Below are 144,179 nucleotides of genomic sequence, written 5' to 3' on the forward strand. Positions count from 1 at the left end.
TTGGGACCACCAGTCAGTATGTTTACAAGTTTTAAAAAGTTTTGCAAAAATGAAAAATTGATTACCGAACAGTAACCTGATTGTCTACCGTGATTGGAAACCGGCCGTTGCCGGCACTGTTGTCCCCGTGGGGACCGCTTGAAAAGTTGTCTTGCATAGAAACTTCTATGGACAAGCCCGTGAATTTGCAGGGCAACCACAAACGTTAAGTGGCTTGTAAATAAAATGATGTTTGTTGCAGCACCGTTACCGCCTCCGGAGAGGCAGGTTGGAGGGAGGGCCCGCAGTGGAGCAGGCTGGGGCCCACCACCACAGGAACCAGTGGCTACCCTCTGGAGGGGAAGGACAGATCCCGCTCGGGTAACTGGTTCAGGACTGGGGTCAAGGGGTGCTGCCTGGGTTTTAGGGGCAGCATCAGGGCCAGGTTACTTGGGTGGGAGAGAGCAGCAGCCGCAACCGTTTTAATGTTACCGTTTGCAACGTTTAAGTACTGAACCTCCCGATGTGGGATGATGTCATAATTTGTATGTGTGTTATTCTCTTTATATCTTTTCAGAAAATAAAACCGGTGTTGGACGGGCAGCCCGCGGACGGTCTGCATTTTGCTAAGGGGGAATGTGACGCCCTGGGCAAGCCAGGGGTCACAGGTTACAACACCACCACACCCTACACCCCAGTTAGGAACACCAAGGCTAACCTAAAATCCTTGTTGCCTTCCTCCAGGGGCTGATGTCCACACCAGGGAGTGGGCCAGGCGGTTGGCCCCGCCCACCGAGGAGTTCACAGCCCTGGAGGCGGGAGAACCAGGCAGATAGAGTCTGGGGAGTGAAGTAGAAGGAAGTGAAGTGAAGTGGTAGAGGAGGACAGTGAGAGTAGTGACAGAAAAGGAACAGTTTGTAAAGCCTGAAGCTGGTCCGGGTGTGTGCCCCGGACTGAGACAGCAAGGTCAGCAGACGGCGGTGACTGTCCGCAGGAGCGGCTGACCGGAGGTTGCCGAAAGGACCGCGGACGGGTGGTGGCCCGGCGGTACCGGAGCGGTATACAAAGTGAAGCCAGCACCAGTGGCAGGGGCCTTTCGGATCCCAGCAAGGCTAGGAGTCGCCGTGAATTTGCCAAATCCGTTAGTGAAGGGGACCTCTGGGTCTCCCAACAACCAGGTCCCGATTGAAGGCAACAGTCCAACCGTTGGAGAGAGACACCGCCACCGCCACCACCCCACCAAGCCCTGCACCGGCCCCGCCATCCCTCATCACCCACCTCATCACTGGGCCCCGGGACAACTATCCCCTACCCACGGAGGGGAGAACCAACAACTTTGCTGCTCCCTGTCATCAGTCCCCGGGATCCCCATACAGAGCAGCGGTGGTGTCAACAAATCACCACAACCGTGGGTGGCGTCACGGACAATAAACTATCCCAACAACCAATCCCCTTTCACTGACGTGCGAGGAGCGCCGCTCGAGTCCCCGGGATCCGGCCCATCGCTCAAGCCACCGAGCAGCAGCAGCAGGCCGCAGCAGCCGCAGCGGCAGCCGGACCCGAGCAGTGGGAGAGCGCGGCGTCCCCTCCTCCGCCCGCGACACTTATTGAGATGGATGTGTTTGTACCAGTACAATATACCTGTAAAGAAGAAGATTACCATTTAGATCTTTAAGCAGAGAAAATTATTGTATATATGACAATGACACAGGCTTCTCACTGCTAGAGATTCTGCCTTCTAAGTTAAGTATTCTTGGTGAAACCTACTCCAACTTTTATGGATTTAGGAGATCTCCCTTTTCTCTAGGAACCTTTGAGACTTTTAAAATATAAGTCTAAATTCTGCTGGGAGACAGTTTGACTTTGAGGCAGAGTTACAGTGGACTGGCAGGGATACTGGCTGGGTAATACTGGGCCAAGTTTTGAAAAAGGTTCTAGAAATGGAGACTTTTTCCCGATATTCCAATCCTTTGTGATCAGAGATGTTCCTGTATGGTTACTCTATTTCTACCCACATGGAGCTTTTGGTTCTTGAGGAAGACTAGAGATTGCCATGGTCAGTACACTTTTTTTTCCTTTTACCTTCCTCTGGTTCTCGAGGAAGAGTAAAGATTGCCATGGTCTGTTCTCTTTTTTTCCTTTTACCTTCCTCTGGTTCTTGAGGAAGACTAAGGATTGCCATGGTCGGTACACTTTTTCCTGTGAGCTTCCTCTGGTTCCAGTAAATTAGGTTTAGAAAAATCAACTCAGCCGTCGTAAGGCTCACAAAATGACTTTTCTTCAAATTGGTGCCAACTCTGTGTGTAGAGAAGGTCGGGACTATTGTATCAGATGTGTACACAGTACAAGACTATTCCTGATTTATGGCTCATCCGAAGGTTTCACCAACAAATTTATGTATCACCTGGACCAGGTTGCCAGGACTGATATTCCAGCAATGGGTGCAGAATTGGGCAGGAGGACAAGCATTGTTCCTGATAGTTGTAGCAACCAAATGAATGCCAACATGAAGTCTGGGAATTAATGGGAGCACTGGAGTCCCGAAACACTGAGAAATAAGTCACCACCGCATTCTGGTCATAGAGAAACGCCAACCAGAACCTATCTTTATTGAATTGACTTAATAAGTATTTTCTGTCTTGAAGAACAGTAAAAAAAAAAAGATCTTCGAAATACTGATAAATCCATGCTGGCAGTTTTAATTCTGAGACATATCCAAGCTAAGAGTGTATTATTTATTTACTTATTTTGAGAGATATATATATCAGTGGACTGAAGGTTTTGTATCAAAATTGACTGATATTAAGAACTATTCAGAGATCCCTTTACCTTGATTAAAGTTCCAGCTGCTGAAAAACATCTCTAAAATATAATGCTGCCTCCACCATGCTTCACTGTGGGTATGGTTTTCTTTTGGTTTTGGCTTTCTGCCAAATGTACCTTTTGGAATTATGACCAAAAAGTTAAAACTCAGTATGCTTGAACCATATCACATTTCCCAACATACTTTTGGCAGACTTTATCAGAGGTGGACATATTATTGGTGCAACATGTTCAGCTGCACGGGGTCCAAGAGGAAAGGGGGTCACGTTTTATCTCCTAAGCAGGTGAAATTGTGCATTTTGATGAGCTCTTCGGCTGTAAAGGGACCATATACTGTTCTTACACAGGGGCTCTTTTGTGTCTGGCATTGGACTTGATGTAGGCATTGGCAAAAAATAGCCAGGATTGGACTTTCTTCTTTGCCACCTGACCACAAAGACCAGAATATGAATACATTAGATTGTTGTAACATGAAGTACACAACCAGTACTTGCCAGAAATTCCTGCAGCTCCTTTAATGTTGCTGTTGAACTCTCAGGTCAACTTTCCTCTTGTCTTTTCATCAATGACTGTTAACTGTCAGCAATGAGCTCCCTTTGCTGTGTTGTAAGCTGTTTACAGACCATGCTTTTTGTTGTAAAAAGGAACTAAGGAGATAACATGGGAAATCTACTAGAACAGTGAAACTTTACATGGGGTTAATCAGAATCACTGTAAATGATGGTGGCTGTGTACTGACTACTATTTAACATGAGTGTAAATGTATTTGGCTGATTCACACTTATGCCATACCATTATTTTAGTTTTGTTATTTTTATTTACCCTCAAATTTATTTCAGTTTGTTTCACAATCGATTTGTACAGAATTATTGGTGTCATTAAAGTTGGAAAAAGGTCTGAAATGATTCTTCTCGGTGTGATTTATTTACATTAATAAAACCTGGCATTGTAACAGGGATGTGTAGACATAGCCACTGTATATACAAGAATACAACTACTCTAAGCCCCTATAAACAAGAAGATAGACCGAAATAGGTTCTGGAAGTTTCCGTTATATGATAATATTGTAGTTGTTTATCTGGACTCTGATTATCTGCTGCAGTCCTATGTAAGCCGCCCCCTTCATGCTCCCACATCTTTGTATGACATCAATGTCCCATCTGGCCTCCTTAGCTGTTACATTAATATCTTATTTTGGCAGAATCTAAATCCTTAAGATTGGTCCAAACAGAATCTTAATTGGAATTTATTTGATAATGACAGCTTGAATGAAATTATTGAAAAAGGGCTTTATTTTTTTTTTCAGAAATAGCGCCACTTTTCACTCATAGTCATGTCTGGTACTGCAAAAAAAACAAAACACCAAACGCCAAACTTCCGTTTTTTTATCGCTGCATATTTTGAGCAAAATGCAATAACAGGCGATCAAAACGTAGCATCTGCGCAAAAATGGTACCGTTAAATATATCAGCCCGAGTCACAAAAAATGAGCTATGACTGAGCCTCAGATCCTCAAAAATGAGAACACTACGGGGTCGCGGAAAATGGCGCAAAACGTATGCCACTTTTTTCGGACAAATTTCTGTTTTTTTTTAACCCCTTAAATAAAAGTAAACCAATTCATGTTTGGTGTCTACAAACTCGCACCGACTAGAGACATCACACCAAGACATCAGTTTTACCATATAGTGACCACAGTGAATAAAATATCTCAAAAAACAATAGTGCAATCGCACTTCTTTTGCAATTTTTCACATTTGGATTTTTTTTTGCCGTTTTTCAGTACACTATATGGTAAAATTCATGGTTTCATTTAAAACTACAGCTTGTTCTGCAAAAAAAGAGCCCTCACATGACCATATTGACTGAAAAATAAAAAACATGCGTCTCTCGGAAGAAGAATGGTGAAAAAAATGGAAAGCGCAAAATCGGCCAGTCGTGAAGGGAGGGGTTAAAATTAACCTACCCTTAAAATTATAGACTCTTTATGTCTTTGTCAGTGGGTAAACTTACAAAATTAGCAATGGATCAAATAATTTTTTCCCACTGTACAGACTTGTCAGTAGGCGCCAACATTTCTGAGATTAAAATCATTTTTTCAGTTAAGCGGGCTTTACACGCTGCGACATCGCTAGCGATACCGCGAGCGATAGCACCCGCCCACGTCGGTGGCGTTTCACTGGGTGATCGCTGCCGTAGCGAACAATATCGCTATGGCAGCGTCACACGCAATTACCTGTTCACCTGACGTCACTGTTGCCGCCGAACAATCTCTCCTTTAAGGGGGAGGTTCGTTCGGCGTCACAGTGGTGTCACTAAGTGGCCACCCAATAGAAGCGGAGGGGTGGAGATGAGCGGGCGGAACATCCCGCCCACTTCCTTCCTCACTGAGGGTGGCCACAGGTACGATGTTGTTCCTCGTTCCTGGGGTGTCACACGTAGCGATGTGTGCTGCCGCAGGAACGACTAACAACCTGTGTCCAAAAGCAGCAACGATATTTGAGATTAGAACGACGTGTCAAAGATCAATGATTAGGTGAGTATTTTTGATCGTTAGCGGTCGTTCGTACGTGTCACACGCAACGACATCGCTAACGAGGCCGGATGTGCGTCATGAATTCTGTGACCCAACGACATCTCGTTAGCGATGTTGTTGCGTGTAAAGTGGCCTTTAGTCTTATATACGTAATATTCTAATTTTCTGAGATAATGACTTTTGGGTTTTCATTGGCTGTAAGCCATAATCCTCAACATTAACAGAAATAAATACTTGAAATAGATCACTCTGCGTGTAATGACTCTATATAATATATAGGAATAGATTCCTCTGTGTGTAATGACTCTATATAATATATAGGAATAGATTCCTCTGTGTGTAATGACTCTATATAATATATAGGAATAGATCCCTCTGTGTGCAATGATTCTATATAATATATAGGAATAGATCCCTCTGTGTGTAATGACTCTATATAATATATTGGAATAGATCCCTCTGTGTCCAATGGGGTCAGGTCAGGTGAGCGTGGAGGCCACTCCACGCAGCCACCATACCCAATGACTTGTAGGAAGGTCTCCATGAGGTATCGCTTCAAGTCCACAGCCTTGTGAGTTTTACACGTTCTAATCATAGCATTTCTGTATGCAAGGTGTGCATTCGTATTGAATTGATGATGCCCTACAACTTTGTAATTCACTTTTTTTTCTCTATCTCGTTCCGTTTTCGAAATAAAGATGCTAATTCCGTTGTTTTCCACCAGGAGGCGCTATTGGAGTTTTCATTGTGTAGCGCATGGCTACTTTACTATACCCAGACACCACTTCTATGCCTATAGCTGCTGCCGTTCTCAAGTTAATGGCGGTGGACAGGCTATGGGTGGACACACTGTATAGGCATAGATCCCTCTGTGTGTAATGACTCTATATAATAGGAATAAATCCCTCTGTGTGTAATGACTCTATAGAATATAGGAATAGATGCCTCTGTGTGTAATGACTCTATATAGTATATAGGAATAGATCCCTCTGTGTGTAATGACTCTATATAATATATAGGAATAAATCCCTCTGTGTGTAATGACTTTATATAGTATATAGGAATAGATCCCTCTGTGTGTATTGACTCTATATAATATATAGGAATAGATCCCTCTGTGTGTAATGACTCTATATAGTATATAGGAATAGATCCCTCTGTGTGTAATGACTCTATATAATATATAGGAATAAATCCCTCTGTGTGTAATGACTCTATATAACATATAGATCCCTCTGTGTGTAATGACTCTACATAATATATAGGAATAGATCCCTCTGTGTGTAATGACTATATAGTATATAGGAATAGATCCCTCTGTGTGTAATGACTCTACTGTATATAATATATAGGAATAGAACCCTCTGTGTGCATTTCCCTTTTTGTAAAGAATTATGGAAATAAAGTAACTTTTTGATGATATTCTAACGTATTGAGATGCATTTGTATCTGTGCTAACCTGAGATACTTTGAAGGACAATCCCTAGTGACATGTCACTTCCTTCCATATATTGTGTGGAATGTGCTGTACATACAGTATCCCATATCTCAGCTCCCAGGGATCTTGGCTCGTTGTGTTATCTAACCCCTATATAATCATAGGTATTGAGAATCCTAAAATTAAACTTTGCAAAATCTTATGACATGTTTAGGCACATGTCAAAGGTTTTAAAAAACTTTTATCTGTATTTTAACACAAACTAACTCGTTATAGGGTCGCATGGAGAAGAAATTAAGGATTTCCAGCTCATGTCCCGTTAGGTCACCTCCAGAAGAAAAGACGCGGGGACAAGTCTGCAGCTGACTCATCCTGATGGGGACAATATGGAGCAGATTGTGGAGTAGCTGAAATGCAAGGCTTCAAGGAAACCTATGCATGTTCTCCAGATGCTAGTTAGAGAGGACTTGTCACTGCCCAGAAATATGTCATTTTTTACCTAGTGTAAATGCTTTTGTTCTACTGAATCCAGCGCTGTTTTCTTTAGTTTCTATAACTTTCCATTACTGAGATATGACCTTCTCTTCCCTATACAGTGGAGCCTTGGATTACGAGCATAATTGGTTCTGGGAGTTGCTCTTAAACCAGGTTACTCTTATATCAAAGCGAATTTTCCCATAGGAAATGATTGAAACACAGACAATTCGTTCCACAACTCAAAAATATTTACTGTATTTATACAAACTTATTACAGTAATACAAAATAATGTCCTGTATTCATATAAAATTATTACAGTACACTAATACAAGATACTGTACAGTAAAAGCATATAAAACAAATTAAACTGCACATTAGCTTCCAATAGAATTGTTGGTGTGCGGGAGATACAGTATAAGCAATGTGTTGTACTGGTTATCAATAAGAAAGTGCAATACCATATCCACAAATGCAAATTTATAGACATGCTGTATAGTATATACTGTACTGTGCAATGGTATACAGTATACAGTACATATGTACAGATATTTACCTTCAGAGCAGGTCAGAGTGCGGTGAAAGGACAGATCTGAAGTGTGCACAGTCAGTATTTGCTCTTATTGCAAAGCATTGCTCTCAAACCAAGTTACTCTTAAACCAAGGTTCCATTGTATATAAATCTGGTCTTATTGGTCAAGTGGGTGTGGCCAAAATGACACCATCATACTTATGGCCACACACACTTGGCTATATTAAAGTGGTTGTCCACTACTTTAAGATTGATGGTCTATCCTTAGGGGCACTTTGCACACTACGACATCACAAGCCGATGCTGCAATGCCATGCGCAATAGTCCGCACCATATCGCAGCTGCGATATCATGGTGATAGCTGCCGTAGCGAACATTATCGCTACGGCAGCTTGACATGCATTCACCTGCCCTGCGAGGTCGCTCTGGCCGGCGACCTGCCTCCTTCCTAAGGGGGCGGGTCGTGCGACGTCACAGCGACGTCATACGGCAGGCAGCCAATAGAAGCGGAGGGGAGGAGATTAGCGGGACGTAAACATCCCGCCCACCTCCTTCCTTCCGCAGAGCCGGCCGGGACGAAGATTGGAGATGTTCCTCACTCCTGCGCCTTCACACACAGCGATGTGTGCTGCCGCAGGGGAATGAGGAACAACATCGTAACATCGGTCTTTCCCAATTCATGGAAATGACCGACGCTACACCGATGATACAATAACGACAAATTTTGTGCTCGTTAATCGTATCAAAAATGCTTTACACACTACGATGTCGAGAGCGACGCCGGATGTGCGTCTCTTTCGATTTGACCCCACCGACATCGCAGCTGCAATGTCGTAGTGTGCAAAGTGCCCCTTAGGATAGGTCATCAATGTCTGATCTTCTGGGGTGCAAGACCCCACACCCCCGCCGTTCAGCTGTTTTCAGTACCTCCGCCGGCAGCCTGAAATGCTCATTTATGGAGCTGCCCCATCTTCTCGTAGCGACCAGGTACTGCACATCCGCCTCCTAATGATTTAAATGGGAGGCAGATGTGCAGTACCTGGCCACAGCCGCTATCAGAAGATGGGGCAGCATCAGAACTGAGCATTTCTATGCACATGATGCTGCCGCCAGCACCGAGAACAGCTGATTGGTGGTATGGAGTATTGGACCCAGCTGATTAGATATTGATGACCTATAATAAGGATAGGCTATCAATGTAAAAGTAGTGGACAATCCCTTTAAAAATACTAGTCACACATAGGGAAAAGAAGACCATATGTCAGGAATGGAGAGGAGCAGAAACTAAAGAAAGACCGCAACAAATTAGAACATCGAAAATTACACCAGGTACAGTAAATAAATCCCATATTTATGGCCAGTGATAGGTTCTTTTTACATTTCTAAGATCTACTGTTATGTGGAATCATCATCATACCTTTCTTGACTATTCATTATTCCATTCTTATATCTAGTCACTCAAAGCTTCCTTCAGGCAGGGATGGCATTGAGGGGTTTCGAGTGGTGTAGAAACATTTTTGAGGAGTTGGTCTATGAGAATTCCTGCCACAGGTAAATAGAAGCTACTAAAATTCTCCTGAGCTGCAGTCTGTGCAGCAGCCACAAGGAGGAGCAGGTGAGCACTGCAGTGACAGCTGGGGTTGGTTTGTTGTGTTGGGTTTCCAAATCTCCAGGGAATCCATGAGATGAAGGAGTGAGAGGAACCTGGTGAACTCCTCACAGCCTGCCCCCCCGCTCTGCACCCACATGCCTGCCCCCCCCGCTCTGCACCCACATGCCTGCCCCCCCCGCTCTGCACCCACATGCCTGCCCCCCTCAGCCTCCATGTCCTTATGATCAGACATCATGCTTTATTCCATAGGAGCTGCCGCTTGTAGGATCTGCTGCTGACATGTACGGATAAAGCCGCTGCACCTTCCATCAGCCATGAAGGACGGAGGCGAGTCCAAGGACCAGCAGCTGACGGTAACCACACGACCCCCTGTGCCCTTGTCATCTATTGGGGTTCCTTGTATATAGTGCCCAGAGACCCACTTCCTATGGGATGGGGTGCAGGACTGGAGCTGACGGAGGGGCACACAAAATATCTACCTATCTATCTATATCTATCTATCTATCTATCTATCTATCGTTGTCGGTACTATGTATATGTATGTATATGTGTATATATATATATATATATATATATATATAATATGTGTGTGTATATATATAAATTTATTTTTTTCTACTTTTTATTTTTTATTTTTTTTATTTTATATATATATATATATATATATATATATATATATATATATATATATATATATATATATATATTTTATTTATTTATTTATTTTTACACCAATATACATAGTTTAGAGACCCTGTGTGGGCACTCATACACACGGGGTGGCATTTTTTTAGCCACCCTTCCCATCCCTAAAATTTTTGTTTGATCTCTTCATTTTTTTATCTATTACTTTCATTTTGTTTTATTATACAATTGCTCGTAAAGCAATCCCATAATAATCCCTAATTCCACCAAATTCACCTCCTGCACAGGCTGACATAACACTGGGTCACAGATGGAGATGTGATAGACCCCCCCCCAAGCACATAATGGGGCGGATATATTTATTATAGGGAATTGCCCCATATGCGATTGTCCCATATACTGGCTGTGGTTATTCAGGGGCTGGTGGTGTACCCGGTGCTGAATGAGTTAATCTCGCTGACAGTCGTGGCATTACCCAGTGACGGTGGATGTCGAGTTCGCTCGCTGGGCTCTGCTCAGTCGTCGTGTGCACGTTAATCCCTCGCTGGGGGTCTCCCTGCAGGATTAGGAGCGTAATGACTTGTAATTAAGTCTGACATCAAACTGCTCCAGAGGTAATTAACAAGCCATTTACCTGGCAGGGATTACAGATTTAAAGGGAGATTTACAGTCATTTTTTGGGAGTTGCTAGAAGAGCGATTGTCTAATCCATTGGGTTTATAGCAAATATATATTATTCTTAGTTTTGCAAAGAAAAAAGAGGAAACACTTTATAACTATTCACTGTTCTTCCCATCCCCACAATAAACATTTTGGTAATTTCCAGTGGTCAGGGCATGCTGGGAGTTGTAGTCCTCTACATACAGCCTATAATATACTGCATTATGGTTATGTTGGGAGTTGTAGTCCTCTATACGCAGACTATAATATGGTTATGATGACGCTGGCGATTTCCTCCTCTTTTACCACAACAGGTCGCCCTCCGTGTCCGGCCGATCAATGAGACGGAGCTGGTAGAAGGAGCCACCATCATTGCCCACAAGGTGGACGAACAGGTGAGGCCATCTTGTTACCGCAGACCAAAACCAAATAACACCAATAATCCTTGGTCGTGTCTGTCCAATATTCATGGCTGTCAGTCCATGACTTGGAATATACGGCTTTCAACTTCCTGGGGCAGATTTGTGTGCACATAACCTTACAGGCGGGCGCTATTACTGGTAGTCACTATTATACATGGGGACTATCATAGGTGGGCAGCATTACAGGCGGGCATTATTACTGGTAGTCAATATTACACCTGGGGACTATTATAGGTGGGCACTATTACTGGAAGTCACTATTACACATGGGGACTATTACATATGAGGACTATTATACAGTAGGTGGGCACTATTGCAGTTGGGCACTGTTACTGGTTGTCACTATTACACATGTGCATTATTATAGGCGGTACTATTACAGTTGAGCTACAAGTAAACATTATTACAGGTAGGCACTATTTCAAGTGGACACTATTATAGGTGGGTACTATTGATGGTCACAATTTCAGGTGGACCCTATTATTTGTGTGCAATATTACTGGTGGGCTCAATTACTGGTTGTCCCAATTACTGATGGGTACTATTACAAGTGGGCACTATTACAGGGGGACACAACTACAGGTGGGCATTACTATTGGGGTGGCTTTTACAGGTGGGCACTATTACTGGTGGGTACCATGATAGTGAGATGGAAAATTCCACCAATCTTGAAAGCAATCTGAAGCATTTCCCTCAGTGCGTCCCCCCAGAATTCGCAAACTAGTAAGATCAGTCAGGTGGGAATATGAACGATTCGGAGCATTGTACAATGTGTAGAATTAGGAGCCAGACAGGTCAGGTGATGGGGAGAGGCTCAGACAGGTCATGTGATGGGGAGAGGAGCAGACAGGTCATGTGATGGGGAGAGGAGCAGACTAGTCAGGTGATGGGGGAGAGGAGCAGACAGGTCAGGTGTTGGGGGGAGAGGTGCAGACTGGTCAGGTGATGGGGAGAGGAGCAGACAGGTCATGTGATGGGGAGAGGAGCAGACAGGTCATGTGATGGGGAGAGGAGCAGACAGGTCATGTGATGGGGAGAGGAGCAGACAGGTCATGTGATTGGGGAGAGGAGCAGACTAGTCAGGTGATTGGGGAGAGGAGCAGACAGGTCAGGTGTTGGGGGGAGAGGTGCAGACTGGTCAGGTGATGGGGAGAGGAGCAGACAGGTCATGTGATGGGGAGAGGAGCAGACAGGTCAGGTGATGGCGGGGAAGTGCAGACAGCTCAGGTGATGGGGGAAAGGAGCAGACAGGTCAGGTCATGGCAGAGAGTTGCAGACAGGTCAGGTGATGGGGGACAGGAGCAGACAGGTCAGGTGATGGGGGAGAGGTGCAGACAGCTCAGATGATGGGGGAGAGGTGCAGACAGGTCAGGTGATGGCGGAGAGGCGTAGACAGCTCAGGTGATGGGGGAGAGGCGCAGACACGTCAATTGATGGGGTGAGGAACAGACAGGTCAGGTGATGGGGGAGAGGCACAGACAGGTCAGGTGATGGGGGAGAGGCGCAGACAGGTCAGGTGATGGGGAAAGGCACAGAAAGCTCATGTCATGGAGAGGCACAGATGGGTCAGGTGATGGGGAGAGGAGCAGACAAGTCAGGTGATGGGGAAAACGCAGACAGATCACGTGATGGGGAAGAAGAGCAAACAGGTCAGGGGATGGGGAACAGACGCAGACTAGTCAGGTGATGGGGGAGAGGAACAGACAGGTCAGGTGTTGGGGGGAGAGGTGCAGACTGGTCAGGTGATGGGGAGAGGAGCAGACAGGTCATGTGATGGGGAGAGGAGCAGACAGGTCAGGTGTTGGGGCAGAGGTTCAGACAACTTAGGTGACAGGGGAGAGGAGCAGACAGGTCAGGTGATGTGGGAGAGGTGCAGACAACTCAGGTGACGAGGGAGAGGAGCAGACAGGTCAGGTGATGGGGGAGAGGTGCAGACAGCTCAGATGATGGGGGACAGGTGCAGACAGGTCAGGTGATGGCGGAGAGGCGTGGACAGCTCAGGTGATGGGGGAGAGGCGCAGACACGTCAATTGATGGGGTGAGGAACAGACAGGTCAGGTGATGGGGAGAGGCACAGACAGGTCAGGTGATGGGGGAGAGGCACAGAAAGCTCATGTCATGGAGAGGCACAGATGGGTCAGGTGATGGGGAGAGGAGCAGACAAGTCAGGTGATGGGGAAAACGCAGACAGATCACGTGATGGGGAAGAAGAGCAAACAGGTCAGGGGATGGGGAACAGACGCAGACTAGTCAGGTGATGGGGGAGAGGAACAGACAGGTCAGGTGTTGGGGGGAGAGGTGCAGACTGGTCAGGTGATGGGGAGAGGAGCAGACAGGTCATGTGATGGGGAGAGGAGCAGACAGGTCAGGTGTTGGGGCAGAGGTGCAGACAACTCAGGTGACGGGGGAGAGGAGCAGACAGGTCAGGTGATGTGGGAGAGGTGCAGACAGGTCAGGTCATGTGGGAGAGGTGCAGACAGGTCAGGTGATGGGGAGAGGAACAGACAAGTCAGGTGATGGGGAAAACGCAGACAGATCACGTGATGGGGAAGAAGAGCAAACAGGTCAGGGGATGGGGAACAGACGCAGACTAGTCAGGTGATGGGGGAGAGGAACAGACAGGTCAGGTGATGTGGGAGAGGTGCAGACAGGTCAGGTCATGTGGGAGAGGTGCAGACAGCTCAGGTGATGGGGAAAACGCAGACAGATCACGTGATGGGGAAGAAGAGCAAACAGGTCAGGTGATGGGGAACGTCTGACGCAGACTAGTCAGGTGATGGGGGAGAGGAACAGACAGGTCAGGTGTTGGGGGGAGAGGTGCAGACTGGTCAGGTGATGGGGAGAGGAGCAGACAGGTCATGTGATGGGGAGAGGAGCAGACAGGTCAGGTGTTGGGGCAGAGGTGCAGACAACTCAGGTGATGTGGGAGAGGAGCAGACAGGTCAGGTGATGTGGGAGAGGTGCAGACAGGTCAGGTCATGTGGGAGAGGTGCAGACAGGTCAGGTGATGGGGGAGAGGAGCAGACAGGTCAGGTGATGGCAGAGAGGCGCAGACAGCTCAGATGATGGGGGAGAGGTGCAGACAGCTCAGATGATGGGGGAGAGGTGCAGACAGCTCAGATGATGGGGGAGAGGTGCAGACAGCTCAGGTGATGGGGGAGAGGCGCAGACACGTCAATTGATGGGGGCGAGGAACAGACAGATCAGGTGATGGGGGAGAGGCGCAGACAGTTCAGGTGATGAGGAAAGGCACAGACAGCTCAGGTGATGGGGAAAACGCAGACAGATCACGTGATGGGGAAGAAGAGCAAACAGGTCAGGTGATGGGGAACAGGTGCAGACAGGTCAGGTGATGGGGGAGAGCAGCAGACAGGTCAGGTGATGAGGAACAGGCGCAGACAGGTCAGGTGATAGCTCCTCACTGTTCTGCAGGACTGCGTCGCTATGGTAACATCCTGGACTGATGAATGTCAGCGGCTGAATTGGCTAAAGATGTAAAGATGGTCAGATATGGTCGTGTATTCAACAGAGAGGCTGCGCGTGATACCGACTAGTAATGGCACAGAGGACTGAAACCTAGGTAGTACACCAGGTCTTCTTATCACCTCCTAAAATTAATAAAGACTCTGAAACAGGGCTCTCAAATTATACACCCCAGGCCAGACCCTCTTAATTTATACAGACCCCAAATTTGACACCTAAAACAACCTGGGCAGCTTCACAGGGGTCCAGGAGTTAGAGGGGCCCATTTCCACCTCTACGTCAGGTGCAATTGTGGATTATGATGAACTATTGGACAACAAGGGCCCATATACTGTTTTTTTTTCACAGGCGCCTTTTCTGTCTGTGTCCACCAGAGACAACTTAAATAAATAGACCCTAAACCACATCCCCAAACTAATACAGACTAAAGACCTTAACAGGTGCACACCTCAGACCAAACCCCTCAACTAATCCAGACCCCAGAACCGATATCTGACCAGACCACTAAATAAGTACAGATCCCACAATAAATCCACTGAACACTAAACCTACCCCTGAAACAAAATCAGTACAGACTCCTCTAAACTCATATACATTGAATTTTTACACCTTTTTTCACATTTCAGGCTTCAAACATGAAGATAAAAACGTTAATGTTATGGTGAAGAATCAACAAGAAGTGGGACACAATTGTGAAGTTGAATGAAATGTATTGCTGATTTTAAACTTTTCTAAAAAATAAATAACTGAAAATTGGGGCGTGCAATATTATTCGGCCCCTTTAAGTTAATACTTTGTAGCATCACCTTTTGCTGCGATTACAGCTGCAAGTCGCTTGGGGTATGTCTCAATCAGTTTTGCACATCGAGAGACTGAAATTCTTGCCCATTCTTCCTTTGCAAATAGCTGGAGCTGAGTGAGGTTGGATGGAGAGAGTTTGTGAACAGTAGTTTTTAACTCTTTCCACAGATTCTCGATTGGATTCAGGTCTGGACTTTGACTTGGCCATTCTAACACCTGGATACATTTATTTGTGAACCATTCCATTGCAGATTTTGCTTTATGTTTGGGATCATTGTTTTGTTGAAAGACAAATCTCCGTCCCAGTCTCAGGTCTTTTGCAGACTCCAACAGGTTTTCTTCAAGAATGGTCCTGTATTTGGCTCCATTCATCTTCCCATCAATTTTAACCATCTTCCCTGTCCCTGCTGAAGAAAAGCAGGCCCAAACCATGATGCTGCCACCACCATGTTTGACAGTGGGGATGGTGTGTTCAGGGTGATGAGCTGTGTTGCTTTTACGTCAAACGTATCGTTTGGCATTGTGCCCAAATAGTTTAATTTTTGTTTCATCTGACCAGTGCACCTTCTCCACATGTTTAATGTGTCTCCCAGGTGGCTTGTGGCAAGCTTTCAATGACACTTTTTTTGGATATATTTGAGAAATGTCTTTTTCCTTGCCACTCCTCCATAAAGGCCAGATTTGTGCAGTGTACGACTGATTATTGTCCTATGGACAGACTCTCCCACCTCAGCTGTAGCTCTCTGAAGTTCATCCAGAGTGATCATGGGCCTCTTGGCTGCATCTCTGATCAGTCTTCTCCTTGTTTGAGATGAAAGTTTGGATGGAAAGCCGGGTCTTGGTAGATTTGCAGTGGTATGATACTCCTTCCATTTCAATATGATCGCTTGCACAGTGCTCCTTGGGAAGTTTAAAAGTTTTGGAAATCTTTTTGTAACCAAATCCGGCATTACACTTCTCCACAACAGTATCACGGACCTGCCTGTTGTGTTCCTTGGTCTTCATGATGCTCTTTGTGATTTAAACAGAACACTGAGACTATCACAGAGCAGGTGCATTTATACGGAGACTGGATTATACACAGGTGGCTTATATTTATCATCATCAGTCATTTAGGACAACATTGGATCATTCAGAGATCCTCAATGAACTTCTGGAGTGAGTTTGCTGCACTGAAAGTAAAGGGGCCGAATAATATTGCACGCTCCACTTTTCAGTTAATTATTTTTTATAAAAGTTTAAAATAAGCAATATATTTCGTTCAACTTCACAATTGTGTCCCACTTGTTGATTCTTCACCATAACATTAACATTTTTATCTTTATGTTTGAAGCCTGAAATGTGGGAAAAGGTTAAAAAAATTCAAGGGGGCCGAATACTTTCGCAAGACTGTAGACTTCATAAATTAATACAGTTCTCAAATCCCAGATTGCAGCCCCTAAAATAATACAAGTCCCAGGCAAGATCTGATACTCATACTTCAGATTATACCCTCAGGGCTAATACAGACCCCAAATCAGACCCTCTAAACTAATGCAGACACCAGATCAGACCCTCTAAACTAATACAGATTCCAGACCAGACCCTCTAAATTTAATACAAATCCCAAACCAAACCTACAAAACTAATACAGACCCCAGACCAGACCCCCAGAGCTAATACAGACCTCAAACCAGACTCCAGAGCTAATACAGACCCCTGATCAGACCCTCTAAACTAATAGACACCAGACCAGACCCTCTAAATTAATACAGATCCCAGACCAGACCTACAAAACTAATAGAGGTACCTGACCAGACCCCATAAACTAATATAAACCCAAGGCCAGACCTCATTAACTAATACTAATTTGAGACTAAAGTTCCTAATCTAATGTAAACCCCAGATCCTCTAAACTAATAGTCCCCAGGCCAGATCCATTAAACTAAAATTGATCCCAGATCAGATCTCCTAAATTACCACAAACCCCCTAAACTAATAAAGATCCCAAGCTAGACACCCTAAATAATACAGATACCACACCAGGCCTCCTAAATGAATACAGACACCAGACCTCCAAACAGACCATAGATGAGACTGCCTAAACTATTACAGACCCTAGACCACCTAAATTGATACAGATCCCAAAATAAGCCTAAAAAACTAAGAGAAGTACCTGACAAGATCCCATAAACGAATATAGACCCCAGACCAGACCTCGTAAACTAATACAATTGACGCGCCCGTGGGGTCTTGGGGAATTACTCGTCACCGGGCCAGTGTTTGGGGGAGTTTGGGTTTTCGCAGTGGCCTGGCCCGGCTCCGTGATCCCGCGGTGTCAACCAAAATGATGGAGGGGATGATGGGAGTAGTTGTCTTTCGTGACGCCACCTGTGGTATGCAGCTATAGTGGGATCCGCCGCTGCGAATAGTCTCTCTCTGCTGTGGCGGATGGTAATGCAGCTCGGATGTTGCAGCTCTCCACAGGTAGAGCTAGGCCCCAGGGAGAATGTTGGGAGTCGTAGTCCACCCCAGTGTGGAAATCGCGGGTCGCGGGAAGAATCAGACGACACAACGGTTGTAGTTTAAGGTGATTACTCACTGAGTAGCTCCTGCCGTTGGACTGCCAGACTCTGCTGTGATTGGCTCCAGACGATCCCGGATAGTTCGGGGGCCGGTACCGGAGGGATACTTCATGAGTCCTTCCTCCCTGCGCTCTATGGTGTGAGTGCTTGCGACGTGAAGCTACACAGGGATCTCAGTCCTTTGGGGTGATTATGTTCCCCATCCCGTCTAGCAAGCAGTGCGAGTCCGTTGATGTACCGCCCTATGGTCACGGCTCCTGGCTCTATATGATGCTTTGCCCCGGGCGCTGTTGTGGGCCAGAAGACTTGAAATCCTCCGCCTGGTGGATTCTGCTGGCAGGCCGTGAAGTGCCCACCAGCCTAGGGCTCCGCACCCTGAGATGTGCGCTAGTCCTGAGGGAGCTATCAGATCTCCCCTCAGCAACCATATTCTCCTGTTTCTCACTTGGTTCCCGGTGGTGACTGGACTGACTCAGTGTGTGTGGCTCCTGCTCCCCAGATCAGTCGCCCCTCCCACTTAGGCCCCAGAGTTAGTGGCTGGGAGGCCCCAGACGATATGATGACCATCCTAAATGACCCTACCCTAACCCCGTCCCGGTGAGTGGGCAACTGCCTTATATGTGGTGATGGATGTTGTGAACCGGTACCGACCTCCTCATTACCCGGGATGAGTACCGTACGTCTGGTGAAATGCAATACCCTGTGGCGACTGAAGCCTCAGGGGCTCCACAAATGTGCCAGACTCTGTAAATTAATACAGACCACAGACCAGACCTTCTAAACTAATATAGACCTGAGGCCAGATCCTCTAAACGAATAACAAATACAGACCAACCCCCAAAAACTAATACAGAACCCTTATCGGATCACCTAACCTAACACAGACCCCAGACTAGAACCCCTAAATTAATACAGACCCCAGACCAGACCTTCTAAACTAATATAGACCTCAGGCCAGACCCTCTAAACGAATACCGAATCCAGACCAACCTCCAAAAACTAATACAGAACCCTTATCGGACCACCTAACCTAACACAAATCCCAGACTAGAACCCCTAAATTAATACAGACCCCACAACAGACCTACAAAACTAAGAGTTACCTGACTAGACCTCATGCTGATCCAAGACCAGAACCCTTAGATGAATGGAAACCCTAGAGCCTCTAAACTAATAGTCCCCAGGCCAGGCCCCCTAAACCAGTACAGACTCCTGATCAAACAACCTAAATAATTTAGAGCTCAGACCACACCCCAAACTGCTATAGATTCCAGACCAGACTCTCTAAATAATCTCCGATTTCCTAAACGAAGACAGCCCCGTATATCAATACATTTTTTAGACCAGAGCACCTGACCCAGATACAGACCTCAAATGAGACAAATCACTGACCCCCTAGATGTATATCAGCTAAACTAATGTAGGCCAGACACAGTAGAGATATCAAACACCCCCAGATCAGACCCTCTAATTATCTGAGGCATTAGCGGGGAGGGAGATGATAGGAAGTTAGGAGTTCATCCAGCTGTCTGAAGGTCTCGCTTTATTCCAAGGGTCTTTTCGACATTCTGGTAGAGAAATGCCCTACAGACATATCCCACTACTTACAAATAGTTATTACAGTGATATAATGCTTAAGATCAATAATGTCCTCTCTAATACATCACATGCCTCATGGCTTTCACCAGGTATCCTTACCCGTATTATATACATACATATATACACGGCTAGGGAGCTGTCCAATTTAGGCAACTGCTGTCAAAATAAATTTTTCATTGTCTTAATGAATTTAAGCCTAGATCTGATTTCCCAGTACAATGATGAGGGTGTGAGTAGATGTTTGCAGATCAGCCCTTCCTTCTGTCACCACGGCCATGCTCTGGTGCCCTCAGCACCCTTCTATAACATATGGCAGGTGTAAGACCCTTAAGATGTAAGACACCAGACTGGGATTACACAATCGCCCATGTAACAACCAGATGGCTCCTTGAGACATCTTATAACCACGAGTACTTGTGATCCGCAAAGGATAATTAAGGAGATAGTATCTTGAGTGACCCCTCTTGTATAAAATGCCAGGTGTGGTATGGAATAAAGCAAGTGTTCAACATATCAATAGCGTGATGATGTCAGGAAGAGTTGATCATGCATAAATTAACAGGGTGTTATTGTTGACTCTTTGTACCTTTTATAGATTGATGTTGTATGTGAACCCATTGTACCTCTATAGGGTATGATGGGTTTGGATCTTTTGTGTGTCTATATGATTAGAGTTGGGTGTGGACGCTATATCTCTTTAGAGGTTGAGTTGAATATGGACCCTTCGTATCTCTATAGGGTTGACCTTGACTGTGAAGTCTTGGTTTTTTATAGGGTATGCTTGGTTTGGAACCTCTGAGTCTCTGTATTGTTAGATTTGGTTGTGGACGCTTTGTATAAGTTGAGTTCAGATGTGGACGCTTTGTATCTCTGTATGGGTGGAGTTCAAGGTGGACCGTTTGTATCAGTTAATCTTGGATGTGGATCTGTGTATCTTTATAGAGCTGAACTTCTCCTTGGTTCCTCTATAGGCTATGCTGGGTTTGGACCGTTTTTGTCTTTATTTGGTTACAGTTGGATATGGATCCTTTGTATAGGTTGACTTTGGATGTGGACCTTTATAACTTTACTAGAAGGTGGCCCGATTCTACGCATCGGGTATTCTAGAATTTACGTATTGTGTAGTTCATGTATGATTTTTGTTATATATATCTATATAGATGTTGTTGTGTGTAGTTACCAAGTGTTTGTGTAGGGGCTGTACATGTTCTGGGTGTTGTCTGGGTGTGACGGGGGGTGAGAGCGGTGTTGTATGTGTGTTGCGTGTGTTGCGTTGTTTGTGGAGCGCTGTGTGTCTGTAGCGTTGTGTGTGTGTTGCGCGGTTTGTGTGTGTGTGGTGTGTTTTGGGGGAGGTATGTTTTGTGCAATGTGTGTGTTGTGCGGTATGTGCGTATATTTGTGTGTGCCGCGGTGTTTGTGTGTTGGGTGTTGTGTGTGTGCAGCGTTGTCTGTGTGTGTGGGTGTCTGTGTAGGGCAGTTGTTTGTGGTTCCCAGTGTGTGTGTGTGTGTGTGGTGTGTTGTGCAGTGCGCGCGCGCGCGTGTGTGTGTGTGTGTGTTGGGGGGAGGTGCGCACTCCCAAACGTGCTCCATCCCCCATGCAGCGCACTCCCCATCGTGCTCCATCCCCCTTGCAGCGCACTCCCCATCGTGCTCCATCCCCTATGCTGCGCACCCCCCATCGTGCTCCATCTCCCATGCTGCGCACTCCCAAACGTGCTCCATCCGCCATGCTGCGCACTCCCAAACGTGCTCCATCCGCCATACTCCGCACTCCCCATCGTGCTCCATCCCCGATGCTGTGAAACCCCCCATCATGCTCCATCCTCGATGCTGCGCACCCCCCCATCGTGCTCCATCCCCCATGCTGCACCAGCATCAGCCTCTCTGCCCCCAGCATCAGCTTCTCTGCCCCCAGCATCAGCCTCTCTCCTCCCAGCATCAGCCTCTCTCCTCCCAGCATCAGCCTCTCTCCTCCCAGCATCAGCCTCTCTCATCCTAGCATCAGCCTCTCTCCTCCCAGCATCAGCCTCTCCTCTCTGTCCCCAGCATCAGCCTCTCTCCTCCCAGCCTTCCCCAGCATCAGCCTCTCTCCTCCCAGCCTCCCTCCTCCCACCCTCCCCCAGCATCGGCCTCCCTCTCCCAGCCTCCCCCAGCATCAGCCTCTCTTCTCTCAGCCTACCTCTCCCAGCCTCCCTCCTCCCAGCCTCCCTCAGCATCAGCCTCCCTCTCCCAGCCTCCCCAAGCATCAGCCTCCACCAGCATCAGCCTCTCTCCTTCCAGCCTCCCCCAGCATCAGCCTCCGCCAGCATCAGCCTCTCTCCTTCCAGCCTCCTCCAGCATCAGCCTCCCTCTCCCAGCCTTCCCCAGGATCAGCCTCTCTCCTCCCAGCCTCCGTCCTCCCAGCCTTCCCCAGCATCAGCTTTCCCCTCCCAGCCTCCCTCAGCATCAGCCTTCCCTAGCATCAGCCTCTCTCCTCCCAGCCTCAGCCTCTCTCCTTCCAGCCTCCCCCAGCATCAGCCTCTCTCCTTCCAGCCTCCCTCAGCATCAGCCTCCCCTTCCCAGCCTTCCCCAGGATCAGCCTCTCTCCTCCCAGCCTCCTTCCTCCCAGCCTCCCCCTCCCAGCCTCCCTCAGCATCAGCCTTCCGCTCCCAGTCTCCCCCAGCATCAGCCTCCCCAAGCATCAGCCTCCACCAGCATCAGCCTCTCTCCTTCCAGCCTCCCCCAGCATCAGCCTCTCTCCTTCCAGCCTCCCTCAGCATCAGCCTCCCGTTCCCAGCCTTCCCCAGGATCAGCCTCTCTCCTCCCAGCCTCCTTCCTCCCAGCCTCCCCCTCCCAGCCTCCCTCAGCATCAGCCTTCCCCTCCCAGTCTCCCCCAGCATCAGCCTCCCCAAGCATCAGCCTCCACCAGCATCAGCCTCTCTCCTTCCAGCCTCCCCCAGCATCAGCCTCCCCAAGCATCAGCCTCCACCAGCATCAGCCTCCCTCGTCCCAGCCTCCCCCAGCATCAGCCTCCCCCTCCCAGCCTCCCCCAGCATCAGCCTCTCTCCTCCCAGCATCAGCCTCTCTCATCCCAGCATTAGCCTCTCTCCTCCCAGCATCAGCCTCTCCTCTCTGTCCCCAGCATCAGCCTCTCTCCTCCCAGCCTTCCCCAGCATCAGCCTCTCTCCTCCCAGCCTCCCCCAGCATCAGCCTCCCCCAGCATCAGCCTCTCTTCTTCCAGCCTCCCCCAGCATCAGCCTCTCTCCTTCCAGCCTCCCCCAGCATCAGCCTCCCTCTCCCAACCTTCCCCAGGATCAGCCTCTCTCCTCCCAGCCTCTGTCCTCCCAGCCTTCCCCAGCATCAGCCTTCCCCAGCATCAGCCTCTCTCCTCCCAGCCTCAGCCTCTCTCCTTTCAGCCTCCCCCAGCATCAGCCTCTCTCCTTCCAGCCTCCCCCAGCATCAGCCTCTCTCCTTCCAGCCTCCCTCAGCATCAGCCTCCCCTTCCCAGCCTTCCCCAGGATCAGCCTCTCTCCTCCCAGCCTCCTTCCTCCCAGCCTCCCCCTCCCAGCCTCCTTCAGCATCAGCCTCCCCCTCCCAGCCTTCCCCATGATCAGCCTCTCTGCTCCCAGCCTCCTCCAGCATGCCGTGCTCCTCTGCCGACACTCACACACCCAATCGCATCCACTCACACACACCCGATCGCATCCACTCACACACACCCGATCGCATCCACTCACACACACCCGATCGCATCCACTCACACACACCCGATCGCATCCACTCACACACACCCGATCGCATCCACTCACACACACAGACACTGACGATATCGCACATACGCGCTCACACTCACAACATCCGGAGATACCACATGCCTCTGGCCATGTGATCCTCCGTCAGGTCCTGGAAGGTCACAACAGCACAGTATCGAGGCCGAGAAGCAAGCGATATCGCCGGATGCTGTGAGTGTGTGGATGCGATGTGAGGTGTGTGTGAGGTGTGTGTGAGGTGTGTGTGAGGTGTGTGTGAGGTGTGTGTGAGAGTGAGTGTGATCTGATGTGTGTGTATGTTTGTGTGTGTGCTGTTATGTGTGTGCGTGTGGATCTACCACCGCAGCAGGACCTTGATGCGCTTGTAACCATGCGAGCATGGTTACCAACGTATCCACACCACTCCCGTGCGTGTCTGTCTGTCTGTCTGTCTGTCTGTCTATCTGTCTGTCTATCTGTCTGTCTGTCATGCTCCAAAATTGTGTCCTTACGGTGACACAAAGCTGATTGGCCGCTGGGCTCGCCATGGCCCCGCCCCCCACACGGATTGGCCGCTCACCCAGGCTGCGCCCCCACACGGATTGGCTAGCCGCTCGCCCAGGCTCCGCCCCCCCCACAGATTGGCCTCTCGCCCCGGCACCCTGCAGGCATTGGCAATTCGGCCACGCCACACCCCGCCCCCCTCACGCAATGCACGCTAGCTCTGGCCCCGCCCCCTCCCTCCCCCCCGCGCATTCCCCGAACTGACACGGCTGTCACGGAGGTGAGTACTGTACTCCCCCCCCCCCCCCCCCCCCTCCCCCCATTCCCTTCACCCGCGCATTCCCCGAACTGACACGGCTGTCACGGAGGTGAGTACTGTACTCCCCCCCCCACCCCCACCCCCCCCCCCCGGCCCCCGCTCGCACGGGGGTGGTGTGGATACGTTGGTTACAAGCGCATCAAGGTCCTGCTGCGGCGGAAGATCCACACGCACACACATAACAGCACACACACAAACATACACACACATCAGATCACACTCACTCTCACACACACCTCACACACACCTCACACACACCTCACATCGCATCCACACACTCACAGCATCCGGCGATATCGCTTGCTTCTCGGCCTCGATACTGTGCTGTTGTGACCTTCCAGGACCTGACGGAGGATCACATGGCCAGAGGCATGTGGTATCTTCGGATGTTGTGAGTGTGAGCGCGTATGTGCGATATCGTCAGTGTCTGTGTGTGTGAGTGTATGCGATCGGGTGTGTGTGAGTGTATGCGATCGGGTGTGTGTGAGTGGATGCGATCGGGTGTGTGTGAGTGGATGCGATCGGGTGTGTGTGAGTGGATGCGATCGGGTGTGTGAGTGTCGGCAGAGGAGCACGGCGTGCTGGAGGAGGCTGGGAGCAGAGAGGCTGATCATGGGGAAGGCTGGGAGGGGGAGGCTGATGCTGGGGGAGACTGGGAGGGGAAGGCTGATGCTGAAGGAGGCTGGGAGGGGGAGGCTGGGAGGAAGGAGGCTGGGAGGAGAGAGGCTGATCCTGGGGAAGGCTGGGAAGGGGAGGCTGATGCTGAGGGAGGCTGGAAGGAGAGAGGCTGATGCTGGGGGAGGCTGAAAGGAGAGAGGCTGAGGCTGGGAGGAGAGAGGCTGATGCTGGGGAAGGCTAATGCTGAGGGAGGCTGGGAGGGGAAAGCTGATGCTGGGGAAGGCTGGGAGGACGGAGGCTGGGAGGAGAGAGGCTGATCCTGGGGAAGGCTGGGAGAGGGAGGCTGATGCTGGGGGAGGCTGGAAGGAGAGAGGCTGATGCTGGGGGAGGCTGGAAGAAGAGAGGCTGATGCTGGGGGAGGCTGAGAGGAGAGAGGCTGATGCTGGGGAAGGCTGGGAGGAGAGAGGCTGATGCTGGGGACAGAGAGGAGAGGCTGATGCTGGGAGGAGAGAGGCTGATGCTGGGAGGAGAGAGGCTGATGCTGGGAGGAGAGAGGCTGATGCTGGGGGAGGCTGGGAGGGGGAGGCTGATGCTGGGGGAAGCTGGGACGAGGGAGGCTGATGCTGGTGGAGGCTGATGCTTGGGGAGGCTGATGCAGGGGGAGGCTGGAAGGAGAGAGGCTGATGCTGGTGGAGGCTGATGCTTGGGGAGACTGGGAGGGGAAGGCTGGGAGGAAGGAGGCTGGGAGGAGAGAGGCTGATCCTGGGGAAGGCTGGGAACGGGAGGCTGATGCTGAGGGAGGCTGGAAGGAGAGAGGCTGATGCTGGGGGAGGCTGGAAGGAGAGAGGCTGATGCTGGTGGAGGCTGATGCTTGGGGAGGCTGATGCTGGGGGAGACTGGGAGCGGAAGGCTGATGCTGAGGGAGGCTGGGAGGGGGAGGCTGGGAGGAAGGAGGCTGGGAGGAGAGAGGCTGATCCTGGGGAAGGCTGGGAAGGGGAGGCTGATGCTGAGGGAGGCTGGAAGGAGAGAGGCTGATGCTGGGAGAGGCTGGAAGGAGAGAGGCTGAGGCTGGGAGGAGAGAGGCTGATGCTGGGGAAGGCTGATGCTGAGGGAGGCTGGGAGGGGAAAGCTGATGCTGGGGAAGGCTGGGAGGACGGAGGCTGGGAGGAGAGAGGCTGATCCTGGGGAAGGCTGGGAGAGGGAGGCTGATGCTGGAGGAGGCTGGAAGGAGAGAGTCTGATGCTGGCGGAGGCTGATGCTGGGGGAGGCTGGAAGGAGAGAGGCTGATGCTGGTGGAGGCTGGGAGAGGGAGGCTGATGCTGAGGGAGGCTGGGAGGAGGGAGGCTGGGAGAGGTAGGCTGAGAGAAGAGAGGCTGATGCTGGGGGAGGCTGATGCTGGGGGAGGCTGGGAGAGGGAGGCTGATGCTGGGGGAGGGTGGGAGGAGGGAGGCTGGGAGGAGAGAGGCTGATGCTGGGGAAGGCTGGGAGGAGAGAGGCTGATGCTGGGGACAGAGAGGAGAGGCTGATGCTGGGAGGAGAGAGGCTGATGCTAGGATGAGAGAGGCTGATGCTGGGAGGAGAGGCTGATGCTGGGAGGAGAGAGGCTGATGCTGGGGGCAGAGAAGCTGATGCTGGGGGCAGAGAGGCTGATGCTGGTGCAGCATGGGGGATGGAGCACGATGGGGGGGTGCGCAGCATCGGGGATGGAGCATGATGGGGGGGTGCGCAGCATCGGGGATGGAGCACGATGGGGAGTGCGGAGTATGGCGGATGGAGCACGTTTGGGAGTGCGCAGCATGGCGGATGGAGCACGTTTGGGAGTGCGCAGCATGGCGGATGGAGCACGTTTGGGAGTGCGCAGCATGGGAGATGGAGCACGATGGGGGGTGCGCAGCATAGGGGATGGAGCACGATGGGGAGTGCGCTGCATGGGGGATGGAGCACGTTTGGGAGTGTGCACCTCCCCCCAACACACACACACACACACACACACGCGCGCGCACTGCACAACACACCACACACCACACACACACACACTGGGAACCACAAACAACTGCCCTACACAGACACCTACACACACAGACAACGCTGCACACACACAACACCCAACACACAAACACCGCGGCACACACAAATATACGCACATACCGCACAACACACACATTGCACAAAACATACCTCCCCCCAAAACACACCACACACACACAAACCGCGCAACACACACACAACGCTACAGACACACAGCGCTCCACAAACAACGCAACACACATACAACACCGCTCTCACCCCCCGCCACACCCAGACAACACCCAGAACATGTACAGCCCCTACACAAACACTTGGTAACTACACACAACAACATCTATATATATATATATATATATATATATATATATATATATATATATATATATATATAACAAAAATCATACATGAACTACACAATACGTAAATTCTAGAATACCCGATGCGTAGAATCGGGCCACCTTCTAGTCTTATGATAAGTCTTATGATTTCTAAGTGCAGACATGTGTGCGGTACACAGTGCAAGTGCCATTTTGAGTACTGTTATTTTGGGTATCTTCATATCTTCTTTTCCATAACAGTATAGGGTTGTTGAGTGATGTGGACACTTTGTATCTCTATTTGGTTGATGTTGGGTTTGGTCCTTTCTTGTGCCTGTAGAGTCAGAATTGTATGTGGACTCATTGTTCCTGTAAGGCAGATGAATGGATTTGGAACCTTTGTATAGGTTGACTCTGGGTGTGGACTCTTTGTATTTTATAAGCTGATTTGGAATGCAGACCCTTTGTACATCTATAGATTGACTTTGGAAGTGGACTATTTGTACCACTATATGTTGACAATGGATTTGGAGCCTAAATCTCTGTAGGGTTGGCACTTGAATTGGACCCTTTCTATCTCTATAGGGTTAGGGTTGGCTGTGGGCCCTTTTGTACTTCTAAAGGTTGGCTTTGGAGTTGAATTCTTTAAGACTCTAAGGCGGGCTTTGCACAAAGCGACATCGCAAGCCGATGCTGCGATGTCGCACGTGATAGTCCCCGCCCCTGTCGCAGGTACGATATCTTGTGATTGCTGGCGTAGCGATAATTATCGCTACGCCAGCTTCACATGCACTCACCTGCCCTGCGACCGTCGCTCTGGCCGGCGACCCGCCTCCTTCCTAAGGGGGTGGGTCGTGGGCGTCACAGCAACGTCACACGGCAGGCGGCCAATGGCGGCGGAGGGGCGGAGATGAGCAAGATGTAAACATCCCGCCCACCTCCTTCCTTCCGTATAGCTGCTGGCGGCAGGTAAGGAGATGTTCCTCGCTCCTGTGGCTTCACACACAGCGATGTGTGCTGCCGCAGGAACGAGGAACTACATTGTATCTGTCGCGGCACCGGCATTATGGAAATGTCGGAGCCTGCACCGATGATACGATAACGACGCTTTTGCGCTCGTTCATCATATCATCTAGGATTTACACACTACGACATCGCAAGTGACGCCGGATGTGCGTCACTTTCGATTTGACCCCACCGACATCGCACCTGCGATGTCGTAGTGTGCAAAGCCGCCCTAAGGCTATGTGCGCACTGGAAAATGGAATTTTCTCAAGAAAATTCCGCAGGCATTGAAAGATTACCGCACCCGCGGTAAAAAACCGCGGCAAACCGCACCCGAAAACCGCATGCGGTTTGCTGCGGTTTTACCGCGGTTTTGCCGCGTGCAGGTTGGTACATGTGCTTTATTGCATTCAATGCAATAAAATACATTGAAGAAAAAAAAAAAATCATTTCCTTCTGAGATAGATAGTAGATAGATAGATAGATAAATAGACAGATAGAAGAATAGATAGAGGGATAGATAGATAGATAGATAGATAGAGGGATAGATAGAGGACAGATCGCTGCATTTCTCACGGTCGGTAGTGAGTTCACATTACCGGCCGTGGGAAATGCCCTGTGGTTACCTCTGCTGTCTCGCTGCGAGGCTGCATTCAGCGCTGTGTGTCAGTCGCGGCTGGATGCAAGCATCGCAGGACGTGGATTACATCGGAGCTTTGTTTCGGGAGGGGTTAATAAAAGGGTGAACGAGGCTTATTTGTGTTTTATTGAAAATAAAGGATTTTTCGGTGTGTGTTTTTTCACTTTACTTACAGGTTGATCATGTCAGCTGTCACATAGACGCTGCCATGATCAAGCCTGGACTTAGTGGCGGCGATCCGCCGCCATTAACTCCTTGTATTACCCTGACTGCCACTGCATCACGGCAGCAGGAAGAGCTGGGGACACTCCGGTACTGCCGCATAATGGATGCGACAGTCCCGGGGCAGCTGCGGCTGATATTCTCGGCTGCAGGAGGTGGGAGGGAGGCGGGGGACATTAACCCTGCCCCTCGCCCTCCCCAGCCTGAGAATACCGGGCCCCCGCTGTGTTTACCTCGGCTGGACGGTAAAAATACGGCGGATCCCACGTGTTTTGTGTTTTATATTTCCGTTTGATTTCTATGTGTATTCTATATGTCTGTGTCTGTGTTCTATGTCTGTGATGTCTGTGTGTGAGTGCAATGTGTGTGTTCTATGTCTCTGTGTGAGTGTGATCTGTCTGTGTCTGTAATGTGTGTGTGTTTACTCTGCTCCGCTTCCTCTTCCTGTCATAATGACATCACTTCCCTGAAAAAACGCAGGCAAGCGATGTACATTACCGCAGGTAAACTGCGAAATCCCGCAGGGAATAACGCAGGAAAACGCAGTGAACCGCACAGAATTTGCTGCCTGCGTTATTCCCTGCGGGATTTCACAATTACATGGCAGTCAATGGAGTGAAATCCCGCAGCGACGTGCGGAAAAGAATTGACATGCAATTGTTTTTGCTGCAGGAATCCCGCAGCAAAACATGCAGCTGTCAAATTCCGCATAGTGCGCACAGGATTTTTTTTTTCCCATAGGATTTGCTGGTGAATCACTGCAGAGATGTTATGAACATTTTCTGCAGCAAATCCGCAAAAACCGGTAAGTGCGCACACGGCCTTAAAGGTTGATCCTTAATGTAAACCATTTGGATCTCTATTGGGTTGACGTTGAATGTGTATCTCTGTAGAGTTGGCACTGGGTTTGTCTCTAATTGGTTAGAGTATGGATTGGTGTTGGATGTGGGTAATCTATCTTTATAGAGCCTGGTATTCGATTTGGTTCATAGGATTAAAATTAGATGTGGACTTTGTCTCTATATGGTTGGTATTAGATGTGGACTTTTTATGTCTCTGTAGGGTTGGAGTTGTATTTGGACTTTGGTGTCTCTATTGGGTTGGAGTTAAATGTGGACCTCTTGTTTCAGTGAGATTGATATTGTGATGTTAGGGGGCATAGACTTGTTAGAATCCCCAATTGCGCTTTAGTTCAGTCGTCCTCTTTAAGCAAAAATGACCAGTGAACTGATGAACAATTTTCATAAGTCAGATTTTAGTCTCTTTTAACCCATTGTTTACCTAACTGTAGTATACTTATTTCAAGGTTGTATATCTTACATTTTCGACATAACATAGCTAGAAAATCAGTCAATGTCAGGAAAATCTTCCAAAAATTCCTCTTTGTACCTCCTTCAATAACAGCTGGGGTCAGGTTAAATAGTTGTCTTTGTTCCAGGTAGCGCTGAGGTAACACCATCTGGTGGCAGAGTGAAGGTGGCCATTGTCTGGTTAACTATGCTCAAATGTACCAGGTTGGAGTCTGGCATAGTACAGTGTCTGTTCAGGTTGGCGTCTTTTCTGGAATAATCTCTTATCTGACTTAGAATAAAATAGAGATGATGCCGCCTAATGCCATCTGCTCACAAAGTCCCCACTCATCCACTGACTTGAAACTTTCCTCTGAATAACACCACAGACGTTCTGTCTTGAGGAACAACACGTTTTATAGACGATTTTTAGTACAATGAGTGAAGACTCTCACGGGTACAAAAAGAGAGAGACTATCTGGTATTTGAGGACACTTAAGGGTGCTTTACACGTTGCGACATCGCTAGCGGTAGCACCCGCTCCCGTCGTTCGTGCGACATTTGGTGATTGCTCCGTAGCGAACATTATCGCTACGGCAGCGTCACACGCACATCCAGTACAGACCAAAAGTTTGGACCCACCTTCTCATCTCTAGAACAACTGTTAAGAGGAGACTTTGTGCAGCAGGCCTTCATGGTAAAATAGCTGCTAGGAAACCACTGCTAAGGACAGGCAACAAGCAGAAGAGACTTGTTTGGGCTAAAGAACACAAGGAATGGACATTAGACCAGTGGAAATCTGTGCTTTGGTCTGATGAGTCCAAATTTGAGATCTTTGGATGCAACCACCGTGTCTTTGTAGAAAAGGTGAACGAATGGACTCTACATGGCTGGTTCCCACCGTGAAGCATGGAGGAGGATGTGTGATGGTGTGGGGGTGCTTTGCTGGTGACACTGTTGGGGATTTATTAAAAATTGAAGGCATACAGAACCAGCATGCCTACCACAGCATCTTGCAGTGGCATGCTATTCCACCCGGTTTGCGTTTAGTTGGACCATCATTTATTTTTCAACAGGACAATGACCCCAAACACACCTCCAGGCTGTGTAAGGGCTATTTGACTAAGCAGGAGAGTGATGGGGTGCTACGACAGATGACCTGGTCTCCACAGTCACCAGACCTGAACCCAATCGAGATGGTTTGGGATGAGCTGGACCGCCGAATGAAAGCAAAAGGGCCAACAAGTGCTAAGCATCTCTGGGAACTCCTTCATGACTGTTGGAAAACCATTACCGGTGACTACCTCTTGAAGCTCATCAAGAAGAATGCCAAGTGTGTGCAAAGCAGTAATGAAAGCAAAAGGTGGCTACTTTGAAGAACCTAGAATATAAGACATATTTTCAATTGTTTCACACTTTTTTAAGTATTTCATTCCACATGTTTTAATTCATAGTTTTTATGCCTTCAATGTGAATCTACAATTTTCAGAGTCCTGAAAATAAATAAAATTCTTTGTATGAGAAGGTGTGTCCAAACTTTTGTTCTGTACTGTACCTTTACAGCGACGTCGCTGTGACCGCCGAACAATCCTTCCTTCAAGGGGGAGGTGCGTTCTGCGTCATAGCGACGTCACTGCGGCATCACTAAGCGCCGCCCAATAGCAGAGGAGGGTCAGAGATGAGCGGCCGGAACATGCCGCCCACCTCCTTCCTTCCTCATTGCCGGTGGACGCAGGTAAGGAGATGTTCGTCGTTCCTACGGTGTCACACATAGCGATGTGAGACACCGCAGGAACGACGAACAATCAGCGGCATGCACCACCAACAATATTATGAAAAGGAGCGACGTGTCAACGATCAACGATTTTTGACGTTTTTGCTATCATTGATCGTCGCTCCTTGGTGTCACACGCTGCGATGTCGCTAACGGCGCCATATGTGCGTCACTAACGACGTGACCCGAACGATATATCGTTAGCGATGTCGCAGTGTGTAAAGTACCCTTTAAACTGTTAAAGGATTCTCCAAGATGTAAAACAGGAGGAATGAGGAGCAACAGATTGTGATGATAAAACTGACCTCTTGTTGTGGATGACCATAGTAAATTTGGGTTGCTATGGAAGAAAACTAATGGCCCCATACACATTAGATGTCGGACGATGCCACCAATATTGGAGAGTTTGGCCAACAGTTGAAAAGGCATGGAGGCCTACCAAATCTATCCGATAGATGATGTCAGGGTAAGGATCTGGCATGTCTAAATTTGGATGACCAATCCTTTTGTTTATCCTTGAGAAAAGCCACCAGAGGAGGAATATGACTGCAGCTTTCTCATAGAGAATACAGCAACACTCAGTAGAGTGAGCGAATCTTTGTATGGAGGAGTCAGGAGAGATAGCTGCCGGCTAAACGATCAACCGAACCATCATTATGTATTATGTATGAGGCCCTTGAGTAATTCTGAGAAAAGGGTCAACATGGAGATATGCAAAAGTGTTAGGCACTGGATTTGCATCTTAGGGTGCCTGTGTGCATTAGATGAACCAAATGATTTTGGTGGGACTGGTGAACTACGTAAGGTGTATTGGCTTGGCACAACTCTGCCCTAATGGTAGAGGTTTGGAGAAGAAAGTATCAGTCTTCTAGGCTTTCACTAACCTAGACACCTGTCCCCATGGGTTTTAACCTTCTTGGCAGAGTGTGCATGTTTTAAAGAGAGTTTGTAGGAATGGTCCAACATATATGTAAAGGGTTTGTGTAGCTTCAGCCCCTCTTCACTTTCATGACCTCAGTAGGCCATTCATTTAGCCCATCATTGCCCATCGATGTTCCTTTGGAGATTTTGGAAAAGCACACTTTCAATGTGTTCTAGAGTTCAAAAATGTACTTGGTTGCATTGTTGGCCATAAGACAACCCATCACATCACAGAGCCATAGTGGCTGCATGCCTAACATATCAATGGGTATAATACATGCCAAACTACACAATTTTTATATTATACAAAATTGTATAAAACTGAAGAATAAGACAACAGGGTCAATCAAACAATTTACAGTAACTAAACAAGTTTTGTCTTCTTTACGGAGAAGTGGACCATGGGATTGATAAAATTCTTCTGAAGGTTTTTCATGATTCAAGTATGGAAAGTTATAAATCTGTGTAATAACTCCTTGCAGATGGTGGTTCTTATGGATCCAATGGAAGACCCTGATGACATTTTGAGAGCTAACCGTTCCCGTGAGAAGTCCTACATGTTTGATGTGGCATTTGACTACTCTGCAACTCAGGTACTATGCTTTGATCTCTATAGTGAAGGTCTGGAAGACATGTCCATGTAACAGTATATCAAAGAACTGAACTATAAAGCAGCATCTAGCTTTCATTAATATCATGACAAACCAATGATTAGGGGCCAATAACCAATCTGTAAGTATCTTCCTTGGGTCTTCATTGGATCCTTGGGGATATTTTCAGTTTATTCTTTTTATTTGGCTCCAGACTCCAGATCTGAATACCGAGGACTCTGCCCGTCCATAAAGAAAAATGGATCAAAATGTACCAACATCTATGTTTGGGCACCTAAAATGGAAGAGCTGGTAATATTTCATTCAGCCTTTTCTATAAACCTTTTCCCAATTTAATGCCACCATGCTAACAATTAAGTTCCTCAGGAAAGGGCAGTCTTGGACAAGATCTCACAATCCAATAGCAGAGGTAGGACCTTCTGTGGCTTGGGCACCTTTTGTTCAAGGGCCTGTTAGGAGCCATTGTGGTTCATATGTCCTTGGTCTAAATGTGTTGGAGATAATGATGGTGGATCTGGAAGAAAGTCTTCTTCACTTATTTCCATAGGAGTAGGTGACCTTCAATGTCCTCTCTATAAGAATGACTATGAAAGCACCAACCCTTTCTCTGCTACATACTGAATTGTATCTAGAGAGCATGGTGCTCAGGTGGCATCTGTAGAGAGAGTGCACATTATACTGTCATTAAGGAATGATTCCTCAGATGTTTCGTCCCTGATGTCTCTACGGCTGATAATTATTTTTTAACTGCTTCATGGTTTATGCTGAACTAGTATGTCTACCAGACCCATAATAACGTAATATAGCTTTATATCTACAGAATAGAGGGCAGTATTATAGTAGTTTTATTCTTGTACATATGAGCAGTGTTATAGTAGTTATATTCTTGTACATAGGGAGTAGTATTATAATAGTTATATTATTGTACATAGGAGTAGTATTATAATAGTTATATTCTTCTACATAGGGAGTAGTATTATAGTAGTTATATTATTGTACATAGGAGTAGTATTATAGTAGTTATATTCTTATACATAGGGCAGTATTATGGTAGTTATATTCTTCTATATAGGGGCAGTATTATAGTAGTTATATTCTTATACATAGGGCAGTATTATAGTAGTTATATTCTTATACATAAGGAGTAGTATTATAGTTGTTATATTATTGTACATAGGAGTAGTATTATAGTAGTTATATTCTTATACATAGGGCAGTATTATGGTAGTTATATTCTTCTATATAGGGGCAGTATTATAGTAGTTATATTCTTATACATAGGGGAGTATTATAGTAGTTATATTATTGTACATAGGAGTAGTATTATAGTAATATTTTTGTACATAGAAGCAGTATTATAATAGTTATATTCTTCTACATAGGAGCAGTATTATAGTAGTTATATTCTTGTAGCTAGAGAGCAGAATTATAATAGTTATATTTTTATACACAGGGCACTATTATAGCAGTTATATTCTTGTACATAGGGGGCATTGCTATAGCAGTTATATCCTTGAACATAGGAATAGTATTACAGTAGTTTTATTCTTGTACATAGGGGCAGTATGATAGTAGTTTTATTCTTGTACATAGGTGCACTATTCTAATAGTTATATTCTTTTTCATAGGGAGCAGTATTATAGTAGCTATATTCTTGAACATATGGGGCAGTATTATAGGCAGTTATATTCTTGTACATAGGGGCAGTATTATACAGTGGGGGGAAAAAGTGTTTAGTTAGCCACCAATTGTGCAAGTTCTCCCACTTAAAAAGATGAGGTCGGCCTGTAATTGACATCATAGGTAAACCACAACTATAAGAGACAAAATAAGAAAACCCAGATGTGAGGCAAATCCCGGGATATGAAGATGAATTATGACTCCAGTCATAATCCCTCATCACTCCCTGGCAGTGCCCCCTCCCTTCTTGTTCTCAGTGTTCCACTTACACCTCCATGGCCATGTCCTGTGATATGGAAATTAGGTGGCTTGGGGACAATGGACACAGGATGACTCCCTGCCGTGACCCTGTAGTGGGGGCTGCTAGCTAGTTAGCAAGGCTATGGAAATAGCCAGACAGAACGACTCCAGTAAAAAATGGTTCATATCTCGCAAGCCATATTTCCGATAAATATGGCAACCATAAAAATGGTGTCTCCGCATGCGGACGATGCTGGCACACCCTTTTTATGGGAGCAGGACATTGGGAAATGCCCCAGGCGTGATATCAGCCAATGGGGAACTGGCAGACAGGTCATGAGTCCCCTCGTTCTGTAGCTAAATTCATAACTGTCACAATGAGAGCATTGGCGTCCGCCTACGACGCTCCCAGGCAAAGTTATGGCCCATATTCCATGTTGTGGATTGTCCATAACTCAAGCCAGGGGTGGAGCAGTGCTCCCTCTGAGGTCACTAAGGTAGGAGGGGACCTGGATTGGCCCAGGTTGATAACCCTACTTCGGCCATTTTCCAGTGTTCTTTTCGCTGGGGGCACGTGTAGGAAACATCTGTGGGAAGGATCCTAGAAACCTGGGTACAGCGCCCCCCTGTGGCCAGACGCAACAAGGTAACTGCTGGAACTGTGTATGCCTGTTTGTAACCCATGCTTTGATTGTAACTGTACTCTGACATATGTATATTCTGTAGATTCCCTATTGTATATATTGTAGTTCTAGTGTGCTTTAGGCTGATTAAATTATATAATTAATCTTGGGCTGTTCTGTTATCTCGATCTTGAATCCCACGTCTGTGTGTTCGGCTAATAGTTACCGTGAAGCGGTTGGTGGCAGCGAGTTGTGCCAAGGATTATTGTGGGGAGGCCAGTGAGATTCGGGGAGATTTTATATATTCCGCCCGCGGAGGTCGGGGGAATATATACCCTACTCTCACCGGGGACCCTTCAATAATCGGCATAAGTAGTATAGCGGCCTCCTTGCTTATTGTCGGGCAATTCCATAATTGGCCTGACTATAAGAGGGGCGCTAGAGAGCGCGTCACGTGCTCTGTCTGTCGGTCGGGAGGTATAAAGGAGGGGTGACCCCCACTTGTTACCCCCCGATTGTGACGTACTGGTAGCCAGCGCGGGGGATTTCTGAGTGACCCCCCCGGTGGTTTGTGACATATTGGTGGCATAGCGGTGGGATCGAGATAATAGTGTGTGTGAGTGTGAGACCCATACTCCCAGACACTAAAGACTGCCTGCAGCAGCTGTGGCTGCTGGGGTCTTCAGACTAGCTCAACACTAGAGTGTCAGAGTGCAGATACTGTAAGGTGTGTGGAGGCATCAGGTGTCAGTTCTGTGTCAGTGACCAAAAGTCTGCAAGAATGGCTGATGGCACCAGGAGCAGAGCTATGCAACTGGCCAATGCTAAGGCAGGAGCCGAAGAGAGGGAGGACGGTGCTGTGGACAGCAATGAGGAGGTTGCCCACGAGTCCTCCAGGAGCTCGACGCCAGAAAACCGTTCTGCCGAGGACATTGCGCAACCTGGCACTGCTGGACAAGATGAGGAGGAGCTCACCCAAGGTTCCTCAACGAGCCAGATGCCAGCCCTCCGCTCTGAAAGGGACAGTGAATCGCCTAGCTCTGCAGCGTGCCGCAGATCACCACGTGCCATTCCACCGAGCCTGGGAGGCTCGGATAGCCTTCTTCAAATGGCTATGGCCCTTCTCCAGGCTGGAGACCAGAAGGGCTACAAGGAACTCCTGGCAGAGCGCAGGGCAGAGCGGCAGGCAGCGCGTGACGCTGAGGCTGCGGAGCGGCACGCAGAGCGTGAGGCTGCGGAGCGAGAGCGGCAGGCAGCGCGTGAAGAGCGAGAGCGACAGGCAGACCGTGACTACCAGCTGCAGCTAGCTCAGCTCCGGCCCTCATCAGCCACATGTGACCTTCGAGACACCAAACTTCCAAAGGTCCGTGTTGAGGACTTCCCAGTGCTGGAGAAGGATGGAGACTTGGACTCTTTCTTGACTGCTTTTGAACGGACTTGCTTGCAGCACCATCTGGACAAGGACCAGTGGGCCAAATACCTGACCCCCCGTTTAAGGGGTAAGGCCCTGGATATCCTTGGGGACTTGCCTGCTGAGGCAGATCAGGGCTACGACACCATCAAGCGGGCCCTGATCCAACAGTACAACCTCACTCCAGAGTCCTACCGCAAGAAGTTCCGGAGCCTACAGAAGGGACCAAAGGACTCCTGGGCTGACCACCGGCGGGCACTTGCCCGAGCTGCCGACCACTGGACCCAAGGCCTGCAGCTTTCCACCGGACCGGAGATCCTGGACTTGTTCATCACGGAGCAACTCTTGTGGAACTGCCCTGAGGATCTCCGCCAGTTCATCCGAGACCAGAAGCCAAAGGGGTCCACGGCTACAGCTGCCCTTGCCGATGACTACACCAACAACCGGGCCCCTGAGGCCAGGAGAGCGGCCACCAGCAGCACCTGGAGAGGGGGTAAGATGAATTCTGCGACTGCCCCACCTGCCCCTAGACTGCAGGGGGTGTCCCCCTCAACTCCCCTCTCCAGGCCCGTGGCGGAACCAAGACGGTGCCACCAGTGCAACCTACCTGGACACTTCAAGGCCATGTGCCCTCAGCGTCCCAAGGCCCCGGCTCCGTCCCCGTCCCAAGGGCCGCCCAAGGTGTATTGTGTGGGTGGGGGTGGTGGTAGGTCCCTGGACAGCTTCCAACCTGTCACCGTCGGCCGGTCTGTGACCATAGGACTGCGAGACAGCGCCTCGGAGGTGACTCTGGTGCGGCCTGAGATGGTGTCCCCCCAAGACTTGATCCCTGGAAAAACCCTCGCTGTCTCCGGGATTGGAGGCATTGACCCGGCGCTGCCTGTTGCTGACATTTATGTGGACTGGGGCGCAGGGCGAGGGGTGAGGGAGGTGGGGGTAACTGATCGGATCCCCGCAAACGTGCTACTTGGGACAGATTTGGGGCAGATAACCTCCCAGTTTGGGCCCCAACCAAGGGCTGAACCTTCAGCCAGTACTGACATGCCTCCGGACAATGTTAATGTGTTATCTATGAATGATGTGAGAGAGGGGGGAGTGAACTCTGATATTTCTGCTTGCATAGACACCATAGACACACACACAGCTGCAGCTGTGACAGTGGAGGGGGTCAGAGAAAGGTGTGACAATGCCTCTACAAGTAACCAGCCTGTGAGCTGGGATCTGTTGCCCTCTGCAGGGATAAGCAGAGAGCAGGGTGCTGCAGGGGGAGGACCAGTGTGTGGGGTGGGGGCTACCACAGCAAATGTGGGGTCCCCAGAGATTTCACAGCGGGGTTCTGTTGCTGCAGGAGGGGAACAGGCAGGTGAGATTGGGGCCGGTCCAGGAGCGGAAGTGCTCCCAGGTAAGATCTCGGTGCATGGTTCCCCCACAACCGGGGTGTCAGGAAGCCAGGTAGGTCTGCCTGAACCGGCGACTTGGTCAGGAACGGAGGAGGAGCAGGCACGACCCACGGTCGCAGCGGCTGTGGCCGCTGTCACCCGCAGTGGGAGTGCTGGAAGCCAAGGGGCCTCCCGGAGGTCCGATAGCTCTTCCCCTTCTGACCAAGTGGCAGCCGAGTCAGGTGGAGGCCAGGACACAGGTCCCGGGGTACTGACTGAAGATGTGACAGTCTCGTCGATTCTGGCCACATCTAGTCAGGGGTTTCAGGCAGCGTTAGAAGCTGACGACAGCCTGAAAGCTCTTAAGGAGCAGGCGGCACAGCCTCCCTCGGACTCGGACCCGGAGCGAGTGGTCTGGGACCAAGGACGGCTGTACCGGGCCACGGTCCAGCAGGGTTCACCGGAGGCGTGGCCCAGGGACCGACAGTTGGTGGTACCCTATCCGTTCCGGACGGAGTTGTTGCGGATCGCACATGAGATTCCGATGGCCGGACACCTAGGGATCGCTAAGACCAAGGCCAGGTTAAACCAGCATTTCTACTGGCCAAAAATGGGGGCCGATGTGGCTGCCTACTGCCGTTCGTGTGAAACCTGTCAGAGAGTGGGGAAGGCGGGGCCACGCCCCAAAGCCCCACTGGTATCTCTGCCAATCATCGATGAGCCTTTCAGGAGGGTGGCTGTGGATCTGGTCGGCCCGCTGGCCATCCCCAGCAGCTCCGGGAAATGCTTCATACTGACGGTAGTGGACTATGCCACCCGGTACCCAGAAGCAGTGGCCTTGTCGTCCATTCGGGCTGACAAGGTGGCCACCGCATTGCTGGAGATTTTCTCCCGAGTGGGTTTTCCCCAGGAAATGCTCACTGACCGGGGGACCCAATTCATGTCCCAGCTGATGGAGGCCCTCTGTAAGCAAGTCCAGGTGCGACATCTGGTGGCCAGCCCGTACCATCCACAGACTAATGGCCTGTGCGAGCGGTTCAATGGCACCTTAAAGCAGATGCTTAAGATGTTGGTCGACTCCCATGGGCGTGACTGGGAGCGGTATCTCCCACACCTGTTATTTGCTTACCGGGAGGTTCCACAGGCCTCAACAGGATTCTCACCGTTTGAGCTCCTGTACGGGCGACGTGTGCGGGGCCCCCTGGCTCTGGTGAAAGAGGCTTGGGAAGGGGATTTGGCCACCCCTGGAGTGTCGGTTATCGAGTATGTCATGCGCTTCCGGGACAAAATGCAGGCCTTGACGCAACTGGTACACGACAATATGGCTCAAGCCCAGGCCGATCAGAAGCGTTGGTACGACCAGAACGCTTGTGAGAGGACCTACCAAGTGGGTCAAAAGGTGTGGGTACTGGTCCCCGTACCACAGGACAAGCTTCAGGCAGCCTGGGAAGGCCCATACCTCGTGTACCAGCAGCTCAACCCTGTAACGTACCTGGTCACCCTGGACCCTGCCCGTGGAAGGCGGAAGCCCTTCCATGTGAACATGATGAAGGCACATCATGAGCGGGAGGCATGTGCGCTCCCCGTGTGCAACCTGCCCGAGGAGGGAGAAGCGGAAACCCTCTTGGATATGCTAGCCCAGGTTAGGGCAGGCGGATCCATTGAGGATGTGGAGGTTGGCCACCAGCTCTTGGAAGGCCAACGGTCCCAGCTGTGGGCCACCCTCCTCCCCTTCCGGGGGTTGTTTACCAACCAGCCCGGAAGGACTGACTTGGCTGTCCATCACGTGGACACTGGGGATCATCCCCCGATCCGGCGTTCAGCATATCGGGTCTCCCTTGAGGTGCAGCAACACATGCGCCAGGAGATTGACGAGATGCTGAAGCTGGGGGTGATCCAGGCATCCAACAGCGCTTGGGCCTCGCCTGTAGTCCTCGTCCCTAAGAAGGACCGAACCACTCGGTTCTGCGTGGACTACAGGGGGCTCAATGCGGTCACGGTCGCCGATGCGTACCCAATGCCACGCATCGATGACCTGCTCGATCAGTTGGCCGGGGCTCAGTACCTGACCATCATGGATCTGAGCCGGGGATATTGGCAGATCCCCCTGACTCGCAAGGCCAGGGAACGCTCTGCCTTTATTACCCCATTTGGACTGTACGAGTCCACGGTGATGCCATTCGGGATGAGGAATGCCCCTGCCACTTTCCAGCGGATGGTCAACACCCTGCTCAAGGGACTTGAAGGGTACGCGGCCGCGTACCTGGATGACATTGCCGTCTTCAGTCCCACCTGGGAGGACCACCTAGAGCATCTAGCACAGGTGCTCAGGCGGATCCACCGGGCAGGTTTGACCATCAAGCCGGGAAAGTGTCAGCTGGCCATGAGCGAGGTCCAGTACCTCGGTCACCGGGTAGGTGGGAGAACACTGAAGCCCGAGCCTGAGAAAGTGGAAGCCATCGCATCCTGGCCCACCCCCGGGACCAAGAAGCAGGTGATGTCCTTCTTGGGGACCGCTGGGTACTATAGGAGGTTTGTTCCATGCTATAGTAGCCTGGCAAAGCCCTTGACGGACCTCACCAAGAAGAAGCTGCCCTCTGCAGTCGATTGGACAATGGACTGCGAGACAGCCTTCCGGGCCCTAAAGGACGCCCTGTCCAGCCCGCCCGTGCTACAGGCAGCCGACTTCACGCGGCCGTTTGTAGTACAGACCGACGCCAGTGACTTCGGCCTCGGTGCGGTGCTCAGCCAGGTGGACTCTGCGAGCCAAGAGCACCCAGTCTTGTACCTGAGCAGGAAGCTGTTACCAAGGGAAGTTGCCTATTCCACGATGGAGAAGGAGTGCCTGGCCATAGTGTGGGCCCTGCAGCGTCTGCAACCCTATCTATACGGGCGCCACTTCATCGTGGAGACGGACCACAATCCCCTCAGCTGGTTGCACACCGTCTCTGGGACGAATGGGCGATTGTTGCGATGGAGCCTTGCGCTCCAGCAATACAACTTCACCATTCGCCACAAAAGGGGCCGTGACCACGGTAACGCAGACGGGCTGTCCCGACAAGGAGAGGTCGCGGACGGGCGCACGGGGGAACACCGGAGTGTGCTGCCCCCTAGCGCCCTCAAAAGGGGGGAGGTGTGAGGCAAATCCCGGGATATGAAGATGAATTATGACTCCAGTCATAATCCCTCATCACTCCCTGGCAGTGCCCCCTCCCTTCTTGTTCTCAGTTACACCTCCATGGCCATGTCCTGTGATATGGAAATTAGGTGGCTTGGGGACAATGGACACAGGATGACTCCCTGCCGTGACCCTGTAGTGGGGGCTGCTAGCTAGTTAGCAAGGCTATGGAAATAGCCAGACAGAACGACTCCAGTAAAAAATGGTTCATATCTCGCAAGCCATATTTCCGATAAATATGGCAACCATAAAAATGGTGTCTCCGCATGCGGACGATGCTGGCACACCCTTTTTATGGGAGCAGGACATTGGGAAATGCCCCAGGCGTGATATCAGCCAATGGGGAACTGGCAGACAGGTCATGAGTCCCCTCGTTCTGTAGCTAAATTCATAACTGTCACAATGAGAGCATTGGCGTCCGCCTACGACGCTCCCAGGCAAAGTTATGGCCCATATTCCATGTTGTGGATTGTCCATAACTCAAGCCAGGGGTGGAGCAGTGCTCCCTCTGAGGTCACTAAGGTAGGAGGGGACCTGGATTGGCCCAGGTTGATAACCCTACTTCGGCCATTTTCCAGTGTTCTTTTCGCTGGGGGCACGTGTAGGAAACATCTGTGGGAAGGATCCTAGAAACCTGGGTACAGCGCCCCCCTGTGGCCAGACGCAACAAGGTAACTGCTGGAACTGTGTATGCCTGTTTGTAACCCATGCTTTGATTGTAACTGTACTCTGACATATGTATATTCTGTAGATTCCCTATTGTATATATTGTAGTTCTAGTGTGCTTTAGGCTGATTAAATTATATAATTAATCTTGGGCTGTTCTGTTATCTCGATCTTGAATCCCACGTCTGTGTGTTCGGCTAATAGTTACCGTGAAGCGGTTGGTGGCAGCGAGTTGTGCCAAGGATTATTGTGGGGAGGCCAGTGAGATTCGGGGAGATTTTATATATTCCGCCCGCGGAGGTCGGGGGAATATATACCCTACTCTCACCGGGGACCCTTCAATAATCGGCATAAGTAGTATAGCGGCCTCCTTGCTTATTGTCGGGCAATTCCATAATTGGCCTGACTATAAGAGGGGCGCTAGAGAGCGCGTCACGTGCTCTGTCTGTCGGTCGGGAGGTATAAAGGAGGGGTGACCCCCACTTGTTACCCCCCGATTGTGACGTACTGGTAGCCAGCGCGGGGGATTTCTGAGTGACCCCCCCCGGTGGTTTGTGACACCAGAAAATCACCTTATCTGATTTTGCAAGATTTTATTTGCAAATTATGGTGGAAAATAAGTATTTGGTCATCCTTTGGTGGCAATGACAGAGATCAAATGTTTTCTGTAAGTCTTGATAAGGTTGGCACAGACTGTTGGTGTTATGTTGGCCCATTCCTCCATGCAGATCTCCTCTAGAGCAATGAAATTTTGGGCCTGTCGCTGGGCAACACGGACTTTCAAATCCTTCCAAAGCTTTTCTATGGGGTTGAGATCTGGAGACCGGCTAGGCCACTCCAGAACCTTCATATGCTTCTTATGAAGCCACTAATTCATTGCCCTGGCAGTGTGCTTGGGATCATTATCATGCTGAAAGACCCAGTCTTCTTTCATCTTCAATGCCCTTGCTGATGGAAGGAGGTTTGCACTCAAAACCTCACGATACATAGCCCCATTCATTCTTTCATGTACACGGATCGGTCATCCTGGTCCCTTTGCAGAGAAACAGCCTCAAAGCTTGATGTTGCCACCCCCATGCTTCACAGTAGGTATGGTGTTCTTTGGATGTACTCATAATTCTGTCTCCTCCAAACACGATGAAATGTTTCTACCAAACAGTTCTACTTTGGTTTCATCAGACCATATGACATTCTCCCAATACTCTTCTGGATAATCCAAATGCTCTCTAGCAAACGTCATCGGGTCCAGACATGTACTGGCTTAAGCAGTGGAACATGTCTGGCACTGCAGGATCTGAGTCCCTGGCGGCATAGTGTATTATTGATGGTAGCCTTTGTTATGGTGGTCCCAGCTTTATGCAGGTCATTCACTAGGTCCCCCCATGTGGTTCTGGGATTTTTGCTCACTATTCTGGTGATCATTTTGAGGTGAGATCTTGCATGCAGCCCCAGATCAAGGATGATAATCAGTGGTCTTGTATGTCTTCCATAGTGATATTATTGGTCTCACAGTTGATTTCATCACACCAATCTGCTTGCCTATTGCAGATTCAGTCTTCCCAGCCTGGTACAGGGCTACAATTTTGTTTCTAGTGTCCTTCAACAGCTCTTTGGTCTTCACCATAGGTTGAGGTTTGAGGTAGTGGACAGGTGTCTTTTATACTGATAACAAGTTCAAAGAGGTGTCATTACTACAGGTAATGAGTGGAAGACAGAGGAGCCTCTTCATGAAAAAGTTACAGGTCTGTGAGAGCCAGAAATCTTGTATGTTTTTAGGTGACTACTTATTTTCCACCATAATTTGAAAATAAAATCTTGCCAAATTAGACAAGGTAATTTTCTGGATTTGTTTTCTCATTTTGTCTCTCATAGTTGTGGTCTACCTATGATGTCAATTACAGGCCTCTCTCATCTTTTTAAGTGGGAGAACTTCCACAATTGGTGGCTGACTAAATATTTCTCCACTGTAGTAATGTTCTTATACATTGGAGCAGTATTATAGTAGTTATATTCGTGCAAATAACTGGACAGTATTGTAGTAATTATATACAGTCCCTGACAAAAGTTCTATCGCTTATCCATGTTATGTAAATAAAAGCTTATAACCTGACTTTAAATTCATCCATTGGTTTTATAAATTACTCTTTTGAAAGCTGAAACCCTCCCAAATTTGGTTTAGGTTATGAAAATAAAGTTGCTGCAAAGCTGAAATATTAATCATTTAGTGAACACAGAAAGGTGAGATTTTGGCAAGGCAAAAATGTTGTCGCCCACAGAAGGTAATGTGAAATTCAAACAAATAATTAAGTTCTAATACAAAGATATGTTGCATAACATTGGTGAATGAAGTTGTGGTGCTATTAGAGCCATATTTAATATTTTGTGTGACTTCCATGAGCTTGAAGGACGGCATCCATGCAGTTCAACAATGATTCATATAATTTATTGGTGAAGTCATCAGGAATAGCAAAGAATGCAGTCTTACATGCCTCCCAGAGTTCATCTAGATTCTTTGGTTTTGTCTTCCAAGCTTCCTCTTTCATCCTACCCTAAACATGCTCATTGATGTTCATGTCTGGTGACTGGGCTAGCCAGTCCTTGAGCACCTTGATCTTCTTTGCCAGGAGAAACTTTGCTGTAGAGATGGATGTATGAGATGGAGTATCATCCTGCTGCAGAATTTGACCCCTTTTATGATTGGGAATGTAAGAGGTAGCTAATACTTCTTGATATTTTAGGCTATTGATATTGCCTTCCACCTTGCAAATGTTTTGCACACCCCCATACTGAATGTAACCCCAGACCATGATCTTTCCACCACCAAACTTAACTGTTTTCTGGATCCATACGGGCTCCAGTAAGTCTCCTGCAGTATTTGCGGCGATTGTGGTCTAATTCAACTGAAGATTCATCAGAGAAATCCACCTTCTGCCACTTTTCCAGCGTCCATCTATTTAGCAGGCTGTGGGGCGTGGCAAATGCCACATGGTTTTCTAATTGCCTTTTGTTTAGTGCTGGCTTCTGGGCACTGATTTGACCATGGAGACCATTTCGAGACAGAACCCTACAAACTGTTCTAGTTGACACAGGGACTAGAGTGATCAGGCCTTTTGGAGCTGTGCTGCAGTGGAAGAGGGGCTGGCTTTGGCTTTTCTAACCAACAAACGTTCCTCCTGAGCAGTTGTCTTGTGGGGTCTGCCAGACCTGGGCTTGTCAAAAGCATCTCCAGTCTCTTCAAATCTTTTTTTTTAATTCTTTGTACTTGACGCTGAGACACATTAAAGGTGCCAGCCACCTCTGCAGTGGATCTGGTCTTAAGCCTCTTGATAATCAAGGCTTTGGTCACAGGGTGGATTTTTGGCATGTTGTCAAGTTGCAGTTCAATTGAAAAAATACCCTGGAGACAGGGGAAGATAGAAAGAGATAAACGTGGTGCCAATCTGAGTGTAGTGAGTTTTTTTTTATATATAAAGGTGTTGAAATAGTGGAACTCTCACCTGGTTCAGAGGTTAGAAAGCCTGGAATAATCCAAGAGGAGTTGATCCACTTTCCAATGGGATTATGGTGCAGTATGCAGCAATCGCACTGGATACTATAGAGGAGCCCTCCACCAGGTCCACTTAGTGAAAGAAGTTCCAAAGGCAATTACCAGTCTTGCGGCGCTCCTGCTACCAATGGTGGAAAATATTGGATGATTTTTGGTCATATGACTATGGCATATAGGGCAATATGGCATATGACATATACCATGTATACATCTTTTTTCTCACAATTATACCTGAAGAAGGCTGAAGGATAAAACATCCGATCCGAAACGCGTTGTATAATTAACCATATTTTAATGTACAAATAAAATATCTCTTTACTTATTTGTATATTGGTCCAGTCATATGACCAAAAATCATCCAATATGTTTCACCATTGATAGCAGGAGCGCCGCAAGACTGGTAATTGCCTTTGAAGTTGCAGTTCAAGTGAAGGTCTGGGGTGCTGGGTTTCTTTTAATACACACCCACTAATTAAGCGATCATTTAGTGAGTACATGTGAGGATGTAAACTAGGATTGGGTGCATTATATGACAAGGCGACAAAACTTTTGTCTTGCCAAAATCTGTGTTCATTAAATTATCTATTTCAGCTTTGCAGAAACTTTATTTTCATAACCTAAACCAAATTTGGTAGGGTTTCAGCTTTCAAAAGAGTAATTTATAAAACCAATGGATAAATTTAAAGTCAGGTTATAAGCTTTTATTTAAATAACATGGATAAGCGACAGAACTTTTGTCAGGGACTGTACTTGTACATAGGGGCAGTATTATAGTAGTTCTATTTTTGCAAATAATTGGATGGTATAGTAGTGATTATATGCTTGTAGATAGGAGCTTTATAATCATTGAGAAAGCTCTATCTGGTCACTTGAGCACTAATAATTTGACTCATTATTATGAAGCCTGGCTATCAATGTTTCTGGCTTCTGCATCATGCGAAGAACATTTGAAAATGTTGGTAGAAGTGTAAATTATGATTCACTTCTTTGCCCTAACTTTCTTGCATGTTGTATAATTGACCAAACATTTGCAATGACCAACCATGAAGCCTATAAAGAAACGCAAGTTGAGTCAAGAGAAAACCAATAGCTTTGGCGCTTTACTGACACTGGTTGAACTGTCACCAATCTGCCAATGATATCCATGAGATGATTCATCATCTGTCTTGTTGACCATGTACAATGATACGTCTCCAAAAGATTTCACCTTTAAGAATACTCACCTCCCAAACCGACACTGCAGCCTTCATATTCTTTACAAGAAGACTTCTTCCGCTCTAACGGAATGTGATGGCTACACCCAATCAAATATGTTTTAACCTGTAGATAACAGATCTTTTGGGTCATTCCTATTATGTAAAATTGGAAAATTGAGGCCAATATTGTAATGTCGATAGACCCTGAGTGGGCAATCTCAAATAGCCTTTTTTTTGTAACCCTTTGCAAACTTATATTGAGTCCTGCCCAAGTCACCTGCCCAGTCTGCTGCCGTTGGGAGATTCTAATAAATAACTGAACGTGTAAGGAATCTCTAAAGCGGTCTGCTCGTAATCTCAAAGTTGCATTTGTTTTTCTGTGGGTTCATTCATGTGTGGAGGTAATGTATTGATTTATAGTTTTACCTCCTGTTGTCTTATGTAAAGTCACACATTCCCCTAGCACCCCCTGGTTGGGCATTGTCCTCTTCTTCTTTTTATTGTCCTTCTAGTACTCGCTCGCCCTGTTTTCCTTCATTCCTGTCTGCTCTCATTATTAGACTTTGCTTCCTATTCCGTTACACTTTTACTTTCCTTGCTGTCTTTTCGAGACATTTTTGTCCTTGACAGAAGCTTCTGAGCGAAGAATGAGGACAGTGGAAATACAAGACCGCTCGGAGATAATGTTACCTCCTTGATGGGATCATGTTGCCTCTTTGTGCTTTGGGTTGTGTTACCTCTTCGCCTTGATGTATGTGCGACTCCTGAATTTCTTATTGGGTATTACTGAGAATGCAAACAAATCTGTTAGTCCTAAGATTACTGCTGTGACGCCATTACTTTTACTGCTCTCTCCAAGGACACAACGCTCTGGTTTCCAGAGGCAAATATTCTTAGACCAATCAATGTAGCGTTAACAGCTTCCAATGCTTAATTCAAAAACTTGGTTACCTTGCCGTGTTTGGATTATACTATAGACAAAATGGGCAGTTGGCCCTAGGCCTTCACCAGTGCTCTAACCACATGTTGAAATGCCATGCAAAGCTCCTGGCCATAGAATTATTTTAGCATTTAATGGTGTTATATTGGAATTATATGGCAATGTTATGTGCTCATTGGATGAAACCAGTTATGTAGTAGACACTAAAATGCTAAATGGTCCTTAAAATATATGGCCAAGGGTCTTCATGGATCTTGATATGAATCCTTTGTTCTATCACATTGAGCATTTTCCCAAAAGGAGTTTCTGTTTTTGAAGAAAAACATTTTTAAAGAGGTTGTACACTACTCGGATAGCGCTTTCTCAATTGCTATATTCCCCAATGTAAAATGAAAACGGCCTATACTGGCATCCACTGCTGCCACCGGGGTTCAAATGATGTTGTTGTGTTACAGGTGTCCTGCAGCCAATCAGTGGGTACTTCACCCTCAACTCTTTGCAATGATACATTTTGTAAAGAACTTGCAGCAGTAACTTGTTCTGAACACAGTTGTATTATACACTATGTCTCCTCACAGTGGGAAATTCATCACTGCTCACATTACATTTATAGAACTTAACAGTGGAAGGTCTGCAGTATACATCACACAGGAGACACCGAGACTACTGTAAATACATAACATAGGAGCCACTGGGACTGCTGTATATACATGAAATAGGAGACACAGACTGCTGTATATATCACATAGAAGACATCGAGACTGCTGTATATACATCATATAGGAGACACCAACACTGCTGTATTTTCATAAAATAAGAGACATCGAAACTGCTGTATATACATTACATAGGAAGACCTGAGACTGTCGTATACATCACATAGGAGACACCAAGACTGTTTTATTTACACTGACGAGCAAAAGGGTAAAAACATTTTGAACTTTTGACTTTCAAGCTCCATATCTCACCATCCACTATAGCTGTTAGCCTGAGACTACCTTCCTTTTATAGACAATCATTTTGGCTATCTCATACATTAATTTGACTTGTAATTATTTAGCATATGATTAGCTATGCAGATTGTTGTCATGTCACTACATTGTTAAAGTTTTGCTCCTGGTGTTTGAAAATAGGTACAAATTACAACCTGTTCTCACATTCCCTAATAGCTCTGTGTGCTATTAGGTTGATTCCCAAGCAAAAGATCACTGGATAAAATCTAGGAGCAGCCATGAAGAAGATTTTCCAAGAAAAGAGAAACGGCGTCATCCAGGTCATCAATAAGGGGCTTTCGGCCAAGAAAATTGCCATACTGCTTAATGTGAATATGATGCAGAAGAATACAAAATCAATTCCATCCATCCATTTAAAAGCCAAGTGGTGGTCGTCCTGGCAAAATGTCAGAGTCAACAAGTCAGCTCATCACAAGGTCTGTCAGTTCTGGTGCAATAAACACGGCAGTGGAGGCGGCTCGTATGCTTCGTAATAGTGATTTCACAGACGTCTATTCAAGCACTGTGCGACGTACGTTACTCAAGTCTGGAATAGTGCACGAAAAGTAGTGAAGAAGCCTTGACTTCAATATCATCATAAGAAGTGTTTGCTAGACTTTGCAAAAAAAAAAAAGTATGACAAGTGGACAGTAAAATATTGGAAATGGATGATTTGGAGCAATGAGACAAAATTCAATAGACTAGGCTCTGATGGGTGCAAATGGGTCTGGAAGAAACAAGTGAAAAGGGGGCTAACGAATTGAGAAAATGAAGGAACTGTCAAGTTCAGTGGTGGAAGCCTGATGATATGGAGTTGTTTCACAGCCAAAGGCATTGGATACTTGACCAGGATCAATGGTGGTCTCAAAGCTAAGATATATGCAAGTATCCTACAAGACAAGCTACTTCGTACACTCGAATACTTTGGGTATGAAAGGACAACATAGAGTTCCAGCAGAACAATGACCCAAAGCATTCATCAAGATTGGTGAAGTAGAGGTGCTGCATTAATCCCCACATTCCCCAGACCTCAACTCTATCAACACTTGTGGGTAGAGTTGAAAAAAAAGCTGTATACATACCCAAATGAGTTGACCAGTATACACCAACATTGGGAAGATGTAGAAGAGACTTGGGATCATATTTCGGGCGAGACATGCTTGAATCTGATCGAGAGCATGCCCAGAAGGATTCAGGCAGTGTTGAAGCCAAAGGTGGATTTACAAAATACTAACAAAATAATAAAAATGTAAATTTAATTTTTTAAGAAGAAAACAGTAACAATGCAGAGACATAACAAGAATATGTCTAACTATTCATATGCTAAATATGCTAAACAGTCAAATTTATGTATGATAAAGCCAAGATGATTGTCTATAACATGAAGGGAGTCTCACACTCAGAGCTGTAATGGATGATGAGATATGGAAGCTGAAAGTCAAACGTTCAAAACATTGTTACCCTTATGCTGTTTGCTCGTCAGTGTACATCACATAGGAGACATCAAGACTGTTCTGCATACATGACATATGAGACACCGAGACTGCCATATAATTCACATTGGAGACTCTGGGGCTGGAGCATATAAATCACATCGGATAAACTGGGGATTGAGTATATACATCACATAGGATACACTGGGGCTGGAGTATATACATCACATAGGATGAACTGGGGCTGGAGTATATACATCACATAGGATGAACTGGGGCTGGAGTATATACATCACATAGGATACACTGGGGCTGGAGTATATACATCACATAGGATGAACTGGGGCTGGGCTATATACAACATATAGGATACACTGGGGCTGGAGTATATACAGTGTGTATATATATATATATATATATATATATATATATATATATAAAATCACATAGGAGCTGGGGCTAGAGTATAAACATCACATAGGAGACATAAGGACTGCAATATATACATAACAGGTGGTAGGGGGGGCCTCAGTATATACATCAAAGGAGAAGTGAGAGGAGCAATATATATATATATATATATATATATATATATATATATATATATATATATATATATATATATATATATATATATATATATATATATATATATATATATATATATATACAGTTAGGTCCAGAAATATTTGGACAGTGACACGAGTTTTGTTATTTTAGCTGTTTACAAAAACATGCTCAGAAATACAATTATATATATAATATGGGCTGAAAGTGCACACTCCCAGCTGCAATATGAGAGTTTTCACATCCAAATCGGAGAAAGGGTTTAGGAATCATAGCTCTGTAATGCATAGCCTCCTCTTTTTCAAGGGACCAAAAGTAATTGGACAAGGGACTCTAAGGGCTGCAATTAACTCTGAAGGCGTCTCCCTCGTTAACCTGTAATCAATGAAGTAGTTAAAAGGTCTGGGGTTGATTACAGGTGTGTGGTTTTGCATTTGGAAGCTGTTGCTGTGACCAGACAACATGCGGTCTAAGGAACTCTCAATTGAGGTGAAGCAGAACATCCTGAGGCTGAAAAAAAAGAAAAAATCCATCAGAGAGATAGCAGACATGCTTGGAGTAGCAAAATCAACAGTCGGGTACATTCTGAGAAAAAAGGAATTGACTGGTGAGCTTGGGAACTCAAAAAGGCCTGGGCATCCACGGATGACAACAGTGGTGGATGATCGCCGCATACTTTCTTTGGTGAAGAAGAACCCGTTCACAACATCAACTGAAGTCCAGAACACTCTCAGTGAAGTAGGTGTATCTGTCTCTAAGTCAACAGTAAAGAGAAGACTCCATGAAAGTAAATACAAAGGGTTCACATCTAGATGCAAACCATTCATCAATTCCAAAAATAGACAGGCCAGAGTTAAATTTGCTGAAAAACACCTCATGAAGCCAGCTCAGTTCTGGAAAAGTATTCTATGGACAGATGAGACAAAGATCAACCTGTACCAGAATGATGGGAAGAAAAAAGTTTGGAGAAGAAAGGGAACGGCACATGATCCAAGGCACACCACATCCTCTGTAAAACATGGTGGAGGCAACGTGATGGCATGGGCATGCATGGCTTTCAATGGCACTGGGTCACTTGTGTTTATTGATGACATAACAGCAGACAAGAGTAGCCGGATGAATTCTGAAGTGTACCGGGATATAATTTCAGCCCAGATTCAGCCAAATGCCGCAAAGTTGATCGGACGGCGCTTCATACTACAGATGGACAATGACCCCAAGCATACAGCCAAAGCTACCCAGGAGTTCATGAGTGCAAAAAAGTGGAACATTCTGCAATGGCCAAGTCAATCACCAGATCTTAACCCAATTGAGCATGCATTTCACTTGCTCAAATCCAGACTTAAGACGGAAAGACCCACAAACAAGCAAGACCTGAAGGCTGCGGCTGTAAAGGCCTGGCAAAGCATTAAGAAGGAGGAAACCCAGCGTTTGCTGATGTCCATGGGTTCCAGACTTAAGGCAGTGATTGCCTCCAAAGGATTCGCAACAAAATATTGAAAATAAAAATATTTTGTTTGGGTTTGGTTTATTTGTCCAATTACTTTTGACCTCCTAAACTGTGGAGTGTTTGTAAAGAAATGTGTACAATTCCTACAATTTCTATCAGATATTTTTGTTCAAACCTTCAAATTAAACGTTACAATCTGCACTTGAATTCTGTTGTAGAGGTTTCATTTCAAATCCAATGTGGTGGCATGCAGAGCCCAACTCGCGAAAATTGTGTCACTGTCCAAATATTCCTGGACCTAACTGTATATATATATATATATATATATATATATATATATATATATATATATATATATATATATATATATATATACAGTGCCTACAAGTAGTATTCAACCCCCTGCAGATTTAGCAGGTTTGATAAGATGCAAATAAGTTAGAGCCTTCAAACTTCAAACAAGAGCAGGATTTATTAACAGATGCATAAATCTTACAAACCAACAAGTTATGTTGCTCAGTTAAATTTTAATACATTTTCAACATAAAAGTGTGGGTCAATTATTATTCAACCCCTAGGTTTAATATTTTGGGGAATAACCCTTGTTTGCAATTACAGCTAATAATCGTCTTTTATAAGACCTGATCAGGCCGGCACAGGTCTCTGGAGTTATCTTGGCCCACTCCTCCATGCAGATCTTCTCCAAGTTATCTAGGTTCTTTGGGTGTCTCATGTGGACTTTAATCTTGAGCTCCTTCCACAAGTTTTCAATTGGGTTAAGTTCAGGAAACTGACTAGGCCACTGCAACACCTTGATTTTTTCCCTCTTGAACCAGGCCTTGGTTTTCTTGGCTGTGTGCTTTGGGTCGTTGTCTTGTTGGAAGATGAAATGATGACCCATCTTAAGATCCTTGATGGAGGAGCGGAGGTTCTTGGCCAAAATCTCCAGGTAGGCCGTGCTATCCATCTTCCCATGGATGCGGACCAGATGGCCAGGCCCCTTGGCTGAGAAGCAGCCCCACAGCATGATGCTGCCACCACCATGCTTGACTGTAGGGATGGTATTCTTGGGGTCGTATGCAGTGCCATCCAGTCTCCAAACGTCACGTGTGTGGTTGGCACCAAAGATCTCGATTTTGGTCTCATCAGACCAGAGAACCTTGAACCAGTCTGTCTCAGAGTCCTCCAAGTGATCATGAGCAAACTGTAGACGAGCCTTGACATGACGCTTTGAAAGTAAAGGTACCTTACGGGCTCATCTGGAACGGAGACCATTGCGGTGGAGTACGTTACTTATGGTATTGACTGAAACCAATGTCCCCACTGCCATGAGATCTTCCCGGAGCTCCTTACTTGTTGTCCTTGGGTTAGCCTTGACTCTTCGGACAAGCCTGACCTCGGCACGGGAGGAAACTTTCAAAGGCTGTCCAGGCCGTGGAAGGCTAACAGTAGTTCCATAAGCCTTCCACTTCCGGATGATGCTCCCAACATTGGAGACAGGTAGGCCCAACTCCTTGGAAAGGGTTTTGTACCCCTTGCCAGCCTTGTGACCCTCCACGATCTTGTCTCTGATGGCCTTGGAATGCTCCTTTATCTTTCCCATGTTGACCATGTATGAGTGCTGTTCACAAGTTTGGGGAGGGTCTTAATTAGTCAGAAAAGGCTGGAAAAAGAGATAATTAATCCAAACATGTGAAGCTTATTGTTCTTTGTGCCTGCTGGAAGGGGGAAACAAAGGCGCAAATAGGGTTTTACCCGGTATTAACCGTGTATATATGTAAAGAGATACACTCACCTGGAGCGGTTGTGCCAGTCACAACCCCTTGTAAAGCATATGAGTGTCCGCGTGGTTCAAGCAGCGGCCCCGTAGAGACGTAGTGGAAAAATATATATATATATGCACATATATATGAGAATTGGGTTTTAGCTGCGCTAAGAAACCACTGTTGTCAGGATGTAGTTTAAATTAAAAAAACTCTTTTTTATTACAGCAGCCAACGCGTTTCAGAGACATAAGCCGTCTCCTTCTTCAGGGAAAAAGAAAAAACCCGATTCTCATATATATGTGCATATATATATATTTTTCCACTGTTCTTTGTGCCTGAAATACTTCTTAATACTTTAGGGGAACCAAACAGAATTCTGGTGGTTTGAGGGGTTGAATAATAAATGACCCTCTGAATAAACTTTTCTCAATTTAAAAAAAAAAATAAAAACGAAATAACATTCTTCTTTGCTGCAGTGCATTTCACACTTCCAGGCTGATCTACAGTCCAAATGTCACAATGCCAAGTTAATTCAGAATGTGTAAACCTGCTAAATCTGCAGGGGGTTGAATACTACTTGTAGGCACTGTATGTATATACAGTTAGGTCCAGAAATATTTGGACAGTGACACAATTTTCGCGAGTTGGGCTCTGCATGCCACTACATTGGATTTGAAATGAAACCTCTACAACAGAATTCAAGTGCAGATTGTAACGTTTAATTTGAAGTTTTGAACAAAAATATCTGATAGAAATTGTAGGAATTGTACACATTTCTTTACAAACACTCCACATTTTAGGAGGTCAAAAGTAATTGGACAAATAAACCAAACCCAAACAAAATATTTTTATTTTCAATATTTTGTTGCGAATCCTTTGGAGGCAATCACTGCCTTAAGTCTGGAACCCATGGACATCAGCAAACGCTGGGTTTCCTCCTTCTTAATGCTTTGCCAGGCCTTTACAGCCGCAGCCTTCAGGTCTTGCTTGTTTGTGGGTCTTTCTGTCTTAAGTCTGGATTTGAGCAAGTGAAATGCATGCTCAATTGAGTTAAGATCTGGTGATTGACTTGGCCATTGCAGAATGTTCCACTTTTTTGCACTCATGAACTCCTGGGTAGCTTTGGCTGTATGCTTGGGGTCATTGTCCATCTGTACTATGAAGCGCCGTCCGATCAACTTTGCGGCATTTGGCTGAATCTGGGCTGAAAGTATATCCCGGTACACTTCAGAATTCATCCGGCTACTCTTGTCTGCTGTTATGTCATCAATAAACACAAGTGACCCAGTGCCATTGAAAGCCATGCATGTCCATGCCATCACGTTGCCTCCACCATGTTTTACAGAGGATGTGGTGTGCCTTGGATCATGTGTCGTTCCCTTTCTTCTCCAAACCTTTTTCTTCCCATCATTCTGGTACAGGTTGATCTTTGTCTCATCTGTCCATAGAATACTTTTCCAGAACTGAGCTGGCTTCATGAGGTGTTTTTCAGCAAATTTAACTCTGGCCTGTCTATTTTTGGAATTGATGAATGGTTTGCATCTAGATGTGAACCCTTTGTATTTACTTTCATGGAGTCTTCTCTTTACTGTTGACTTAGAGACAGATACACCTACTTCACTGAGAGTGTTCTGGACTTCAGTTGATGTTGTGAACAGGTTCTTCTTCACCAAAGAAACTATGCGGCGATCATCCACCACTGTTGTCATCCGTGGACGCCCAGGCCTTTTTGAGTTCCCAAGCTCACCAGTCAATTCCTTTTTTCTCAGAATGTACCCGACTGTTGATTTTGCTACTCCAAGCATGTCTGCTATCTCTCTGATGGATTTTTTATTTTTTTTCAGCCTCAGGATGTTCTGCTTCACCTCAATTGAGAGTTCCTTAGACCGCATGTTGTCTGGTCACAGCAACAGCTTCCAAATGCAAAACCACACACCTGTAATCAACCCCAGACCTTTTAACTACTTCATTGATTACAGGTTAACGAGGGAGACGCCTTCAGAGTTAATTGCAGCCCTTAGAGTCCCTTGTCCAATTACTTTTGGTCCCTTGAAAAAGAGGAGGCTATGCATTACAGAGCTATGATTCCTAAACCCTTTCTCCGATTTGGATGTGAAAACTCTCATATTGCAGCTGGGAGTGTGCACTTTCAGCCCATATTATATATATATAATTGTATTTCTGAACATGTTTTTGTAAACAGCTAAAATAACAAAACTTGTGTCACTGTCCAAATATTTCTGGACCTAACTGTATATATATATATATATAATATATATATTTATAATCAGGAGAACTTGGGGCTACCGCTGCTGTCTTTATTTGTCGGACGGGAGTGCATTGTGCACTAACCCTACCCACAGTGCCAGCGTCAGGACATAATCCTTCACTGCATGTGCTGGAGTGTTCAATAGTGAATGCTGCGTGCATGTGCTTGAAGTTCAAGAAGAAATTAAAGGGCCAGCGTCCGTCCGTCAAAACGCACCACCAAGCACCAGCCCAAGCACTGCAGTCCCCGGGAATCTGCCTTGAGCTGGAGAAAAACAGTAAATGGTCTGCGGGCCAGAGGTTCCTCACCCCTGGGGTAAACTCCAGAAAAACCTGATTTGGGATTTTTGGGGTGGATTAAGCGTTAATAAAATCGATAGTTTCCTCATATATGTATGATCTTATGTTTCTGAAGCATTGTAATTGGAAAGCCCTGGTAAATATTACTCATGTAGGCTCTAGTGAGCGTTAATGGCTCTTACATACAAACTGGATAAGCCGTGATAATATCTTAAGTACATAATTGCCATGAGATTTGCTTCCTTGTGCCGTACGAATGAAGTGCAATCTTTCACTGAACGTGGACTTAGGGGCACTTTGCACACTACGACATCGCAGGTGCGATGTCGGTGAGGTCAAATTGAAAGTGACGCACATCCGGCGTCACAGGCAATATCGTAGTGTGTAAAGCATTTTTTATACGATTAACGAGCACAAAAGCGTCGTAATCGTATCATCGGTGTAGCGTCGGTCATTTCCATGAATTGGTAATAACCGATGTTACGATGTTGTTCCTCGTTCCTGCGGTAGCACACATCGCTGTGTATGAAGCCGCAGGAGCGAGGAACATCTCCTACCTGCGTCCCGGCGGCAATGCGGAAGGAAGGAGGTGGGCGGGATGTTTCCGTCCCGCTCATCTCCGCCCCTCCGCTTCTATTGGCCACCTGCCGTGTGACGTCGCTATGACGCCGCACGACCCGCCCCCTTAATAAGGAGGCGGGTCGCCGGCAAGAGCGACTTCGCAGAGAAGGTGAGTGCATGTGAAGCTGGCGTAGCGATAATGTTCACTATGCCAGCTATCACCATGATATCGCAGCTGCGACGGGAGCGGGGACTATCGCGCTTGGCATCGCATCATCGGCTTGCGATGTCTTAGTGTACAAAGTGCCCCTAAGTCACCGATAGTGGACATAATGCCATTGAACAAACTGAAGTTGTTCCTTAGTATTGAAAATGCTCTTCTGTCATTTCTTAGTTATATTCTTTTCTGGAAAAACTGAATGGCAAATAATGTAGCCTCAACGGGCATTATACAGTGCTCCAAAGATTATACTATATACACAAAGAGGGCCTCTCACTCACTATATATATGTATTTCATTACCTGGTTAAATGCCACTATTCACCTGAATTCTGCACTGTTTTTCTTTAGTTCCTTTGCCTCTCTGTTTCTGAGGTATGGCCATATCATCACTAAATATACAGTGGATGAAATATGTATTGAATGCATCACCAATTCTCTAAGTAAAAATATTTCTAAAGGTCCTATTGACATGAATTTCTCATCAGATGTCATAAACAACCCATCCAATCCATACAGGCAAATAAATTAAACCATAAATATCTATAAACATAATTATGTGTAATAATGAGAATTAACACAGGGAAAAGGTATTGAACACATAAAGAAAGTGCAGTGCAAAAAGCCATAGAAAGTTATGACATCAGCTGAAATCTGAGTTATTAGAAACCAATCATGATACTTATTTAAAAATATCAGCTGGTTCAAAAGATGGACTATAAAAAGGTGTCTCATTACCAAGGTGCCACATAAGAAACATCTCATGATAGGTAAAACTAGTGAGCTGTCTCAAGACCTTTGCAACCTTATTGTTGTAAAACATTGATTACATATTACAGAAGAATTTCTAAACTACTGATGGTTCCAGTGAGCACTTTTGGGGCCATAATTTGGAAGTGGAAGGATCATCATTTCACCCTAAACCGGCCACAACCTTGTGCTTCCCGCAAAATTTCAGACAGAGAACTGGAAAGAATTATCAGAAGAGTTGTCTAAGAGCCAAGAACAACCTCTGGAGAGCTACAAAAATACCTGGAATCAGCAGGTACAATTGTTTCAAAGAAAACAAGTAATGCATTAAACCTTCATTGCCTGTTTGCACGCTCACCATGCAAGACACTGAACAAAAAGCATGTTCAAGCACATTTAAAATTTGCTCAACAACATTTAGTCAAGCCTGTGAAATACTGGGAGAATATAGTCTGGTCAGGTGAGACCAAAATTGAACTCTTTGGATGTCATAATACACACCATGTTTGGAGGCCAAAAGGCACTTATCACCCCAAAAACACCATACCAGCAGTGAAGTTTGGAGGTGGGAACATCATGGTATGGGGCTGTTATTCAGTATATGGCACTGTAAAACTTAATATAATTGAAGAACAAGGATGAATGACCAAATATACTTAGACATTCTTAACAAAAATTTGCTGCCATCCACCAGGATGAAGATGAACCCAGGGTGGACATTTCAGCAAGACAATGATCCCAAACACACAGCTGAGGAAACTCTCAAATGGTTTCAGAGAAAGAAAATAAATCTGCCAGAATGGCCAAAGCAATCACCGGACCTGAATCCGATAGAAAATTTATGGAAGGAACTAAAGCTCAGAAATCATAGAAGGAGACTATAGGACCTTCCGGATTTGAAGAGTGTTTGTGTGGAAGAATGGACCAAAATCACACCTGATGAATGCATGCCACTAGTTTCTCCATACAGGAGGCGTCTTGAAGCTTTATCACCAACATAACCTTTGGACAAAGTATTCAATTTCAGTAAGCGTGTTCAATACTTCTTCCAATGTAATTTCTCATTATTAGATATCACTAAATTTATGGACATCTATGGTTTGATTTCTTTGTTTGTATGGATTGGATTAGTTTTTACTGAGAAATGTCAATAGCACTTTTAGAAATATATTTACTTAGAAAATTGGTGAGGTGTTCAATACTTATTTCATCCGTTGTAATTGTAGTCTTGTTAGTCAAGTCAGTGTGGTCTTTCTTTTCTTTACTGGAATCTTCTTCAGGAATGAGCCCAGTAGACTAAAAAGACTAGATTAACATACAGGAAAGATGTTGGTTATATCTCAAGAATGGAGAGGTGCAGGAACAAAAGAAAACACCAGATTCATGTGAACAGCGCATTTACACCAGGTAAAATTTTTTTTACGTATTTATAGCAGGTGACAGATCCTTTTTAAAATGGATACAGTGTCTCACAGATAGTGCCCCTATACTCAATGCTGCCTGAAAAAAATATATGATGCCTGACTGATGTTGCACCCAAAAAGGGAAGTAGTATCCTGCAGATAGTACCTCCAAAAGGGACAGAGTGCCCAACAGTTTCCCATAAGAGGGATATAGTGCCTTACATTGAAGCTATATACTTAAAGTAATATACCATGCTTAGGCCTCTGCCACACTCACGTGAAATCACGCACGTGCCGCGAGACACGTATTTTCCTTGCGTGTTGCGTTAGGTAAGTACGTGTCTCTGGTACGTGCGGGCCATGTGTTCTCAGTGTGCTTTCTGCGCTAACACACGGAGAACCGGTAATTTACATACTCATGCGGTCCTTGCTGCTGTCCAGGGTACTGATCTTCGGCTCCAGCCACGCCCACTCCCCGCTGTTGCTGCTTCCGGCTGAGCGTAGGGGCAGAGATCAGCCCTCGTAACATCACGCCCACCTCCTTAACACTCATAATGAGCGCCGGCCGGCAGCAACTGTTTACAGAGGAAGATTCTGCAGGGCTTAAGGAGGTGAGTATTTGTTTTCTCAATTTTAAAATAATGACACGTGTTTCTCCGGCGCGTGTCACACGGGACCGCATCCACATCTGTGTGGTACGGGTGCGGGCCGTGTGACACCCGTGGTGCTGGAGAAAAACGGACATGTCGGCGTTTTTTAAACACGTGCAAAGGTACAATCCTCACGGACACACGTTCCGTGTGGATTTACGTTAATGTGCCTGTTACCATAGGGTAACATTGGTGCACGTGTGTACGTGTCTCCGGTACGTGATAAAACTGCAAAACACGTACCGGAGGCACACGAACGTGTGACAGAGGCCTAAGAAGGTATGTGCACACATCTTCAAGATGCTAGTGCTCTCGCAAAGGTTTTCATAGGTGAAGCCGCTTTAGAAACACGTTAGCATTTTTTTTATTTTTGCCGTCGTTTTTGAACCTGCTCTGCCGGTGGCGTCTTTCTTCTGTTGTTTCTTACTATAACTAGTGAGCCAAAGAATGAACACGCTGCTTTATGTAACAAAAGACTGAATATGTGCAAAGCAATGTTGTTTTTGGAGGGGGAAGGGTTTAGCGCTTTTTCAGGCGGAATCCACCTGCAAAATATGTTGTGTACACAAACACTTTTATAATATCCAACAATACCCTGCAAAAGAGAGAACAGATATTGCCCCCAAAAGCGATATAGTGCCTCTAATTTATCCGAAAAAGTATACAGTGACCCTAAAAGAGGTACGGTACCCAACAAATAGTGTCTCAAAAAGGGATATAGTGTCCCAGAGAAATTGTCCTCCAAAAGGGATATTGTTCATAGCAGACACTGTCTCCAAAAGCTATAAAATTCATCAAGAAGGAATATAGTATCCAACAACTATTGCCCGATTCATTATTTGTGCTTTACGTTACTTTCCTATTTTTGTCTTGTGGGTTTTGCTGGCCATTTTATTTGGTCACCTTTTTTGCAACCAGTTGTTTTTGGGGTTTGTTTTGTCAAAAATACATTTTTAGTGTGTCACGATTCACTATTGATCTGTTATTTCGCTCTCTGATAGGACACTGTGTACCGTCTCACCACCAAAGGGTTAATTGAAGGAGTCATCTCGGGTTATAATGCCACAGTGTTCGCCTATGGCCCCACTGGTGAGTTTGATAAATTTCCGATACCTCCGATATGGTTTGGTGCTAGAATTAGGCCTCACTGCAGGTATACTGACTGGATTGCTGCTCGGCTGGCACAGCAGAGGTTAACTGAGAAGCTCATTCATGTGTGATCAGGTTGTGTTCTCCCTCAGATTACCTGACAATTCTGTTACTAAGGCAACAAGACAGACGATTCCTGAGGGTTCCAAATGTGACGCCCTGGGCAAGCCAGGGGTCACAGGTCATGACACCACCACACACCCCACATTCCCTGCAGGCACACCAAGGTCAAAACACAAATCCTTGTTGCCTTCCTCCAGGGGCTGATGTTCACACCAGGGGGTAGGCCAGGCGGTTGGCTCTGCCCACCGAGGAGTTCACAGCCCTGGAGGCGGGAAAACCAGTGAGTTCAGTTGAAGATTAGTTTGGAGAGTAGAAGGAAGGGGTAGAGGAGCAAGTGACAGTAGTGGAAGTGAAGGAAAGTGACAGCAACAGAGCCTGAAGTTGGTCCGGGTGTGTGCCCCGGACTGAGACAGCAAGGTTGGCAGACGGCGGTGACCGTCTGCAGGAGAGGCTGATCGGAGGTTGCCGAAAGGACCGTGGATGGGTGGTGGCCTGGCGGTACCGGAGCGGTATACAAAGAGAAGCCAGCACCATTGGCAGGGGCCTTTCGGATCCCGGCAAGGCTAGGAGTCGCCGTAATTTGCCAAATCCGTCAGTGAAGGGGACCTCCGGGTCTCCCAGCAGCAAAGTCCCGATTGAAGGCAACAGTCCAACCGTGAAGGGGAGACACCGCCACCGCCAAGGCACCAGTTTCCCAGGGCCAGCGCCTGCAGGCAAGAGAGGGGCTCCTCCGGCTCATATCCAAGCTGGGGAGCGGGTTACCGGTGGGAATCCATCGCTACCAACAACCGTTTCTAGGTGCAGGGAAGAGACAGTCACCGCTAACTTGCAGGGAACATCTACACCGCAGCCGTCCGAGGGACCCGTCCAACCAGCCGTTTGTTTACCGTGAACTGTGTCATCATCCTTGGGCTGAGTGAGTACCTCCGTGCCGTGCGGCACAGCGCTGCCCCTGCGTCCCTGCACCTCCACAGGCCCCATAACCCGCCTGTCCATCACCCTAACCCCCGTCATCGGGCTCCGCCACCACCAAACCCCCTACCCACGGAGGGGCAAACCAACATCTAGCTGCTCCATACCACCACTCCCGGGATCCCCAGACAGAGCAGCGGTGGTGTCCACACAATCACCACAACCGTGGGTGGCGTCACGGACATTAATCCAATCCCCCACCAACAAAACACCCCTTTCACTCACGGGCGAGGAGCGCCACTCAAGTCCCCGGGATCCGGCCTATCGCTCGAGCCACCGAGCAGCAGTAGCCGCAGAGCAGCGGCGGCCGGACCCGAGCAGTGGGAGAGCGCAGCGTTGACACCCTCCTCCTCCGCCCGCGACACATGTTTTTGGGACTAAACAGAGAAACTGAGGCTCTCATACAATAGTCCACTATAGAAACCAAGTTGTCATCAAATATTCTTACCTAGAGAAGTAAGGGGTCCCTTGGCAAAACTAAAATAGGGCCCTAGAGACATATAAATTGAAGGATCTGGTTAAAGTTCCAGAACACGCTTACAAAGACTTATATCCATGTAAAGAAAAGGACTGGGCATTGAAATTCAATATGCCCTATCTTTCTTTTCCCTGATCTGTCACATCTGATAGCACACTTATCAACAATTACCCCACAATATTAACACATTTAATCTGGATCCCTGGACAACCCAAATACCCTTTGTTTTGGGAGTAGATCCTAAAGGTGGTGTCACACACAGCGACGACAACAACGACGTCGCTGCTACGTCACCATTTTCTGTGACGTAGCAGCGATGTCCCGTCGCTGTCGCTATGTGTGACATCCAGCAATGACCTGGCCCCTGCTGTGAGGTCGCCGGTCGTTGCTGAATGTCCTGCTTCATTTTTTGCTCATTGCTCTCCCGCTGTGAAGCACATATCGCTGTGTGTGACAGCGAGAGAGCGACGAACTGAAGCGAGCAGGGAGCAGGAGCCAGCTTCTGGCAGCCTGCGGTAAGTTGTAACCACGGTAAACTTCAGGTAACCAAGGGAAGACCTTTCCTTGGTTACCCGATATTTACCTTCGTTACTAGCATCCGCCGCTCTCACGCTGCCAGTGCCGGCTCCCTATTCCCTGCACAAGTAGCCGGATTACACATCGGGTAATTAACCCGAAGTGTACTCTAGCTAGGAGTGCAGGGAGCCAGCGCTAAGCGGTGTGCTCTCACGCTGCCAGTGCCGGCTCCCTACTCCCTGCACACGTAGCTGGAGTACACATCGGGTAATTAACCCAATGTGTACTCTGGCTAGGAGTGTAGGGAACAGGGAGCCGGCACTGGCAGCGTGAGAGCGGTGGACGCTAGTAACTAAGGTAAATATCGGGTAACTAAGAGAAGTGCTTTCCTTGGTTACCCGATATTTACCTTAGTTACCAAGCGCAGCATCGCTTCCACGCGTCGCTGCTGGCTGGCGGCTGGTCACTGGTCACTGGTGAGATCTGCCTGTTTGACAGCTCACTAAGTGGAGAGGCCCCATTCACATTACATAGTTACATAGTTACTTAGGTTGAAAAAAGACCTAGGTCCATCTAGTTCAACCTTAGATGGTTGGCCAATTCCACCGACCATAATCTGTGATGCATGGAGGCCTGGGTTGTCCTTTGTTTTCCGGGAAAATAAGGCACTGTCGGAAAAAAACACATAAATGCTTGGCCGATCCGAGCATTCTTGTTCATAGGGAAGTCAGGTGACATAGCTGTCTGCTGAATGATCTTTCTGCCGTTGCCCATCTTCTATGTATGGACAACTTTAGAGAGGACATAATTTGTCTTTGTCTTCCTGTTATGTTTTTTTTTGTTATACTTTGTCGAATTGAGTACTAACCATTCATTTCCTTTCCCTTAAGGATGTGGCAAGACCTACACTATGCTGGGCACGGACCGGGAGCCTGGGATATACATCAGGACCTTGAATGACCTCTTTAGAGCTATTGAGGAGACCAGTGATGATATGGAGTATGAAGTCCTCATGTCCTATCTAGAGGTCAGTGGTGGCAATGATGAAATAAAAAAAAAAATTGTACAAATTGGAACAGCTGGCAAATTACATGGATAGATAGGATTGTGAATGGCCTCACTGGTGAACACCATAGTTCCCCATTGTATGGTGGTTGACCTGGCTATCTCCAAAATAATTGCCATCATGTCATCTATCAAGGTTGTCATCCATATTTCCCACACTCTAAAAGGCAAATCTGGCTAATTAAACAGTAACACAGCCCCACCTTATATCTTTGTATATCCATGCCACTCAAGCATGGCTGATTTTTTTTTTTTATTTTTTTTTACGAAATTGGGCCACTCACCATTTTGGGACATCTTTCCACATACTGTCAACCCATATAATATCACCATTTTGTGTCCAAATATTCCTTTCTTTGTCGCTCCATTGGGAGACCCAGACAATTGGGTGTATAGCTATGCCACACAAAGTATTACACTAAAAGTGTAACGCCCCTCCCCTTCTGCCTATACACCCCCCGTGCTCACGGGCTCCTCAGTTTTTATGCTTTGTGCGAAGGAGGCAGACATCCACGCATAAGCTCCACAACTTAGTCAGCAGCAGCTGCTGACTAAGTCGGATGGAAGAAAAGAGGGCCCATAACAGGGCCCCCAGCATGCTCCCTTCTCACCCCACTTTGTCGGCGGTGTTGTCAAGGTTGAGGTACCCATTGCGGGTACACAGGCAGGAGCCACATGCTGTTTTCCTTCCCCATCCCTTAATGGGCTCTGGGTGAAGTGGGATCCGGATCGGTCTCCAGGCACTGGGACCGTGCTCCCTCCGCAGCCTCTGGGAATCTGCAGGATAGGAGCTGGGTATCGTCAGGGACAAGGCCCTGCTACTATGAGGTACTCTGTGTCCCCGTGGGGACCGCGCATGGAGCGCTGGTGCCATACACATTACAGCACTGCTGGGTGTGTTAGTGCGCCGGGGACTACCGCGCATGGAGCGCTTGTGCCATACACATTGCAGCACTGCTGGGTGTGTTAGTGCGCCGGGGACTACCGCGCGGCCGCGCTTATTGCCGGCTGCGCTTATAACTTTAGTCCCCGGCTTCTGCGGCCTAGTGTCGTATATTCCCGCCCACAGGCCTGCCAGTCAGGGGAAGGGCGGGACGCTGCACAGATCGTCAGCGCGGAGGGCTGGAGCATACATTAGTATCCTCCTCCCTCCTCACTCAGTACACTGGGGCACTAGATTCCCGCACTTTTCTTGGGCACGCCCACGGTCCCCTCCTCCCCACAGAACACCGGCAGCCATTCCTGTCAGCGATTCAGACGCTGGAGAGGAGAGACAACACATGGAGACCCAGGCAGGGAATCTAGTGATCACACAACCGCTCTGAGCGGTCGGTAAGCAGCACCTGTGGTGCTGGCCCCACTGAGTACCGAAGTGTATATATATATATATAGGTATACATTTGCACTGTGCGGTCGCTCTATTGATTTTTGGCTATATACCCTCCTGTTGTTTTCAGAGGAGACAACATGTCATCCGCAAAAGGCAAGGGTGCCAAAGCACAGGAGTACTTTGCAACCTGTACCTCATGTAAAGCTGTACTACCGGCAGGTTCCACTGACCCTCATTGTGTGCAATGCTCGGCCCCTGTGGCACTTACTCAGCCGGAGCCTCTGCGACTGGTGGCCCAGGTGGAACCACCTGCTACCACTGTCCAGGTGACAGGGACGGAGTTTGCAGCCTTTGCTGACAAACTGTCTGAGAATATGGACAAATGGTCTGCTAAAATACTGGAAGCATTGCAGTTCAGACCGGTGATCCAGGCCCCGGGCACTGTCCAATCCTTGACCCCTGGTCCCCCTCATTTGGAACAGCAAGGTGCCCCTGGGGTAGCCCATAGGTCCCAGGGTGAGGTCTCTGACACGGACCGCAGTCCCAGGCCGCCCAAGCGGGGTCGCTGGGAAATTCCCTCCACTTCATCACACTGTTCAGGGTCCCAGCAGGGGGACTCTCTGGAGGATGAAGCGGAGGTATCAGATCAGGATTCTGATCCTGAAGCCGCTCTCAACCTAGATACACCTGAAGGTGACGCAGTAGTGAATGATCTTATAGCGACCATCAATCAGGTGTTGGATATTTCTCCCCCAGCTCCTCCAATTGAGGAGTCTGCTTCTCAGGAGAAATTCCGTTTCAGGTTTCCCAAGCGTACTTTAAATATGTTTCTGGATCACTCTGACTTCAGAGAGGCAATCCAGAAAAATCGAGACTGTCCAGACAAGCGTTTTTCCAAGCGCCTTAAGGACACACGTTATCCCTTCCCCCCCGAGGTTGTCAAGGGCTGGACTCAGTGTCCTAAAGTGGATCCTCCAATCTCCAGACTGGCGGCTAGATCCATAGTTGCAGTGGAAGATGGGGCTTCACTCAAAGATGCCACTGACAGACAGATGGAACTATGGTTGAAATCCATATATGAAGCTATCGGCGCGTCTTTTGCTCCAGCATTCGCAGCCGTATGGGCACTCCAAGCTATCTCAGCTTGTCAGGCGCAGATTAATGCAGTAACACGTACATCTGCCCCGCAAGTGGTGTCCTTAACCACTCAGGCGTCGGCGTTTGCGTCCTACGCCATTAATGCTATCCTGGACTCGGCGAGCCGTACGGCGGTGGCATCCGCCAATTCGGTGGTACTCCGCAGGGCCATGTGGCTACGTGAATGGTAGGCAGACTCTGCTTCCAAAAAGTTTTTAACCGGTTTGCCATTGTCTGGCGACCGCTTGTTTGGTGAGCGATTGGATGAAATCATTAAACAATCCAAGGGAAAGGATTCATCCTTACCCCAGTCCAAACCAAACAGACCTCAACCACGGAAGGTACAATCGAGGTTTCGGTCCTTTCGGACCGCGGGCAGGTCTCAATTTTCCTCGTCCAAAAGGCCTCAGAAAGATCAGAGGAACTCCGATGCATGGCGGTCTAAGTCACGTCCTAAAAAGACCGCCGGAGGAACCGCTCCCAAAGCGGCCTCCTCATGACTTTCGGCCTCCTCAAACCGCATCCTCGGTCGGTGGCAGGCTTTCCCGCTTTTGCGACACCTGGCTGCCACAAGTAAAAGACCGATGGGTGAGAGACATTCTATCTCAAGGTTACAGAATAGAGTTAAGCTCTCGTCCTGCGACTCGATTCTTCAGAACCTCTCCGCCCCCCGACAGAGCCGAGGCTCTTCTGCAGGCGGTGTGCACTCTGAAGGCGGAAGGAGTGGTGATCCCTGTTCCTCTTCAGCAACGAGGTCACGGTTTTTACTCCAACTTGTTCGTGGTGCCAAAAAAGGACGGATCCTTTCGTCCCGTTCTGGACCTAAAACTGCTCAACAAGCATGTGAAAACCAGGCGGTTCCGGATGGAATCGCTCCGCTCCGTCATCGCCTCAATGTCCCAAGGAGATTTCCTGGCATCAATAGACATCAAAGATGCTTATCTGCACGTACCGATTGCACCAGAGCATCAGCGCTTCCTGCGTTTCGCCATAGGGGACGAACACCTTCAGTTCGTGGCACTGCCTTTTGGCCTGGCGACAGCCCCACGGGTCTTCACCAAGGTCATGGCAACAGTGGTGGCAATCCTACAATCTCGGGGACACTCGGTGATCCCTTACTTAGACGATCTACTTGTCAAGGCACCCTCTCAAGGGGCATGCCAACACAGCCTGAACATTGCTCTGGAAACTCTCCAGAGTTTCGGGTGGATCATCAATTTTCCAAAGTCAAATCTGACACCGGCCCAATCACTGACATATCTTGGCATGGAGTTTCATACTCTCTCAGCGATAGTGAAGCTTCCGCTGAACAAACAGCGTTCACTACAGACAGGGGTGCAATCTCTCCTTCAAGGTCAGTCACACCCCCTGAGGCGCCTCATGCACTTCCTAGGGAAGATGGTGGCAGCAATGGAGGCAGTTCCTTTTGCGCAGTTTCATCTGCGTCCACTTCAATGGGACATTCTCCGCAAATGGGACAGGAAGTCGACGTCCCTCGACAGGAACGTCTCCCTTTCTCGGGCAGCCAAAGCTTCCCTTGAGTGGTGGCTTCTCCCCACCTCTCTGTCGAAGGGGAAATCCTTCCTGCCCCCATCCTGGGCGGTGGTCACGACGGACGCGAGCCTGTCAGGGTGGGGAGCGGTCTTTCTCCACCACAGGGCTCAGGGTACTTGGACTCAGACAGAGTCCTCCCTTCAGATCAATGTTCTGGAGATAAGGGCAGTGTATTTTGCCCTAAAAGCGTTCCAGCCGTGGCTGGAAGGCAAACAGATCCGAATTCAGTCGGACAACTCCACAGCGGTGGCATACATCAACCACCAAGGCGGGACACGCAGTCGGCAAGCCTTCCAGGAAGTCCGGCGGATTCTGCTGTGGGTGGAAGCCACAGCCTCCACCATATCCGCAGTTCACATCCCGGGCGTAGAAAACTGGGAAGCAGACTTTCTCAGTCGCCAGGGCATGGACGCAGGGGAATGGTCCCTTCATCCGGACGTGTTTCAGGAGATCTGTTGCCGCTGGGGCATGCCGGACGTCGACCTAATGGCGTCTCGGCACAACAACAAGGTCCCGACATTCATGGCACGGTCTCAAGATCACAGAGCTCTGGCGGCAGACGCCTTAGTTCAGGATTGGTCGCAGTTTCAACTCCCTTATGTGTTTCCTCCTCTGGCACTGTTGCCCAGAGTGTTACGCAAGATCAGGGCCGACTGCCGCCGCGCCATCCTCGTCGCTCCAGACTGGCCGAGGAGGTCGTGGTACCCGGATCTGTGGCATCTCACGGTCGGCCAACCGTGGGCACTACCAGACCGACCAGACTTGCTGTCTCAAGGGCCGTTTTTCCATCTGAATTCTGCGGCCCTCAACCTGACTGTGTGGCCATTGAGTCCTGGATCCTAGCGTCTTCAGGATTATCTCAAGAGGTCATTGCCACTATGAGACAGGCTAGGAAACCAACGTCCGCCAAGATCTACCACAGGACGTGGAAAATATTCCTGTCGTGGTGCTCTGCTCAGGGTTTTTCTCCCTGGCCATTTACCTTGCCCACTTTTCTGTCCTTCCTTCAATCCGGATTGGAAAAGGGTTTGTCGCTCGGCTCCCTTAAGGGACAAGTCTCTGCGCTCTCTGTGTTTTTTCAGAAGCGCCTAGCCAGACTTCCACAGGTACGCACGTTCCTGCAGGGGGTTTGTCACATCGTCCCTCCTTACAAGCGTCCGTTAGAACCCTGGGATCTGAACAGGGTGCTGATGGTTCTTCAGAAACCACCGTTCGAGCCAATGAGGGATATTTCTCTCTCACGCCTTTCGCAGAAAGTGGTTTTCCTAGTAGCAGTCACTTCACTTCGGAGAGTGTCTGAGCTAGCAGTGTTGTCGTGCAAAGCCCCTTTCCTGGTGTTTCACCAGGACAAGGTGGTTCTGCGTCCGGTTCCGGAATTTCTCCCTAAGGTGGTATCCCCTTTTCATCTCAATCAGGATATCTCCTTACCTTCTTTTTGTCCTCATCCAGTTCACCAATGTGAAAAGGATTTGCACTTGTTAGATCTGGTGAGAGCACTCAGATTCTACATTTCTCGTACGGCGCCCCTGCGCCGCTCGGATGCACTCTTTGTCCTTGTCGCTGGCCAGCGTAAAGGGACACAAGCTTCCAAATCAACCCTGGCTCGGTGGATCAAGGAACCAATTCTCGAAGCTTATCGTTCCTCGGGGCTTCCGGTTCCCTCAGGGCTGAAGGCCCATTCTACCAGAGCCGTGGGAGCGTCCTGGGCCTTGCGGCACCAGGCTACGGCTCAGCAGGTGTGTCAGGCAGCTACCTGGTCGAGCCTGCACACTTTCACGAAACACTATCAGGTGCATACCTATGCTTCGGCAGATGCCAGCCTAGGTAGGCGAGTCCTTCAGGCGGCGGTTGCCCACCTGTAGGACGGAGCCGTTTACGGCTCTATTATGAGGTATTATTTACCCACCCAGGGACTGCTTTTGGACGTCCCAATTGTCTGGGTCTCCCAATGGAGCGACAAAGAAGAAGGGAATTTTGTTTACTTACCGTAAATTCCTTTTCTTCTAGCTCCAATTGGGAGACCCAGCACCCGCCCCTGTTTTTTGTGTACACATGTTGTTCATGTTGAATGGTTTCAGTTCTCCGATATTCCTTCGGATTGAATTTTCTTTAAACCAATTTATAATTTTTTCCTCCTTCTTGCTTTTGCACCAAAACTGAGGAGCCCGTGAGCACGGGGGGTGTATAGGCAGAAGGGGAGGGGCGTTACACTTTTAGTGTAATACTTTGTGTGGCCTCCGGAGGCATAGCTATACACCCAATTGTCTGGGTCTCCCAATTGGAGCTAGAAGAAAAGGAATTTACGGTAAGTAAACAAAATTCCCTTCTTCTTAGGGAAAGAACATATTCTACCACCATATATTGGCAAGATACTACTACTGATGTCTAGAACTATCAGAATAACACTGAATAAGCCAAAATAATATTTCTTTAAAAGGTGATTCTGAAATTTGTAAGTTATTCCCACTGTTTGGATAGGGAGTAAATCACTGATCACTGGGGGTTCGACAGCTGGGACCAGTGATCAGGATAATGTGGCTCTAGATTGCTACTTGGTATGGTACTCTGCTTTCCCTGGCTGTCCCATAGGCAATAATTGAGTGGAGGTCCTAGACTGAGTTATACAGAGTCCGGTTCTTGGGTTCTAAGGCTCCATTTTTTTTAATCCCTGGGGGATCAACCCTTGGGACCTCCAACAATCTCAAGAATTGGGCTCTGGAGTGCTTTGCTCTGTTTTCTCTAGCAGTCCCACAGACAATGAATAGAGGAGAGGTTGAGCATGTGAATATTTTGTGTGTTGGTAGCAAATCCAGATTTTTCCTCTATGTCCACTATGGAAAATAAATCCAATATTTATTTCGGTGGCAGAAATATAAGGCTGTGTCACGGTTGACAAGACAGTTCTTTGATGTTCATCTGTAGAATATTATAGTGTTTAGCTACACAAACTGCTCCATAACATTCTATTCTTCCTGCTGTGGTGTAAATGGTATCCTATGTATTTTATCAACTTGGGGTAAATCCCTTTCCTTTTAGGATCCTGTGCACATCCTCACCTTTCAGCTTTCAATCATCATCACTTCCCCTTGTGTCCGTAAATACCCACATTTCCCCTTGGTGTTTGCTGGTGATAGTTATATTCCTATACAGACCTTGGATGCAAACAGTTGGCTTGTATTCTTCTGAGGAAACATTGTTGTTTGTTGCTGTTCCTCTCCCTCAGTCTTTTTGGAGATAAGTTGTTCATTCACTTCCTCTGTTTGTGCTTCCTGTGTCATCTTTAGAGCTTAGTGGGGTTGACTAAGCACTCATCCCATCCGTTCCTTACCTAGGGCCCAGTTCAGTGTCAGCTAGGGCCAGTTATCCGGCTCAAGGCATAGGTGCGGAACGTATCTAGGGTGGTCAGGGGAGCCAGGGGCCAGCAGAAGGTTTGGTCAGGGGTTACCATCTCCCAATTCCCTAGACTCAGGGTTTCCCTTCCTTCTTGCCGTACGTGTGGTACTTCCCCATATCTAGCGTGACAGGCTGACCCTAAGATATCTGATGTGGATCCACACAAGGATGAGTCCCATTATCATTCAAGCTTCCCATAATAATTAATTATTTCCGTAACTGATTTTTCTCCACATTGGCACCAAAAATCGATGAAGATGTTTTCTGTTCCATGTGAAAAAGAGTTGCTGAAAGCCCATTCACATGAGTTGGATCTCGTCAAGTTCGGTACAGATCTCAGTGCGGAATCTGCAACAAAATCCATGTCACATCTGACTTGTGTGAACAAAGCTGTAGGGTACAGAAGGGATGATACACTGCCGTGACCTGACACGTTGTGACTAGAGATCATAGTATCATAGTATCATAGTTTTTAAGGTTGAAGGGAGACTCTAAGTCCATCTAGTCCATCTAGAGATGAGAGGACCCATTTATGTTTGGTTTCGCCGGGTTCAGCTGGACTTTAGTTAAGTTTGTTTTGTGACCCAGACTTGACCTGAACTTATTCCCGAACCCCATATAAGTCAATGGGGACCCGAACTAACGGGCTCGACTTGAGTAATGACTTATAATGGAAGCCAATGATTGGACAGTTTGGCCCAATCATTTCCAGGGGAGAGAGGGCTGGGGGTTTTTTTGTGGACACACAGAATCCGAAAACGTTGTTTTTACCCCCAGTGAGAGCCATTCAGAGACTGCAAGCGGCTCTCACTGGGTCGAGCACCGAGCGAATCTGAGCACTCCGATGCTCAATCAAGTAGTTAGCACACAAACAGCACCCAAACTCCGGCACAGCCTTTTTTGTAAAAGTCCGGGTTGGTCGAGTTCGAGCCGTGGATACCCATGTTCAGTATGAACTTTGACCTTTAAAATTCAGGTTCTCCCATCTCTAATTTTGACTCCTTTCAACAGGGCCTGTCACCAAAAGTGGCCAATTTTTGCTCCTATTCTATTCCTTTTGCCACCCTGAGTATGACTTTTTTTTTTTTTTTTTATTTTTTTTTTTATTTTACACTTACACATATGGGTCTTTTTATTTAGTACTAAATTTTATTGTCTTCATCAAGGGGATGTGGTTCTCCGGGTTCCTTGGGGGCGTGTCTTTAGGCTGCTTTGCATAATTACCCTGTAAGAACCACCCACTTGGAAAAGAGCAGAACATAGAAATTAACACTAAATAAAGAGGCCCATATCTCTGGAACCGTATGGCGGATTTAAAAAAAAAACCAAACAAGAAGCGTATTACTCAGGTGATCAGGGAATAAAATGAGAACAAACCCTGCCCACTTTTGACCTAGTGACAGTTCCTCTCTACGGTTGGGCACTTGCTACATCAGGATGTGTGTTGAGTACATAACATAATGTACTGTAGTGGTAAGAACACAGGATCAGATTTATTAGATAAACACCCATCCCCACTGCTTGTGAAGCTGCTATCTTCTTCCTGCTCCTTCTGCTGCTCTTGTTTCACCAGAAGCGCTGATAACATTTGCTGCTTGTTTGTCTGTATCCTCCCTGCGAGCCGAACAGATAATTCCCATGGTGATGGATAGACCGGCCTGCATTTGTGCTCCATCTCATGTGGCGGAGATGACTTTATGGCCTACGCAATATTTGCACATTACATTGTCTTCAGCAACCAAAAAACAAACATGAGGCTGGGAAACCGCCAGAAATTAGTGTAAAGGGAGAAGTAAATGGCATAGATGGCGGATCCTGTTACCACATCACTCACTGATACTTATATATGGACGCCAAGTGAGGCATGACCTAACGATATAAATACACTCTTTCCCGAAGGCCATGATGGTCTCTGTCTATGATTTTTGCTACCTTTGGTGGGGATTACATTAAATAAATGGACGCCGAAGCAGAAATCGGGCCCCTTCCCCTTTGTATACACATATTTGTTCATACAGTAGACAGTAGTATATGTACATGTATTGCTATACATAGAAGCCCCTATGCAGAATTATATACGGTCATGGCCAAAAAGTTGACACCTTTGAAATTTTTCTAGAAAATGAAGTATTTTTCTAAGACAATTATTGCAATTACACGTGTTTTGTCATACATGTTTATTTCCTTTGTGTGTATTGGAACAACAGAATAAAAAAAACAAATAGTAAAAAAAGCAAACTGGACATAATTTTACACAAAACTCCAAAAATTGGCCAGACAAAAATGTTGGCACCCTTAGCTTAAAATTTTTGTTGGCACGCCCTTTGGAATAAATAACTACAATCAATTTTTTCCTATAGCCATAACAAGCTTCTCCCCTTTTTATCCAGTTTCAGGTGTGATTTTCATATTGCCCCCCACCTGTTACTTGTCACAGGTGAGTTTGAATGAACATCACATTCTGGAAACAAAGTTATTTACCCACAATTTTGGAAAGGTGCCAACAATTTTGTCTGGACCATTTTTGGGGTTTTGTGTGAATTTATGTCCAATTTGCCTTTTTTCCTCAGCTTTTTTGTGTTGTTCCAATACACACAAAGGAAATAACAAAAGTACGGTATATAAGTATAACAAAACACGTGTTAGGCTATGTGCGCACAGTGCGTTTTTGCACGTTTTTCGGGTGCGTTTTTGTATGTTTTTGGGCTCAAAACTGCATGACTTTCCTTCCCCAGCAAAGTCTGAGTTTTCATTTTTGCTGCCCGCACACAACTTTTTTTTAAGCTGCATTTTTGAGCTTAAAAAAAATGGACATGTCAATTATTTCCTGTGTTATTCTGCGTTTTCCCCCCATGCAATGCATTAGAAAAACGCAGAGTTCAAAAATGCAGCAAAACGCAGCAAAACGCGGTAAAAACGCATGCGTTTTTACCGGTGCTTTTTTTTGCACGTTTTCGACGTGGGTGCATTTTTATGCGTTTTTAGAGGCCAAAAATGTACAAAAGCGTCGCGTTAAAAAAAAATTGCTGTGTGCACATAGCCTAATTGCAATACATTTCTGATGAAAATACTTCATTTTGTGGAACAATTTCCAGGGTGCCAAGACTGAATATACTCATGCTTTAATACACAGGTATACATACATACCCATATACACATACAAACATACATGTATTCATACCCAGATATATAGTACATACCTATATAGACATACCTATATAGACTTCATAGTTTATGAAGTTTGGAGTGCCGATCCTTTATTTGCTGAAAATGGCAACTTTTTGGCTTTAAGAAACACTAAAAAAAATCATGAAAACATAATGTGCTAGCCAATATCGGTAACTTTTCAAGACCAAACAAGGGGAAAAAATTATGGAATCACTCAATTATGAGTAAAAAATTATGGAATCACCCTGTAAATTTTCATTCCCAAAACTAAAATCTGCATCAAAAGATCTGCTCATTAGTCTGCATCTAAAAAGGAGTGATCACACCTTGGAGAGCTGTTGCACCAAGTGGACTGACATGAATCATGGCTCCAACATGAGAGATGTCAGTTGACACAAAGGAGAGGATTATCAAACTCTTAAAAGAGGGTAAATCATCACGCAACGTTGCAAAAGATGTTGGTTGTTCACAGTCAGCTGTGTCTACAATCTGGACCAAATGCAAGCAACATGGGAATGTTGTTAAAGGCAAACATACTGGTAGACCAAGGAAGACATCAAAGATTCAAGACAGGAAACTTAAAGCAATATGTCTCCAAAACAGGAAATGCACAACAAAACAACGAGGAACGAATGGGAGGAAACTGGAGTCAATGTCTGTGACCGAACTTAAGAAACCATCTATAGAAAATGGGATTTATGTACAGAAGAGCTAAACAATAAAAAGATGATTGCCTGAAGAGAACATGTAATTTTCCACAATCATTGATGATATGGGGTTGCATGTCAGGTAAAGGCACTGGGGAGATGGCTGTCATTACATCTTCAATAAATGCCCAAGTTTGCATTGAAATTTTGGACACTTTTCTTATTTCATCAATTGAAAAGATATTTGGGGATGATGAAATCATTTATCAAGATGAAAATGCATCCTGCCATAGAGCAAAAACTGTGAAAACCTTCCTTGAAAGAACACACATGAGGTCAATGACATGGCCTGCAAATAGTCCGGATCTCAATCCAATTGAAAATCTTTGGTGGAAGTTGAAGAAAATGGTCCATGACAAAGCTCCAACCTGCAAAGCTGATCTGGCAACAGCTGATCTTCACATCAGTGAAAGTTGGAGCCAGATTGATAATGATACTATTTGTCACTCATTGAGTCCATGCCATTGAGACTGCAAACTGTTATAAAAGCCAGAGGTGGTGCAACAAAATACTAGTGATGTATTAAAGTGGTTTTTTGTTTATTTGTTTTTCATGATTCCATAATTTTTCCCCCTGTTTGGTCTTGAAACAGTTACTGTTGGCTAGCACATTATGTTTTCATGATATTTTTTTTTAGTGTTTCTTAAAGCCAGAAAGTTGCCATTTGAAATGACTTTAGTTTTGTGCCATGTCTGTGATCTGCTTTTTTTTAAAAACAAAAGTAAACAACTGAATGAACATCCTCAGAACCAGGTGAGTCCATAATTTTTGCCAGTGGTTGTATGTGTATATACATATACATGACCAGATGACATCTCAATATTTAGTCACATTACACTATCTTTTACAGATCTACAATGAAATGATCCGAGACTTATTGAACCCGGCCCTGGGCTACCTGGATCTACGAGAGGACTCGAAGGGAGTAATTCAAGTAGCTGGGATAACAGAGGTGTCTACCATTAACGCCAAAGAGGTGACAGTATAAATTTTCTCATAAATGATACATTTGCAAATTAGGATTTTTGACCTGTAGGGGGCGCAGAGACCATAATTTGCATCATCCCCAATGTGTCACTTTTCAGCTGTAGCAAACATTGTATTCCAGTACTGCTATTTTGCCATATTTCATTCTCTTCTGCTTGTTTACCCAGCTAGGTTATGTACAGTATGTTATTTTAGGAAAATTGTCTGTGATCAAGGCTTGTGGAGCAAAATATAGTGGAATGGTATTGGTTACCGTACAGTGCACAAATAATATCTTAATACAGTAGACTGCCTCCATAATGCAATGCAACTCCAAAGTAACACAATAATACCGCCATACAGTGCACAGATAATATTTACATACAGTATAGTGCCTCCATATAATGCCATACGAGATCTAATTAACACAATAATACCACCATACAGTGCACAAATAATATCTACGTACACTATATAGTGCCTCCATATAATGCAATATAACACTAAAGTAACACAATAATGCCACAATACCATGCACAACTAATATCTAAATTGCCTCTGTATAATACAAGTTGACACCAAACAATACTACCACTATACAGTGCACAAATAATATCTCTGTACAGTATAGTGCCTTCATATAATGCAATACAACACCAAACTAACACATTTATACTGCCATACAGTGCACAAATAATATTTATGTACAGTATAGTGACTCCATATAATGCAATAGCACACCAAACTAACACTATAATACTGCTATATAGTGCACAAATAATCTTTATGTACAGTATAGTGTCTTCATATAATGTATGCAACACCAAAGTAATACAATACTGCCATACAGTGCAAAATTAATATCTAAGAACTGTATAGTACCTCCATATAATGCAATATAACACCAAACTAACATAATAACATTGCAATACAGTGCACAAATAATGTCTACGTACAGTATAGTGTCTCCATATCATGCAATATAACACCAAAGTAACTATTGCCATGCAGTGCACAATGAAAAATGTCTTATTAAATGTGTTTAGTGACCTGTAATTTTCTCAATCCTTTTACATTGACATTTGACCACTAAATCTCTTCATCGATTTAGATCATGCAGCTACTAATGAAAGGAAACAAGCAGAGGACCCAGGAGCCAACGGCGGCCAATAAGACCTCGTCCCGCTCTCACGCCATCCTCCAGGTCACGGTACGGCAGAAGAGCCGGATCAAGAACATCACACAGGAGGTCCGCGTGGGGCGACTCTTCATGATAGACCTGGCCGGGTCAGAACGGGCCTCCCAGGTGATTCATGTAAACCCAAGATTACGGTATTAATGTCAAACCAATATAATAAAATCACAAACAGTCATGTGTAGTATAATAAAGACCATATCCCATAGACAGAAGGGAGCAAATCCCCAATAAAATGCCTTCTAATCTGCTATTTGTCCCTGGTGGACAAAAGAATTTGCTCCGTGTTCTTCAAGGCTTTTAATGAACATGCCCTTTTATTTGTAACCTGACACTTTGCTGAGGACAAAGCCGCTCTCCCAGCTCAGTGTAATCCTCAGCCCAGAGATGTGATGTGCGCTGATACACATCGCCACCTGCTGGGTCTAGCTGGTATTACTGTGAGTCGTGCGCTAGTGTATTAGGCTGCTTTCACACCTCCGGTTTTTGCAATGCGGCACAATCCGGCACTTTGCAGGAAAAACGCAACCGTTTTTTTTTTGCTGCCGGTTGCGTTTTTCCTGCATAGACTTTAATTAGTGCCGCATTGTGCCGCATGGCCTTGCGTTCCGTCCGGATTTTGCCGCATGCGGCAGATTTAGCCGATGCGGCGGCCGGATGGAACGTTGCCTGGCATATTTTTTCTTTGTCGCTCCATTGGGAGACCCAGACAATTGGGTGTATAGCTATTGCCTCTGGAGGCCACACAAAGTATTACACTTAAAAGTGTAAGGCCCCTCCCCTTCTGGCTATACACCCCCAGTGGGATCACTGGCTCACCAGTTTTGTGCTTTGTGCGAAGGAGGCAACACATCCACGCATAGCTCCACTTTTTAGTCAGCAGCAGCTGCTGACTATGTCGGATGGAAGAAAAGAGGACACATATAGTGTCCCCAGCATGCTCCCTTCTCACCCCACTGTATGTCGGAGGTGTTTGTAAGGTTGAGGTACCCATTGCGGGTACGGCGGCAGGAGCCCACATGCTGATTCCTTCCCCATCCCTTTTTACAGGGCTCTGGGTGAAGTGGGATTTACCGGTCTCCAGGCACTGAGACCGTGCTCCATCTACAGCCCCTGGAGAAGATGCTGGATGGAGCGGAGTACATCAGGGACATGGCCCTGCTTCCTCAAGGTACTCTGTGTCCCCGTGCATTTGGCGCTCACACCGCAGCATGCTGGGTGTTGTAGTGCGCCGGGGGACATCAGCGCTGCGGCGCCTGTGCCATAGCCTCATTCAGCTTAGCTGAAGCAGGCACACTTATGGGACTCGGCCGCGCCGGCCGCTGGGACTGCGGCACGGCTGGCACTTGTAGTGCGCCGGGGACTTCAGCGCGGCCTGCGCTTTTACGGCGGCCGCGCTGATAACTACAGTCCCCGGCTTTTGCGGCCTGCTTCCGTTCGTTCCCGCCCCCAGACCTGCCAGTCAGGAGAGGGGCGGGACGCTGCCCACATCTAGGACTCGGGCGCGCCGGCCGCTGGAACAGCGGCGCGGCTGGCACTTGTAGTGCGCCGGGGACTTCAGCGCGGCCCGCGCTTTTACGGCGGCCGCGCTGATAACTCGAGTCCCCGGCTTTTGCGGCCTGCTTTAGTTCGTTCCCGCCCCCAGACCTGCCAGTCAGGAGAGGGGCGGGACGCTGGCCACTTCTAGGGCGGTCGCGCCGGCCGCTGGGACTGCGGCGCGGCTGGCACTTGTGGTGCGCCGGGGACTTCAGCGCGGCCCGCGCTTTTACGGCGGCCGCGCTGTTAACTCGAGTCCCCGGCTTCTGGGCCTAGTCTCCCTTCGTTACCGCCCACAGCCCTGACAGTCAGGGTAGGGGCGTGACGCTGCATAGAGCAGAGCTGAGAGCTGGAGTATGTTTTGCATACTCCACCCCTCTCACTGTGTGCACTGTGAATCCGGATTCCCGCACTTTCTCAGGCACGCCCACGGCTTCCTTCTCTACAAGGACACCGGCAGCCATTAGTGTCAGTTTCTGTACGATACAGAGACAAGTGTGGAAGACCCTGGCATTCTGATAGTCACACAATCGCTGTAACAGGCGTTAAGCAGCACCTGTGGTGCTAACCCCACTAGTGCAGAAGTGCACTTATAGATATGCTTGTACTATATACATTGCACTGTTTGGTCGCACGTTGTATATACCCTCCTGGATTATGCGGAGGAGTTATCAGCATATTCTCTGTGTAAAACAAAGGTGCAGAACCACATGTTTTTCTATACAGCTGGTACAGCATGTACGGCTATACGGCCGGCAGGTACATAGACTCCCATTGTATGCACTAATGGCCAGGGGATGAGGACGGTGTCTGCAGTATTTACTGACAGTTTTTCTGAGACTATGGCTATGATACTAGAAGCCTAGCAGTCCGGACATGTCTCTCACAATATGGGCACTGTTGAATCATTGATCCATGGCCCCCCTCAGTGTGAATAACTAACAGCTCCGGGAATGTCACACACATCCCAGAGTCACGGCTCTGCACGGACGTCAGTCCCAGACAGCCTAAGTGGGCTCGCTATGAGCGGCCTCGGTTTCATCAGGGTCCTAACAGAAGGACTCGCTGTGTAATGAGGCGGAAGTAGCGGCTCAGGATTCTGATCCTGAGACCGCTCTCAATCTGGATACACCTGATTGTGACGCCATAGTAAATAATCTTATAGCGTCCATCTATAGAATGTGGGTTATTTCTCACAACTCCTCCAGTGGAGGAGTCAGCTTCACGTATTTTTCTGGACCACTCTGCCTTCAGAGAGGCAGTCCAGGAACACCACGCTTATCCAGATATGCGCTTCTCCAAACGGCTTAGGAAACACGCTATCCCTGTCCCCTGACTTGGTCAAGGACTGGACCCAATGTCCCGAGCGGCATCCTCCAATCTCCAGGCTTGTAGCTAGATCCATAGTTGCAGTGGGAGATGGAACTGCAAACTCAAAGATGCCACTGACAGACAGATGGATCTCTGGTCGAAAGCCATCTATGAGGCTGTCGGCGCACCGTTGGCTCCGGCATTCTCTCCCTTGGGGCACTCCAAGCTATTTCAGCTTGTCTTACACAGATTGACACGGTTACACGTACATCTGTGCCGCAGGTGGCATCCTTAACCTCTCAAATGTCTGCATTTGTTTCTTACGCGATTCAGGTTGTCCTGGACTCTGCGAACCGTGCGGCGGTAGTCTCCGCTACTCCGTGTTTTTAAGCAGAGCCTGGTCTGCTCGTTAAGTGAATGGAAGGCAGATTCTGCTTCCAAAAAAGGTTGCCTAACCAGTTGCCTTTTTCTGCTGACCGACTGTTTGGTGAGCGTTGGATGTAACCATCAAACAGTCCAGGGGTAAGGATTCATCCTTTCCTCAGCCCGGACACAACAAACCCCAACAGAGCAAGAGGCAGTCGGGGTTTTCGGCCTTTTCGAGGCTCGGGCAGGTCCCATTTTTCCTCGTCCAAGGTGGACTCAAAAGGATCAGAGGAGCTAAGATTCTTAGCGGGCTCAGTCTCGCCCAAAAAAGCGACAGTCGGAAAACCCGCTTCCAAGGCGGCTTCCTCATGACTTGCGGCCTCGGTCGGTAGCAGGCTCTCCCGCCTTGGCGATATTTAGCTGCCATAGGTCAATGACCATTGAGTGTGAGACATTCTGTCTCACGGGTACAGGATAGAGCTCACTTCTCGTCCTCCAACTCGATTCTTCAGAATTTCTCCACCTCCCGGCCGGGCCGCTGCTCTTCTGCAAACAGGGTGCACTCTATAGGCAGAAAGAGTGATGACCCCCGTTCCTCTTCAGGAACAAGGTCACGGTTTTTACCCCAAATTCTTTGCGGTACCTATAACAACGGGCCGTTCCGTCCCGTTCTGGATCTAAAAATGCTCAGCAAGCTCGTGGACACCAGGCGGTTCCGGATGGAATCCCTCCGCCATGTCATCGCCTCAAGGTCCCAAGGATATTTCCTAGCATCATTAGGCATCAAGGATGCTTATCCACACGTGCCGATTGATCCAGAGCACTAGCGTTTCTACGCTTCGTTATAGGAGACGAACACCCTCTGTTCGTAGCTCTACCTTCCGGCTAGCGACAGTCCAACTGGTCTTCGCCAAGGTCAGGGCAGCAGTAGTCACAGTCCTGCACTCTCAGGGTCACTCTGTGGTCCCGTATTTAGACGATCTACTTGTCAAGGCACTCTCTTAGGAAACATGCCAACACTGCCCGAACGTTGCGCTGGAGACTCTCTAGAGTTTTGGGTGGATCATCAACTTTTTAAAGTCAGATCCGACCCCGACCCTATCGATAACATATCTAGGCATAGAGTTTCTTACTCTCTCAGCGATAGTGAAGCTGCCGCTAGACAAACAGCATTCACTACGGGCTGCAAGCTCTTCTTTAAGAACCAGTCGCACACATTGACACGCCTCATGCACTTCCTACGTAAGATGGTAGCAATGGAGGCAGTTCCTTTCGCGCAGTTTTACTGCGTCCACTACAATGGGACATTCTCCGCCAATGGGACGAGGAGTCGACGTCCCTCAACAGAGTCGTCGTTCTTCTCAGGCGGCCAAGGAATCTCTACGGTGGTGGCTTCTTCTCACCTCTTGGTCAAAAAGAAGGTCCTTCCTATCCCCGTCCTGGGCGATAGTTACGACAGACGCGAGTCTATCAGGGTGGGGAGCAGTTTTTCTCCACTACAGCGCTCAGGGTACGTGGACTCAGCAAGAGTCCACTCTTCAGATCAATGTTCTTGAACACAGAGCAGTGTATCTTGCCCTACAATCCTTCCAACAGCGGCTGGAAAGCAAGCATATCCGACTTCAGTCGGACAGCTCCACAGCGGTGGCATACATCAACCACCAAGGAAGAACGCGCAACCGGCAAGCCTTCCAGGAAGTCCGGCAGGTTCTGATGTGGGTGGAAGACACGGCATCCACCATATCCACAATTCACATCCCAAGTGTGGAAACTAGGAAGCTGACTTCCTAAGTCGCTGAGGTGTGGCCGAAAGAGTATGGTCTCCTCACCCGGACGGGTTTCAGGAGATCTGGCGCCGCTGACAGAGGCCGGACGTCGATCTAATGGCGTCACGGCACAACAACAATGTGCCAGCTTCATGGCACGGTTTCACAATCATCGAGCTCTGGCGGCAAACGCCTTAGTTCAGCATTGGTCGCAGTTCCAGCTACCTTAGGTGCCACCTCTGGCATTGTTGCCCAGAGTACTGCGCTAGATCAAGACCGACTGCGGCCGCGCCATCCTCGTCGCTACAAATTGGCCGAGGATGTTGTGGTACTCGGTTCTGTGGTGCCTCACGGTAGGCTAACCGGGGGCACTACCAGACCAATCAGACTGGCTGTCTCAAGGGCCATTCTTCCATTTGGATTCTACGGCCCTCAACCGGATGGTGTGGCATTGAGTCCTGGAACCTAGTGTCGTCAGGATTACCTCAGGACGTGGTTGCCACCATGAGACAGGCTAGCATACCAACGTCCGCCAAGATTGACCACAGGACGTGGAAGATGTTCTTATCTCGGTGCTCGGCGCAGGGTGTTTCTCCCTGGCCGGTTGCATCGTCTATGTTTCCTTCCTTCCTGCAATCTAGGTAGGAAAATGGGTTGTCGCTCAGTTCCCTTTAGGGACAAGTCTCAGCGCTATCTGTATTTTTTCAGAAACGACGACTTCCTCAGGTACGCACGTTCCTACGGGGAGTTTGTCTTCTCAGCACTCCGTACAAGCGGCCGTTAGAGCCCTGAGATCTGAACAAGGTTCTAATTGCTCTCCAGATGCCGCCTTTCGAGCCTTTGAAGGATGTCTCCCTTCCCGTTTTTCACGGGAAGTGGCCTTCTAGTAACGGTCTCGTCTCTTAGGAGAGTTTCCGAGCTAGCAACGCTCTCATACAAACTCCCTTCCTGGTCCTTCACCAGGACAGAGTAGTTCTGCGTCCGGTTCCGGAATTTCTCCCTAAGGTGGTATCCCATTTTCATATCAATCAGGATATCACCTCACCTTCTTTGTGTCCTCGTCCAGTCCATCAATTTCAGAAAGATTTGCATCTGTTGGTTCTGGTGAGAGCACTCAGGTTCTACTTCCCGCATGGCGCTCCTGCGCCACCCGGATGCACTCTTTGTCGCTGGTCGGCGTAAACAGTCGCAAGCTTCCAGATCCACCCTTGCTCGGGGGCTCGAGGAACCAATTCTTGAAACCTACAGTTCTACTGGGCTTCTGGTTCTCTCAAGGCCGAAGGCCCATTCTACCAGAGCCGTGGGTGCATCCTGGGCATTACGGCACCAGGCTACGGCTCAGCAGGTGTGTCAGGCACCCACCTGGTCGAGTCTACTTACTTTTACCAAGCATTATCAGATGCATACCTACGCTTCGGCAGACGCCAGCCTAGGTAGATAAGTCATTCAGGCGGCGGTTGGCCACCTGTAGGAGAGGGCCGTTTGACGGCCCTATCATGAGGTATTCTTTTACCCACCCAGGGATTGCTTTTGGACATCCCAATTGTCTGGGTCTCCCAATGGAGCGACAAAGAAGAAGGGAATTTTGTTTACTTACCGTAAATTCCTTTTCTTCTAGCTCCAATTGGGAGACCCAGCACCCGCCCTGTTTTCTCGGGGTTTTTCTGTTTTTTCGGGTACACATGTTGTTCATGTGGTATGGTTCAGTTCTCCGATGTTTCCTCGGATTGAATTGGTCTTTAAACCAGTTATTGGCTTTCCTCCTTCTTGCTTTGGCACTAAAACTGGTGAGCCAGTGATCCCACTGGGGGTGTATAGCCAGAAGGGGAGGGGCCTTACACTTTTAAGTGTAATACTTTGTGTGGCCTCCAGAGGCAATAGCTATACACCCAATTGTCTGGGTCTCCCAATTGGAGCTAGAAGAAAAGGAATTTACGGTAAGTAAACAAAATTCCCTTCTTTGTGCAGCAAAAAAAAAACGCATCGCGCCGCATCCGGCCGATGCGCCGCTTTTCCCAATGCATCCCTATGGATGCCGGATGCGGCGCGATGCGGCAGACACCGCATCCGGCCGCTGCATGCGGTTTTTGCCACTGCACATGCTCAGTAGCATGCCGCAAGCGGCAAAAACCGGACGGGCCACATGTAAAAAACTTATGCAAAGGATGCGGTGTTTTCGCCACATCCGTTGCATAGGTTTCACAGCCGGATTGAGCCGCACGGCTCAAACCGGATGTGTGAAAGCAGCCCTAGTGATAATATACCGCAACATTGTGCACAGAATGTAATCGCTCACATGGGTTCTCATCTAGTAAAGCTCCTGTGTGTGTGCGTGTGCGTGTATATATCTATCTATACATAATATATACACAAATAAATATATATATATATGAGAGAGAGAGAGATATATAAAATTTAGTATCTTAACTTTTGAGATGGGTACATGTGTGTGCCGTGTATTGTAAAGTTATTTAATGCTTGTCAAGGAACCCACTGTCAACCACAGAGCTCCAATAACTGATTTTTACATTTCTCCAATAACAATTTTTCACAAGAAAGCGCAAGACAAAGACACACATGGTGCCCCACAACAGAACCAAGCACAGTACCCCATAACAGAGTAAGCTACAGTTGCCCCACAACTGCTAAGAACAGTGCCCTATAGGAGCACGCTAAAATGCCGCCATAACAGAGCTAATCACAGTGCCTCATTAATAAAATGAGCCACTGTGTCCCCACAACAGAGCCAAGAACATTGACCTAGAGTAGCGAACCAAAGTGCCTCCATAACCGAGCCAACCATAGTGCCTCATTAACAAAGTGAGCCACAGTGTTCCCACAACAGTGCCAAGAACATTGACTTAGAACAGCGAGCCGAATTGCCTCCATAATAGCCAACTGTCATCCACAGATTTATTTTTTCACAGTCCACACCTTTGTACAGTCAGCCAGACTTGATGTCCTCATAACAGTGCCAGCATCAGTGCTGCCATAATAATACCATCTACAGCCTTTCCATTAGAAGTCCCAGGTACAGTGATTCCACCTGTCACACTGTGTCCGTAGCAGTGCTAGTCGTAGTGCCCTTACAGCAGAGCCAGGCACAGTACCTCCAAGGTATTGGTATTATCAGTAACAGCCATAGTACCCCCACAATTTTGCCATTTTTCTTAACAAGTGAACTGTTATTTTTTCCCATTGCAGACGCAGAACCGAGGTCAGCGGATGAAGGAAGGGGCGCACATCAATCGCTCCCTGCTGGCGCTGGGCAACTGTATTAACGCCCTCAGTGACCGAGGCGTCAATAAGTACGTCAACTACCGAGACAGCAAGCTGACCAGACTCCTGAAGGTACCGTCCATCCAGTAAAGTCATTTACTTGCTACTGATCCTCAGCATCTTCTCAGATTGTCAGCTCTGTGGGCCAAAGTTGGCTTTACTTACCCTCGTTTTTATCATCAGGATTCCTTGGGCGGGAATAGCCGCACTGTAATGATCGCACACATAAGTCCGGCCAGCAGTGCCTTCGAGGAGTCCAGGAATACTCTCACCTACGCTGACCGTGCCAAAAATATCAAGACCCGGGTATGTACAATGCCCTCCTTTAAAGGGAAACTAACATTACCAATTCTCAGAATTGCTCCTGCTATCGTCAGGATTTCCCTTAGTCACAGACAGCGGGGTATTACTATATACCCAATCAGGTCACTACTAGTAAAATCTAGACCGTCCATGCAGACTTCCCCTGGTAGAGGTGAGTGAGTAGGACAATGTGCCACCTGCAGATAATAAGAGGCAGACATTAATTCTGGCACTCCTGACTGATAAGACATACCACCTACATTGTGGAAAGAGTAGCAAGCTGCAACTACTGGCACTCTCAAGTGGCAATCAAGGGTTGGTGATGTCTACGAGCTTAAGGAAAGTATGGTAGACACAGTGGTTGGCACTCTAGAGGAGCACCCATAGACTGGCATGGTGTATTGGTTGGTATTATGGTAGATGGCATTGCCTGGCAGTTACATTTTTTCCAGAAGACATCATAAATAACTTTCTGTTACCTCTTGACCGACTTGGTCTGGACTTAAACCACATGGATCAGGAACAGGTAAGTATTACAACGGTCATAGTGACAGCTCTTGCTCTTTTGGAAAACCTCTCACCATTTTCTATGGAACAGAATGGCTTTTAGGTAATATGCATTTTATAGACATACCATAGTGTTCCACAATCACACCAATTCTTCTTCTGTCCTTCAGGTGAAGCGGAACCTTCTCAATGTCTCGTACCACATTGCCCAGTATACCAGTATCATATCGGATCTAAGAAATGAGATTCAGAGACTCAAGGAAAAGATTGATGAGCAGGGGTTGAAGCAGATGAGGAATGAGAAGAGTGATATTCGCAACATCCAAGGTAATTTTTGGCTCCTTTCGATAAGTAAATCCTGTAGACTTCCAAGTAATAAACAACACTAACACCTCTAATATTATGTCCACCAGCTGAGGTCCAGCTCCATACTTTACCCTATGACAGACGGGAAATGGACCAACTCAGGGAGCAACTGATAAAGGCGTTTAGGGAACAGATGGACATTCGCAAACAGCTCATGGACCTGGAGAACAACCACATGGAGATACAGATGGAGACTTCTCGTCATTTCCTCATTATTGCTGAGTAGGTGGCAAATTGTACTCACACGTTGGTCAGGTATCATAGTGAGGTCGTTTGATCGACAGTTTTGGTCAATGGTTAGGTATTAGGGATCTAGCCCTATAGGGCAGCACTAATTACTTTAATCTATCTTATGGTTACAGCTGGGAGCAAGAAAAAACCCGTCGAGTCCGCAAGTGGCGAGAAGAGCTGAGGAGGGAATCTTATGGCAAAGATGATAGCGAAAAAGACTCGGACACTGGAGATGACCAGTCCGACATCATGGAGCCACCGGAGGTGATGGCGGCCAGGGAGAACGTTCACGCCCTGGTAGTTGATCAAAGCAAACTGCGTCGCCAAAAGGTACGAGTAAGCGCATCAATTTAGTAACTTGACCCTAGAGTTGGTGCAGATCAATACGCACGACCCGGTTTATCCACCATATCAGTTATCTTTGGCCACAGGACAGGAGTCATGAGAACTGCCTCTTACTTGACTGCCTACAATATTGTTTTTTGATCAGCCAGCCTGGCGTCAACGTCATATGTGCGTCATGATATTCCACCAGGCCAAGCAATCAAAAGAAGAGCCACAGATGCTGTCAGGTAAGAGGCAGTTCTCACAGCTTCCGTCAAGCGGCCACAGATTACTGACATGGCCGCTAGATGTGCTACATAACTGCCCGCCAATCTGGCCAAGGGTGTAGAATCCTAAGCAGGGGATGGGACTAACGTCTATTAAACAAAGAATTACCTAATGGGGTAAATTAACATGTTTTTGTTCTAAATTGGACAGTCTCTCAAAAAGAATATGTATACTTTTGCATACAAATGCAAAAATGCATGGGAATTTGGGAAGACAGTTTAGCACAGCTCGCTATAAAACACTCTGTAACTCCCATTCACTTTAATGGGAGTAACAGAAATGGGAATACCCCTTTTAAGTTCTGCTAAGTTTCATATTACTGTTTAATTCACATAAAAGAAGTGGTTGCGCTAGAAATTTCCAATGCAATGTTACAAGAGAAATGTAGTGGCTGTCACTCAGCTGAATATATGGAATACATTGGGTGGCTTGTATCCTTCCAAGTGAGAGCCGCTCTTACAAAGAGGCCCTCCACTCTGACTCAGAGAGCGACCCAACCTGGTGATCCCCTCTATGGAGTGTATAATAGGGCATATGGATAGGGGTTGTCTTCATAAGACAACCCCTTCAAGGGAATGCTCTGTGAATATTTATGCAGTCTGCATCTGTAGTAATATTATGTCTGGGTAGAGTTAGGGGTACTTTACACGTTGCGACATCGCTACCGATATATCGTCAGGGTCACGTCGTTAGTGACGCACATCCGGTGCCGGTAGCGACATCGCAACGTGTAAATCCTAGGTGCGACGATGAAGGAGCACAGAATTGTACAATATCGCTGATCTGTGTAACGTCGTTCATTTCCATAATGTCGGTTCGACCGCAGGTGCGATGTTGTTTGTCGTTCCTGCAGCTCCACACATCACTATGTGTAAACCCGCAGGAGCGACAAACATCTCCTTACCTGCGTCCCGACGGCAATGCGGAAGGAAGAAGGTGTGCGGGATGTTATGTCCCGCTCATCTCCACCCCTCCGCTTCTATTGGCCGGCCGATTAGTGACGTCGTGGTGATGTTGCTGTGACGCCGAACGCACCTCCCCCTTGTAGGAGGGATTGTTCGGCGGTCACAGCGACGTCGCCGAGCAGGTATGTGCATGTGAAGCTGCCGTAGCGATAATGTTTGCTACGGCAGCAAGCACCAGATATCGCATGTATGACGAGGGCGGGTGCTAACGCGCTTGACATCGCTAGCAATTGCTAGCGATGTCGCAACATGTAAAAGCCCGCCTTAGTCCTCCACTCTTTATCATATGCTTTCCAGATGGAATTGGAGAAGCGATTTAAAGAAATCCGGCAACGAGCAAGAAGACTAGAAGAGATTTTACCCAAAAGAATCAGTTCGGAGGAACAGAGAGAGGTCTTAAGCCTCTTATGTAAAGTACATGAACTGGAGATTGAAAATACAGAGATGCAGTCCCATGCATTGCTCAAAGACAACATGATCCGGCAGAAGAACTACATGGTGCAGAAGTTTGAGCAACATCGGTGTCTATGTGATGAGATCATCAAGCAGCAGAGACGCATCATCGCTGGTAAGGATTCCCATTGGGGTCCAGATACAATTGAAGGCCAATTTCCTAAGCGTGTAGGTTCTACTTTGGTCAACCAACACTAAACTGGGACTATTTCTGGGGGATCTTCTATCTGGGCTAGACAACCTCATTTGACAAATAGAAGTGATGTTATAGATCTAGTTGACTCAAGCATGAGAAAGTTTGAGTATATTATTGAGAAATTTTGAAGGCCATCAACAGATTGAATTAATTAATTTCTCTGAAAGATACTTGTAGCCCTGTATCTTATAAATAATATGTCCATGTTAGTTTGATGGTTCCTTTATTTATAGACCACAACCTGACTGTCCCTCACCGCCTGGAGGATTTGTACGAACTCTACCTTCGAGAGCTGGAAGATGGCACATTGGACCGAATAACCATTATTGATAAAACCTCTGTTTTGGCCTTAAAAGTAAGTTTTTCCCCCATAGGGCACCGATTGGATAGGAGCCCAAAGGCATCAGGTTCCTTCATTTCTTCCTAGCTCATTTATCCACTATTAGTGAAGAGATGTGAAGTTCTCCATTGTGTCGAAAGCACTAGTTGTAAGATGTTGCATGTTTTTCACTAGACTCCAATTCCACTTTTTGATACTTTGCAGGACAGCCAGAACTCATTGCCGAAAATCCCTCAGATCACAGCAGAAGAGACGTCCCAGGAACCAGACTCAGACCAAGAGAGCGTTCGCACGTTTGGATCAGACAACAGGAATTTGAACCAGATAGAGCCCTACAGAAGAATCCTTCCGCGACTACTCTCGGAGACAGAAAGGTTGGAAACTCAGAATGTGCCCCAACAACAATAATAAGGTTATAGTACGGCCTAGTATTCCCCGAGGAACCAGTAACTAAGACCACTCTTAGATCTTTATCATGCATTAGATGGACCCAGGGACATCGCTGCAACGGTTCTAGCGTGGGAGGTATCTGATATTTTTATTTTATACTGGGGAATATAGTATTAAAGAAGAAGTTGTCCAAGCAGTGGACAACCCTTCTAAAGTAACAGTCACTATTATATTTGGTTCATAATTTCCTCCCAATGGATGTTTTGATAAATTCAATACATTTATATTTTATATATATTTCCAAGTTCTGCTGCTGATTATTATCGGAAGTGAAGAGATTTAACCCTTTATGTCATGTATTCTTTTGTCTATTAGTGATGCAAATAAAGTATTTAAAACCAGTCCCCGTGCCCGGCACTTTAAACACTCAACAGTGGTGACTCCACCTCCAATACACGTGAATGGGATGGTCAGCAAAGATGTAAGTAGGAGGCTTTTACCTCTGCTGCTGCTTCTTGTACATGGTATAGAGATTGAAAGGTTTATTTTTTGCTGACCTTCGACATTAGCTAGGACTCCTTCCCCCATTACCTTGCAAAGTTGTCTCAGCTGAACTAGCTTGTTAATTTAGTAGAGGGAATAAGCGTCTCATAATACATCTCTGGCGCTGCTCATAATGAATGATCAGGAAACCATTAAAATGTATAATACATGGACCGGCCAGGTCTGATGGTGCAAGAACCTTTAATGGTAACCTTAAAACGCACCAATCACCAGGCTTTTCCTAAATAACCCAAAGAATAGTGCTATACTGGCACTATTAGGCGGATACTACACATACCTATAGTTGTCAGCTAGGATGTAATGTTTTACAAACACAAGCAAGTAAAGTTTGTAAAATGAGCAACTTTTTGAATGACAGCAGCTGTGAATCAGCTGATACCTGGACTGCGTTTTCATAGTGATTCCCATCCCCTTGCTTGTTGTTCCTCACCCTGTTATTTATGTTAATTCTACTATAGAAGCATTTTACTAAGTGAATAGAAGGACCTTTGCTGATGTCATACCCATATGACCAGAAGGGCCAGGGTCTCAGACAATATAGCTGATACCAGGAATCAACATTATTTTTCTGTTGGCTGAAGTCCAACCCCTTCTGGTCACATGGGTATGACATCAGCAAAGGTCCTTCTAGCTACTTAAACACTTCTATAATAGAATTAACATAAATAACAGGGGGAGGAACAACAAGCAAGGGGGCAGGAATCACTATGACAAAGCACCCCAGCTATTAGCTGATCGGCAGCTGCTGCCAATCAAAAAGCTGCTCATTTTACAAACTTTACTTGCTTGTATTTCTAAAACACTACATCCTAGTTGACAACTAAAGGTATGTATAGAATCAGTATGATAGTGCCAGTATAGCAGTGGCTTTAGGTTATATAGAAAAATCCTTGTGATTGGTATGCTTTAAGACAATCCTTTTTAACAGATTTTGTCATTGGAAGCTTTTATGGCATATCCACAGGACTTCAATGCAAAGTGACCACTAGCTGCATTGACTTTCATGGAAAGCTCTTTGTTCTGCTCTTTACAGAACTAGCATAGACTTCAATGAAGAGGGCGGTTCACAAAGGGTCAGAGGACCTCGTTTTTAATAATTGGTTGCCCTTCTTGTTCTACAGAGTTGGTATGTTAATGCTTCTGATAGTAACGCTCTTTCAATGCTAACTTGGGGAGTGAACATTCCTCATAAAGGATTGTGAAAAACAATTTTCTAATAAAACTTTAGAGAATTAGTACAGAAGGTGGTCTATCATTTATGAGCTTTATTTTATAGCCATACAGGTGAGAGGCTACAAGAAGTTTCTCTCATTCTGGAGGACCCAAACATCAGTGCATTATACGAACAACCCCCTGATTTTAATAAGTAGCATGTAATGCTTAATTTATCCTGTGGTGGCGCTGTAGCAAAATGTAATACTTGACGACCAAAGATCAGAGCTGATCACTGATGATCCCAACAGTGTGATCATCTTATTATTGAAGATCCCTTCTAGCAAGAGACATTTCTTGTAATGGACAAGGCCTCTAAGAGATGGATTGGAAGATGATTAGTTTTATCTGTGAATTCACTAATAAGACTTTTGGATGCAATATTTTAATCTTATGGGTTTTTTACAGTCTTTTCCACGTGACAATAGAGTAAGAAACAGCCACATCAACTCCTCTCCTGACAACAGTGACAAGGTTGCATTAACACGGAAAGGTGAGAGGCATTAGATGGCAAATTAAAAGGGGTCTTCTGCTTTCGAAAACATCCAACATACATAATTACTCTTCCATACAATACCTATGAGAAAGGGACATATTCATGCCTTTAAGTCCAGACACCCCCAATAACATATCTCTATATTATCATGTCCCTGTTGAATCTTCACCAGCACCAGCACATTACGTAGCCAGAACCAAAGCAAAACACATGATTACTCAGGACCATTTTGACAGAAGGGACCTGTAGCATTCACAATCATGGTCACTTCCAGTTGGTTGGTTTTGGAGAAGACGCCCAAACAAAATATTACCAATAAGTAAAACTCTCTGAGGTTAGCAATCGCTAGAGTTCCACCAAAAACTCACATTCTGAGGGTTGGATAGAGTTTGTGATAGATGCATAAGGTGCCCATGGCAGTCCCTGGCAGATTTGGGGTATTAGGTACACATGTGTGGTTACCTGTAAAGGATTTTTTTATTTTTTTCTTTAAATTCAGAGAAAAAAGAAATTCTAAGCAGCATTAAAAGTATTTCGGTAAAGGCAGCCCGGAGACGTTCCCGTGTTGTAGAAGGTGACCGTCTGCAGCTACTTCAACCAATGAAAGAGAGAAGTAACCTGTCAGTCCATTCTCTCAGCGAGAGCGAGGACAATCCTTTCAGAGATCAGCCAATACCCAGCTCTCCAATCCACCATGCAGCCAGTGAGGACAACCTCTCCACCAGCACCGGTGAGATGGTGGCAACCCTAGGAAGAGGAGGAAACCAGCAGAGAGACTCCCCGGGACTTTGGAACCAAGCACAAAAGAAAGGAGGCCAGAAGTTGGAGAAAAGAGAGGAGTCGTTAGAAGTTAAGCGAAGAAAGAAGAGGTCAAGGTCTTTTGAGGTCACTGGCCAAGGGGTAAGGATGTGCAAAATATAACAGGGACGGTTTTATGTAAAATACCAAAGTGGCCTAACCACACCCAGTCATCACCAAGTTGTCTCAGGATTTCAAAATCCCTGGTGTCTAGAGTAAAGAAGGTTTATTGATAAATGCTCTGGTGGTAAATTGGTAAATGAATAAGTGATAAATTGGCCATGCTCTTGGGGTTCCATATTGGGAACAATAGATGGGCACCTTTTAGCAATTGCCTAGTTTGCCACCAACCATCGCTAATTAGAGCATAATATCCAAAGAGATGGACTGTAGGTAAGGGTTCTCAGCATGAAAAGGAAACTGAAAATGATTCCATCATTTATTGTCCCTTTATGTTTCTGTAGCTTGGACGACTGAAGAACCATCCTTCTCGAAACCGAGCCCTTGAGAGCAACTCTGAGCACAAGATCCAGAGTAACATTCCTCAGAATGTCAATAGTCGTGGGAAAATTGTGCTTCCTATAGCACAGGTCAAGCTTCCTCAGAATCAAGCTGGTGGGTGTCATGTAAAGGCCAGGTACAGTACGGACATCATAGAGCGAGGTCCAGAACCCCTTTTTGACACCCTTGGCTACTTTGCTGCTAACATCCTGTTAATTGACTCATACGTTCTAGTGACTATAACTTTTACATTTTGGTGCCTAAGTTAGATCCTTCTGGATGGCCGTAGACTATAAACGTCCGGGCACTCCATGTTCTACACTGCAGTAACGTTCTAAAAGGTCACTGTGTGAGGCAAATCCCGGGATATGAAGATGAATTATGACTCCAGTCATAGTCCCTCATCACTCCCTGGCAGTGCCCCCTCCCTTCTTGTTCTCAGTGTTCCACTTACACCTCCATGGCCATGTCCTGTGATATGGAAATTAGGTGGTGTGGGAACAATGGACACAGGATGACTCCCTGCCGTCACCCTGTAGTAGGAGCTGCTAGCTAGTTAGCAAGGCTATGGAAATAGCCAGACAGAACGACTCCAGTAAAAAATGGTTCATATCTCGCAAGCCATATTTCCGATAAATATGGCAACCATAAAAATGGTGTCTCTGCATGCGGACGATGCCGGCACACCCTTTTTATGGGAGCAGGACATTGGGAAATGCCCCAGGCGTGATATCAGCCAATGGGGAACTGGCAGACAGGTCATGAGTCCCCTCGTTCTGTAGCTAAATTCATAACTGTCACAATGAGAGCATTGGCGTCCGCCTACGACGCTCCCAGGCAAAGTTATAGCCAAAATCCCCTTTCTGGATAATTCTGACTAAAAGCGGGGGGGAGTGGCAGTGCTCCCTCTGAGGTCACTAAGGTAGGAGGGGACCTGGATCTGTCCAGGTTGATAACCCTACTTCGGCCATTTTCCAGTGTTCTTTCGCTGGGGGCACGTGTAGGAAACATCTGTGGGAAGGATCCTAGAAACCTGGGTACAGCGCCCCCCTGTGGCCAGACGCAACAAGGTAACTGCTGGAACTGTGTATGCCTGTTTGTAACCCATGCTTTGATTGTAACTGTACTCTGACATATGTATATTCTGTAGATTCCCTATTGTATATATTGTAGTTCTAGTGTGCTTTAGGCTGATTAAATTATATAATTAATCTTGGGCTGTTCTGTTATCTCGATCTTGAATCCCACGTCTGTGTGTTCGGCTAATAGTTACCGTAAATCGGTTGGTGGCAGCGAATTGTGCCAAGGATTATTGTGGGGAGGCCAGTGAGATTCGGGGAGATTTTATATATTCCGCCCGCGGAGGTCGGGGGAATATATACCTTACTCTCACCGGGGACCCTTCAATAATCGGCATAAGTAGTATAGCGGCCTCCTTGCTTATTGTCGGGCAATTCCATAATTGGCCTGACTATAAGAGGGGCGCTAGAGAGCGCGTCACGTGCTCTGTCTGTCGGTCGGGAGGTATAAAGGAGGGGTGACCCCCACTTGTTACCCCCCGATTGTGACGTACTGGTAGCCAGCGCGGGGGATTTCTGAGTGACCCCCCCGGTGGTTTGTGACATATTGGTGGCATAGCGGTGGGATCGAGATAATAGTGTGTGTGAGTGTGAGACCCATACTCCCAGACACTAAAGACTGCCTGCAGCAGCTGTGGCTGCTGGGGTCTTCAGACTAGCTCAACACTAGAGTGTCAGAGTGCAGATACTGTAAGGTGTGTGGAGGCATCAGGTGTCAGTTCTGTGTCAGTGACCAAAAGTCTGCAAGAATGGCTGATGGCACCAGGAGCAGAGCTATGCAACTGGCCAATGCTAAGGCAGGAGCCGAAGAGAGGGAGGACGGTGCTGTGGACAGCAATGAGGAGGTTGCCCACGAGTCCTCCAGGAGCTCGACGCCAGAAAACCGTTCTGCCGAGGACATTGCGCAACCTGGCACTGCTGGACAAGATGAGGAGGAGCTCACCCAAGGTTCCTCAACGAGCCAGATGCCAGCCCTCCGCTCTGAAAGGGACAGTGAATCGCCTAGCTCTGCAGCGTGCCGCAGATCACCACGTGCCATTCCACCGAGCCTGGGAGGCTCGGATAGCCTTCTTCAAATGGCTATGGCCCTTCTCCAGGCTGGAGACCAGAAGGGCTACAAGGAACTCCTGGCAGAGCGCAGGGCAGAGCGGCAGGCAGCGCGTGACTCTGAGGCTGCGGAGCGGCACGCAGAGCGTGAGGCTGCGGAGCGAGAGCGGCAGGCAGCGCGTGAAGAGCGAGAGCGACAGGCAAACCGTGACTACCAGCTGCAGCTAGCTCAGCTCCGGCCCTCATCAGCCACATGTGACCTTCGAGACACCAAACTTCCAAAGGTCCGTGTTGAGGACTTCCCAGTGCTGGAGAAGGATGGAGACTTGGACTCTTTCTTGACTGCTTTTGAACGGACTTGCTTGCAGCACCATCTGGACAAGGACCAGTGGGCCAAATACCTGACCCCCCGTTTAAGGGGTAAGGCCCTGGATATCCTTGGGGACTTGCCTGCTGAGGCAGATCAGGGCTACGACACCATCAAGCGGGCCCTGATCCAACAGTACAACCTCACTCCAGAGTCCTACCGCAAGAAGTTCCGGAGCCTACAGAAGGGACCAAAGGACTCCTGGGCTGACCACCGGCGGGCACTTGCCCGAGCTGCCGACCACTGGACCCAAGGCCTGCAGCTTTCCACCGGACCGGAGATCCTGGACTTGTTCATCACGGAGCAACTCTTGTGGAACTGCCCTGAGGATCTCCGCCAGTTCATCCGAGACCAGAAGCCAAAGGGGTCCACGGCTACAGCTGCCCTTGCCGATGACTACACCAACAACCGGGCCCCTGAGGCCAGGAGAGCGGCCACCAGCAGCACCTGGAGAGGGGGTAAGATGAATTCTGCGACTGCCCCACCTGCCCCTAGACTGCAGGGGGTGTCCCCCTCAACTCCCCTCTCCAGGCCCGTGGCAGAGCCAAGACGGTGCCACCAGTGCAACCTACCTGGACACTTCAAGGCCATGTGCCCTCAGCGTCCCAAGGCCCCGGCTCCGTCCCCGTCCCAAGGGCCGCCCAAGGTGTATTGTGTGGGTGGGGGTGGTGGTAGGTCCCTGGACAGCTTCCAACCTGTCACCGTCGGCCGGTCTGTGACCATAGGACTGCGAGACAGCGCCTCGGAGGTGACTCTGGTGCGGCCTGAGATGGTGTCCCCCCAAGACTTGATCCCTGGAAAAACCCTCGCTGTCTCCGGGATTGGAGGCACTGACCCGGCGCTGCCTGTTGCTGACATTTATGTGGACTGGGGCGCAGGGCGGGGGGTGAGGGAGGTGGGGGTAACTGATCGGATCCCTGCAAACGTGCTACTTGGGACAGATTTGGGGCAGATAACCTCCCAGTTTGGGCCCCCCCCAAGGGCTGAACCTTCAGCCCGTACTGACATGACTCCTAACAATGTTAATGTGTTATCTATGAATGATGTAAGGGAGGAGGGAGTGAACTCTGATATTTCTGCTTGCACAGACACCATAGACACACACACAGCTGCAGCTGTGACAGGGGAGGGGGTCAGAGAAAGGTGTGACAATGCCTCTACAAGTAACCAGCCTGTGAGCTGGGATCTGTTGCCCTCTGCAGGGATAAGCAGAGAGCAGGGTGCTGCAGGGGGAGGACCAGTGTGTGGGGTGGGGGCTACCACAGCAAATGTGGGGTCCCCAGAGATTTCACAGCGGGGTTCTGTTGCTGCAGGAGGGGAACAGGCAGGTGAGATTGGGGCCGGTCCAGGAGCGGAAGTGCTCCCAGGTAAGATCTCGGTGCATGGTTCCCCCACAACCGGGGTGTCAGGAAGCCAGGTAGGTCTGCCTGAACCGGCGACTTGGTCAGGAACGGAGGAGGAGCAGGCACGACCCACGGTCGCAGCGGCTGTGGCCGCTGTCACCCGCAGTGGGAGTGCTGGAAGCCAAGGGGCCTCCCGGAGGTCCGATAGCTCTTCCCCTTCTGACCAAGGGGCAGCCGAGTCAGGTGGAGGCCAGGACACAGGTCCCGGGGTACTGACTGAAGATGTGACAGTCTCGTCGATTCTGGCCACATCTAGTCAGGGGTTTCAGGCAGCGTTAGAAGCTGACGACAGCCTGAAAGCTCTTAAGGAGCAGGCGGCACAGCCTCCCTCGGACTCGGACCCGGAGCGAGTGGTCTGGGACCAAGGACGGCTGTACCGGGCCACGGTCCAGCAGGGTTCACCGGAGGCGTGGCCCAGGGACCGACAGTTGGTGGTACCCTATCCGTTCCGGACGGAGTTGTTGCGGATCGCACATGAGATTCCGATGGCCGGACACCTAGGGATCGCTAAGACCAAGGCCAGGTTAAACCAGCATTTCTACTGGCCAAAAATGGGGGCCGATGTGGCTGCCTACTGCCGTTCGTGTGAAACCTGTCAGAGAGTGGGGAAGGCGGGGCCACGCCCCAAAGCCCCACTGGTATCTCTGCCAATCATCGATGAGCCTTTCAGGAGGGTGGCTGTGGATCTGGTCGGCCCGCTGGCCATCCCCAGCAGCTCCGGGAAACGCTTCATACTGACGGTAGTGGACTATGCCACCCGGTACCCAGAAGCAGTGGCCTTGTCGTCCATTCGGGCTGACAAGGTGGCCACCGCATTGCTGGAGATTTTCTCCCGAGTGGGTTTTCCCCAGGAAATGCTCACTGACCGGGGGACCCAATTCATGTCCCAGCTGATGGAGGCCCTCTGTAAGCAAGTCCAGGTGCGACATCTGGTGGCCAGCCCGTACCATCCACAGACTAATGGCCTGTGCGAGCGGTTCAATGGCACCTTAAAGCAGATGCTTAAGATGTTGGTCGACTCCCATGGGCGTGACTGGGAGCGGTATCTCCCACACCTGTTATTTGCTTACCGGGAGGTTCCACAGGCCTCAACAGGATTCTCACCGTTTGAGCTCCTGTACGGGCGACGTGTGCGGGGCCCCCTGGCTCTGGTGAAAGAGGCTTGGGAAGGGGATTTGGCCACCCCTGGAGTGTCGGTTATCGAGTATGTCATGCGCTTCCGGGACAAAATGCAGGCCTTGACGCAACTGGTACACGACAATATGGCTCAAGCCCAGGCCGATCAGAAGCGTTGGTACGACCAGAACGCTTGTGAGAGGACCTACCAAGTGGGTCAAAAGGTGTGGGTACTGGTCCCCGTACCACAGGACAAGCTTCAGGCAGCCTGGGAAGGCCCATACCTCGTGTACCAGCAGCTCAACCCTGTGACGTACCTGGTCACCCTGGACCCTGCCCGTGGAAGGCGGAAGCCCTTCCATGTGAACATGATGAAGGCACATCATGAGCGGGAGGCATGTGCGCTCCCCGTGTGCAACCTGCCCGAGGAGGGAGAAGCGGAAACCCTCTTGGATATGCTAGCCCAGGTTAGGGCAGGCGGATCCATTGAGGATGTGGAGGTTGGCCACCAGCTCTTGGAAGACCAACGGTCCCAGCTGTGGGCCACCCTCCTCCCCTTCCGGGGGTTGTTTACCAACCAGCCCGGAAGGACTGACTTGGCTGTCCATCACGTGGACACTGGGGATCATCCCCCGATCCGGCGTTCAGCATATCGGGTCTCCCTGGAGGTGCAGCAACACATGCGCCAGGAGATTGACGAGATGCTGAAGCTGGGGGTGATCCAGGCATCCAACAGCGCTTGGGCCTCGCCTGTAGTCCTCGTCCCTAAGAAGGACCGAACCACTCGGTTCTGCGTGGACTACAGGGGGCTCAATGCGGTCACGGTCGCCGATGCGTACCCAATGCCACGCATCGATGACCTGCTCGATCAGTTGGCCGGGGCTCAGTACCTGACCATCATGGATCTGAGCCGGGGATATTGGCAGATCCCCCTGACTCGCAAGGCCAGGGAACGCTCTGCCTTTATTACCCCATTTGGACTGTACGAGTCCACGGTGATGCCATTCGGGATGAGGAATGCCCCTGCCACTTTCCAGCGGATGGTCAACACCCTGCTCAAGGGACTTGAAGGGTACGCGGCCGCGTACCTAGATGACATTGCCGTCTTCAGTCCCACCTGGGAGGACCACCTAGAGCATCTAGCACAGGTGCTCAGGCGGATCCACCGGGCAGGTTTGACCATCAAGCCGGGAAAGTGTCAGCTGGCCATGAGCGAGGTCCAGTACCTCGGTCACCGGGTAGGTGGGAGAACACTGAAGCCCGAGCCTGAGAAAGTGGAAGCCATCGCATCCTGGCCCACCTCCAGGACCAAGAAGCAGGTGATGTCCTTCTTGGGGACCGCTGGGTACTATAGGAGGTTTGTTCCATGCTATAGTAGCCTGGCAAAGCCCTTGACGGACCTCACCAAGAAGAAGCTGCCCTCTGCAGTCGATTGGACAATGGACTGCGAGACAGCCTTCCGGGCCCTAAAGGACGCCCTGTCCAGCCCGCCCGTGCTACAGGCAGCCGACTTCACGCGGCCGTTTGTAGTACAGACCGACGCCAGTGACTTCGGCCTCGGTGCGGTGCTCAGCCAGGTGGACTCTGCGAGCCAAGAGCACCCAGTCTTGTACCTGAGCAGGAAGCTGTTACCAAGGGAAGTTGCCTATTCCACGATGGAGAAGGAGTGCCTGGCCATAGTGTGGGCCCTGCAGCGTCTGCAACCCTATCTATACGGGCGCCACTTCATCGTGGAGACGGACCACAATCCCCTCAGCTGGTTGCACACCGTCTCTGGGACGAATGGGCGATTGTTGCGATGGAGCCTTGCGCTCCAGCAATACAACTTCACCATTCGCCACAAAAGGGGCCGTGACCACGGTAACGCAGACGGGCTGTCCCGACAAGGAGAGGTCGCGGACGGGCGCACGGGGGAACACCGGAGTGTGCTGCCCCCTAGCGCCCTCAAAAGGGGGGAGGTGTGAGGCAAATCCCGGGATATGAAGATGAATTATGACTCCAGTCATAGTCCCTCATCACTCCCTGGCAGTGCCCCCTCCCTTCTTGTTCTCAGTGTTCCACTTACACCTCCATGGCCATGTCCTGTGATATGGAAATTAGGTGGTGTGGGAACAATGGACACAGGATGACTCCCTGCCGTCACCCTGTAGTAGGAGCTGCTAGCTAGTTAGCAAGGCTATGGAAATAGCCAGACAGAACGACTCCAGTAAAAAATGGTTCATATCTCGCAAGCCATATTTCCGATAAATATGGCAACCATAAAAATGGTGTCTCTGCATGCGGACGATGCCGGCACACCCTTTTTATGGGAGCAGGACATTGGGAAATGCCCCAGGCGTGATATCAGCCAATGGGGAACTGGCAGACAGGTCATGAGTCCCCTCGTTCTGTAGCTAAATTCATAACTGTCACAATGAGAGCATTGGCGTCCGCCTACGACGCTCCCAGGCAAAGTTATAGCCAAAATCCCCTTTCTGGATAATTCTGACTAAAAGCGGGGGGGAGTGGCAGTGCTCCCTCTGAGGTCACTAAGGTAGGAGGGGACCTGGATCTGTCCAGGTTGATAACCCTACTTCGGCCATTTTCCAGTGTTCTTTCGCTGGGGGCACGTGTAGGAAACATCTGTGGGAAGGATCCTAGAAACCTGGGTACAGCGCCCCCCTGTGGCCAGACGCAACAAGGTAACTGCTGGAACTGTGTATGCCTGTTTGTAACCCATGCTTTGATTGTAACTGTACTCTGACATATGTATATTCTGTAGATTCCCTATTGTATATATTGTAGTTCTAGTGTGCTTTAGGCTGATTAAATTATATAATTAATCTTGGGCTGTTCTGTTATCTCGATCTTGAATCCCACGTCTGTGTGTTCGGCTAATAGTTACCGTAAATCGGTTGGTGGCAGCGAATTGTGCCAAGGATTATTGTGGGGAGGCCAGTGAGATTCGGGGAGATTTTATATATTCCGCCCGCGGAGGTCGGGGGAATATATACCTTACTCTCACCGGGGACCCTTCAATAATCGGCATAAGTAGTATAGCGGCCTCCTTGCTTATTGTCGGGCAATTCCATAATTGGCCTGACTATAAGAGGGGCGCTAGAGAGCGCGTCACGTGCTCTGTCTGTCGGTCGGGAGGTATAAAGGAGGGGTGACCCCCACTTGTTACCCCCCGATTGTGACGTACTGGTAGCCAGCGCGGGGGATTTCTGAGTGACCCCCCCGGTGGTTTGTGACACACTGTATAGTAGATGAGCTGCACAAGATTGTGAAAAGTGGGGAGTCGGCTGTCAGACACAACAAGACTCCTTATAGAGAAGGTGGAGATGGATATTTACCACCTCTGACTTCCCAATTGCTATAGGATGGCAGTTTAGGAGTCACTAACAGTGCATTCTCCTAAGGATCCAGTGATCATGTGATCGTTGGGTGTAGGGAAGGAACAGGATCTGCTAGGTCCTTAGAGACCCATTCAGCTCTGCTACGCAGGCAGGAGACTGAATTTGCCCTATAACTGGGGCTGATATATCACACCTAGTTACAGGCAAAATCCGATAAAATAAATATTTAAATTTTGAAATGCCCCCCCCCCACCACACACACACACACACACACACACACACACACACACACACACACACACACACACAGGACTTTTATGACCTTATGGGGGGAACAATATGTAAAATAAATGAAAAATGAGGAAATAAATTGCTAAAAAAAAAAAGCAGAGGGAAATCGAAATTGCTGTAACTAGCCCCATAAAGAATGTAACAATTGGGGTCATAAAGGCCGTGACTGCAACTGGGCCTTGGGATGTAGGGGGCCTGCTGACTCCAGTGCCTGCTTCAGCTGGATGTACGTCCGAGGGCACACATCCAGCTTACATGCATTACATACAGCACAGGGACCCATCAGGTCCCTGCGCTGTAATACAAGCTACCAACCAAACAGTGGCTGACAACTGAAGTCGGTGTGCACGTGACTGGAGGCATGTGACAGGGACATCATTCACCATAGCGCAAACGCCGATGTCAGCTGCCGGGAACTGTGCGTTGGCTAAAGAGGAGGACTTTGCGTTGTGTGGGAGCGAAGTGAGGTGAGTAGAATGTTTGGGTTTGTTTTTTTATGCATTGCAGACAGAATGGGGACTATACATATGGGAAGGGGCCCAGGATAAGAACAGATATACCAGCATGGGCCCAGGGTGGGACCAATATATACCAAGATGGAGACCATATATACCAGGATGGGCCTAGGGTGAAGACATATATGCCAGGATTGGCCCAGGATAAGAACATATATACCAGGATAGGCTCAGGATGGAGACATATATACCAGGATGGGCCAAGGATAAAAGAAAAAGACTGATGGCACATCCTATCTTTCTAATGTAAACAGGTGCAAACTGAATATGAAACATAGTAAGAAAAAGGAGAGAGTTGCACACTGCAGTGCTAAGAGAGGTGAAACAATGAATATGGGAATATAGACATGCATTACTGCTATGAAAAAACATGTAAAAATTTAGATACTTAACACACAAAATTGACTAGATTTTATGTGAGCCCAACAGCCAGCGGCAAGACAACCTCATTTTGTTGGGTTCCTATCAAACTAATAGGAAAACAACAAGTGTGAAGTATCTCAATTTTTACATGTTTTTTCATAGCAGTAATGCATGTGTATATTCCTATATTCATTGTTCCACATATCTTAGCACTGCAGTGAGCAACTGTCTCCTTTTTAGGCCCAGGATAAAGACATATATACCAGGATGAGTCCAGGATGTGGACATATATTCCATGATGGACCCAGGATGGGGATATATGTACCAGCATAAGCCCAGGATAGGGACATATGTACCAGCATGGGCCCAGGATGGGGATATATGTACCAGGAAGGGCCCAAGATAAGAACAAATATGCCAGGATGATGGACATATATACCTGGAAGGGTGGCAGTTTATACCAAAATGGGGACATACTGTACATACCAGGATGAGGACATGTATACCAGGATGGGGGACATATATACCAGGATGTGGACATATGTACCAGGATGGGGAACATATATACCAGGATCGGGAACATATATACTAGGATGGGCCCAGGATGAGGACATATATACCAGGATTGGGGACCACATATATCAGGATGGGGACCATATATACCAGGATGGGCCAAGAATGAGGACATATATACCAGGATGGGGAACATATATACCCGGATGGGGGACATATATACCAAGAAATGAATAAATATACCAGGATGGGGTGTAATATTTAACAGAATGGGGGACATATTTACCAGAAAAGGCCCAGGATCGGGTTCATATTTACCAGGAAGTGGCCCAGGATGTGGACCATATATACCAGGATGTGGACCATATATACCTTAATGGGGACCATATATACCAGGGTGGGCCCAGGATGAAGACATATATACCAGGATGGGGAACATATATACCTGGATGGCGGACATATATACCGGGATGGAGAATGAATATACCAGGATGTGGCCCAGGATGTGGGACATTTGTATAGGATATGGGACATTACTACATAATGAAGGGCGGGGGCAACTCGTGTGTCTTTTAGGATTTAGAACGCAACAAAGGCCCATACATCTCATGTGGGGGGAAGGGCCCATCAGACTCTAGTTAAACCACTGAGCCCAACCCTCCTTGGAAACAAAAGGCAACAACATGTGACTTATATATAAAAATAGTTGCAGAAAAGGGAACAAAATGTACAATGTATCTTTGTGGTCATGAAAAAAAAGTAAAAAATATGAAAAACAGGCAGGTATTTCATTTATTTTCCCACTGAAAAAACAAAAAAAAAAAAAAAATATGAAAATAATGTAAAAAATAGGCCCAACATATCATGAAAGGAAAATATTTGTACAGTATATTACAAAAGTGAGTACACCCCTCACATTTTTGTAAATATTTTCTTATATCTTTTTATGGGACAACACTGAAGATATGACACTTTGATACAATGTGAAGTAGTCAGTGTATAGCATGTATAACAGTGTAAATTTGGTGCCCTCTAAATAACTGAACACACAACCATTAATGTCTAAATCACTGGCAAAAAAGAGAGTACACCCTTAAGTGAAAATGGTGAAGGGTTGCCCAATTAGCCATTTTCCCTCCAGTGTCATGTGACTCATTAGTGTTACAAGGTCTCAAGTGTGAATGGGGAGGAGGTGTTATCATTTCATTTGGTGTTATCCCTCACACACTCTCTCATACTGGTCACTGAAAGTTCAACATGGCACCCCATGGCAAAGACTTCTCTGAGGATCTGAAAAAAAGAATTGTTGTGCTACATAAAGATGGCGAGCCCATGGTACGCATGCTATTGAGAGCACACAGAGCCCTCTCTGTTGGCATGCGTGCCTCAACCAGAGTCGTACTGCTGCTTTGAACTGCTGGCACGATCACGCTATCAGTTCAAAGTTGTGTCGGAGCAGAGGATAGATTACTCCTCAATCCAACATTCACTCTCCTAGGTTCCTAGACTTCAGGCACTACAATGAGTCCAACTACTAGGGATATGAATATTCACTGCTCCCTACACCCATAATCCCACTCACCTCTTTGCACTGACGCTGGTGGTGAGAGGTAGGGAGGATTATGGGCGTAGGGAGCAGTGAATATTCATGTTGTTAAATACCAGCAAATGTGACCACCCAGCAGTCGGCTACCTGCAGCAGCTGGGCGGTCACATGTGCCGCTATTAAAGAGAACGATTATTCACTGCTCCCCAAGCCCATAATTCCAGGTGTGTGGAGCAGAAAATATGCCGGCTGCTGACGAGGTGTGACATCATGCACTGCGCTATTTACACGCTGAAGTCAGTTGCCAGCATCGGAGGAGGACATTGTAGGAGTCTAGGGAAGGTGGGTATAATAGTTTTGTTTTTTACTGTGTGCAGCGTGATGGGGCATCATATGTACCTGGATGTGGCCAATATAGGGACATAAATACCAAGATGGGGTCATTATGGGGACAATCTATACCAGGATGGAGGTACGATGGGGACATGTATACCAGGATCAAGCCATGATAGGGATATCTATACCAGGATGGGGACATCTTTACCAGGATTGGGCTATGATGAGGGCATGTATACCAGGATGGAGCCATGATGGGGATATTTATACCAGAATGGGGCTATGATGGGGACATCTATACCAGGATGGGGCCATTATCCGGACATGTATACCACAATCAGGCCATGATGGTGACATCTATACCAGGATGGGGCCATGGTGGGGACATCTATACTAAGTTGGAGCATTGATGGGGATATCTATACCAGGATGAGGCAATGATGGGGACATGTATACCAGGATGGGGCTATGATGGGGACATGTATACCAAGATGGGGCTATGATGGGGACATCTATTCCAGGATGGGGCTGTTTTCAGCTTTGAATTATATACAGTCTGACATCAGAAACAGACTAACTGATGACCTGAGTGCTGCATGTGTTGCTCTCAAACTTATAAAGTATGAGCCAAGGTTAGACAAGTTATCAGCAGGCATGCAACATCAAAAATAATAATTGTTCAAAAGCATGTCAAATGCTTTTAAAGTTCTGTTATTCAGGTTAAATTGCCCTGTTGGCATATCGCAATAAATAATTGGGTTTTGAGTTGGAGTTTGGGCACTCGGCCTCTGAAAGGTAGGCAATCACTGGCCTAGGATATAAGAAGATTGCCACCACCCATGAAATTAAGCTTCAGCACAGTGATCAAGACCATATAGAGCAGTCATGGCGGACCTTTTACAGGCCGAGTGCCCAAACTGTAGCCCTAAACCCATTTTTTTTTCCGAAGTGCCAACCAATCCTATTTTATAAAGAATTGATTTTAATCTTACCTTTGCAGACTTCTCTTCTCTTCAGCAGGGGGCATCACGCTCTTGCTTACCACACATTGAAGCTGAGCCCCTGCCCTTTCCAGACACAGCAGTTGGATTGATCTTTCTGGAAAAAAATTGCAGCATATTAGACAGACATTTTAGCCTGGAATGCAATCAGATGTCACCCTGTAATCCACATCTACATTTCAAAGTCTGAACATCTTGAAATCCCATAAAGACATACGAGTTGCTCCCCTCCCCTTCAATGTGTAGTTATGTCCCCCTTCCTCGGCCACTTCCTGGTAAACATGTCCCCCATCCTGATATATATTTCCTACATTCTGGTATATTTGTCCCCATCACGGCCCCATCCTGGTAAATGTCCTCCATCCTGGTAAATGTACCCCATTCTGGCATGTTCCCCCATGCTGGTAAATGTACCCCATCCTGACATATTGCCCATCCTTGTAAATGTTCCCTCATCCCGGCATGTACCCCATTTCTGGTAAATGTTCCCAATCCTGGTTAATTTACCCCCATCCAGGTAAATGTACCCCTTCCTGGTAAATGTACCCTATCGTGGCATGTTTCCCCATCCTGGCATGCATGTTTCCTCCATCCTGGCATGCATGTTTCCCCATCATGGCATGCATGTTTTCCCCATCCTGGCATGCATGTTTTCCCCATCCTGGCATGCATGTTTTCCCCATCCTGGCATGCATGTTTTCCCCATCCTGGCATGCATGTTTTCCCCATCCTGGCATGCATGTTTCCTCCATCCTGGCATGCATATTTCCTCCATCCTGGCATGCATGTTTCCTCCATCCTGGCATGCATGTTTTCCCCATCCTGGCATGCATGTTTTCCCCACCCTGGCATGCATGTTTTCCCCATCCTGGCATGCATTGTTCCCCATCCTGGCAAGCATGTTTCCCCCCCATCCTGGCATGCATGTCATCCTCCCCCATGCTGGCAAGCATGTTTCCCCCCCATCCTGGCATGCATGTCATCCCCCCCATGCTGGCATGCGTGTTCTCCCACCCCATGCTGGCATGTGTGTTCTCGCACCCTATGCTGGCATGTGCGTTCCCCCTCCCCCACCCCATGCTGGCATGTGCGTTCCCCCACCCCATGCTGGCATGTGCGTTCCCCCACCCCCACCCCATGCTGCCATGTGCGTTCCCCCACCCCATGCTGCCATGTGCGTTCCCCCACCCCATGCTGGCATGTTCGTTCCCCCCAACCCATGCTGGCGCTGCCCCCCCATCCCCACTTTGGCACAGCCGCACATGAGTTATAAAAAAAAAAAAAAAGCAACACACAACTTACCTTCCTGCACCCGCTCCACCGCTGCGCACCGCTGGGTCCTCAGTTCCCACGCGGCCAGCAGACGACGCTGGAGCCGCTCTCTGACGCTCCTCCGTCTCCTAGGCAACACACCTGCAGCCTGGGGGAGGAGGAGTGTCAGAGTGGAGGAGAAATGTCTCCTCCGCTCCAACACAGATTTGATCTGCCGGTGCGACTGCACTAGCAGACCAAAGCTGCAGCATCGGGCGACAGCACGCGTGCCAGCAGAATGGGCTCAGCGTGCCCCTGGTGGCACGCGTGCCATAGGTTCGCCATCACTGATATAGAGGTTTAACAAGACAGGTTCCACTCAGAACAGGCCTCGCCATAGTCAACCAAAGAGGTTGAGTGCATGTGCTGTACCTCACTGCCAAAAGTTGTATTTTCAAAACAGATGTATGACCAATGCCAGCATTGCTACAAAGGTTTAAGGGGTGTATGTCAGTGCTCGGACCATACGCTGCATACTGCATCAAATGGTTCTTCCAGAGATGATGCACAAGAAAGCTTGCAAACAGTTGGCTGAAGAGCAGACCAATGACATTGATTACTAGAACCATGTTCTGTGGTCTGATGAGATCAAGCGTGTGTAGCGACAACCAAGTGAGGAGTAAAAAGACAAGTGTATCTTGCCTACAGTCAGGCATGGTGGTAGGAGGGTCATGGCTTGGGTCTGCGTGCTTGGTGCCAGCTGTAGGGTGCTACAGTTCATTGAGGGAACCATGAATGGCAACATGTACTGTGACATACTGAAGCAGAGTATGATCCCCTCCCTTCGCATTCCAACATGATAACTACCCAACACACCTCCAAGATAACCACTGCCTTGCTAAAGAAACTGAGGGTAAATGTGCTGTACTGGCTAAGCATGTCTCCAGACCTAAACCCTATTGAGCCTTTGTGGGGCCTCCTCAAATGCAAGGTGAAGAAGCGCAAGGTCTCTAACATCCACCAGCTCCGTGATGTCGTCATGGAGGATGGAACAGGATCCAGCGGCTCCTGTGAAGCTCTATTGAACTCCATACCCAAGAGAGTTAAGGCAGTGCTTGTAAATCGTGGTGGCCACACAAAATATTGACACTTCTGCCACAATTTGGCCATTTTCACTAAAACGGGCTTTACACGCAACGACATGGCTAACGAGATGTCGTTGGGGGTCACGGAATTCAAGACGCACATCCGGCCTTGTTAGCAACGTCATTGCGTGTGAAACGCAGGAACCACCGTTAGCGATCAAAATTACTTACCTAATTGTTGATCATTGACACGTCGTTCCTTTCCCGAATATCATTGCTGCTGCAGGTACGATGTTGTTCATTGTTCCTACGGCAGCACATATCGCTATGTGTGACACCGCAGGAACGAGGAACATCACCGTACCTGCAGCCACCCGCAATGAGGAAGGAAGGAGGTGAGCGGGATGTTCGGCCCGCTCATCTCCGCCCCTCTGCTTCTATTGGGCAGCCGCTTAGTGACATCGCTGTGACGCCGAACGAACCGCCCCCCCCCCTAGAAAAGAGGCGGTTCGCCGGCAACAGCGACGTCGCTAGGCAGGTAAGTATGTGTGACGGGTGTTAGCGATGTTGTGCGCCACGGGCAGCGATTTGCCCGTGATGCACAACCGACGGGGGCGGGTGCTTTCACCAGCGACATCGCTAGCGATGTTGCTGTGTGTAAATCCCGCTTTAGTGGTGTACTCAATTTTGTTGCCAGTGGTTTAGGTAATAATGGCTGTATTGAGTTATTTAGAGGACACCAAATTAACACTGTTCTAAAAGCTATACACTGACTACCGCACATGGTATCAAAGTGTCAGACCTTCAGTGTTGTCCCAAGAAAACATATAATAAAATATTTACAAGAATGTGAGGGTGTATTCAGTTTTGTAAAATACTGTATATGCGAATGAGAAAAATCACAGTCACACCCCATCCCTGGTGCCAGGGTGGCCCACATTCCTTTATGCCAGGGAAGAAGACTTTGTGATAAGTCGCCCCTCACAATTTTTACACTAAGGCCCAGTAGTCTACATGACTTAGGTCACCAGACGGTGGGGCGTGATTATAATTGTTCCTAGTATGGACACCCCCATTTTTGGGTTCAGAGGTGGTCCAAGCTTTTTGCCTTTCATTGGTCAGAGAATATGTCCTTTAACACTGTTTCCAATCTACACAGGAAACATGGCTAAAGCCGCAGACCATCAAGGAGCAGGATCCCAGCACAACCAACCCAGCAATGCCAAGAAGCAAATTTCCACCAACCAGCGGCCACGATTCAACTACAACACCGGTGGCATTAATGGAAAGGAGATTCGCTTACGGAAATATTAAAGGGTTTTGAACATTCCTATGAGACCAAGGAAGCAATCCCAATAAAAGTCTTTGCTTTGACTTGGAATCTCTGGAAATTTTTGACCACAGAACTTTGCCGAAGTGGGGAAAAAAGTAGCAGAAGGGATTTTTGCCACCAATATGGATCTTTTGTATTCCGGAAGGTATTTTCATCATTCCTTTCCCCAACAGAACTGTATTACGTCTCTTGTCTACTGCTTTGGAGACACCAATTTCTTGGGTATCGGTGGAGACTCTTGTCTATTTCTATAGACATACCAATTATCACTTGGGTACCGGTGGAGACTTTTGTTTTCTGCTATGGAGATAATTTGGGTCCCGGTGGAGACTCTTGTCTTCTGCTATGGAGATACCAATTCTCACTTGGGTACCGGTAGAGACTCTTACTTGCTGCTATGTAGACTTGACCGACCATTCTGTTCCATACAGTGCCTGCTTCTTTTGGGATATCCCAATAATCTTCAGGCAAGGTGGATAATGTATCCAAAAACCTTCGAAAAATGTATCAAATTCTTGTAGATTCCTCGTAAAATTTGTGCGACTTTTGTATTATCACCGGATTTTTCCGACTGTTGTATTCTGCCAGCCCAGAACTAAGGAGGGCCTTGGCATTGACCTTAAATATTGGGCATTATGGGTATTACTACGAGAAGAAACATTTACCTGCCTCCGTGTCGGAGAGCACGCAATCCCAAGATGATGCTTGCAGCATCTTACTTATGCAATGGACTAAGAACCCAGAGGAGATGACGTATTAACTTGTTGGGTAAAGTGTGGGCAATCATGGGCCGAATACCTCTGCAGGGTCTTGGAAACTTTGGTACTATGCAACATTACTAGAACTTTTCTGTGAAACATCTGCTTTTTAGGTCTAAGTGAATAATGGATCACAATATTAGCCGGGTGGTCTAGTGTAGGATTATGCTCATTTTGACCCAATTTACTCATACATTGTTTTCCCTTTATACACACATTTTTTAGCTATTATGTGAAAAATTGGCCCAGGGGGAAAGTGGACAAACCTCATAATATGGCAACAGATTCTTCAGTTGGTATAGTTTGGCAATGAGTACTTGAGTAGGGCAGCAACATTGTCAATGCTTGACTTTAGTAGGTCTAAACCACCCTAGACTACCAGGGATATTATTATTATTATTATTATTATTATTATTATTATTATTATTATTATTATTTAAGACTAAACCACCCTATATCACCAGGGATATTCTGGATTAAGCCCTGAACCACCTTATATTAATGACTAGGTTTCAAAGTATTTAAGAATTAAGTGGAAAATTTGTCCATAATGACCTGGGAAGGGGGGCCAACCTCAAAAGTATGGTGGCATATAATGCAACTGGTATACAGTATTATCTAAACCACCCTATACTGCAAGTATTTCCTGAAATAGCCCCGAAACCAACCTATATCACTAGGAATATTAATATCTTACATGCCCTTTATCACCAGTGATTTTCTGGATTAGCTCCTAAACAAACCTATACTACCAAGATTATAATAATTGATAGCGAAGCCACCTTATACCACTAGGATTTTTTTTTGTTTATCCCTAAACCACCTTATGGCACCGGAAGTATTACTATTATCATCAAACCACCCTATACTGCAATGGATTTCCCCTAAACTACCCTCTTCTACCAGGAGTATTCATATAAATATCTAAACTACATTATACCACCAGGAGTATTCATATAAATACCTAAACCACTCTATACCACTTGGAGTATTCATATAACTACTGACACCACCCTATACTACCAGGAGTATTCATATAAATATATATACCACCCTATACCACTAAGAGTATTCATATAAATAACTAAACCACCCGATACCACCAGGAGTATTCATATAAATACTTAAACCACCCTATACCACCAGGAGTATTCATATAAATACTTAAACCTCCCTATACCACCAGGAGTATTCATATAAATACTTAAACCACCCTATATCACCAGGATTTTTGTATTAACCCTTAAACCACCAGATATACTACAACCTTGTATTATTAAAATCTAAACTACCTTATACCTCCATGAGTATTAATATCCAGACCAAGCTATACCATCAGGTGTTTTGTAATTTAGCCCTTAAACCAACTTATGCCACCAAAACATTAATATTATCATCAAACCAACCTAGTCTATTAGGGATTTCATAGTTTTTCCCTTATAACACCCTATACCACCAGGAGTATTAATATCAATATCTTAACCATCAGCCCTAAAGCCTGCTTTACACCTTACAATTAAGCATACGATATCGTATGCGATGTGACACGCCCCCATCGTATGTGCGACACGTTCAATTTGTTGACCGTGTCGCACAAACGATTAATTGCCGTCACACGTACTTACCTTTCCATACGACCTCGATGTGGGCGGCGAACATCCACTTCCTGGAGTGGGAGGGACGTTCGACGTCACAGCGACGTCATAATGTGGTTGGCCAATTAAAGCGGAGGGGCGGAGATGAGCAGGATGTAAACATCCCGCCCACCTCCTTCCTTCCGCATTACCGGCGGGAGCCGTGGGACGCAGGTCAGATCTGTTCATCGTTCCCGGGGTGTCACACACTGCGATGTGTGCTGCCTCGGGAACATTGAACAACCCGACGTGCAAGTTTTAGCAAATGAACGACGTGTATGCGATGAATGGTTTTACGTTCAATCGCAATCGCACGTAGCTGTCACACGCTACAACACCACTAACGATGCCGGATGTGCGTCACTTACGACGTGACCCCGCTGACACATCGTTAGATATGTTGTAGCTTTACACCATCCTATATCACCAGAAATAATATAATTACCATCTAACCCTCCCAATCCCATCAGGAGTATTAATACCTAAACATAATACCACCTTATGCCACTAATAATATGAATATTAACACCAAAAAACACTCCATACCACCAGGGATTTTCTGAATTAACGCCTAAAATACCCTATGCTACCTGAAGTAGTAAAATTATCACACAAATCTCCCTATATCATGCTATACCACCATAGAAAGAGGTTGTGGGGTTTAGTCTTGAGGCTGGAACCCTACACAGATAACCCTCAATGAAGTATTACACAAAAGCTTTAAAATTAATAGGCTGGATGTATAATAAATGGATGGACTGTACTTCTTAAGCAGTCAGCCCTTTTAAAATTAACATTTTCCTCACATTAGACCATAAATTCTATTAATTGTGTTCTCTAGACCCCACTAGACCACCAGGGATAATATTTAATAAAATATCACCTGAGTAATAAGTTATTTTAAAGAATTTTAGACCATTGTAAACCGATGTGTTTTATTATAAACAACTAAAAAAAAACCATAATCAGGATCTATATTATCCAGAACCAGAAATCCTTACAGTTCTAGCCCTTTTCTAGTCGGAAGGGAAATAAGGGTTACAAACATTTTTTTCTTCTGTGTCTGGATCAGAACTTTGTATACTTTGTACTGATTATTTTTCTGTTGACTGTTTTTATATAAATGAAATTGGAATAAAATAATCTCGGTCAGATGAGTGGATGGATTTTTTTTTTGTTTTAAGTTGTTAACTCTACATTCCTTAAATGTATGGTCCAAGATTAGAAATGGCTGCTTTCTTCCAGAAACTTTACCACCACAATGATGAAAAATGATGTAAAAGAAAAACCTACAACAATGGTCCAACCTGTGGCAATTCGGATGTCACAAAACTACAGCTCCCGCATTATCAGGGCATGCTGGCAGTTGTAGTTACACAACAGCTGAGGAGCCACAAGTTGGAAAACACTGGTCTATAGACCAAAACTATATCTTGATGGGTATAACGTTTCTACGTTATCTGACATTCGTGTAGGTCTGTAAGCCGAGACCTAAACCTCAGCTTAGTACCGTAACCCTAAATGGAGGCAACTATGCTCCCAATAAAATCAGTGGGACCACAAACACCAAATCTCAATGAAGCCAATGAAAACCAATAATTCGTTGGGGGTCTTAGTTGGCTGCCTTTGACCCAGAACATCTGTGGAGCATGCCAGAAGATGTTTCAGGGGTCTACATACCCTCCCAACTGTTTGTGTGGTTTCAATTAAAACTAGAAGCTCATAACCAACCGTTTTAGAAAAATATCCAACTTTTTGTAAAAAGCAAGGTCCACAGTAATGTCCAGGTCCTATACTGAGCATCACGGCCTATGGTTAGATGGCTACTAGGGAGAATCCATATTACTTGGCCTTGATTAGCGAATGGTAGATAGGCTTGATGATAATATGGAGATGAAGGGAGTTGTCGATCAGATACTCTGAGGTCCGTTTCTGCAGATCAGCCTGGGCCAGGAAGTCAGACACTTCATCGGTGCTCTGGTGGACACTGTAGACGTGCTTCACAAACACCTTCCCTTGCTGTCTCCTCACTCCAACCAGTACAGTCTTTTGGAATGTGACTCCTGCAAAATCAAGACCGCTCATGGCCGACGTGACCACCAGTCTTGGCCTTCCTTCTTCAAGACGATTCGATGGGGAACCACCGGATACAGACTCTGAGTAGACAGGACGGAGACTGACGGGAAGCCAACGTGGAGAGAAGATTGCATTCCAAGTGATCTTCTTAGTGGAGTCAAAGTTGCTTGGGCCAAGTTGAGTTTGAAAGCTGAGACTTCGATCATCCCTGGCGGGGTTGTTGATGATCCATTGGGACCCCCAAGGCAAAGATAGATAATTCCGAGGAATGAACATACTGCAGTTGACCTCAAAATACTTTGCGAGATGTAGAGGAGAAGCAGAGTGAAACTGAAAAGCTTGGAAGAGGAGATCTTGGAGAAAATTTTGGTAGGACACCAATAACATAGACTGCTTCAGGATTTGAAAAAGATGATTTGGAGGAATCATAGGGTACCTGATAGACCTCAGGACCTTCTCAATAATGGACCCATTTGGGTTGTTCCGATTCACCCATTCTTCAACTGAAGTGAACAATTCTAGCTCGTTCTGCAGCACCAAGTCAGATCGTTGAAGAAGAGAAACCATCAGATCCTCACTTATGGTTGCCCACTCATTACTACTCATCACGGTGGAAAGGTTCCAGGCCAAAAACTTCAGGCAACTTTCCTGCAAAGTTTCATCACCATTCCCTAAAGCGTAATGGTACCAGCTTACTACGTGTCCTTGAGTTGACTCGCTGGCCAAATGGGTCTTCATATAGTCAGTGACACCTTTCTGTAGTGCTGAAACGTGGTACTTGCTGGCTAATCGGTGCAGTGGAATGGCTTGATTTAACTGGACTGAGATCTCCCCGCAATAGAAGTACCTGCAAGAAAAGTAAACATATGGAAGGTTGGAAAGTTTTATTCAGTCAGTCGGTGGCTGGAAACCATCAGCAAGCATGGTGGATGCTGTTGATGGATCTTATTGTGCTTAGTTTGACTACATATGACAGCCTGGTTCACTGCACATGAACATCAGTATATAGGTGTTGATAAGATTCGGGCTAGGTGGTTTATAAGAGGCTGTTTCATGCCTTACAGGGGCGGACATATCATTGGTGCAACCGCTGCAGCCGTACAGATGCCCAAGAAATAAGAGGACACATTTCTACCTCCAAAGGAGGAGATATTGTTCATTATGATGAGCTCTTGGGCTACAAAGGGCCCATATACTGATCTTGCACAAGTGCCCTTTTCTGTCTGTGTCTGCCAGTGATGCCATATATGCAAATATGGAGGTCATAAAGGGGGAGTTCCCTATTAAAGGACCCCTCTCTATATGCCCCACTATGGCAGACCTTAGCCTCTTAAGTATTACATGGACAGCCATGAAACCGTATGACAGCCAGGTAAACAATATTTGGCAATAGCAGCTTGCTGATGGTTTCCATTTGCTTCTTATAACAGTATCACTTATACCAGTTTACCACTGAATATATGCTGTATATGTTTTACTGAAATTATTAATCACCTTATGAATTTCTCGAACAGAACGGCACACTCCGGGGGCTCTAGTAGGGTCACCACACTCTTGTTCCCTAGGAGTCCTTCAAAGATGTCGCTTTGGAGGACGAGCAGCAGCTGATGAGTGTGGATGATCTTCACCTCGTCAGAGTTGGTGGTGCGTATGCGTAGGGTGCTGTCACTGGCGTTGCCGTTCTGTAGAAGCTCCTGCAGCCGCTGGATGACCATGGAGGAGTGATTAATGATAGTGGCTGCGGCATCGCCCCCCAAATCCGACTTCTGAGCTGCAAGAGGAAGACAATAGAAGATATATGTTTATATGGTCTGCGATTCTTTTCATATACATTGTAATCACATAACGATGTCCTGCCAGGAACCTTTCGAATCAAGTAATTGCAGTTTCCTAGATGCAGAGTTTCCCTACAGCACACCCGCAGGACAAAAAAGGTATTACAGTGCATTCATATCTTGCCGCCTTTTGCTCCTCTTGTACCCGGAGTATGTTTTTCATTAATTATTATCGTTTCCAGGAAACCATCAATAAGCTGCTATTGTCAACTTCTTATTTTGCTGGATAAATAGTATGTATGGGGTATGTAATGGTTTCCTGTTTTTGGTTATGCATTATTAATATTGAGCTAAGCTACTATGCACTTTATATAAAGTCATTAGGATCAATGAGCAGCACCAAACCTACTTGTTGATGGTTTCCATGTAGAAATTGGTTTTATCTTACTTTTTAAACACTATAGTCACATAAAGTAAAAAAAAAAAATGACAAATCTGTAAGGTGATACCAGATATTATATTTGTTGGCTATAGAACCAGTGTGAATAAAGGTTCATATTAAAATATTTTGGAGTGAAACAAGATAGAAGATGATCCAGTTGATCCCTGACTTTCTGTCAATCATCTCAGTGAGAGCCATTATAGTCAGCCTCTCCACAGACTGACGGAGCTGATAACAGAGAACAACAGATTGCATCTAACAACATAGAAAAACACTGAAATTAGAACTCAATGCCCTTTATAATGCCCAGTAAAAAGGAGGAAGCTGCCCCCTGACCACATGTTCCCAGGGCTTTGAACATTTAGCTTTATTTTGATGGCTGGACAATATTCCAGGCGGCACAATCCGCTCTTCAGCTCGGACTCTGCTAGAAACTCATTTACATCTCATAAGTGACAGCACAAAAGAGGTTCCCAACCCAGTAACCCATGAGCCATGGAGGAGGAATGGGCACCCTCCCTACTGCCCACCACCCCTGGTCTTCTTGTTCCGCTCCCTCACAATTTGGCTTTAAGAGTCAACTAGACGACGTACAAAAGCTTATTGACCATCTATTCACAGGAGGCAACACAAACTCTGAAGCTGCCCATCCAGCCTGTCCCACATCCATTCAGGCTGGCGGACAGATGGCACAATGCGCTGCCGAAGGGATTACCCCCCTTAACTCCTTCCTTGCCATAAAGAGTGAAAACAGCTCCCCATAAAACAAACATTATCTAGTGATACACGATGTATGAGCCCTGAAAAAGCCAACGCCATATTATCACAATAGTGGAAGGCCAGGCCTGTTTTTATATATATATTACACACACACACACACACACACACACACACACACACACACACACACGCATTATCTAATGATACATGATGAGTAAGTGAACCCCCCTAAATCCGGGCCCCTGAAAATGCCATTGTGAGCAACATTATCATAAGGGCTGGAGGCCTAATCATTATATACATTTCTATGAATACATGATCGCTAAGCATAGTTCCATAATAAAATGTATATATCTATACATATGACTGAGAGGCCTTGCACCTGCAATGTACCGTTTCTATGTACACACACACATATATATGTATATATATATATATATATATATATATATATATATATATGTGTGTGTGTTTGTATGTATATATACAGATATAGATATGTATAGATAGATGTATGCATAGATAACGATTTATACATATATACGTGTGAGTGTGTGTGTGTGTGTGTGTGTGTGTGTGTGTGTATATATATATATACATGAATGAGTAAAACAATATACTTCTACATGAATCTAAACACACACGTATGAATATATAGATGAATGTGTGTTTTCACATGTATATATTTTTATCTATGCATACATCTGTGTGTATATATATATATATATATATGTGTATATATATATATATATATATATATATATATATATATATATATATATATATATATATATATATACACATACATACATAGGAAAAGTACAATGGAGCAACACCAGAATACTTAATAGCAGGTGCAAGGCCTCTTTGCTATACTCCCAACTTTGTATATACATTTAAATTTATGTATATAGATGTGTGTGTGTTTTTCATTTATATATATATATGTATATATATATATACACACACGTCAGTATAACTGTCTAAATAAGCAGGCTTGACCAATCATGTACCCACATACATAAATATATATAGGTGATATGTACTGTAGATTACTAAAAGAATTAAATGATACGGACACAAGAAAAAGTGAATTAAAATTTTTAAAAAATGGAGAAAATGCTATACTATAACATGATGTACTTTTTTTTTGTCTTGAACAAACCTACCGATAGTTTATTTACATACTATAAATACAAACAATAACTAAATATAGTTTACAATATAACTTAAAAATAAGTGAAAAAAATCCCCCCCTTCCCTTCACGTATTTTAAAACAGTAATCCAAGGAGATATATATATATATATATATATATATATATATATATATATATATATATATATATACACTGTATATATCAAAATGGCCAGTCTTTAATATGTTTTAACATTAGAAATCAGAAAAAAATATATATACCGTATATTCTATTAGGGTTTATAAAAAGATCTTCCGCAACCCCAATTTTCTTCTAAAAAGGCAAAAAAACTAAAAAGCTATAAAAAAAAAACCTCTACCTTATAACTATTAAAAATGACTTCACCTGCCCAAAGGAAAAAAGTGCCTAAATAGTACATAATGCCTATTAAACTCCATCGAACTGACCCTTTTTCCTGTTATTTATATAAATTAAACTAAAATCAAAAATATTTCACAATAAAAAACAACTTTTTTTTGTTAAAAAAAAATCATTATACAATGCTGGCCACATGATCGTAAAAAAGGAATACGGTTTAAGTGCTTTTTAACGTAGGTAGGCCTATTGTTTAGGGTTGCTGTGACTTGTGGTCCCCCAGGTTGTAGCAGGTAGGCGTCCAATCCTCTTACCAGCTTCTGTAATGAGGAGCAGTGGTACCAGCAGCAGCCACCGCCCTCCGAGGACACGGCGATTCCCCCTCTCCATCCTGCCACCTCTTCTCTGCTCATTTTCTGGCAGAGGACTGGGCACTCCATATTTATACCGGATGCTGGTCCTCTCGGGTTGTCAGTTGTCAGTCATTGGTGCATCTGCCCGTTGTCAGGGGAACCAGTGTTTGTGTTCAGAATGCCATGAACGTTCCATTCTCACATCCTCTATAATGAATGGAACAGAAGCTCCCCCTTCTCTTTGGGGAGATTAAGACCCATTTGCAATTAAAGTGACAGTCCCAAAAGAGCCCATTTAAAGACACATTAACCCGGATCATTTACACATATATATGTAAATTATCACAGGACTCAAGTGTTTTTGTTTTTTTCCCCCAACTTCCTTTTGAAAGAAATGTCTCTCCTACATCTTAGCTACTGTTTTCTCTTTGTCAGTCTTCACTGTAGTTCTCGCATTCTATTCATAAATAAAAAGTGTATGAAAAAGAGGACCTGCAGTGTAAAGCAAGAGCTCAGTCATTCGTAGGGTCCTTCTTACTCTTTTTGATTTTTTTTTTCTCCTTCCCTTCAAAGAACTAAAATTTTTATTTTTCGATTAATAGTCTTGGGGTGGTTTTTGCGGTTCGAGCTGTAGATTTTATCATTTCCCTTTTGGGTCCAGCGACTTTCTGATGCCTTTTTATTACATTGTTTGGGAGACAAATTGTCCAAAAAACAGCAATTCTGACATTCCAATTTTTGATTTTTTTTACTGCATAGGATAAATATTATACTTTATTAGTCCGGACATGTATGCGGCGATATCAAATATGTAAGTTTTTCTAACTTTGTAGATTTTATTTAAACTGAATCTGGCTGTATCACAGATTCATCACCCACTGTATGGAGGGGGTTCAGCGTATATGACCCCCCCCAGATGTAATTTGACCTGTGATGTTTGTATATTGAATGATGCCGAACAGCAGCCATGTATATGGCACAGCGTTATAAAGTGATATACCCACCCCGCAGTGATGGGATGGGTATAGCGAGGCACAGCTGCACATAGGAGGCTGCAGCAGATGGAGCGGGCACCCCAGGGGGACAGTCTGGGTCAGCTTAGGATCACTGTCTCCTGGGACTGAGCGGGCACTGTGCTCAGGGGTGCCGCCACGTCCCATGTCTCTAGCCAGGGGGAATGTCACAGAACGACAGATATTTGCTCTCTCGTTAATTCTGCTCTTCAGCAGGGCATGAAGATTTAATCAATTTCCCCTACATGAGTAGTGCTTGTAGTAATGTAAAGGGAGAATTCACTGGAGGACTGTCCATATGTCTGTATAGTATATATTTAATATCCTGTCCTTAAAGTGATATTCCATCGTTAGTGCAGCAATGTCCTTCATTCTTCAAATGGTGAAGTGAATAACTTGTAAAAAGGGCGCATTTAAATGGTTACAACAGAGCATCTAGCAAGAAATGTCTGACATGTAGGGGCCCCACCTGCGGAACAACAGACACCACTGTTCTCCAGAGCTGCACTCACTATTCTGCTGGTGGAGTCACTGTGTACCTACATTACATTACTTATCCTGTACTGATCCTGAGTTACATACTGCATTATCCTCCAGAGCTGTACTCACTATTCTGCTGGTAGACGAGGGGTGCACAACATATTTTGGTCTAAAGGCCACATTGCAATACTCAACCAGTTCCAAGGGCCACAAAAAATTTAAAAGGGTACATACATTAATACATCTCCAGAACCACCATCAGTACATTAATGCATCCCCAGAGGCATGTTTTAAGTATTTGAGGAGGATTCTGAGAATTTTGCTCCCAAAAAATTAGTGTGAATACATGCTAATTTAGACTGAGTTTTTGGAGCAGAAACTCACTAAATCTGCTTCATGAAAATACTAAAAACTTAGTGATTTAAGATTATGTTTTAACATAGCCATGAAGCACGTTATGGATTGCTGCATGTGTAGAAGATCAGAGCCAACTACTACTGTACATGAGTATGTCGCAAGAACCATCATCAGTACATGAATGCAGCCCCAGAATCAAAATCAGTACATGAATGCAGCACCAGAACCACCATTAGTACATGAATGCACCATCAAAATTACCATCAGTACATTAATCCAGAGGCAGAACCAATATCAGTATACAGCAACAAGCATAGTGCAGCCATCAATTAGAGCAGGGGTGGGGAACCTCCGGCCCGCGGGATGACCTTTTGTGCCGCCTCCAGGCACATTCCCGGGGGTGGTAGTGCTTCGGCCACCGCCGCGGTCTTACCTGCCCTTTAAAGCCCCACATGCACTGCTTGTGGGTACCAATGGCCTCTCTCGCCAGCAAGTGTCAGCGTGCTCAGGACTTACTTTGTGGGCGGGTTTAGCGCTCTGCGCTTCTGTCCAACAGCAGCTTCACCATCACTGCTCCCAGCATTGTGTGGCAGGTCTCCGGTGCTGTGTGTCGCCCGCTCCCTGGATCTGTGTGTCGCCCGCTCCCTGGAGCTGTGTGTCGCCCACTCCCTGGAGCTGTGTGTCACCCGCTCCCTGGAGCTGTGTGCCGCCCGCTCCCTGGAGCTGTGTGCCGCCCACTCCCTGGAGCTGTGTGCCGCCCACTCCCTGGAGCTGTGTGCCGCCCGCTCCCTGGAGCTGTGTGCCGCCCGCTCTCAGCGCTCTGTGTCACCCGCTCCCTGGAGCTGTGTGCTGCCCACTCTTGGCGCTCTGTGCCGCCCGCTCACTGGAGCTGTGTGCCGCCCGCTCACTGGAGCTGTGTGCCGCCCGCTCCCTGGAGCTGTGTGCCGCACGCTCACTGGAGGTGTGTGCTGCCCGCTCCCTGGATCTTTGTGCTGCCTGCTCCTTGGAACTGTGTGCCGAATGCTCTTCACCCCATCTCCAAGCTGTGAGCAGCTCTTAGTGCTGTGTGCAGCCTCCCCAGTGTTGTGTATTACCCCCATTGTTGTGTTCCCCCCAATGGTGTGTACCACCCCCAGTGCTGTGTACCCCCTATAGATGTCTGTGCTCTGCAAGTGTTGTCCCAGTGTCCTCCTAGTTATGTCTGTGCCCCCCCTCAGTGATGTCTGTGCCCCCATCAGTGATGTCTGTGCCCCCACTTAGTGATGTATGTGCCCCCACTTAGTGATATACCGTATGTGTTTCCCCTAGTGATGCATGTGGCTTCCCAGTGCTATCTGTGCACACCCTATGTCTGTGCCCTCCTAGTGATGTCTGTGCCCCCCTAGTCATGTCTGTGCCCCCTAGTGATGTCTATGCCCCCCTAGTGATGTCTGTGCCCCCCTAGTGATGCCTGTGGCTGCCCAGTACTGTCTGTGCCCCCCTAATGATGTCTGTGCCTCCTAGTGATGCCTGTGATTGCCCAGTGATGACTGTGCACCCCTAGTGATGACTGTGCATCCCTAGTAATGACTGTGTCCACCTAGTGATGTCTGTGTCCACCTAGTGATGTCTGTGTCCACCTATTGCTCTCTATGCCGCCCTAGTGATGTATTTGCCCCACAGAAATGCTTATGCCTCCCAGTGACCTAGTGATGCCTGTTCCTCATCACCTCTTGTCATGCATATACCCAGCCCCTCTTGTCATGTATATGCCCCCAGCCCCTCCTGTGATGTATATGTCCCCAGCCCCTCCTGTGATGTATATGCCCCCAGCCCCTCCTATGATGTATGTGCCCCCAGCCCCTCATGCGATGTATATGCCCTTGCATCTCCTGTTATGTGTATGCCCCAACCCCTCCTGTGATATATACATCACATTGGAGATGCTAGGGGCATATACATCACAGGAAATGATGGAGCATATACATCACATTGAAGATGCTGGGGCATATACATCACATTGAAGACACTGGGGCTATACATATCACAGGAGAAGTTATGGCATATACATCACAGGAGAGGCTGGGGGCATATATATCACAGGAGGCGCTGGAGGCATATACATAACAGGAGGGCCTGGGGACATATACATCACAGGAGGGCTGGGGGAATATATCTCACAGTAGGGGCTGGGGGAATATATCTCACAGGAGGGGCTGGGGGCATATACCTTACAGGAGGGGCTGGGAGCATATACCTCACAGGAAGGGCTAGGAGCATATACCTCACAGGAGGGGCTGGGGGCATATACACGTCCCCAGCCCCTCGTGTGATGTATGTGTCTCCTATGTGATGTATATACAGCAGTCCCAGCGTCTCGTATGTGATGTATATGCCAACAGCCCCTTCAGTCATGTATGTCTCTCTTGTGATTTATATACAGCAGTCCCTGTGTCTGTTGTGTTATGTATATGGTCTACCAATCTTATTATCAAAAACAGTTGTGAGAAGCAACATGATCAATATCACCGAACATCACAGCCGCACCAAAAGAAGCAGCTCCAGCCACCACCGTAGGAGTTAATTAATTGTTTGACCAAATATAGCTTGTTCATTTTCACATTGATAATTTTGTGCGGCCCCCGAGGTTGGCAGAAATTTTCAAATGGCCCCTGGCAGAAAATAGGTTCCCCACTCCTGAATTAGAGTATCAGGTCAAACCCATTTACAATTATATCACTTGAACCTACAGTTTCCAGTATGTTCTTGAAAAGAGATGCTGGGAGTAGTGATGGGGGACCCGGACTGTAAATGTCTGGATCCGCGCGGTTTCAAAAGTATCCGAGTGCTGGACACAGGCCTCCGAGTAATGATCTGGGTCTGACACTCGGGTAATACAACAAAATAAGGGAAACATAAAGAAAAAAGTAAAGCAAGCGATTTTGATACCCAGCCATGATAAAGCCCGACAGCTTGTGGCTGGTATTCTCAAACCCATGCTTATTGGGCTACCCCAGCCTAAAAATAGTAGCCTGCAGCTGCCCAGAATTGTTGCACCCATTACATGCGACAATCCCAGCATCTAATAGGGTCTCGGTAAGTATAACGCACCTGCTCCTATCCCCCTGTCCATTCTACCGCCATTTTTAATTGCCGGATTTTGGATCCTATAGACATTTATATGGGTACCATCATCTGAGCATATATCCGGTATCAATTCTGGGCCAGACCGAATTTTTCTTTAAAGTCCGATTAGTCCCGCCAGTCCCGGATATCTGTTAGTTATAGACCCATACTTCCCATTACCCTTCCCATTACTAATCTAGGGCTTAATGGCAGCTTAGAGCTGCGATTAATCCCTTATTGCATCAATTGCCACTGCACCAGGGCAATCGGGAAGAGCTGGGTAAAGTTCTGGGATTGTTGCATTTAATAAATGCAGCAATCCTGGCTGGCTGCAGGCTGCTTTTTTCAATCTGAAGGGGGTCCAATAACCATGGGTCTCCCCAGCCTGAGAATACCAGCCTGAAGGTGTTTGGCTTTATCATGGCTGGGTATCAAAATTGGGGGGACAGCACGCCATTTTTGTATTGTTTATTTCAATAATAATAATTTAAAAAAAAGCCGCATGTGGTTCCTCTTATTTTGATACACAGGCAAGATAAGCGCACAGCTGGGGGCTGCAGCCTGAAGCTGTAGGTTTTTTTTCTGTGCTGGGTATCATTATATGGGGGGACCCTATGACAATTTTTTTTTTAATTTATTTTTTACCACGATAGATCTGCAGGTAGGGTCTGTGATAGGAAGCAGTTAGACAAGCTGTCACAGAGGTTGAGGGCGCATCTGACTGCATCCAATCACAGACGCCGGTGGGCAGGGGAAGCAGTGAATATACATGAGGCTAATGGGTGATCCAGGAAGTAGAATGAGAGGCTGCGGGAACAGTGTACAGCCGCGCTGGAGACTCTGTAAGTATAGCGCATCTTCTTCAAGTCCCCTATCCCTTCTACCACCATTTTTAAGAGCCAGATTCTGGCCCCCATAGACTTATATGGGGACTGACATCTGGCCAGATACCCGGGATCAATTCTGGGCCGGAACCATTTTTCTTTAATCTGGTTAGACCCACTGATCCCGGGAATCTTCGAGTCCGCCCATCACTACTAAAAGCGCAGGACAAAAACGCAAAGAATTGACATGCTGCAGTTTTGTTGTCACCACAAAACTGCAGCCAAAAAAAAAAGCAACAAGCGCACAGCAAATCTGAAATCTCATAGATTTTCCTGGGGAAGATAAAGCATGCAGTTTGTGGTGACTAAAAGGTCATCACAAACTGCGCCAAAAACGCATCATGCACGTGGGGCCTTATATACTCCAGAACTGCACTCATTATTCTGCTGGTGCAGTCACTGTGTACATACATTCCATTATTTTTAGTGATCTAGAGTTGATGTTGTGTCACGGGCAGGGAGGACGCCGCCCCTGCTGCTGGTCGCTCGCTAACGCTCGGGTCCGGCGCTGCTGCGGCTGCTCGGTGGCTCGAGCGGTGGGCCGGATCCGAGGACTCGAGCGGCGCTCCTCGCCCGTGAGTGAAAGGGGTGGTTGGTTTGGGGGATTTAGTCCGTGACGCCACCCACGGGTTGTGGTGAAGATGGGCACCACCGCTGCTGGTGACGGGGATCCCGGGAGCGATGGCAGGGAGCAGCTGGGATGTTGTTTTCCCCCCTCCGTGGGTAGGGTCGGTAGTCCCAGGGCCCGGTGGTGTGACGGGGAGGCAGGGTTGGTGAGGTGCAGGGTTGCAGGGACAGCGTGGCGCGGTGTCGGATGGCACGGGTGTACTCACTCAGCAAGAGATGCACAAAGTCCTCGGTAAACCAAACGGCTGTATGGACGGGTCCCGCAGCCGGCTGCAGTGTCTCTCCCCGGACAGGTGATGGCGGCTGTCTTTCCCTGCACCTTTGTGTACTTGTTTGACTACGATGGATCCCCAACGGTAGTCCACTCCCCGGTGTATGGATGCCGGAGGAGCCCGTTTGCCCACAGGCGCTGGCCCTTGGGTCTCTAGCCTTAGGCGGTAGCTGTATACCCTCACGGTGTGGGCGGTTGCCTTCTATCGGGTCTTTGGCTGTTAGGAAACCCCTGGGGTTCCGGTCACACTCGGATTTGACTATTGTCGGCGGCTCCAAGCCTAGTCGGGGTCCGATGGCCCTGCCTGTGTGTGCTGGCTTCACTTCGCTCCCCGGTCGGTACCGGCGGGCCAACGCCCGACCCCCATCCTACGGTTCCGCGTTGATTCACCACTCCTGCAGATGGCCACCACCGTCTGCCAACCTTGCTGTCAGTGCCTGGGCCACAAACCCAGACACCCAAGTGTTTACTCCTCACACTTCAACCTCCAAAACTACTGTCACTTTTCCCGCCTCCAGGCCTGTGAACTCCTCGGTGGGTGGGGCCAACTTCTTGGCTCCGCCCCACCTGGTGTGGACATCAGACCCTGGAGGGAGGCAACAAGGATTTTGTGTTTGGCTAATGTTACTGTCTAATGGGGGTGGGGGTGTATGTATGTTACCTGTGACGACCTGGCTAGTCCAGGGCGCCACAGTTGTATTATACTTTAGAGCTGCAAGTATAAAAGACTTGTGCTGTTTATGAGAAAATCGATTTTAAAAATGGCTTTAAGGAGAAAGTGAAGACATTGTTTTATATTTTCTCCAACATGCTCAAATTCTCTGATTTCTAGTTGGTCTCACATGAAAATATTAACGGCTGTGTCCTCTGTTGACCTCTAACTCTGTGCCCCGCTTTCCATTGATCAGGCGCTGTCAGATGTGGCCGTCCTGCGGGCAGTGTTTGCTCTGCCAGCAGCTGCAGCACAACCCAAAGCAGACAGCTGCTCGCTATGTCTATATGTAAGTGCTTTAGTAGAGGCCAGATGGCGAGCCGGGTATCCTGCACAGTGTCAGATATAGGGTAATGCTTCCTGTCTGAGACTCACCGAATACACCAATATACTCGCAGGGATCCAGGAAGCTAAGATATGGGGGGCTGATTTGGGGGTCCTCACACTGAAAAGACAAATTAAAGAGGACAAGTCACTTGCCACAAATTTGCAATTTTTTTACTTGGTGTAAATGCCGCTGTTCTCTTGAATTTGGCATTGCTTTTCTTTAGTTTCTACTCCTTTCTGTTCCTGAGAGATGGCCCCCTCTTCAATATATATAAATGTAGTATTTTTAGCCAAGTAGGCGTGTACCGCCCCGCGCTCGGCCGCATCCGAGCCACTCGGATCCGGGCTCGTTAGTGGGTGGCTCGAGCGCCTCCGGACCCGGGGTCACGTCGCTCTGAAAGGGGATGCTGGCGCTTTTCGGTGGGGGCTTAGGTGAGCCGCACTTGAGTTCGTGACGCCACCCACGGGATGTGGTAAAGGTGTAGACACCACCGCTGCAGTTACGGGGCACCCGGGGGGATGGTAGTGCAGCAAGATGTTAACCCCTCCGTGGGCAGGGATGATGGCCCCAGGGAATAGCTGGGCGGTGCAGGTCGATGTGCGCGGCCGGAGGGGCACTGTTGTACTCACTGTGATTGACACACACATGTCACTGGTAAACCAAGTTGATGGTGGTCGATGCCCGCAGCCGGCTGCGGTCGGGTCCCCCACCCGGATGGTGGTCTCTGCCTTTCTCCTGCACCGTGTTGTGTAGATGTAGACTGCCTGCGCTTCAGCAACGGGAGTCCGCTCCCCGGCTGTGTGTATGTCGGGAGAGCCCGTTTGCCCACAGACGCTGGCCCGTTGGATCTTTCTGCCTGTGCGGTGGCTTTCTATCCCCCTCGGTGGGCTGTTGTCTTCAGTCGGGATTTGGGTGGGAACGGACCTATAGACCAGACCACAATCAGTTAATTAACTCAGTCCAGTGGATTCTGGACCTCGTTTCAGGGTCTGAGTACCCCCCTGTGTTCTCCGGTTTCCGAGTCGGTTCCCCGTGTCGGTAAAGGCGGACCACTACCCGGTCCTGGTCCACCATGAGTTCCCCCGAGCCGTCTTCCCGGCTCCTGCACGCTGAGGCCACCACTTGCCTCCTAGTCAAGGTGTTCGCGCTACGACCCTCACACCTGTCAGTCTGTCACCGGCCTGTCTCACAGGCCTCACCTCCTCCACTCCTCAACTCTAAAACAGATCTGTCTTTGTTTCCTACCTCCCCCTGGTGTGTCCATCAAGCACTGAGGGAGGTGACTAGGGTTTTTGTGGTTGGTTGATGACTCCTTTTTAGGGGACAGGTGTAATGCGGGGGTCTACCTGTGACTACCTGGCTAGTCCAGGGCGTCACAGGCGTAGTCCTTAACTCCTGTGGGAGTGTCTTGAGGACCACACCTTGTCGGAAAAAGGCTAGATTTATATACCGGAAAGAGGGGATCATATCTCTAGAATGGAGAGGCACAGGAAGTAAAGAAAAACTTCACCGGATTCAGGATAATTGAGGCATTTACACCTGGTAAAAAATAGCATATTTATGGCAAGTGACAGGTGTCCCTTACAGCTGTGTGCGCACGTTGCGTTTTTTCATGCGTTTACGCTGCATTTTGCACTGCAGTGTAAACGCATGCGTCCTGCGTCCCCAGCACAATCTATGAAAATTGTGCAAATTCCATCCGCACGTTGCATTATATAATGCAGCGTTTCGGCTCCTGAAATATTTTGCCAAAACGCTGCGTTCTAATAAGCAACATGTCACTTCTTGCGTTTTGGATGCATTTTCCATCCATTGAAATCAATGTCGAATCGATCTCTCTCTTGGTCGGTCGGTCTCTCTCTCTCTGTCGGTCTCTCCCTCTCACCCCCTCTTTCATACTCACCGATCACTGACCGATCACCGGCTTCTCCCGCTTTTGAAAATGTAGGCCGCTCATTATTCCATCTCATATTCCCTGCTTTCCCCGCCCACCACCGCCTATGATTGGTTGCATTCAGACGAGCCCCCACGCTGAGTGACTGCTGACTCACTGCAATCAATCACAGCCGCCGGTGGGTGGGTCTATATCGTGCAGTAAAATAAATAAATAGTTTAAAAAAAACTATGTGCGGTCCCCCCAATTTTGACACCAGCCCGGGCAAAGCCACACGGCTGAAGGCTGGTATTCTCAGGATGGGGAGCCCACATTATGGGGAGCTCCCTAGCCTAAAAATATCAGCCAGCAGCCGCCCGGAATTGCCGCATCCATTAGATGTGACAGTCCCGGGACTCTACCCGGCTCATCCCAAATTGCCCTGATGCGGTGGCAATCTGGGTAATAAAGAGTTAATGGCAGCCCATAGCTGCCACTAAGTCCTAGGTTAATCATGGCAGGCATCTACGAGACACCCCCCATGATTAACCTGTGAGTTAAATAAAATAAACATATACTGCTCCCTGGTAAAGAAAATAGTACCTGCCTAGTGACAGTAGGACTTAGGAAGAGAACAGTTAAGTTCTTTGTGTCGCACACAAAAGGGAGGAGCTAGATGTAGGTTACAGCCTGACTCCATCCAAGTCTGGTTAGTTGAGTAGTGGTTAGAAAACTGTGCTAGTGGGTAGTATTGCAAGAAGGGGAAGTGTGCAAACCTGTCAGATACCTCAGACCAAAGACAGGGGGTGTTTGTGGCATTCGAAACCTGACCCTCAGGGTCAGACTGGGAACACAGCAAGGGGAAAGGGCTCCAGTCGGGGATGGGTAGAGAGTCACCTCCGTTTCCAAGTCGTGAGTACCAGGCCCAACTCTAGGGAGGTTTCCCAGTCAATGAACTGACTCCAGCATTACTGGTCCTCATGTGGATGCTTAGCATAGACCTAGGGCGAATAAGTCGGCATGGAGAGTATGTGACGCCCTGGACACCCCAGGGGTCACAGGTCATTACACACACCACATACACCCCCACCCCAGTAAGGTACCACCAGTCAACCAAAAGACCTGATTGCCTCCCTCAGAGTCAGACAGGCACACCAGGTGTCACTGATAGACATGCCCTCGGAGGAGTCTGCTGGCCTGAGGCAGGAAAACACAAGCAATTAGATCGAGATTAAGTTTGGAGAGAGGAGTGAGAGGAGTTCAGTTCTGCTTGGGGCCTGGGTTGGAGCCCAGGATCCCAGATCAGTCAGGCAGGCAGATGGTAGTGGCCACCTGCAGGAGACTGGGAATACGACCGGTGGAACCGTAAGGGACCGGGACAGGGTAGTGGCCCGCCGGAACCGAACTGGGGAGCCAACTGGATACCGGAGCACCAGGCAGGGTACTCAGAGCCCGAACTAGGCTATAAGCCACCACCATAGTCAAATCAACTGATTGCGGTCTGGACCTCAGGGTTTCATTCCCACCTAAGTCCCGATTGAAGGCAACAGCCCAACCCGTCCGGATAGGAGCCACCGCCAGAGGCCAGAGATCCAAGGGGCCAGCGTCTGTGGCAAACGGGCTCCTACGACACATATATGCCGGGGAGCGGGCTACCAGTGCCCAGGCACAGTAGCCAAGATCACATACAGGTGCAGGAGAAAGGCGGACATTACCAACCTATCTGGAGAAACTGCAGCCTGCTGCGGGCCCCGTTCGTCACCCCGTTTGGTTTACCAGCGCCTTCAGTGTCTTGTATCAGAGTGAGTATGTGGCGCCCTGGACTAGCCAGGTCGGTGACAGCTACTGCAACACACACCCCCACCCCGAGACAGGCACATCAGCCAGACACAAAATCCTTGTTGCCTCCCTCCAGGGGCTGATGTCCACACCAGGTGAGGTGGAGCCATGCGGTTGGCCCCACCCACTGAGTTCACAGTCCTGGAGGCGGGAAAAGGAAGAGAGATCAGTTAGGGAAGTGAAAGAGAGAGGAGTGAAGTGGTAGTGGAGGAGCACTCTGACCGTGTCCGGGTGTGTGGCCCGGGCACTAAGAGCAAGGTTGGCAGACGGTGGTGGCCGTCTGCAGGAGAGGCAGATCAACGTAGAACCGTAGGACCGGGGACGGGCGGTGGCCCGCCGGTACCGAACCGGGGAACGAAGTGAAGCCAGCACACACAGGCAGGGCCTGCGGACCCCGACCAGGCTTGGAGCCGCCATTAGAGGTCAAATCAGTCAGTGACCGGAACCCCAGGGGTTTCCTAACAGCCAAGACCCGATTGAAGGCAACCGTCCAACCAGAAAAAGGAAATACAGCTACCGCCACAGCTAGAGTTCCAAGGGCCAAAGCCTGCGGGAAAAAGGGCTCCTCCGGCACATATACACGCTGGGGAGGAATCCATCGGGACCGAACATACACACAGGTGCAGGGAAAGGCAGCCACCACCAACCGTCCAGGAGAAGCCACAGCAGCCGGCTGCGGGACCCGTCCATCCAGCCGTTTTTTTTTGTTAGACTTTGCGTACATTTGTGGCTGAGTGAGTACTACCGTGCCGTCCGGCACCGCGCTGCGCAGTCCAAGTGTTGTTCACTTCCACCTCCAACTTGACTTCCCTCTTTACTACTCAAAATCTGAACTTCAAGTCCACTGACTGGTTCCTTCCCCCGGATCCTCAAGACCCCTAGGTGGGCGCTCCCAATCCGCCTGGTCCTGCCCACTGGTGTGTCTTTCTTACCCTGAGGGGGATGGCTAGGATTTTGTGGCAGATGGAACCTGATGTGGGATGGTATTGTGTGGGGTGTATGTTTTTCTGTGACCACCTGGCGGCGCCAGGGTGTCACACAACCATTAAGCAGACTCTGACACAGGAGTAAACCAAGTCTCTGGGTGCCGCTGCCATTCTAGGGGAGCTCGTCTGAGAATCCGTCCCCGTTTGTATTGGTGATGGACTGGAACCTGCCTTCATGCACTTGTATTTAGACTTTTCTGAGTGACCCCTCAGCCTGGAGCTGTCGGGGTCCCCCTCCCTATAATTATATAGGGGAGCTGTGCTCTCGATGACTGACACTTGGGATTTCAGTGGGCCACATAAGCTGAAAAGCCCTATCCCCTTCGTTGTGTTGGTGCCTTTGATCTCTGAGCTCTTGGGAAAAGTTCATAAAGAGACTATCCTCCACAGGTTAATTATCAGGTTGCGTGAAGCTACTCCCTGATCTAGGGTCCAGTACCCTGCCATGCTCGGTACCGATTCGGTTACTAGATTTTGCGGTGCCGACCTTTCTCCAAAACTAAGGGGTACTTTGCACACTGCTAGCCGAAGATAGCGATGCCGAGCGCGATAGTACCCGCTCCATCGCACATGCGATATCTTGTGATAGCTGCCGTAGCGAACATTATCGCTACGGCATCTTCACACGCACTTACCAGCCCTGAGACGTCGCTCTGGCCAGCGACCCGCCTCCTTCCTAAGGGGGCGGATCGTGCGGCGTCACAGCGACGTCACACGGCATGCGGCCAATAGAAGCGGCGGGGCGGAGATGAGCGGGATGTAAAAATCCCGCCCACCTTCTCCCTTTCGCATTGCTGGTGGACGGCGGGCGCAGGTAAAGAGATGTTTGTCGGTCCTACAGCTTCATACACAGCGATGTGTGGAGCTGCAGGAACGACAAACAACATCGTACCTGCGGACGCACCGACATTATGAAAATGAACGACGTGACACAGATCAGCGATTTTTGACTGTTTCACGCTCGTTCATCTTCTCTCCTAGGCTTTACACGTTGCTACGTCGTTACCGGCGCCTGATGTGCGTCACTTTCAATTTGACCCTGACAATATCGCAGCAGCGATGTCGCAAGGTGCAAAGTACCCCTAAGTGTGGCACCCTTCTCTAATACCCTGCGACTGGGTTTCTGACTCCTCCGGTCCCAGACCACCGTCTGCGACCTAGCCAAAGTCTCCCAGGGAGCTCCAACTCCCTCAGCTCCTCACTTTCTGAAGGCTAATACGTTCTCTTGTGTCCCTCCCACCAGTCTGCCTGACCGCTAGGCGGGTGGCCTTTTTCCAGCTAGACCACCCACTGGTGTGCCTGACAGGGTGTGGTGTGAGGTGTGGCTAGGATTTGGATGCTGATGGAAGCAATATCAACAGTTAGGATCCCAGAACCATGTGGGGTTGAGCTTTGCACATACAACTGTCTACCTAGGAGGGGATTCTTATATGTGAATGACTGAGATTTACTTGTTGTCATCACATTATTTAAGACATTATTATTCTAACTTCAGTCATTCAGAACTTATAAGGCCCTGGTCCCCACGTAGGCGAGGTCCTCTTATTGTTCTCTTTTATTATGTCATGGTAATTTGGAATTGTTTACAATTCCTTTTATTGTTTGTCTTGTGACTTTGATGAATAAAGATTTATGGATTATTTGACTCCATTGTGTGGCTTCCACATTTTGTTTCAGTGTCTGATGTGATGCGGGCGGCTGAGCCAGCACGTCTACGCATTTAGGGTAGAGTCACTCTAGCCTATAAAACGGACAAGTGCAATGTGAGAAAAAAAATGGCATTACACTCGGACCATCAGCCGACCAAACAGCTGCTGGGGGACTGTACAGGGGGGCATGTACCCCTCTGCACCCCTGGCCCAGCCTGACACTTGTGATAATGGTAACTGGACCCACCCGAACAGTTAATGACCTAAAAATGAGTTATTATACATGTGACCACTAGATGGCAGTAGCTGCATGGGAAAAAATAAATAACCACTACGCTCAGTTGCATCAGAAACTCAAAGGTGAAGTATCATAAAACCATAATATCTAGATAATATGACCACTAAATTACCTACAATTGATTCTTCAGGCATTTCTGTTATAATAGCACTTTTTTAATGTTGCAGTTAACTCCATTAATGACAATAGGGAAAGAAGGCAGCAAATCTTCAAAAATAATAACACTGGCAGCAATAAAAAAAAAAAAATTGTACTGACATATAGTATACAAATAATTATGCCATATAGAGTCTAATTAACTGCACCATTCAAGATAGTGTTCAAAAAATAGTGCTGTAGGTTGGTGAAATAACATTTCCATAGAATACCTAAAGGCTGCTTTACACCTTACAATTTCCTTTGTGATCGCACACGCACCCATTGTTTGTGCAGCTCGTGCAATTTGTTGCCCGTGTCGCACAAACGAGTAACCCCCCGTCACACGTACTTACCTTCCATACGACATCGCTGTGGGCAGCGAACATCCCCTTCCTGGAGTGGGAGGGACGTACGGCGTCACAGTGACTTCACAAGGCAGCCAGCCAATAGAAGCGGAGGGGCGGAGATGAGCGGGACGTAAACATCCCGCCCACCTCCTTCCTTCCGCATAGCCGGCGGGAGCCGCAGGACGCAGGTAAGCTGAGTTCATCGTTCCCGGGGTTTCACACACAGCGATGTGTGCTGCCTCGGGAACATTGAACAACCGGACGTTCAATCTTTAGAAATTGAACGACGTGTATGCGACCAACATTTTATCGTACAATCTGGGTCGCACGTAGGTTTCACACGCTACAACAACACTAATGCTGCAGGATGTGCGTCACTTACGACGTGACCCCGCCGACACATCGTTAGATATATTGTAGCGTGTAAAGCCCGCTTTAGTAAATATTGCCATATGGTGCTTGCAAAAGTATCCCCCCCGACATTTTTCATGTTTCGCTACCTTGCAATCTGGAATTTCACTATTTTTTGGGGGATTTGTGTCAGTTCATGTAAAGAACATGCCTACAACTGTACACATTTGGTTTTCATTCTATTGCTAAGTAAACAACAAATAGGACAAAAAAAACTTCAGTGTGCATAACTATTCACCCCCCTAAAGGCAGTACTTTGCTCAGCTCCTTTTGCAGTCATTACACCTGCACGTCGCTTTAGATAAGGCTCTTTGAGCTTTTCACATCTTGGGATTTTTGCCCATTCCTCAAGGCAAAACTGCTCCAGCTCCTTCAAGTTTGATGGCTTCCTCTCGTGAATCTTCAAGTCTGACCACAGATTCCCAATTGGATTAAGGTCTGGGCTGTGACTAGGCCACTCCAATACATGTTTCCCCTTAAACCACTCGAGTGTTGCTTTAGCAGTGGCTTTGGGTCATTTTGTTGGAAGCTGAAATATGCTATCTAGAAAAGGCAACCTTCAAACACCAGACAACTGGAGCAGTTTGCTCTTGAGAAGTGGCCAAAATACCTGTCGAGAAGTGCAGAAGTCTCATTGATAGTTACAGGAATCCTTTGATTGCAGTAATTGCCTCAAAAAGTTGTGAAACAAAATAATAAGTTAAGGAGGGGAGCCATCATTTCTGTGCAGGCCGATTTAAATAGCTTTATGTTTTTAAAAATTTGTAGAAGCTGAAAAGCAATGTTTGACTTTCATTTGTTCATTTTCATTGATTTTTTATTTATTATTACTTTTGTCAGATTCAAGTTAATTCTGTAACCATTGTGGGCTTTTCTTTCATTAAACGAGGGGTACTAACAATTTTGACCACATGTGTATATAGAGGACCATTTATTATACAGAGAAGCAGTGTGTGTGTGTGGGGATATTATACAGAGGAGCAGTGTGCATGTGGGGATATTATACATGGGGCATTGTGTTTGGGGGGATATTATACATGGGGCAGTGTGAGCGAAATATTATGGAGAGGGCGGTGTAGAGGGTATATTATGGAGAGGGACAGTGTAGAGGGTGTATTATTATGAATAGGGGCGGTGTAGTTGATGTATTATTAATTTTCTGAAGGGAAATACTTCATTTTCTGGAACAACTTTAAGGGTGCTAATACTTTTGGCCATGGCTGTGTGTTTGTGTATATATGCACGTTCTTCCAAGCATGGCGGTGAGGGTGTGGGAGGTTTGCGCGGTGGAGGCGGAGCTGGGGTGGAGCCTGGGCAGAGTCTCAAGGGGGCCCAAAAATGGTGCCAGTGTGGGGCCCTGAAATTCCTAGTGGTGGCCCTGGTCTTCATGTTGCTGTTTGGAGATCTCCTTGGTCTTCATGGTGTTTGGTTAGTGGTGCCTCTTAATGGTGTTGCAGCCTGTGTAGCCTTCCAGAGAAGGTGTGTACGGTATATACTGACAGACCACGGGGCACGTAGATTGCACACAGGCGGACTTCCATTCACTAAGCATCTGACTTATGAAGTTAATTGCTTGAACCAGAATTTTTTAGGTGCTTCATAGCAAAAGGGGTGAATACATATGCACATGGCAATTTTTAATTATTTTATCCCATAAATTTAATTTTTGCCTATATTTTTCTCACTTCACTTTGCCAACTTAGACCATTTAGTGCTGAGGCATCACACACAAATCGGATTACAGAAATATTTAAACACAGGTGGTAATATAACAGAATAGGTAAAAAGCCAAGGGGGATGAATACTTTCACGATGCACTGTATTTAATACTGCCATCTGATACTGTTTTGCAATTACACGCAGCATACGGGCAGCTAAAGTTGTTCTACAGTACATTGACCATATCAAACAGCGCCATATATCTCACCTTCCTGGACCCATGTGAATGTGATATATTGTAGGTAATGTGATTTTTGCAGTAGTAAAATATCATTTGTGTCATCACAGTAATTTTGAGTAAAACTTTCCAAATTCAGCATTGTTGTGCTGAGCAATGATATTTTGCCTTAAGGGAAGGCAATGTAAATGAACAGCCAGAAGCGTTTAGCTGATGCTGGGCACAGCTGCCAATCATACCGCCATGGTGTCACATATGTGCCCCATGCCCAGAAATGCCAGATATGGCGACTGCAGAACCAGATGTGAATTACTAAAAAGAAATGCTGGAGGCTTTGTGTGAGGCTTAGATACACCAGAGCTTCGTACAGACCTAACGACCCTAATATGTGACCAGAATGGAGGCTCGGAATTAGTACAACGGCGAGTAAATATTACTGCCATCATATAGAGACCTTTCCGCCGATGACGCTCCAGATCCATGGTAAGTTATTAAATGTGCAGGGAAAGAACATGATCTTGTGTTTAACTTGAGTAAACATCATTTATAATCTGTAATTGGAAGATCACGAGTCAGATGGTCCAGGTAGGGAAATATATCATTACTATGTGGAACTATATGGCAGTATTACTTGGAAGCTCCATTTTATTTTATTATTACATTATTTATTTTATCACATTATTTTATTATTTTGTAACAATTTGGTGGTAAAATTATTTTGACTCTAAATATGGTACTATATATGTGGCGCCCCTGAGGCTTCAGTTGCCACAGGGTATTGCATCTGACTTAACCTCTTCTTACCCGGGATAAGTACTGCAGATTAACTACTGGTGCTCAGAAATTACACAACATCCTGTGCTAATAGCTTGCACAACACAGCCAGTCAGCAGTTACACAACATAGGTGGTCACCATAGCAATGGGTTTTTCGCGGGCAGGGTGAGTCGTTAGGAAGGTGGGGGCTGACTGGGGAAGTTACAGAACACACAGGAAATCACTTCAGAACAGTCTGAGAGGCAGAAGGAACAGGTCACTGGGGGTGTGCTACCAAGCTACCCTCAGAAAGACCGTCCGAGATAGTGCTTCAGAGCTATCCCGAGGAAGGAGAAAGAGAGAGTGCCAGGACATCATGGACTCGTAGGACCACGGCAGCGGAGGGGCGTGCTTCAGAGCTCCCTCTATTAGGACCGGGCAGACTGGAAAGGACTGGGTGGACTGGGAGAAGCAGGAGAGGTGGAGCTGGTGAGACAGAGGAGCAACTCAGTCAGGGTACAGAATCCTAGGGTGGTGTACACTCCACGTTGTGCCACCAGAATCTGCCAGGGAAGGGGGATTTCACGTCCCATTGCCCACCACAGAGATCCCAGGGCCCAGCAGCATATAGAGACAGGAGCCAAGACCACGGTCTGGCCCATAATTGTTTTGCGCAGCCTGGGAACGGGACAGGAACTAAACCTAAGAACACTTGGGTCCCCAAGTAGTTTCACGCCACGGGGATCCACACTACAAAGCGCATGGAGGAAAAGTCTCACACGCTCCACAACACCGGTGATGACCTCTGATTCATCCGAGATTGGCTGGGGCCCAGCACGGCAGTGACCGGTACCCCAAGGGCAGCATCCTAAGAACTGTGAGTAAAAGACCTGGACCCACAACCGCTGCCTCAGCCTCTTATTACCGGCACCGGTGCCCCATGCTTCGGCACCAACGGCCCTTCCCCCTGTCGCCACCGTCCTCCCTGGGGCTCGCTCCGCCTGTGGGGAGCTGGTCTATCTGAGCTGCGGTAACATCAGCCCTGGAAGAGACCAACATCTTGCAGCGGCGGCTAATCCCTGGCCGCACACCACGGGTGGCGCTGCAAAGCAAAACCCCCACCCCCCTTGCACCCTCTTTTCATGTAGCCGATGGGGCCATGGACCCAGGTCAGGCCAGTCACAGCAACCCCAAAATACCACTGGCCCGGTGACGAGTAAGCCCTGCAGACCCCGTGGGGCGCTACATATACAGCGGGTGAAATAAGTATTGAACAAATCACCAAATTTCTAAGTAAATATATTTCAAAAGGTACTACAAACATGAATTTCTCTTCAGATGTCAGTAACAATCCATCCAATCTACACAGGCAAAAAAATAAAACCAGAGATGTCCTAAATTAAGTTCTATGTAATAATGATAAATTATACAGGGAGGGGAAAAGTATTGAACACGTTTACTAAAATTTATTTAGTACTTCATACAAAAGCCTTTGTTGATGATGACAGCTTCAATACGCCTCCAGTATGGAGAATTTAGTCGCCTGCATTGCTCAGGTGTGATTTTGGTCCATTCTGCCACACAAACACTGCTCAAATCTGGGGGGTCCCGTGGGTTCCTTCTATGAACTTTGAGCTTTAGTTCCTTCCATATATTTCCTGTTGGATTCAGGTCCGGTGATTAGCTGGGCCATTCTAGTAGATTTATTTATTTTGTCTCTGAAACCAATTAAGAGTTTCCTTGGCTGTTTGTTTGAGATCATTGTCTTGCTGAAATGTCCACTCTCGTTTCATCTTCATCATCCTGATAGACGGCAGCAGATTTTTATCATGAATGTCTCAGTATATTTATCCATTCATCCTTCCTTCAAACAAATGATGTTTGCCAGTGTCGAATGCTGAAAAACTGCACCACATCATGATGCTCCCACCTCCAAACATCACTGTTGGTATGGTGTTTTGGGATGATTATTGCCTTTTGGCCTCCAAACATTGTGTGTATTATGGCATCCAAAGAGTTCAATTTTGTTCTCATCTGACCAGACTATATTCTCCCAGTAATGCTCAGACTTGTCTAAATGTTATTAAGCAAACTTTAAATGCTTTTGAACATGCTTTTTGTTCAGTAATAGAGCCCTGTGTGGAGGCTGAGTGCATTACTTATTGTTTTCTTTGAAACAATTGTACCTGCTGATTCCAGATCTTTCTGTAGCTCTCCACAGGTGGTCATTGGCTCTTGGAAAACTCTTCTGGTAATTCTTTTCAATCCTCTGTCTGAAATCTTGCAGGGAGCACATTGATCATGGCCAGTTTATAATGAAATTATGTTCTTTCCATTTTCACTGGAATTATGGTTCCAGTAGTGCTCACTGGAGCCTCTAGTAGTCTAGAAATTCCTCTGTAACCAATCAGTATGTTTTTCATAATAAGGTTGTGAATATCTTGAGGCATCTCACTGGTGTTACCCACCATGAGATGTTTCTTGTGTGGAACCTTAGTAACGACACCTTTTTTATGGACCATCAGTTGAACCAATTCATGTCAATAGCATCTTTAGAAATATTGTTGATGTGTTCAATACTTATTTAACCCACTGTATGTTCTGTGGCAGTATGATTAGATTGTATGGTGGTATTATGTAGGATTTAAATTCTTGCATTATGTGGGAACTATGTAACCCTAGTTTGGATACTTCATATTAGATTGCTTCATATTATATTTTTATAACATGGTGGTGTTATGTGAGTAGTATATATAGTCATGGCCAAAAGTGTTGACACCATTGAAATTGTTCCAGAAAAGGAAGTATTTCTCCCAGAAACTTATTGCAATTACACATTTTGTTATACAGATGTATATTTCCTTTGTGTGTTTCGGAATAACACAAAAAAAAAAACAGAGAAAAAAAGGCAAATTGGACATAATTTTACACACAGCCCGAAAAATGGGCCAGATAAAATTGTTGCCACCTTTCCAAAATTATGGGTAAACTTTGTTTCAATCATATAATACTTGTTCAAACTCACCTGTGGCAAGTGACAGGTGTGGGCAATATGAAAATCACACCTGAAATCAGATAATAAGGGGAGAAGTTAACTCAATCTTTTCATTGTGTGTCTATGTGTGCCACAGTAAGCATGGAGAACAGAAAGTGAAGGGAACTGTCTGAGGACTTGAGAACAAAATTGTTAAAAAATATTAGGAATCTCAAGGTTACAAGTCCATCTCTAGAGATCTTGATGTTCCTTTCCTTTATCCACAGTGCGCAACATAATCAAGAAGTTTACAACCCATGGAACTGAAGCTAATCTCCCTGGACATAGACGGTAGAGAAAAATTGATAACAGGTTGCAACGTCAGATAGTCTGGATGGTGGATAAGCAGCCCCAATCAAGTTCCAAAGAAATTCAAGCTTCCTGCAGGCTCAGGGTGCATCAGTGTCAGCACAAACTATCCGTCCACGTTTAAATAAAATGAAACACTATGGGGGAGACCCAGGATGACTCCTCTGCTGACATAGAGACATGAAAAACCTAGACTACTGTTTGGCAAAATGTATGTTAGTGAGTTAAAATCTTTCTGGGAAAGCGTCTTGTGGACAGTTGAGACCAAGATAGAGCTTTTTGGTAAAGCACATCATTCTACTGGTGTTTACCGAAAACACAGTGAGGCCTACAAAGAAAAGAATACAGTGCCTACAGTCAAATATGGTGGTGGTTCAAAGATGTTTGAGGTTGTTTTTCTGCTTCTGGCTTTGGATGCATTGATTGGATTTTGGGTAGCAATGTAGTGCCCAGTGTAAGAAATCTAGGTTTGCATCCTAGGTCACTGGTCTTCCAGCAGGACAATGAGCCCAAACATACTTCAAGAAGCCCTCAAAAATGGATGGAAACAAAGCACTGGAGAGATCTGAAGTGGCAGCAATGAATCCAGATCTAAATCTCACTGACAGCTGTTAAGAGACCTAAAGATTGCTGCTGGGAGAAGGCGCCTTCAAATATGAAAGACCTGCAGTAGAGTACTCCAAAATTTCCAAGTGAGAGGTGTAAGAAGCTTATTGATGGTTATAGGAAGCGATTAATTGCAGTTATTTATTCCAAAGGGTGTGCAACCAAATATTAAGCAGAGGGTGCCAACAATTTTGTACAGCCCATTTTGAGGATTTTTTTGTGAAATGATGTCCAATTTGCCTTTTCTTTTCTGTTTGTCTGATTCCATACACACAAAGGATATAAACGTGTATAAAAAAATATGTGTAATTGCAAAATTTTTCTGTGAGAAATACTTTATTTTCTGGAACAAGGGTTCCAACACTTTCGGCCATGACTTTATATGGTAGTGTTATTTTGACTATAACGAGCCAGGCCACATAGTAAATAAAAACTACATACAAGGGAGAAATACTCCAACACTATGACCAGACCACATAGTGACTAAATAATACCACATACAGGAGAGAAATATCACCACACCATGACCAGATCACATATTACCATCACATAGTGACCGAATACAACCACAAACAAGGGTCAAATACCAACACCCTATAACAAGACAATATAGTGACCAAATAATACTACAATAATGATCATAAATGAAAACCACAATACTAATAACACTAATATTACCATCAGTACCATTATACACAGGAACTCTGTATATAGTGTCAGTGTACAGGTATTACATTGATCAATAATGATATTATACACAGGAATTCTGTACATAGTGTACAGGTAATGCAGTGATCACCGGTGACTGTATAAACCAGAAGATCTGTATATAGGTAATACAGTGATCACCAGTGACATTATACACAGGAGCTCTGTATATAGTGTATAGTGTGTACATGTAATACAGTGATCACCAGTAACCTCTCTAGTTGAAGTTATTCATCTTCATTTTCCTCTTCATCTAGTGCTGACCGCTATCACTTCTTCCAGCCATGATGCGACTCTGCAGAAAATAACACACAATCACCTATAGCCGATTACTCCCAGAGCACATTGCACACTTTTACCCCAATTTCTACACTACATCAGACTTTTGTTCTCCCTACAGTAATTATGCCACCATAAACCAATAAAGTAGGTTCCTCGTTCTGGCCCCATATAGTAATTATGTCCCCCATCTTAACCCTTTTATTTAAAGTCTCCCTTCTTGATCCCCTTTATTTAATAATGTCTCCTTTCTTGGTCCCCTTTATTTAATAATCTCTCCCTTCTTGGCCCCCTTTATTCAATAATGTCTTCCTTCCTGGCCCTCTTTAATAATGTCACTCCATCTTGGGCTCCTATGTTCCCCCATTCCAGACACAGAAATGTGCATATACACACATGCATGCTTACATATGTAGACACACAGACATGCTGGAGCACACATAGACAGGCACACGTACACATAGGCAAACACATAGACATGAACACATACAGAAAAACGTACACACATGCAGACAGGTGCACGTAGACAGACACATGCATATATTCACACAGACATGCACACATACAGTACAGACCAAAAGTTTGGACACACCTTCTCATCTCTAGAACAACTACTAAGAGGAGACTTTGTGCAGCAGGCCTTCATGATAAAATAGCTGCTAGGAAACCACTGCTAAGGACAGGCAACAAGCAGAAGAGACTTGTTTGGGCTAAAGAACACAAGGAATGGACATTAGACCAGTGGAAATCTGTGCTTTGGTCTGATGAGT

At 47.1% G+C, this 144,179-nt stretch overlaps 2 protein-coding genes across 2 annotated transcripts; one reads left to right on the top strand and one right to left on the bottom strand.

Moving 5' to 3' along the window:
• Positions 1-9,051: 9,051 nt before the first annotated feature.
• On the top strand, positions 9,052-114,779 carry KIF19 (kinesin family member 19). Its single transcript, XM_075350686.1, has 20 exons — positions 9,052-9,748; positions 11,015-11,095; positions 33,417-33,527; positions 61,766-61,853; positions 64,833-64,969; positions 77,147-77,272; positions 78,374-78,568; positions 86,641-86,787; positions 86,899-87,021; positions 87,696-87,852; positions 87,939-88,113; positions 88,254-88,452; positions 89,997-90,267; positions 90,582-90,703; positions 90,893-91,062; positions 91,454-91,559; positions 93,263-93,347; positions 93,850-94,250; positions 94,613-94,763; positions 111,060-114,779. Exons 1-20 carry the CDS (start codon positions 9,710-9,712, stop codon positions 111,212-111,214), a joined length of 3,039 nt encoding a protein of 1,012 aa, XP_075206801.1. The 5' UTR covers positions 9,052-9,709; the 3' UTR covers positions 111,215-114,779.
• On the bottom strand, positions 114,544-120,575 carry BTBD17 (BTB domain containing 17). The gene is made up of 3 exons (XM_075350687.1): positions 120,465-120,575; positions 117,196-117,472; positions 114,544-116,548 (listed from the first exon to the last, which is right to left on the bottom strand). Exons 1-3 carry the CDS (start codon positions 120,538-120,540, stop codon positions 115,468-115,470), a joined length of 1,434 nt encoding a protein of 477 aa, XP_075206802.1. The 5' UTR covers positions 120,541-120,575; the 3' UTR covers positions 114,544-115,467.
• Positions 120,576-144,179: the final 23,604 nt, after the last annotated feature.

The sequence above is a fragment of the Anomaloglossus baeobatrachus genome, chromosome 5, assembly GCF_048569485.1.
Source record: "Anomaloglossus baeobatrachus isolate aAnoBae1 chromosome 5, aAnoBae1.hap1, whole genome shotgun sequence".
NCBI lineage: Eukaryota > Metazoa > Chordata > Amphibia > Anura > Aromobatidae > Anomaloglossus > Anomaloglossus baeobatrachus.

What these genes read in the sequence shown, in the direction of transcription:
- KIF19 (XM_075350686.1), top strand. Translation starts at nt 9,710, where the DNA reads ATGAAGGACGGAGGCGAGTCCAAGGACCAGCAGCTGACG. An exon ending in CCCACAAGGTGGACGAACAG is followed by an intron (nt 11,096 to 33,416) that starts GTGAGGCCATCT and finishes AACTCCTTGCAG; the next exon opens with ATGGTGGTTCTTATGGATCC. An exon ending in AGCTGACCAGACTCCTGAAG is followed by an intron (nt 86,788 to 86,898) that starts GTACCGTCCATC and finishes TTTTATCATCAG; the next exon opens with GATTCCTTGGGCGGGAATAG.
- BTBD17 (XM_075350687.1), bottom strand. Translation starts at nt 120,540, where the DNA reads ATGGAGAGGGGGAATCGCCGTGTCCTCGGAGGGCGGTGGCTGCTGCTG. An exon ending in GCTCCTCATTACAGAAGCTG is followed by an intron (nt 117,473 to 120,464) that starts GTAAGAGGATTG and finishes TTCCTCTTGCAG; the next exon opens with CTCAGAAGTCGGATTTGGGG. An exon ending in CTGTTCGAGAAATTCATAAG is followed by an intron (nt 116,549 to 117,195) that starts GTGATTAATAAT and finishes CTTTTCTTGCAG; the next exon opens with GTACTTCTATTGCGGGGAGA.